This window comes from Natator depressus, chromosome 19, assembly GCF_965152275.1.
Source record: "Natator depressus isolate rNatDep1 chromosome 19, rNatDep2.hap1, whole genome shotgun sequence".
Classification (NCBI taxonomy): domain Eukaryota; kingdom Metazoa; phylum Chordata; order Testudines; family Cheloniidae; genus Natator; species Natator depressus.
The window spans coordinates 6,399,604-6,542,258 of NC_134252.1; the positions used below are offsets into that span (position 1 = coordinate 6,399,604).

Sequence of the window (142,655 nt, forward strand, 5' to 3'; positions counted from 1 at the left end):
ATAGAGCCAAGGATGAGACAATGAAGCCTAAATTCTGCCAGTGGAGATGCCGCTCTACAGTGGCAGCGATACTGATACTAGTGTACTCAGGTGTACAGAGAGAAATATTAGATATGAAGACCATGATTCAGGCAATATTTAGTGTGTACTATTCAGCATAAATATTTTATGTGCAGCTGGCACCTCATTGCTGTTGACTATAATATGCAAATCAGTCCTATTTCTAGGGTCATATACATTTTGACAGGTTTGACAAAATCTTACATTCAACATTTTACTTCAAATTTTGTAAGTAACAGATTAGCCGAGCTCTATATCTATGTATAAAGTTCTTACTGAGCTCAGTCTTGGGGTTGCAGGTATTAATGGTAAGTCTAATATAAAATCCTTTGACTAAAAGCATTAGAAAGTGAACTTTCATAAAATTGGTGGATTTCAAATACTTCCCCCTTAATTAAGAATATTTACATATGCAAACTGACCTTAAACTGCATACCATCTCCATTCCAAGTGCATTACCTTGAATGGTATAAATACTCAATCAATTAAATGTTAATCTCCAGCTAAAGAAAATATCAGTGTTTGCATTTTCAGAAATGGATGTGTAAATATCCAGAAACAGAGGAAACAGGTAATTTATACTGCCACAAAGAGGAAATATATAAAGTTCATATAACTAATTTGCAATGAAATCTATCTTTTTCTGCTGATTAAGCTTTGGTTAATGATGTGCTCCTCTTTCATGCATGGTAACCAAAGGTAGAGTCCTTCAGAAACAAGTGACAGGATTTTGCATTAAAACCCATTATATAAAAGACATTTATCCACACAGGAAGAGGAGATGAACCTTCACAGACACAGCTTCCAGTATGGCTAGAGTCGTTTATTATCTGATCTCCACTGGGGACTGAAAGCTTGCATTAATGCACTGGTGAGAAAATCTGATAAAAATTAGAACTCTAATACTGATTTGTGGGTAATGCATCTGCTTTGATGGCAACAAAGGAAAGCTGACTCGAATTTCTATCTGTGGAGCTTTGAAAATAGCACTCTTGTTACATAAGTCAATTGTACATCTCTTCTATGGAGCTCCACTACAAATGAAATGAAACCAATTAGGACCCAAGGCTCGAGAAATTCCCCCGTGTCGCCCCAGACAGTGTTTTAATTCACACACTGCCAAGTGGCACATTGTCTAGTCTTGTTCAGGAGACAAGAAGAGATTTGCAACAAATCTTCTTACAGCACTTGGAAAGGCTGCACAGAGATTTCATGGTTTTTGTTTTTTTTAAACCAGGTGATTTGGGGGAAAGAAACAGCTGATGTCTGCAGCAGTTCATCCTCTTTTTCAGGATGGAACTGTGCCTCCAAATTCTCACTGAGTCACAAGCAAGCTCACGCTGTTCGCTGCTGAACTGTGGTCATCAGACCATCTATGAAGGAGTGTCTGTAGACGGATTGGTCTGAATCAATTTAGGAACCAGGGTAAAGAACAAAATTTAACATCTATGCAATGAGTAAATTAATTGGGAACCAGAGGTAAGAGCCATTTACAGTAAGAACTTTATTGCACTATGTCCAAGTGCTGAACCAGCTATTGTGCCTGTTGGACCCCAGCCACAATCGAGCTCCCCCTCATGTCTACGAGTCTGTGCACCCATGTGACTTTATCATGTTTTCTCAATTCAGTTAAGGTTGCAGGGTCATAGTACAAGCTAATATAGTATATTATAAATCAAAGTAAAACTAGGAGGAATGCAGTTATACACAGAGCATGTAAATAGGGTTTTTTATTGTTCTTTAAAGGATCTGGGCTTTGGTTTTCAATCTGACTACAACGCTTTTCCCCTCCAGTCTGACATCTCTCATTTGTCAAACCGATATCAGCTATCAATACTTTATTCAGTTCAAAATCAAAAATTTTAATTTTGCAGAAACAAAAATCCAACTGAGAATAATTAAAATGTTGGTTTGTCATTCGGGGGGGGGGGGGCAATATTAGATGCTTCCAGCCTTACGTACCCCTGCGCAGAATCAAACATTACCAATTATTTTCCTAACAAGTAGGAATTAGCATCACGCACTCTTGTGCGCCCCCTTTATCTACAACACACACACAAAAATTGAGCACGTTACACATTTTAAGGCAGGAAGGAGTTTGTTACTACATTAATACAGCTCAAGTCACGGTACAGTATCTGAGCTTTGGGGGGGTGCAGTGTTTTATAGCCGTGAACCTACAGTGGGATCTTTTGGCATGTCCTTAAGTGGGAAGGTTTGAGTAGTACCATCATTTTGTGTTTTAACTTAAACACACTTCTAGAAATAGAATTTTAAAATCCATTATGTGTTTTCTGAAAGTGTTTATGCAGTTTTGTTAGGTTACAAATTAAAAAAAACTTTGGACTAGGACAATATTGTACAGAGGCAGTTCACATAACCAGCATCTGAGGTATTAGTAAAGAGGGGGTACCAGTCTGCACTTGCTGGCACTGCTGCTGGGACAGACAAATGAAAGCCTTTGGTGCTGCACAGCAAGAGACCACAAGACAAGACGATCCTAAACCTGTGTTCAAAGTCCTCAGTGGCTGACCACTATTACAAACACAATGTTGAGTTGAAAGCACACAAGATTGCTAATGTGGCAGAACACTAAGCTGGCATTACAATTCATTTGGTAAAACGAGTTTTACTGAAACGACCTCTCAGAGGCAGTGCAAATGACTAGTCTTGATTAGTGCACTGAACCCAGCAATGACTCTGCAAAGAAAATACTGCACTGGTCCTCAAACAATACATTCCAGCCCCTGCCCCCCAAAATCAGCATTTTCCCCCACCCTGTAAGTTACGGCCTGCTGACAGTGTATGCACATTAGGCATTGTTGGTGTGTAACCAGTGATTCTCTCTCAGAAAGAGCCTGGTAAAGAAAAAAAGAACAAGGCAATCAGTAATTAAACTGAACTGTACATGAGGACCAGTCTGGGAAAATACCCATAACCAGGCATTTATTCAGAGACCAAACTGCATATATATTATCTGAGCCTCACATGCAGTACCAACGAGACACTTCAAGTCCTGGTTTATTATGTTCAAAGAGGCAGAGATAATCTGGACAATGACCATAACAGCCTTTCTGTTTCTTAGGACAGAGGAGTTAAAAACTCCCTGCCTGGAATCTTTTAGTTAACCAGGACACTTCTGGATTATGGATGTCTGAATCTTCCTCCATCAAGAAACAATTTTTCTACCCAAATAGCAGAAAGTTAACTTCCCAGACAAGTTTTTTGGAGAAGTACGATTTAGTCAAGCGCGCGCACACATGCCCACACACGCACACAGAGCATTATTTGTAAAAATACTACCTCCACCAATTAGAAAAAGAGAGTCTTCAGTTAAAGAAAACTACCAAAAACATCCTGTCATTTGCAAAGTCTAAATGCCACATAGACACAGAACACAACCACCACTATATTTCTCGAAAAGTGCCCAGTGGGACTTAAGGCTGTCAGACTGCTCACCTACAGCAACAAAGGCTCCTCCTTATTTCTGTCTGCCAGCTCTCAGCAAGGAAAGGGGAAAAAACCACAATTTAAAAAAAAATAATAATAAGGGGGGAGGGGGAGAAAAAAAAAAAGGACGTCCCAAAGGAAATTCCACATGCCAGGACCTAACTATGAAGCACTGTCCCCAAACCAAGAAAATGGCTTCTGCACAACCCAATGCTCTGCTGGTTTTCCTTAGACATAAACTTCACTTTATTTTATTTTTTTAAAAAAAGTTAAAAATACAGAAGGTTCAGAAACTGATTTTCTCCTGGCAGATATTCAAACTGCAGCTTGAGGAGAAAACAATCCTTCACTGAAATGTTTCTTTTTTTAATTTTATTATTTTTTTAAATCATCACCACCATTAGGACAGAGGCTGAGAAGCACTGACTCCACCACTAATTTGATGACGTAATTTGATTCCAGATTCACATTTCCAGGTGACAAGAGTCCAGAAAACAGCCATGATAACTTCAGCCTTCGTTTAAGGTTTCTTTTACTGAACACAGCAGTGACCATTGGTATCTTTGAAGCGTAATCGCATCTTAGGTCGGTATTTCTCAAGGTAAAGCAGCTGTTTGGAATTGAAAGCTCCCCTCCTTTTCCTAAAATAAACAGAATGAAGGCGTCATATCAATTGCAAAAGTACGGCTTCAGTTATTGTGTATATTTCAAAGAAGATAGCTGCTCGCTGCAAGGTTTTTCCAGCCCCACAGAACTGTCACCTGGCTCACTTCATTATCCACTGTCTCCTCTAGGAAAGGAGATCTTAACTGGGACATGAAACTCGGGATCTGTAGAGCTGAATTAGTTAAATCTATAGATTATAAAATGCTTCCCTCCCTCATCTTACTGAGCAGACTACAGCATGCCTTTGGGTTGGGAGATTTAGTTTCCCTGGAGTCCACTGCCTCTCCTACAAGCAGAAGTGGTGCTGAATGACATAAGGGACACTCCACCCGCCCCTTGAAGATTAATGTGATGTCTGCATGTGTAGTATTAGATAAGTGAAGACATGACAACTAAATACAAATATTTGAAGGGAGTTAACAAAGAGGGTAATTTAGCTTAATAAGAAAGAGGTAAAGCTAGAAGTAGTGAGAGGAAATCAAGAAAGAAATTTAGGAGGACCAAGAAAGTCCTCTTGACAGTGAGATGGATTAGGGAGGCAGTTGAAGACCTTGGAGCTCCGATAGCAACACAAAGCAGGGTTTTGGCACATGGTTGTATAGTATCTTCCTGCCTGGTGGGCTTCATTTCAAGATCTGGTGCTACAACAAAAAACACCAGAACTTTGTGCTCTCTCTCATTCAAGCACCACTTTTGCCTTTTTTCCATGTTGGATGGCTGCCAACATTTCCTAAGCAGACTGTGCCCCTTCCACACATGAGACCATCAGGGTTCCTGCTGTAGATTGATCATGCTGCTTGGCCCAAGAGCTATAGAACGTCATGCTGCTACGGTACTTGGCCAGGCTACATTTGGTTTTGATTCTTTAGTAATTTGTCAGTGTCCACCTCAAGCAGGAATTTTACTAAAGTTCTTTTGTTAGCATTTTACTTTCACTCCAAATGCATTGGGTCACAAACCAGTGCCTTAATTCACAAGCAAATGTAAAAGGTTGGCTCTTCCCTGCCCCCCAGTCTCCACACCCAGGAGGGTGTAAGTCTTGGCATTAAAGTTATGCCCAGAACTGGCAGGACACAGCTACTGGGAAACTATCAGCAGTTTAAGAAGTCTTGCTACAAGTGCACATTGCTCTTAAAAACACAAAGATAAAATTGCACAGACAGACACAGGAGAGGGGAAACGTGCTGGAGAGCTGGTTACTTACTGCCTTATGAACTGAACTGCATCCTCATACTTCATTCCACATTCAATGAGAGCCAGTGCAACTAGGACAGGGGCCCTACAAAGAGAAATCAGTATTTATGTTAACAGTCTAGAGAACCAATGTATTGAACCCCTCAAAATAGATCATATTAGTCTATAAACGAACAGCTTAAGTATCCTGTCTTTAAATATTTTACCTACAGCAAGCCATTTGCCTGCAGCATCTAATGTAAAATTCTCTTCAGCACACAGCTTTGCTTCCAGCACCAAAATCAATAGCTCCTTCAGTGTCTGCCATGAAATAGTAATAATGGATTTTTATTCTTTACTTTTTTACTATAAAATAATTTTGTACTCTGCTGGCCATAAATAAATTTGAGGTTCATCTTTGGTGCATTTAACTTCTTGTTACAACACAGCTTTAATCCCATACAGACTAAAGAGATGCACTGCTTTTGAAATGACAACATTGACACTTATTCCTTTTGCTAGGTTATTTGTGGGACTTAAGGGGCAATGGAATAAGATTTTCACCTGCAGGTCACTGTTCTGAAACCAACCCAGCTGAGTGGGAAGGATGTGTGGATGGCTGATTCAGGAGTGCTATGTGAAGGGAGATGATGCTCTGAGTCCACGCCCTAGTGCTCAGTTGTTCATATTAGCAACAGCACACAATTACACTTGCACCTTGGTGGCAGAGGAGAGGTCAAGGATTGAACAGAGGTTGTAAACTGAACTACTTGCCCTTACAGTTAATCAGGAACAAAACTGAACAACTCTGGCAGGGCAGCTTGCTCCGTCACTGCTGTGCAGCACCTGGATAAACGCAACTTCAGTTTTCGCTGCTGTCAATCTGAAACCCCACAAACACTAAATGCACTTTAAAAACGTAAGTAGTAGAACAGACAACATTTGAGGTTCAGTTCCCAAGCAGCATAAATGCAGTGCTTCCCAGGGCCTAAGCAAAACTTACGAGAAGTTCTTCCTTTTCTTTCTACAAAAACAGGAACCCAAGAGAAAAACCAGAAAGGTCATTCCTAATGAATAAACCTACCAACTCATGTCTGTAATAACAGTAGATGTCAAACTGTCAGCACACTTTGACTTAATGCTGGGCAAGAAACAGGAGGGCTTTAAATCATTTAATTGAGCTACAATCTGTGGTCATCTTCCACCCTTCTCCCCCTCCCAAAAAAATCCTCACACGGAAACAAGACAAAGAACGGAGTAGCAAATCATGTTAATTGCCATGTTTTTGCATTACTCAGGTTTTTCCCTGCTTCAGCATTTCACCTCTCCCCTAGGGGAAGAAATGGATTTAACAACCAAGTTAAGACCAGCCAACCCAACTTACATGACTCTTCTTGATTTTTCTTTATCCCACCTTTCTGTGTTTTCATTATACCTATTTAAGAATTTATAAGTCTCCCACCCCAATCACAGAAGCATCTCAAGTATTTATCTCTTCGTTCCCAGCATGTAGGACAAGTAGTGATTTGTTTACAGAACTTATTTGTTTACATTTGTGAGACTGGATGTTCTATTTAGCTTTCCCAATTATCTGAAGAAATGAATTTTCTTTTTAGTCGCAAACATAGTGACTCCTTCCTGGAGAAGAAGGAAATTGCATTTCGGACCCACAAAGAAATCAGCACATATACGAGAGAGATCTCTCTTTACCCACCACTAAAATCCAGCCACGTTGGGGGAAACAGATCAACTTTTAAATAGCACATAGCACTAATGTATAACAGTTTAGAGGAGGTGGTGAATAGCATATTAGGTTGAAAACAGAGGAGGAAATTTAGGAGACAGTATAGGATTACTAAAATTGGATTATGACCAGGAAGATACCTGGATTTAATACTCGACCAGGAAGTACCAGGGGGACCTCAGGCACAATGGACCTTGGTTTTGGGTCTTTATCAAAAAATGGAAACTCCTACAGAACAGTTCCCCTAGCATTATGCTGGGATGGTAGCCAGTACTAATACAGAAGTGACACCCACTGAATCAGTTATATTCTGCTGCATCTCAGAGTTTCCTCATGCAAGTACTGAACTAGCCTGACCCCTGATTACCTTATGAAATCTGATTAAATGATTCAAAAGACTAATTTTAAATGATAGTCCAATCTGTCCAAAACCACCTTCCACAAGTTTATTTTAGATATTAAACTGGAGCTTACACATTTTGGAAGAGGTCATTAATAATCTTGTCAGCTGTCCTAGTAATTAGAAGCTATAGAAATCCACAAATCAGGCACAATCTTGGTGCACTCCCTTCCCACGCTGGGAGGGAAGGTGATGCTGTCTGTGTGGGGAGTAGAGTAATGGGAGATAGGAAAATAGAGAGGGAAGTGGCACACACGACAATTTGCTTAGCTTCCAGTAACAAAACAACACTGCAATCTCAAACAATACCTGTCCTAGCCTTAGGATGAATATGAAATCTGTAGCTCCTGTGGAAATAGATGTATGAATTGTATATTGGGGGTAGGTGATACAGCCAAGAATTAAGGGATTGCAAAGAGCCATAGAACCAATATCCTGATTTACCAATTTGAGGAACGGCAGTTTAGGGCTGATGGGGCAAATTACCATTCACTGGGTCCCCTAACCACCAAACAGGCTGTTTAACCTGCTGTGTATCAATGTATTATTATTCCAGCATTCACACTGCTGCAGGAAATGCCCTCAGTACTTCCATGTGAACCTTTCTTTTCAGGTGTTTATAAGTGACAAAAATTGCTCTGGCCTGCTTTTAAATGTCTCAACCTCAAAACTATAAGAGCTTAAAAACTAGTTTGGGACTTCCAAGCATTAATATATTAAAAAAAAAGTTACCTTTTCAGTGAAATGTTGCATGCCAATATTTTGTAACATTATTCAATGGCTTTGACTAGTTGGAAGGCAACAAAAAAGAATCCAACCATATAAAGTGCTTATAGACTCTCAAACTCCCACTGAAGTCAATGGAATAGAAGGCATTCAGAACCTTGTAGCTTAGGCCCAGAGCAAACAATGTATCTGGCTTATAATGCATATATACATTAGGTTTGTCAAAAAGCACAAGAGATTTTTAGCAGAGAGATGCACTGCATTTTCCACTGAGTAGATTCTCTAATTCTTCTGACACATTATGATCTGTCAGATCAGCTACTGTGAATAAACAATCCAAAATGAAACAAGAGCTTTGAGATACAGTTGCCGTGTCACCTACCATTTTAAAATTGTAGTAAGCTTCCTTGATTATGATGGTATGAAGTTGCTGATGTTACTTAAACATAGTTTGCTTGGTTTTTTGTAACTGAATGAATGCAGCTATCTTCCAGAATGAAATCTTCAACTAGTTTATGTATATGCTAAAGTGAATCCCTTACAAAACCAAAACACTTACCTTCCCAATCCTGCAACACAATGCACAGCAACACAGCATCCAGGCTCTTCACGAAATTTGGTTTTCAACAGGTTTAGCCAGTCATCAACTATTTGATTTGGGGGTGGCGCTCCATCATCAAATGGCCAGTCCTTCAGGGGAAGAAAAGATTAGCTATAATTTTTGTGCAGGGATTACACATTGACAGAGAATGCAATCCACAATGAACAGCAGGGCTAGCGGGAGAGGAGCAGGGGGTGGCACAGGCTTTTATTCAGTCAACATCCAAATGCTACACGGTTGTTATTAAACATGTAATTTCCTAGTATTCCAGATACAGATTCAATTATACCATAATACAATACTCAACAAAATTTAAATATCCTTAAACATTTTAAATTAAAAGCTAATTCACTAAAAATCAGCTAATTTGGTCTAGTGGAAATTGCTGACTGACGACTCAGTTGTAGAATGGACTTTGTGGAAAAACTAAACAACTGTCTTTGAAATATCACTGAAATTTTGTAATTAAACAAATTTAAATAAACTGTAATTCAATTTAATACTTAAAGGAGGATGAAGAGAACTGTGTAGACTTTTGCCTAACAGTACACCACTTCAAAATACTATTTGTACCGTATACTCTGCATGGAAGAGTCTGAAAAGTTGCTGCACAACTATTCCACTGGATCAGCTTGTCCAACTGCAATACATGGCATCTGATTAGGAAGAGGCATTCATACCTACCCTAGGTATTAGCCACAATTACAAACACATGCCTCTTACTCATATGCAAAATATAGTGCTTAAAAATAAATGGAAAAGTGAATAACTGATTAGCATCTATGATTTTTTTTTCCTCCTTATGAAAGATTGTCAAGAACGTAAAGAACTGTCTGAATCATACTGCATAATATGAGCATGGCTATAAGTCAGAATTTTATGTGAGATTATTTCCAAATCTTTTTCACTAGATAATTCACTTTTGGCATCTATGCTTTCTGTTTATAGAGTTGTGTGTGTCTGTCTGTCTGTCTTGAAATTACATTTCAAGACAAAGGTGGGCCCAGGTTTTATTCTCTTCTCAGAAACTAGAGTGAAAGGAGCCTTCTTCTAGCCCTTGGCTAGGAGAACTATGGCTATCATGCAGTACCTTGAGGATCCTGACTTCATACTCTCCTCCCTCAGAAGCCTGGAAAAGACATGCAGAAACTCTGGAGAAGCACAACGCTACTGGGCTCTTAATTTTGAAATGTAATTATAACTAGCACCGTGACACTTCCTGGGTAGCCCATTAGACAGGATGGCACACCATCAGAGTAGGAGCTGTCATCTGCTTATCAGTTCCAGGAATAGCCATCCAACACCACTATAATTAAAAAAGGAGTACTTGTGGCACCTTAGAGACTAACCAATTTATTTGAGCATAAGCTTTCGTGAGCTACAGCTCCGATGAAGTGAGCTGTAGCTCACGAAAGCTTATGCTCAAATAAATTGGCTCGTCTCTAAGGTGCCACAAGTACTCCTTTTCTTTTTGCAAGTACAGACTAACACGGCTATAATTAAGATTGTCAGTATTTCATGCATCCAATGAAGTGGGTTTTAGCCCACGAAAGCTTATGCTCAAATAAATTGGTTCGTCTCTAAGGTGCCACAAGTACTCCTGTTCTTTTTGCAGATACAGACTATCGCGGCTGCTACTCTGAAACCTGTCAGTATTTCTATTGTCCACATTTTTCAAGGCTTAACATCTTTAGTTGAGAAGACCTCAACACAAGAACAACCTTTAAATATTAGTAGTTGAGAAATTGCAAGGGTACAAATCTGCCATTGTTAGAGCTACTGAAACTGAAAGCCTCATTTCTCCCAAATAATTCTGCAGGTGATTAATCCAGAATATGGATGCAGGGCCTGACCATATGAGGTATTTAGTGCACTCAGCTCCTTTTCAAATTAACTTTTGTAGGAGTTTATACTCCACATTCAATATTTAATCCAAACACACAAATTGGTATCCATAATCATTTAGGACCAATGTTGTTCTCACAGTAGTTAGTCAATGACAAATTTCACAGAGTTCCATAGAAAAGAATGACCCATTACTTGATTCTCCCTGGTGAACTGGAATGTTTCAAAGAACGGAATTCAGCCTTAACTCTTGATGTCCTTGCTTTGGATTTCTCTCATGTTACTTACACATAACCATTTAAAACCACATTAACTTATAGTTTAAAGAACTGACATAAGAACTTAAGAATGGCCATACTGGGACAGACCAATGGTCCATTCATCCCAGTAACCTGTCTTCTGACTGTGGCCAATGTCAGGTGCCCCAGAGGGAATGAACAGAACAGGGAATCATCCAGTGATCCATCCCGTTGCCCATTCCCAGCTTCTGGCAAACTGAGGCTAGGTACACTTCAGAGCATGATTTTGCATCCCTGCCCATCCTGGCTAATAGCCATTGATGGACCAATCCTCCATGAACTTATCTAGTTCTTAATTTAACCCTGTTCTAGTCTTGGCCTTCACAACACCCTCCGGCAAAGAGTTCCACAAGTTGACTGTGCATTATGTGAAGAAATACTTCCTTTTGATTATTTTAAACCTGTTAGCTATTAATTTCATTTGGTGACACCTAGTTCTTGTGTTATGAGGAGTAAATAACATTTCTTTATTTGCTTTCTCTACACCAGTCATGATTTTATAGACCTCTATCATATCCCCCTTAGTCTCTTTTCCAAGCCGAAAAGTCCCAGTATTCTTAATCTCTCCTCATATGAAAGCCGTTCCAGACCCCTTATCATTTTTGTTGCCCTTTTCTGTACCTTTTCTAATTCCAATATATCTTTTTCGAGATGGCGCAATCTGATCGGCAAGCAGTATTCAAGATGTGAGCGTATCATGGATTTACACAGAGGTAATATGATAATTTCTAACTTATCTATCCCTTTCCTAAGGATTCCCAACATGTTAGCTTTTTTGACCTCCGCTGCACATTGACTGGATGGTTTCAGAGAACTATCCACCATGACTCCAAGATCTCTTTCTTGAGCGGTAACAGCTAATTTAGACCTCATCACTTTACATGTATAGTTGGGATTATGTTTTCTAATGTGCATTACTTTGCATTTATCAACATTGAATTTCATCTGCCATTTTCTTGCCCAGGCACCCAGGTTTGTGAGATTCCTTTGTAACTCTTCGCAGTCTGCTTTGGACTCAACTACCTTGAGTAGTTTTGTAAATTTTGCCACCTCACTGTTTACCTCTTTTTCCAGATCATTTATGAATATGTTGAACAGTACTGGTCCCAGTACAACCCTTGGGGGACACCACTATTTACCTCTCTCCATTCTGAAAACTGACCATTCATTCCTACCCTTTGTTTCCTATCTTTTAACCAGCTCCTGATGCAGGAGAGGACCTGTCCTCTTATCCCATGACAACTTACTTTGCTTAGGTGCCTTTGGTGAGGGACCTTGTCAAAGGCTTTCTGAAAATCTAAGTACACTATATCCACTGGATCATCCTTGTCCACATACTTGTTGACCCCTTCAAAGAATTCTAGTAGATTGGTCAGGTGTGATTTCCCTTTACAAAAACCATGCTGACTTCTTCCCCAACAATCACGTTCATCTATGTGTCTGATACTTCTGTTCTTTACTATAGTTTCAACAATTTGCCTGGTATTGAAGTTAGGCTTACCGGTCTGCAATTGCCGGGATTGCCTCTGGAGCCCTTTTTAAAAATTGGCATCACATTAGCTTTCCTCTGGTCATCTGGTACATTAATCCCAAAGATACTATTATCCATTCCAGCCTCCTATTTCCCTAGTTTCATCTCTTTATTGCATACACTTGTTTACCAACACTAATAGTTCAAACAGGCTACATCTAATTCTCCAACTCCCTGCTTTCTCACTATGCCATCTGTCAAAGCAGGCTCACTAGCTGCCACATTCCACCGTCTTTGTCTGTCTTACTAGTATATTACCTTATATCATGGAAAGAACTCAAGCTTTACTAAAATACTCTGTTTCAGGAGTTTCATAAGGCTTTTGACCTCAACAGTTTTAAATAAACACATGCTGTAGTTTTAATCTTTGTTATTTTTGTAAACAAACGTTAGCTTTAAATAGTGGTATGTGTCATTTTCTCAGCCAGCTGGTAATATAACACCATTTCTGAATGGTGACAGCAGACTGTTTTGACAGAGCTGGTTTCAAGAGGGACAAGTGGTTGTGGGTCGTGCTGCTGAATATTCAGAGCCACTCTTAAATGCCAAAATACCACTGTGATGTATTAAGTAATGAAGACACTATCATGGCTGGAATCATCTGGCTCAAGTATGACATTAGCAGCAAATCTTCTCTGTCACCTCCTATTTTCTGTTATCCTTGTCTGATGTCTACAGGACTTGTTACCTCTGCTGTTTTGCTCTCCTGCAACAAGAGCATACTAGGAGCAGTTACATACTGAATGCAGAGGAAGGCTAGTTATCAAGGACAAATGTGGCAAACATACAGGATCCTGTGTATATAATTTAGAATTTGTAAGGCACTCAAATATCATGGTGTTGAGGACAATATGAGTTCCTAAATAGATATTCGGTCATCATCGCGGAAGTAAACTGGCCCTTCTGCACCATAATTGACATTGGCCCATTTTCCAGTCAGCATCGTGCATGCACCTCACCTGTAAACAAGTCATTTTGACCAAAACACCATCACACTCCTATGGAATTTTATGACAGCTACACATATGCATTTCAAACAGAAATGTGGAGGTAGAACGAAAGAAACTGCACCTCTGGTAGAAGTAGGATTGCTCATGAGCCTGTGCTGGTTTTTTTTTGTTTTTTTTTAAATACACTGTAACTTTCCTGTGCTGTTCCTGGCCAGTTTGCTTTCCCAGCAGAGCAAACTGACTGCTATAATTCATTTGCTTTGATGATACTCTGGAAACACTATGGTTAACGGCTGTGCTGGAGTGGGGAGGATCATCCAGCAGAGAAACTTCAATGCCGCAGTGAGGCGAGAGGCTCCCTACAACCTAGTGCTGAAATCAGAGCATGGCAGTACCCATTTTAAATAACTCTGAGGCTTTTCTTTTGAAGTCATATATAAGTTTAAGAGTAGGATCACGCAGAACAGAATGTATCCCACAAATACAAGTTCCACAGAGTTGTGTGGATTTTCCTCCAAATTGTCCATGGTCTCTAGCCACAAAAATGAGAGGCAATAGAAGACTGACTACCTACAACTAACTGTTAGGCGGGGTGCCGCTTCTGAGATCCCAGCGGAGAGACTGAGGAGTCACTTCAGCCTTTTTATTATATTGAAAAGTCACATCTGACATACGATAGCTGTTAACTTTTGAGGTAATGCATTTTCATATCTGCCTTCATCCCTAATGCCTTCACACCGCTAACAAAAAAATCAACCTAGAGACACCAAGCAATACCATATTTCACTGTGCAAATCTAACCGTAAACAGCACAGTTACAGAATTATACCTCCTGAAGAAGGGAAGAAGCCAATAGCTACACTGCACTTATAGCTGAGCCCACTGACTTCTATAGCCAGTTGGACCTCTCACATTACTGGCGTTTTATGCTAGAGCTGGTCTACAACATATACAATACAGCCATGTGTCAAATATAACTGCTATGTAAAATTATGGCCGTTTTCAGCCTGTGTGTTAAAAATTTCAAAAGTAATAAATTAAGTGAATGCCAGTTAAGCAACAACGATATTTTTAAAGTCAAGTTAGTACCTGTGAAATGTCAGATTATCACTAGAAATGGAAGTTCAGTTTAAGCAGAACAAATACCCCATCAATGCATCTTACCCATGTTTTAAAGATACCACCTTTAGTAGAGAAGTCATTCTTCATTCCGTAGCTGCCAACAGCAAAGCCAGTTATGAAATTGTCACTGGTTCTAGGTCCAGGATTGAGACTACCAAATCAAATCACGTAGGCTGAACAGATAATACACCATTAACTCTGTCCATACTAACCTAATCCACATTCAAATCAGTGACCAAGAGATGAACAGCAAAATATCTCCTGAGGCACCCAGACCTCCATGAATAAGAGTTTCTATTCTAACTAGAACTCCTGATTGTAGTAATAATCAAAAATATCTCAGATGTATTTCACAAAGTTACAAGCACTTTACTGAACAAGCATATCAAAGTGAGCTCTCAAATGTTATAGTAGTCACACAGTCCTGGGTCATTATCAGGCAGAAGCATGAATGCCAAACAGTGCTGGAACATCTGATTCATATTTAATGATTTTTCAGTTCAGAAAGAATTTTAAAAGAGACTCACTAGAACTTGGATTCCTTCTTTTTCAACAGGAGCTTTATCATACGTGGCATCACAAACTCGCACCAAGGTTGTCACTCCATACTTCTTAAGCTCCTTTAAGAACAAGAAGGAAAGCAAACACATGAAGCATACTCCCAGAATGGGGAATTAGAGCATTTTCTCAACTTTAACAAAGCCAAATAAACATGCTATGCTGAATCAATGACAGTGTACATTGCTCTACAGTTCCATGGAGGAGACTAGATAACTGAGGAGCAAGGATAGCTCCAAGAGTCTCATCCAGTTCTAAGCTGAAAGGATGTGGTCTTGACCGACATTACGATGAGGGTTAAAAGGCCAGGAGGAGAAGAGGAATAGGAAATACCTCTATGTCAGTCTCACCTAGGGCGGGAGGCCAGAGTAGGAAAACTGCCTTATAGGTATGCATATGTAACAGCAAAATTAAAATAGCTACTTATACCCTGCATGCAGATTCTTTCTCTCTTTAAATAGAAGCATGGATCTGTCTGCCTCAGGCAATGCTGAGACATTTTGAAACAGAGAGGAACAGAACACACAGAACCGTATTCTAGCTTCCTTGTAATGCACTATAAGTAGCACATCGTGCTAGATAAATAATCAGATCAAACTAAAGCTGCCCCAGTTCATTTTGAAAGATCAGACAGCATTTCCTCCTGGGCCTATACTGGGAATGGCTCTTCAAAATTTATTTTTACACTTTAATACCCCACATGCACTGTCCATCCCAGGCTCTAGGCCCCTGGATAAGGTATTAGAAATATAATCCATAACAATAAAATGAAAACATCACATCAATGGGAAAAAAAAAAAAAAAACAGGGTTTCAGTCCAAACTAACTATTAGTGTTTGAGCGGATTGCTGACAAAAAGAACATCTTCCTGAAAGGTGGAATCGTGGCGATATGAAAACTCAGTGTCAGATCACAAGATCTTACCAGAATGGAAGAGATCTATTAGATCAAATCTTCCCCCTGCAAGGGCATGATCTAGTCTTCCTAAAGGACTTATGAGAAGATGCGCCACGGTTTGCAACAAGATGGGATCTAGTGGTATGCTGTACCAGTACTTCTCTGGTGATGCCATCTATTTCTGCAAAATTTAAGCTTCAGTTTTAAAAAGTGTTTAAGCCTTTATAGTTTCAATTACAGTAATTTGGATATGACCCAATGTACAGAGGAGGCGACTCCATTCATCTCAGTTGAGGCTAAAGACGTAGTTTAAAAACGTCATCACTACTAATTCCATTACCAGAAATAGTTAACTATTCTGAGATTAGAAGCGGAGTTTGAGGATCTCTTTTTTTTTTTTTTTTTAAATTAAAGTCTGACTTCTATAAAAATGTTATTAAAAGTTAATGTTTAAAGTCAAATTTACACAAATTACGAAGGAAGGTACTGTACATCTGGGGTCAGGCTTGGGATATGAGGGATTACAAGTATCAGTTACAAGGTTCATGAGATGCATACAGAGTACATAGACCCAGATTGGGGTGCGGGAGTTTTTTAAAAAGGTCAGTGGATAAATGGGCTCGGGTACGCCACCCATGGAGCATATTTAGAGTCCAAGTCAGTACTGGTGTAGTGCTTAAGTACATGGGTGGGGTGCGTCCCTTGGTTTGTCAGGGAAGGAAGTGGGTTTATCACACTCGATCTTAGTCAAAAGGCCAAAGACAGATTAATCAACCACTAGAGATCCTTATTCAAAAGCCAGAAGATGAGCCATGGCTCTCTGGGGTTAGTATGTTTTATTACATCAAACAACAAAGGGTAGTCTCACTCAATAGTAAAGACAACATGCTAAATCACCCAGCAAGTTATTCGGATGGCAGAGTATTACGGCTTGTCTACTGCTGCTGCGCCGTTATAGTATTTCTGCATAGACACTATCTATGCCAACGGAAGGAGTTTTCCCATAAGCATAGATAATCGACCTTCCCGAGAGGCAGTGGTTCGGTCAACAGAAGAATTCTTCTGTCAACCTCGTGCTGTCTACTTGAGAAGTTAGGTTGGTTTAACTGTGTTAGTCAGGCCATAGATTTTTCACACCGTCTGATCCTTGTAGCTGGGTCAACCTAACTTTTGATTGTAGGCTGAGCCTAAGAGGAGTCACCTTTATGGGCTCCAAAAGGAGTCCCATCCAGCCTCTCAGTCAAAAGATGTAGGACTTTCAAGAAAGGAAATCACCAAAGGCTTCCTTCTTACAGAGTCAGGAGAACTTTAAACAGTTTAATGAAACAAAGTATCTGATCATTAAAGCTTTTTTTTTTAAATTATATAAAGTATAAAGGGTATTTCTGATGGCATCACCCATGGTGGATCTGGAAGATGTGGATCTAGTGCTGCTTTAGAAATTTCAAAACACAAGGAATGGGGGAAAAAACATACTACTGTATCTGGCTACCTTACCTCTGTGAACTTGTTGAGGGTTGCATTGGTTGGGTTGTGAGTGATCAGAAAACGCATACTCTCATAAGTAATCTCCACCGGGGCTGGACGGTTCATAATGGCAAACAAAAAAAATATATGTGGGGGCAAAAAAAAATATCAATAACCCTTGAAATGTTTCACAGCAGAAAACATTAAAAAGACCACTAAAATGCCTGGGCTTGATCAGAACTATCTTTATTGACCTGTTTGTTCTTTAAGATTTTTTACTTCAAGAAAACCAGGTTTGCTTTAGAATCCACTTGAATTCAATTTAGGCCTCAATAACTGCAGGTGGTATCCTTCAGACTCCAAAAATTCTGACTACATGCAAGACTAGGCAGCCTGTACTACATTTAGGCACTGGTGAGGCAAAAAAAATAAGGGCAGATCTTCTCTCCACTTTGTTTTCTTGATGCTTAGTTTTGCTTGAGTCAGTAAAAGGAATATGCTTCCAATATGCAGAAGATATCCCATATATTTGAAGGTGACTGCTGTGTCTGGAGTCTTCAAGGCAAAGTAATTATGGTACGTAGGACACGCTCACTTGTCAGCCAGGGTGCTGTGCTGGGCCTGGCAGAAATCTGCCCTGATGCTCAGAATCGCCATAAATGTGTGACGTATATTCCAACAGAAAACCTAAGAAGAAGAAAAATGTCATATTTAAAAGGGATTGTTCCTTCTGATTGTACAGTGCTATTGAATACAGTGCACCCAGAAGCCTCAACATAATTAAAGTATGAAGCGTTAAACAAACAAGCCTGCTTTTGAAAGTACTTTGATGTACACTGAACCACATCTTTTATTGTAGTACCAAGAAGCATTCCTGTATTATGTTCTATCTTTTGGCATGTGGATGACAAATATTCTACAAAATCTCAGTTAATCAAAAAGCCAAGTAATACTGAATACCAGAACTAAAGGTGAAATACCATCATCATACACTCAGATAGCTCATAATTAAACATTTACATAGAAAGCAGCAGACATTCTCCACAGCCAAACAATCTGTATGGAACTAGACTAAGTTCATGGAAGACAGGTCCATCAATGGCTACTAGCCAAGAGGGTCCAGGATGCAACCCCATGCTCTGGGTGTCTCTAAACCTCTGACTGCATGAAGCTGGGACTAGATGACAGAAGATGAATCACTAAATAATTGCCTTGTTCTGTTCATTCCCACTGAAGCATCTGGCACTGGCCTCTGTTGGAAGACAGAATACTAGGCTAGATGGACCATTGGTCTGACCTAGTATGGTCATTCTTATGTTCTTAATCTGTAAATTAGCCTACCTTTCATAAGCTATTTATGGAAGTTCAGTTTCCACACAAAATGGCCAGATAACAGAGTTTCACTAATCAGATCATCACTTCCCTCAAGTAAATATGAATAGGACAAGGAGGAAGCAGAACAACTGCACTGCTAACATTTTGTAAAGCAGTATTCAGAACACACAACATAATGGAATACAGCAAAATTCTAATTCTACTTTGGATAAATGCTGATTTTACCAAAGTTAGGACGTTCATCAGCTGAGGCTATGTCTACACTTAAACTGCTACAGCAGCACAGCTGCAGCACTGCAACTGCGCCATTGTAGTGCTTCCAGGGTGGATAAAAATCAATGATTTTTTTTTTTAAAAAAAAAGGCTTTTATTTAAATCAGATTTTTTTGATAAAATGCTTTGAGGAAAAAACCTAAAGATAGTTTTAATTAAGATACACTATAGCTCAAAGATATCTCATCATGGAATAGGGATTATAAATTCTAATTCTATAGTATGAGACAATACATTCATGTAATGTTTAAGAAAAGTTTTGTAAATGAGTTCCAATAGTTCATGGATTAGGGACCCAATCTTATGGGGTTCCACAGGCTTCTGTATAGATTATTTAGGTGAATCTTTCTATCTACCCAATGGGACTCAGTGCACAGTCTAGAAGATACCATCAGAGATGCTTAATTTTGCGGTTCTCAAACTGTGGATTTGTCTCTCCAGAGGTAACATGCTTGTTAACAGCAAAAATATTTTAAATAAATAATTAAATAGAGGTGAGAAATAACAGACCTCAACCCTACTGTCCCTCTGCAAATTTGTGTACACAGAGTCAATCCCTTACCTCTCTAAAAGTGAAAAGTTTCAAAAAGTTCAATGAATAGAAGATTGTTGGGGGTGGAATAGTTCTGGACAAGGAGAAGAAGTCTGGAGATAAATGTGAGAAGCGAGGGACATATGCTTGTCGTGTTAAAATATTAGATGTTTGCTGTTGAAGAAAAAAATCCAGAAAACTTAACGTTGTTGTTTTAGTTAAATAAAATAATTTAAATGTCTGTCTGGTGATGTTCTCCTCCTAATACAGCATGGCAAGAAAATCCTCCAAATACTAATGATTAACCTGTTGAATTGGAGATAGTTCACCTCCCAGTGACTTCATAAATATCTGCTTCAATTACCTTTGGTAAATGAAATAACCAAACAATCATTCATTTTCTGATATAGCTGTAAAACTAATCTGAAAAGTTTTCAAAATAAATCACTGTTTTAAAATGTATAGTGTGTACCTTCTAAAAATGAAACCTACATCTATCTCTGAGTTGTGAAGAATATTTATTAAGGTTATAACAACCAACAAGAATGCATTTTTATGTAGAAAACCATGATTAAATTGAGTCTTCCTGACTAGTGATTTAAATCATGATATAAATCATGATTTAAGTCAAATCCTGAGTGCTTCTGTATAGACAGTCACTACAGTGACAGAAGGGGTTCTCCCATCACTGAAGTTAATCCACCTCATTGAGAGGCAGTATCTAGGTAGATGAAGATTTCTTCCTTTGACCTTGCACTGTCTACACCGGGTGTTAGCCGGCTTAACTACATCTCTCAGGGGTGTGGATTTTTCCTGAGAGACGTAGCTATGGCAATGTAAGTTTTCAGAGTGGACCAGCCCAGTATGGAATTATTATAGGCTGTGCTGGTAGTGCCACCATTAAGATTGCTCAGTACTTCTAAGACCCTGCTTTCAGTTGCTTATAACTTTGCCACACTTCAACTATTCGGGCTGAAATTTTCCATGCTGGCTGCCTGCCTGCCTCAGGCTGTTTTTTTTTTTGGGGGGGGGGGGGGGGTGGAGAGCGGTGGGCACAAGGGAAGTTTCAGATAAAATGATTCAGTCATTACTGAGAAAGAGATTAGGGGAAAATATGTTTTGTTCATGTTAGAAAAACTGTACAGCCATTTTGATGAGAAGCTCTTGCACCTCATACTTTGGAGCAGGGTCTTGACATTTGGCAAGGAGGTTGCCTTCATGTAACGAAGATGCTTTTTGCCATCCCGGTGAAAATTTGCCAAAATTACGCCAAGTTATACAACTATGAAAATTCTCAGTTCATACACTCAGCAGAGACTTTAGAGTTTGGTACCTAAATTCACTGAAGACTGCACTGAGCATGCATGCTCCAGTCCATGGCTGCAAGGGCTGAGCAGATTTCCCTGCAATTGCTGCTCCTCCCAGCCAGAACTACTGTGGTGCCAGGCATCAGAAAGAGTGGTTTTGCTGGCAGAGCTTGTTAGTTTCCATGGCAAAATAAAATACCAGCAAAAGCACTTTTGTGCCAGTATAATCTCCATCCGCATTAGGGATTTTGTCAGTACAGAAATGTTGTTAAAAACTCACACCTGTAACCAACATGGATAAAACCAGCAAAAGTTTCTAGCATAGATCTGACTGAAATGCAGAGGGGTGAGGAGCCAGGCCGGGGATGGGACATAATCCAGTAGGAACTAGTCTGAAACCACAAGCTCATTTCAAAGGCAACCAAACATTTAATGGTAAGAACTTAAGTCACTGTCAACCTTATCCAAGTTTGCAGTAATGAGGGATGTACCATCCACTCCTGCCACATAAAAGTCACATGAAAGATGTTTTATACTACACCAATAAGACGTAACAAGTTTAATTCTGCCATGAAGTATATAGTCACAGATCCACCCCACTGCTGGAAGCAAACTAGATGGGCACACTCAAGGGTGAAATGCTAAGCAAAAGCAGGAAGTATGCCTTTCACTGCTCCATTGAGCACTACAGTGTCTTTTTTCCTGCTTGTTTTTAAGCAGAGAAAAGTCAGGTTGATGCTTCCTTTCCTGGAGGATTTTAACAAGATCTTTGGAGGAGTGTGATGACTGTCCCAGCTCAGATTTCTGCCTACAGTTACTCCTCAGGTTTTGGGCTTCCTCTGATATCACCATGACAGTCCAAGATTTTGCCAAGTTGTCCAGCACACAAAAAGGAAGTCAGTAACACATTCCTCATGTAAAAATGACAGAAAAGAAGTTCTGAATAATAAACTTCATTAACGAATCTTTGTACAAAGGAGAAAAGAGCACCAAGTTTTCACCCTAGACAAGGAACTCAGCTTTATCTAGTGGGAGCAAGGCAAACCTCACCAGCATGGTCTTATCCACTATGAATAATTTCAGATAAAAGAAACCTTTAAGCTAAAGGGGAAAAAAGATACATAAAAATAAGAGCCCTTAAAGCTACAGAAATATGTGACAGCAACTACTTTTTTAAAGTAGCAGCCTTAACCCATGGCGGAATATAAAAGAAATGCAAAACTGCAATTTAAAGTCACTAGCCTGACACTTGAACTAAAACATCAAAATGGCCCATACAATCAATTACCCTTTCTCTGACACCAAGTCAAAAATCAACTGCAGAACAGCAATTATTTCCTTAAAGAGTTGCTTTCAAAGCCAAAAAAAATACATTTTTAATTAGGATGCCACAGGCAAGAACAAGGATGCTTTTAGTCACCTTACCCAACCCTAACACAGTTTTTATTCTAAGTGAATGAAATTCAGATTTCTAGAATGAACGTTGGAATATTTATCAGTTTAATAATTACAGGATTACATTATAAATTCTCTCCCCAGAAGGAAGAGTTCCATCTAATACATCACAGTTAAGTCCTTGCACCTGTCAATTCATGAGAACTGGTCACAACTTTATCTTGTACACATTTCAAGAATTCAAAGCAAACAGATTAGTTGTGATGTCTCCCAGTCTGCTACAGCTCTGATGTACTTAGTAAAAAAAAATTACCAAAATCATGGCATATGCATGTGTTCAGCACCTGTAAACTCTTGAGCAAGAGCAATGTGGTCCTCTTTCAGGCAGAAACAGTGTATTCCATTTAAGCATATACTGAGAGCCAATTGACACTTTTTAGACAGTGGCCTAAAGAAAGAATAGTTATATCAAAAAGGAAAATTATAAAAAGTTAACTTCCTTACTCTTGAGGACTTGATAAAGCTGTTTAAACAGATGGGACAGTTCAGCAGTTTAGTGATCATGCAATACATGAGAGGAGAGTCCCTAGCATCCTGACAGCACTATGGAAACACAACAGTCTCTGGTGGAGAGAACATTTTCTTTTATTGTTCTAAAACTACCCATTCTGACATTCTTCAAGCACACGATTCTCTGAAAGGAAGGAGCCTCCTCCAACTCTATTCAACTATACTTGTAGTTGCAGCAACACATGGTCACTGAGGTTACAATTCTCCCATTCAACAGCAAATCAAAGAGTTACACTCTACCCAAGTTTCTTTTCCCAGGATAAGAGAAACATCCACAAAGTTGGATGTCTTTATTACAGTATACAAAGGAGACAGTATGTTCTCGTGAATCAAGTGTGGGACTGAGAGTCAGAAACTCAGAGTCCTAGTAACGGCTCTACAACAGCTCACTGGGTGGCCTCCGGCAAGTCATTTAGACCATGTCTACACTACAGGTGCTTCAGCAGCACAGGTCCAGTACTGTAGCAGTGCTGTTACAGCACCATAGCATAGATGCTTCCCACAGCGACGGAAGGGGTTTGCTCATTGCTATAGATAATCCACCTCTCCAAGCAGCAGCAGCTAGGCTAACAGAAGAATTCTTCCATCAACCTAGATCTGTCTACACAGATGGATTTTTCACACCTGAGCACTGTAACTATATCGACCTAATTTTTAAGCATAGACCAGGCCTTATTTTTGGCATCTCAATTCGTCATCTGTAAAATGGGGCTAATAATCCTATAATACTCCCATGGGGGCAGTAACTGTTTATTTAGTTAATATCTGAAGAATGATTTGAAGATGGAAAGCAGGGGTAAATCAATTTTGAGTGTGTCAAGGTTCAGATTTCTTGTTCAAGGTATAGTCAAGGTCCAGACTGCAGAGAAAAATCATAAAAACTCAACAATAATGATAATAAGTTAGTAAAAAGATTTCAGGGGCCATTCAAAAGCATCTGACGGTCAGAATTTGGCCTGCAGTCTGCCTATTGACTATTCCTGCTCTAGGTCATGCCTTTAGATGAAAACTTGCAGGTAGGAGTGGTGCAAAGCGGCAGAGCTAGAGACGTTTGCCCTGCAAAGGGAGACAAAGTGGTTATGGATAGATCTAGGAAGAGGTGGGTGTATGATGTACACATCTATCAAGTTAGGGTCTCTGGGGAACCATGGAGGGGCAGGTCTCTTTGCTCCCCTCTCCTGGGTCAGTGTCTCTGCAGAGACACAGCAAGGGAAAATCTCTCTGCTTCTACCCCCCTTGTCCCAGATCGGGATCTCTGGGGAACCATGTGGGGAAAGGACTCTTCCTTTCCTCCTTCCCCCCAGGGGAACCAAGTGGGGGTCAGGTTTCTTCCCCCCTTCCTCTCCCCCCCCCCGCCTCAGGTCAGGATATCTGGGGAGCGGTGTGGGGGACAGGTCTCTCCAGAAGCACACCACCACCACCACACCACCCCCCGGTGCTAAAGCCCCAAATTCCGTCACATCCCACAATCCACTGAAAAGCCTCTGGCGGTCCAGATTTGGACCATGGGCCGTCTGTTGATTACCCCGATGTGAAGATTTGTATTTAATGTCTGAAGAATTATTTACAGATGTGAAATGCTACGTGTTAAATATATGAATATTTTGAGAAACTATACCGTATGCCAAGTTAAATAAGTATCTAAAGACTATTTGGTTGTCTATATGCACATTTGCCCCCAAACTGTTAAATACCATAAGGTAAGGGAACAATTTATATCAGTGAAGTAACTTTTTTTTAAGGAGTTAAGGAAAACTCTATTATCCATCAGGCCAGATTAAAAAGCCCCTAAATTCAGACAGTAAATGTAAACGTCTTTCACTTTGCCAGTCAAGACATCAACAGGCACTTAATCCTGGGAGCACTGACTGGCCGTTATGATTGATCAGAATGAAAATATAACCTAGCTTCAACCTCAATGAATGCCACAAAATGAACAATTCTGAGGTAACTTGGATTCTCAGTTTCTGTTCTTCAGAAAGAGGGAAAAGGAAAGTGAATGGCTACCAAAACACTGCAACTAGGTTGTCTTCTTATGGATAATTTCATTAAGTATTATGTGACTGGGGCAAGAAGGCATCCAACACCTCAGTACTACAGTGAGCTGTGACTGGTCTGTTACAAACTCAAGTAGGCCTTGCACTGACATGATTACTTTTGCTATTTAGACACCCTTATAATAGCCTCATATCACTTGATATGACTTAAAAAGCCATCTTTATTAGCTAAATTACATGCAAAAATACTGTACAATTTGCAAGAGTTATGGTGAAAAACAAACAGATGGAAAAAGATCCCTATATTAGCTTCTAAAGCAGAGGTGGGCAAACTACGGCCTGCGGGCGACATCCAGCCTGTGGGACCCTCCTGCCCGGCCTGAGCTCCTGGCCTGGGAGGCTAGCCCCCAGCCCCTCCCCTGCTGTTCCCCCTTCCACCCAGCCTCAGCTCACTCTGCCACCGGTGCAATGCTCTGGGTGGCGCGGCTGCGAGCTCCTGAGGCAGCGCAGCTGCAGAGCCCGGCCTCACCCAGTGCTCTGTGCTGCGCGGTGGGTGGCTGGCTCCAGCCGGGCGGCACGGCTATAGCTCCGCCAGTCACCGGTGCTCCAGGAAGCGCAGTAAGGGGCCGGGGGGTTGGATAGAGGGCAGGGGAGTTCAGGTTGGTGGTCAGGAGTATGGTAGGGATCGGGGTGGTCAGAGGGTGGGGAACAGGGGGGTTGAATGGGGGCAGGGGTCCCGGGGGGCAGTCAGGAAGGAGAGGGGGGGGTTGGATGGGGCAGCAGGAGACAGTCAGGGAACAGGGAGTGGGGGAGGGTGTGGTGTGTGGATAGGGCAGGAGTCCTGGGGGGAGCATCAGGGGGTGAGAAGCAGGGGGGAGGGGCAGTTAGGGGGCAGGGGCTGGGCCACGCCTGGCTGTTTGGGGAGGCACAACACTCCCCTAACCGGCCCTCCATACAATTTCCGAAACCCAATGCGGCCCTCAGGCCAAAAAGTTTGCCCGCCCCTGCTCTAAAGTTTTATTTTAAAAAATGCTACAATAGTCACTTATTTTTTTAGATTAACCAAAAACAGTCAAATATGATTCCTGACTTGACAAACAGAAGGCAATGTTAAATGTGTGAATTTTAGTAATGGCATTTAAGTTTGATTTTATACTTAGAGATTACCTACTTTACTATGGATTGATACCTAAATTAAGTCATTCGACTGTGCAAAATCCTTGTACTTCTGTATTTATCCTGCACAAGATCAGCAAAACAGTCCTTCTGACAAGCAAGTAACAACAATCATAATGTGCTCCCTGGCTTCACCACCCCATCCAAAACCTACATTTACACGTGTTTCCCTTGCTACATCAAGGCAGTTAAACAGATTGCAACAGCTGCAGCTTCCCAGGATTGCAAGATACAGATACTTTGGGAAAGGTTACTTGGATCACCTTTCAAAATAAGCTAGTGCACAGGATGCAAAGCAAAACCTGCTAATTTGCAGTTTATATTAAAAGGATACCTTCAGTATTTGTGAGAACGGCACCTTGCAATCCAGTTTATGTTAACTCATTTTGTTCTTAGTTGAATTCTGTATTTGATATTCTTTTAATGAGATTACTTAAGTCATGAATTGCTGAACTTGCTTTCTTTCCCTCTCATAAAAATCTTAATTCTTGTGTTTTACACCTACATACTTACAATATGTGACATGGAGTTTTGTTTTATTGGGGGGTAGGGGGGTAAAGTGCTACAAGACTTGTATCCTAGAAAAATTGAAATTCTCATATATATGGTGGCCTAACTAGACTTCCCTTGTAATTTAACTTAACTACATTACACTTCACTTCCTGTTCCTGTGTAGGACTGCTACATTCTACCTCATGTGTGGTGGAAGTGAGAAATGTTAATACTGCACAGTTTGCATGCAGTGTCGTTGTAGCCATGTCGGTCCCAGTAAGAAGAGCTCTGTCTGGCTTGAAAGCTTGTCTCTCTCACAAACAGAACTTGGTCCAATAAAAAAATATTACCTCACCTACCTTATCCGATGCATCCGATGAAGTGAGCTGTAGCTCACAAAAGCTTATGCTCAAATAAATTGGTTAGTCTCTAAGGTGCCACAAGTACTCCTTTTCTTTTTGCGAATACAGACTAACACGGCTGTTACTCTGAAACTCACCTACCTTGTCTCCCTAATACCACACAGGCACATTCAGAAGTGCCTTGAGGGTTCTGATGGATTCAAAAGGTGCTTTGTAAGCAAAAGATTTTATCAGGATTCTAAGAGTTCTCCAATCTAGTCAAGTTTAACACAATGGACAACATGCAACACTGAAGCTTCAAGAACTCAATTCAATGACAATTATTTTCTAAAATATGCTGTGTGACTGTATAGAGAACAGAATGCCAGTTCTATAGTTTCTTGGAAACAATTCTTAAATGTAATCTCTAAAGGAAGCTTGTTCGTAATGACATGTGCCTGGAGAGGGGAAAAGTCAAGAAATTCTACAGTTCCTCACTACCCACCCCTGTGAGTTCCCTACCAATTTGCTGACAAGCTCTGGTGATGACTCATTCGTTTCCTTTTGCTTGAGCCAAGTCACTCTGTTCTCTGCCCTAAAACAAGGCAGGCTTACCTCAATTTTCTGTTTGATAAGAAAGACTGAATATTTGATTTGTCTAAGGAGTCAATTTAGCAAGAGAGAATAAAAGCAGTGAGCTATAGCTCACAAAAGCTTATGCTCAAATAAATTTGTTAGTCTCTAAGGTGCCACAAGTACTCCTTGTCTAAAAGCAGTCAGGTGTTTTTCACAAGACAACTCTCTTTCCAATCTGGCACTAATCTTTCATCAAAACTTCAGTGAAGATGGGAGAAAACACTTGCCTTTCCCTAATTTGAGTGAGCTCAAACAACTAATATAACCAACAGCACAGGCACTATAACACAAAAAAGAGAAAACATCTCTGTGCCTAGTTCAACAGTGGGAAATGAGCTGATACTCCATTTGGATTTCCAAAGATAATCTACTGAGTATGTGCTTTATGCCAAAGAAGTTTCTGTTTGCTGAGACGCCGAAGAAGCTCTGAAACTGGAAATATTGTTTTAATTTTGTGTATGTTTTTAACAATCCTCATGTCTAAAACCAGCTCAGAGAGGAGCCATATTTGAATATTGTTTAAGTACAGTTTCCAAGCAACTCCATCTGGGCTTCTAAAAGTGAAAACTTCAAAATAATCAAACAAACAAACAAACAATGGGCCCACCTAATGAAGCGTGATGAGCTTAAAAGCTCCTACGTTCAAAATATAGAATTGTGTTTAAATTGTAAAGAAAAAAATGTAAATGACCTTATGACATTTTACATAGTCTTCTTATATCAAAGTGAGATTTGTGTTCCATTTTAACAGCCCATTCCAAAATAAATTGTGTGAAATTTTTTTGCATCAAGTGCCATATTGTGGAAAACCAGGAAATTAACTTCCCTGGCAACACAAGCCAATTTTTTTTTTTTTTTTAAAGATTCAAAATGACAAATAACTCAAATCAGAAATACTAACCCATCAAACCGGAAGCAAACATAGTGGTGTTTTCACAGCATTAAAGCAAAAAAGGGTAAAGATATTATTTAGTAAATAAAGTTAGAGTAGAAAAACTCAATTTCTTGTACCACATTCATCTCACTTTAGTTTGTCTACACTTGAAACACCGTTGTAGCACTTCAGCATAGACACTATCTACACTGATAGGAGGGGATCTCCTGTTGGCGTAGGTAATCCATCTCCCCTGTCTACACCCATGGGTTAGGTCAGCTTAACCACATCGCTCAGGGGTGTGGATTTTCCACATCCCTGAGCGACGTAGCTGGGTTGACCTAACTTTTTAGCGTAGACCAGGCCTATGAGTTTACCATGTCTCTACTGGAAAATTGACAACGTATAGTGGAAAGTTAAAGGCCCAGGGTGCACATACTACTGAGCCATGTTCAATCTCCACTGAAATTTATAAGTAAATAAAAAATGAGTTTTTAATAGGCAATTGTTAAAATTCAAAGAGATGAGCAAGACAGTGCCAGATTTTCTGTATGTGAGACCTAAAAGAATGGGTGTTTAGAGTAGAAATGATGGAAACAAGAGAACATAACAGAGGTATACAAAACAATGATCAGAGCAAAAAAGCCAGTACTCCTACTGATATACGCTCTCATAAATCACAGAGACACACCAATGAAACTGAGGGGGTAACAAATTTAATACTGATAAAAGGAAACTTTTTTTAAACACCCAGCACAATTATCCTATGGAGCTCATTGTCAAAAGATATGATACTGACACCAGAGCTTAGTATGCTTAAAAATAGGCTTAGATGTTGAATATTAAAAAAGATTAAAGTTGGGATATTTATAAAAAGTCATGCTTCAGACCTTAAATCATCCACTAACTGATGGGGATAAGAAAAAAATTCCTCTATGGTTACAATATTTTAAATTGTCTATTATGAGGTCCCTTAGACTGCTGTCTGATATATTTGCCTAGACAGATCTCTGGTCTTACCTAGCATGGCAACTCCTATGTTCCTACGTGTAAAAAAGGAACCTTAACCCTGAATCTCCAAGCCCTAAGGTGCTGCATTTTCAGTGTTCAAACAGTAATATTTACATGGAGACATTCTGCACTTTCTTCAACTCTTTAACAAGTGAATAAAGTACCAGACTAATCTGATCATAGGCAATACATTTATACATAACAAAGAAAGATGATTCACTAGTTTAGCATGGCTTACAACTGACAACGTGCTTCCCCGTCAAAAGCAATCAAAAAGTGCCACCCCTAAAGTTTGCAGAAATCATCTGATGTTAAATAGTACTATAGTACCTAATGAATCATTCTGCTCATCTACAGACTCTCTCGTTTTAACCCAATAAAAAAAAAATGCCTTTATATGAACAGTCTACAATACTGGTTCTCTCTAGAAGAGAGTCTCCAGAATTGTACTTTAGTAAGTCCTCTCCCAGAGGCCTCACAATAGTTAACCAATGCAACATTCCACAACAGGGCAAAGTACAGAGGCAAGAACTGAGAGACAGATTACGTTCACAGTTCTGATACAGAAAACATAAATTCCACTTTCTGAATTGAAAACTGACACTTACAATTAGAGGTAATTAAGAATTATGACGTTGACCCTCTATTTCTGTTAGGCACACACAGAAGATTTGCAACTAGAGCCATGTCTCATTAAAAGACATGCACATTCATAGACATTCATTTCAGCATAGCATTCTCACAGGTATTTATATTCCTACCTCTTGTCAAGCTCTCAATCTATCAAATGGATAATTTCTTTCCATCAGTTGGGCTTACAGAAGTCAAACATTTCTATACTTTGAGTCACGGCGTGGTTGGGGTTTCTTTGTTTTGTTTTTTTAAACACTACTACTGCAGTTGTGAGTCAGAACCTGTGCTGTTCATTCAGGGGGTTCACAATTCACTTTCCATGTACACAGGAGCTTTGGAAGAAGGCAACCTTCTTCCCACCCCCAACTGAAAAAGCCCGGAGAGAAAATGCAGCTTGTGACTAATCATGCTAACGAGCCACGGGAGGAGTCACCAACACAACTCAGCAACTCCCACCCCCTACCTCAGACACAAACCACTTCTCGCAGCACCTCAATCCCCACATCTGCCCCCCACCCCACCCCACCCCACCCCCCACCATGCCTCCACTCTGCCAGGGCCAGCCTCCCCTTCCCTCCAGGGCCCATGGGGGGTGTGCAACCCTCAGCCTCCCCGAACACACACTGGCCCAGCGCACCCCCACTGACACACCTGTGCCATCTGCCCCCCACATCATCCTACTCCCGCCGACCCATCCCCCCAACGCGCCCTCCCCAGGCACCTCACCCCCCCCCCCGCCCAGCAACTGCTCAGAGCTCTTCCTTTACCCCCCCCCTTCCCTCCCCTGCCTGGGCCCGGCTCCTTCCACCCCACAGCGGGAGGTTAAGCACGGCCCCAAGGACCTCCCCAATCCTCAGCCCAAGACAGCCCCCCATCACCTCATCACACCAGCCCCCCAATACCCCCGGCTCCGCCTCACCTGGGGGCGCCCCCCAGCTCCTCCTCCCCCAAGGCAGCCCCCGCCTCCCCCAGAGCAGCCCCCCCCGGCTCCTCCTCCCCCAGGGCAGCCCCCCCCCGGCTCCGCCTCACCTGGGGGCGCCCCCCAGCTCCTCCTCCCCCAAGGCAGCCCCCGCCTCCCCCAGAGCAGCCCCCCCCCGGCTCCGCCTCACCTGGGGGCGCCCCCCAGCTCCTCCTCCCCCAGGGCAGCCCCCCGGGCTCCGCCTCACCTGGAGGCGCCCCCCGGCTCCCCCTCCCCGCGGCCCGACCCCGGCTCCTCACCCTGGGCATTGAGCGCGGCTGTGTCCGTCCGAGCGGGCCCGGCACCTCCCACACACCGGGCAGGGAGGGGGCGCGGCGACGGCGGCAGCCGCTCTGCCGGCGGAGGGGGGGGATGACGAACGAGCCCGGCCGGCTGGAGCCGCGGAGACCGTGAGCGAGCCCGCCTCGTCCGCCGGCTCCCCCGCAGGAAACGGCTCCTCCTCGGCCAGACACCCCCCCGCGCGCCGCGCCGCGCCGCGCGATGGCCTGGTCCGCGCGCACTCCCCCGTCAGCATTGGTATGGTCCACCCCCCCAGAGCCGCCATTGGTACGGCCCGCCCTCCCCCCAGTCCCGGCATTGGGATGACCTACTCAGTCACTTCCCATCAGCGTTGGTACGGGCCTTCCCCCCCAAAAAACGGCAGGATGTGGCCGGTCTTACCCCCCGATCAGCATTGGTACGGCTCATGTCCCCCAAACTGGCAATGGTATGGTTACCCTCCCCTTAAACCAGCATTGGTATAGTCCCTCCCAAAGGTAGCCTGGGCATAACCCATCCCACATTGGAATAACCCGTTCCCGGCCAATTACCGTCTCTCATCTTCCTCCCCCCCCACGCCAAGTCAGCACTGGTTTGGTCCAGACCCCCCCCCCACCAGAAATAAAATCAGTATTGGAATGGCCCAGTTCCCCCACAATCTCATTGGCCTGGCCTAGGTGCCCTTCCCCCCTATCGATAGTGTCAGGATGGCCCCTTCCACTTCACAATCATTCCACCCCAACACGAGTGGTGGTATGGCCCACACTGGTATAGGACCCCCCCCATCTTGGTTTGCCCTACTCTGCTCCTCACATTGCCCCTCCCCCCACCACTTCCTTTCCCTTTGCTTGTCAGGGCCAGGTCACCATGAAGACTGTGGTATGCCAGGTGGACCTGCACCTGCCCAGCTAGGTATCAAAAGCCCTATACTGCTAATGGTGATTCCCCTCCAGACTCCAGGGCTAGGCTGCTGTGCTTTGGAAACAGGAGGGACCAAATTCAATACCTGCTTGCTGTGAAATTTGTAGTGACAGCCAGGAAGTTCCTAGCTGGCCATGGATTTGTTGCAGTAATGATAAACAGACATTGAGAGCGGGGGGCAGTGAACAAAAAGTCCTGGGTGTTGCATAGATGTTATTTCCCATAGAAAGCAAGAGGTAGATGCTGGTTGCATCACAAATTTCCAGGAAGCATCTTTTAATCTTGATTCTGCAGCCCTCAGCCACACACAATGAGATTTCTCTTGTGCAAGTGATAATACTTTGCACTTGCATAGCATTTTGTACCCATAGACCTCAAAGCTTTTCACAAAGGCGGGTAAATATCAACCCCATTGTACAGAAGATGGAAGTGACTTCTCCGAGACCACGTATCAAGTCATTGGCACTGTAGAATAGGATCCAGATGTCCTGCCTCCCCAGCTGCTGATCCCTTAGATTGTAGTCCCTTGGGACAGATACTTTGTCTTTCTATTCCCCTGTAAAGTGCCATGCATACTTGTGGCACTATGTAAAATAATAAAAGATGCAGGATGGGTGGGAATTTACCCCCAAAATGTAGCCAAGGTTGAAGGTTGCCACTGATCCAGGATGCAGTTGTGAGACATTCCCTGCAGGTGGGGTTATCAGTATAAAAGGTGGGTCACTTGGGAAGAATTGCTCCATCTCAGATGCCACAAACCTTGAAATCTTTACCATCAAGTGCAGGTAACTCGCCAGATGAGAACGGCTGCATTCCTGCCCATGAGAACAAACTAACAGGCAGAAAATGGGGCCTTCCCAGGTGAAGTGTAAAAGCTGAGGATGACATGATAAGCCTGGCCCATGCCAAGGCAGATACCGAGCAGGGCGAAGAGAATGTCATGACTCAGCAACCACTGTTGAAACTCTGCCATCGGCACTGGCCACGGATGAGAGGGGAATGATTTCAGGTTCAGGTGCCAGAAGCAGGTCACTCTAACCCTCCGTCTATGATACCGTGGGCAGTGGTGACAGAGAGCTGGAACATCAGCCCATGGATTCTGTTCTGTTGGGAGAGGACAAGAAGCAGGACAAGAACTGGGGGTACAGGGAGCGAGTGTTTGACTTGAGCAATATGCAAGGAAGAAAGCCCTTTTGGAGACGGTATTTTCAGGAAAGATCAAGCTCTTGTAACAAGTTGTATGGTTATTTAGAGAGGAGAAAGGGCCTTTGTAGGAGGAGAGGGACTATCCTCCCCTGGGAAAAGCACTGAGTGAGGCCACCCACCCACCCTCTGCAACCTGAGTACAGCAGAGAGATTTCTGGTTCTCTAGCTCCCTTCTCCTCTATAATGAAATCACGTTCATCACACACTAACTCATCCGACTGAGTGCCACCCCGTTTGTCCCTCATAGCTCAGAGACAGTTATGCCTCTCCAGCAAGGTGGCATTTCATGGGCAGCTCTAGGGACATATTTGGGCTCTTATGAACAACAGGCAAAGGGCAAGCATTTTAGTATGTCGGTTTAGTGGTGCTGGAGTAAGGCATCAGGATGACAGTCCCTGGGAACAAAGTCCTTGTTTATTATCTACCCCACACGAATAGCATAGGCAGGAGCAAGGCAATTTAAATGATTCCGCAGTTATCGACTAACCCACTTACTTTCACTGCGCAGGACTGCAGGTTGACTGCAAGAGAGTTCAGGACCTCTGGCTCGGAAAACACAGGGTCCAAGTTCCTGACCAAATTCCAATTTAGGTAATTACATTCTGCCTCTCTCAATCCTCCTTGCAGTTCCAATTGGAGATGCTGCTCTTCCTTACTTCCTGTCCTAAACTGTTGGGTGATGCTACTGTGCAATGTTACCTGGCAGCCACGTTCCACCCAGGAAGTGGCCACACTTAAGAGTCATGCTTTGGCATATCATAAAAAGCAGCAGAGATCACACACTTTCTTACAATACAAGGAGTTGTGTATTTAATTCCATTCTGTTCAGTGATTAGGGATCTTGGCAGATCTTACTAGATAACAGGAAGTTATGTTCTTGATGGACAGTTTACATACTAAGTCAATTCTTAAAGGCCTAGTGCCAGTACTTTAGACTGTTTAGAACACTACATCCTTCAGTATTGATTCAAGTTATCTCATTCCTGGTCCATCTTACAGCAGGTGTCCTACATAATGTTCTCTGAGATCCCATTTCAGAGGAGATTCCATAGGGCAGGCGGGCTAGGCAGTGCCTGCCCTGTTTTGAATCAGATTCATATTGATCTTTACCTGCTGCTCTAAATTAGCTCTAAGAGGCATCTGTACCTGTCAGAGTTGCATCTGACATGTAGGGCAGGTCAGGAGGAGACTGTCAGTTCCATATCTTGTGATAAAAACATGAAACCACATGTTGGCCAACACAGAACAACTGCAAGACAGAAACCAAAGATAACATCGTGCTCAGTGCTCTGAGGAACTTGTGCCAGGAAGAAGGAAAAACAAATGACCATAAACCCTGGAGAAAAGCATGGTTGTGTTGTTCACCGAACAGAGACGTTTGATTGTGCTAGAAGTCACCAGCCAGTAATTAGGGGAGGTGGCGAGCATTGGAAAAGAGGGCAAACAGACTTGTCACGCTGCTTCTCTCAGTTCATGAACAGATCTGTAGAGATACATTAGAGGGGATAAATGATTTTGGGTGGCACAAAGGGTCATAACACTGGCCCTCATGTATCCCACAGCTGTGGAGTTTGCCATGGATATCCACCTCTTATGCACAATTGTGCTCCTGAATCCTAGTCTTCATTTTTAAAAAAAGTGTCTGGCCCTTACGGTTGCAAAGGGAACCCTGAAGACACAACCCAAATGTAACCAAGCTCGAGTCTATAGGCAGCCTGAAACAATAGCTCTAGGAGAGCAAAACAGTCTCACGTCTTCCCTTGGCATTTACCAAAGCGCTGATTCAAAGAGAAAGCTTAGATGGCTGGAGTAATGGGGTAAGATCGGGGGACTGAGGCCTGATCCAAAGTCCACTGACATCAATGACTCCAACTGACTCCACTGGGCTTTGGATCAGGCCCCAGATCCTGATCTCCGTTATTCTAGTGTAACTCATTGGACTTCCACAGGAGGCTACTCTAGTGAGATGAGTGGAGCCAGACCTGGGGCATTTACGTACCTTACTGCCATTGGTGATTTATTATGAAGTCAGTTCCCAATGTCAGACAAATACCCAACAAAAACAATGCATTCTGTATTCTGGGAATGGAAATAGTTCTCAAGCTTCATCCTGACAAGCTGAGAGCAGGGAGGGAGAAGGGTACTGGGAGAAGGCCCCAGAGCATGCGTAGAGGTGAGCAACAGGCACACAAAAGGGAGAACAGGTTGAGTAGCCTGATTCATCTGGCTGGGCTCCAGGTGGCTCCAGGGAAGGTGAAGTGAAAGGTATGAATGACACACTGATCTGCTTCCTTGTAGAAGGGGTGGAACACCGGATACAGATGACTCAGAGCTTGGGCTCAGCAGAACCCTGCCCCTTCTTACAGCTCTGACTCCACTTCTGGCTGGACTCCATCTAGAACAAGGAAGAGAAACCTGGATGAGAGTTTCAATCCTGGCCGCATGGCTGTAACTAACCAAAATGGTCATTCTCCCCCCCTCGCCCCCTTCCCCCCACCCAGTACTCACGCTCCTGTAAAACAGTGCCACATGCTTTCCTTTCCTGGTGTCATGTGGGATTATTGCCCTGGGCACAACATCAAGCAGGCATACTGTCTGGGTGTGACATTTATATAATGGGAGGGTGTTGCAGGGCCGCATCACTTAAAACCCATGTATGTCCTAATTTGGGAGATTCAGTGGTGTATAGACCTTGTGCCGAGCCCCTGCACAGGGCTATATTTCACACTATGAAGGCCTTGGACGGAAGGCACTGTAGACACGGAAAGTTCTGAAGAGGGCTTATGCTCTGTATGAGCTGGTGTTTTGATGTGCTTGGTTCTATTCTGAAAATTGGATTATTTTTCCTCTCCAAAGTTCCTGTTGTCTCATCTTTGCCTATTTGGGTATGTTTACACTGCAATTAGGCACCACAGCTGGCCCGGGCCAGCTGACTCGGGCTCATGGGGCTTGGGTTAAGGGGATGTTTAATCGCGTGTCCATGTTCAGGCTTGGGCTGCACCTCCCATCTTACAGGGTCCTAGAGCCCGGGCTCCAGCCCAAGCCCGAACATCTACACTGCAATTAAACAGTCCCTTAGCCCGAGGATCCCAGGTCAGCTGGAACAGGCCAGGCACCAGTTTTTAATTGCAGTGTAGACATACCCATTGTGTGCAGAGTGCACACCACGTGCTGGTCTATTTCAAATACCCCACACTCACCACTAGAGGGCAGCAGAGCACAGCATTCAATACACAGGATGGGGAGTCTGAGTCCAAAGGGGTTACAGACATAGAAGCTGATATTAACCTGTAATAATAATGAACGATGATGATCTTTTTGATCTGAGCCCGTGAACCAAAACTTCCTTTTTTTAGCAGAAGAGATTAAGAGAGGGATGCAGAGGAGAGAAAGACTCAGGACTCCCCTTCCAGGCCCCCTCTCAAGAGGAGCCCCCTAGAACCCCCACTGCTTTTTAGCTAGGCGGGTAGCTGCAGCAGGAATGACACTGACAAAAGCTGGAACAAGAGTTCCTCTATTCTCCAATCCAGCACGAAAACCCTCCACATGGGCCCCTTCCCAGGCTGCAGATGGGCGTCTCTGTGGCACGCATCCATTTGTGAAGTATGCAATAGCTAGTGCCTAAAGCCCTCGAGGCTTCCTTCTCTCTGAAGTCAAACATAGGCAGCCTTGTAGAGAACAGTCATCCCAATTTCAGAGGATAATTGTGATAGCACAGAAGCCAGAACATCCACCAGGCAGTCCTCTGCTTCCTTATTACACCCATGTAGAATGGGGCAGAGGGCAGGAAGTGCAGGGAGGACCACACACTCGGCACTGGAATTGATCGACTTCCCAATTCCATCCAGAGGAAAAGAATATCCACCCTGTAGCTTTGCCTCGGGGATGGAGGGATGCTGCAGCCAGTTAAACAACCAACAATTAACTATTATTCATGTGTATTTCAGTAAACACAGAGGCCCCAACTAAGATTGGGGCCCTATTGTGCGCCACGCTGTACATAATAAGAGAGCATCTCATCCACAAAGAACAAACTCAAAAGACAAAAGGGTGGGAGAAGGGAAGCGCTATCCACATTTTACAGATGGGGAACTGAGGCGATCAAGTGACTTGCCCAGTCTGTTGCAGAGCTAGGAACTGAAGCCAGATCTCCTGAGTCCCAGCACTACCTTAACCAGCCAACCTTCCCACCTGTAAAAATGACGACAAACTTTAAACTAGCTACGTGCATCTTTTCTCTGAAGTCCTTGAATTAATGGGTCAAATGCAAATGGCTAATGGGAACTACTGTGTGCTACCCACACGGCAGCTCTCAGCACTGTCCTAGCACAACGGCATCAGCTGTGATTTTCTTGCCAAGCCACGTGTGAAACTATATTGATCCTCCCCATTCACATTTACACTAGCCCCAACAGCACCACCCTTCTGCAACATGTGTAGCAGGGATTGGGGTTACCCACGGAGCGACATTCTTTTCTTGTCTCTGGCTACTCAAGAAGCATGTAGTGTTGGATCATATTAAAGAAGTTCTGTATTAAAATCACAAATGAGTTTGATTCCCCATAGTTTAAACTCCAGGGTATTGCTAATTAAGAGGTCTGGTTGGTTTTTGGTACTGTTTCTCTCCCTCTCTGTGTGAAACTTGCAAGCTGCTAATTGTGTTAGTACATACGACAGAGTCTGTTCTCAGAGCAACTCTTTGTAACAACAACTACTCACACAGAGAGCGACTCAAAGCAACACTCTGTAACAACAGAAACAGCACCCAGAGACTCCCCGCCCTTTTGTTGTATTCATCTCGCTTTGTTAACAATTGTGATTAAAATAGAGATAGAGGATGTATGTGGATGGATGCTTGGTGTGGATAATAACTGAATGATCAGGGAGGTGCCAGCCTAAGAATCCAGTGTCCATCGGCTGAAGAGGACCCCCGGAGGGCAGACTGGGATCCACCCAACAGCCTCAAGGATGGGAGAACCAAAGAACAAGATAACATCTGGCAGCATGGAGCCGTCAGGAATGTGCCATCTGCTGATTGATTCAGCAAAAGCATGATGAAGCAATTCTCATAGACTGGCATAGGAAGAAACTCCTATAAAAATGGACTCTAGAAAGTGAGAACTTTGGGGTCTGATTCAGCAAACCAACTTCCAGGAGCATTAGATGAGCATCTGACAAGGCCCTGCTCCCTCCTCATGTCCAGGCCACCTGGCCAGTGGCTTGGCATGAGCAACTCTAATGCTGGTAACTATAACAACCTTGCAGAACCTGTGTGTGTGTGAATGAATGTGTAAATAAATATGAAATGGAATGGAATGTTATAGCTATAACTAACTGCTTACTATGATTCTTTCTGTATTCACAATAAATGTGGCATTTTGCCTTTTCCCCTTTAATAAGATCCTGCTGGTTTTTATTTTATTGGTATAACAGTAGAATGCTGATTTAACAGAAGAGACTGAGTGTTCAGATCAAGTCGAGTTAGGCAGCCATCAGTGGGCAGTTGGACAGAAAAAAAGAAAAATAAAAAAAATGTTGTGGGAGCAACAGGATCCCAATGAAGAGGAGAGAGAGGCAGGGATGGAAAGCTAATTGGAAACTAGGTAACGTGTGAGATGTATGGGGTCAGGGATGTGATACAGACACGATCATGGAGCTCCAGGCAGACACGCTGGGCCAAAGGCATCTCTGGTGTCAGTGGACGCACACCAGCATGAGCTGTTCCCAAGTGCACTAAATTGTACAGGAATTTTCTGGGAAATATTCTGCTAGAAGCGTGCTGAGACCTTTATATTTCATTTCTGACGTTGCACTCGGCGCTGCGGTAATGGGCAGCAAGATCAGACCTGGAGATATGTGCACTTATGAGTAAGAGTTTTGGCAAAACTGATCTCTCATTTGTGGTGCTTTGTAAGGAAAAGATCTAAGGAAGGGGGGGAGGGAGAGGCAGATTCTCAGCTGTGTTCAAGCTTACGAGTAGTTGGGAGGAGGGAACCGCCCAGAAGTTGGTTGTGGCTCCCTAATCTTAAACAGCCCAGCCCTGATGCAAGGCCTTTTGCCAGTAGAGGATTTAGGCCAGGGATCAGCAACCTTTGGCACGTGGCCCATCAGAGAAATCCGCTGGCAGGCCGCGACAGCGTCCGCAAGTTCAGGTTCAGCCGATCGCAGCTCCCACTGGCCGCTGTTCGCCGTTTCAGGCCAATGGGGGCTGCGGGAAGCAGCGGCCAGCACATCCCTCGGCCCACGCCGCTTCCTGCAGCCCCCATTGGCCTAGAACGGTGAATCGCGGCCAGTGGGAGCTGCGATCGGCCGAACCTGCAGACGCTGCAGGTAAACAAACTGCCCCGGCCTGCCAGCGGCTTTCCCTTATGGGCCGCGTGCCCAAGGTCGCCGATCCCTGATTTAGGCATATGTGGAGCTCTGCTGTGCTATCTCCCTCCCTGACCTAGCGCTAGAAAACCCCTGATGCACTTATGCCAGAACAGAAGAATTCTCCACCGGCCATCTCTAGACTTTGTAGTGGACAGGAGACTCTAGCCTGGAAAGAGAATCGTAGAGAGGCAGAAATGAACCAGGGCCCTTATTTTGAAAACGGCCATACACAGGCAGACAGGCTCAGGCTGTCTGAGGGTATTTCTACGCTACGGCAGCACCACTATGGCACTGCAGCTATGCCGCTGTAGCACCGTAGTGTAGATAATTCCTATATTGACGGAAGGGGTTTTCCCATCAGGGAAGGTAACCCAGCCCTCCGAGAGGCGGTAGCTAGGTCAGCGGAAGAATCTTTGGAGCAGAGGGGCTGATTCTGGACAGCAGAGCCAGCGTGCATGGGCAGAGCGTCTAATCTTGTGTCTTGCTATTGAAAGAGCCAGCAAAGTGACTGGGGCAGTGGCGGCCCGTTCGCAGGAGCGGGGATGGAATGTTTGGACCAGAAGGATCTGGGAAGGTGCCGTGGCAGTTGGGACGGTACAGGAACCATGTGGTCCAGGAAGGAAGAGAAGGTTAATAGGTTGCAGGGTGAAGCATGTGAAAACTGTGTCAGGGGTGTGATGCTGAGCTGGACCAATGGAAAGGGGGAGCGTGACTGAATCAGGAAGGAAAGTGAGAGCAGAGAAAGCCCAGATGGTGAGACACTCTGAAAAGATAGCAGGCTCTCACTGCACTGAGACTGGTAAGGTCCTTTCACTAGGACCAGGGTCTCGGCACTCATAGTTCCCCCTTGGAGTTCCTTTCCTAGGGAGCATGCTCATCAGCTCCTCTGAGAAGCCTCTCTCCTCAGAAGTTTCTTCCCTTCTAGGGCCTCCTGAGTGAACCCTCAGGTGACAGACACTCACTATCAAGCACGGCAGGATTTTCGAGAGTAGCCACAGCTTTTATGAACTGTTGGTCTATTCCACTCTTGCACTGTGTTGCTGGACTATGAACCAGCCAACCCATTAATCATAGGACAATCACTGCTCACAATGGCTTGAAGGTCTGTAGCTTCCAGGAACAGGATCCTGTCAACCAGTAAAGGAACGCTGCCTTCATCAGCAGCACTGGCAGAGATCCCTACAACCAGTGACCCTCAAAGTTTTCTTTCTGAAAAATCGCTCGGTGCAACTGTGACGCTGGCAGACCAGGTGCCAGCTCATGCCAAGGCCCTGAGGTCTCAACTGAACACTGACAAATGCATCGCTGGAAACCAGTCTGGTTCACCTGCATGTTAGTATTGTTAAAATAGCTATCAGATTTATAGAAGTGTGTTTGGTCTTTATGAAATGCTTGTGAGTTGCTGGGTGCATTAATCTCACTCTATAGCCTGTGTTATAAGTTAGTATTTACGTGTTTGCTCTGAAACTGTAAACTCCCAGTCAGGAGAGAAGCATTACCAAATGTGAAATAATAGTTTTCCACAAGAGGTGTCATCTCCTGCCCAAGAGAAGACCCATGTGCACCAGACAAGCCACTGTGGAACACCAGAGGACAAAAAACTTTGCTGATTGCTCTTCCCACACCCAGGAAGAGGAGATGTGCAGGTGGACTCATCCCATCAGCTTGAACTCAGTTGGGGGAAGAAGGAACTGTATCTAGCTATGCTGCTTGGACTCTGAGGGGCAAAGATTTCTAAGCACCAGCAATATGGGGTGCGTGCCCTGCTTCGTCCCCTGAGGTTGGTACTGATGTTCCTGAGTCACTCCAGACTCAAGCTGTCAAAGTCAGCAACGTTACTGGATTTCATGAGAATCTGCAGGGAGAGAGTTCCTTCCGCATTAGCTCAGCCCCAGGCCTCCGGTCACCACCACCTTATGTGTGGGATTTATAAACTCCCAACAGATTCAGCTGCTTCCTGTAGTATCTCTTCTTACTCCCTTGCATTCAAAATCAGCTCATCTCCAACAGCTCACTGTGGTGCTCTGCAAAGCCTTTGTAGCTGGACCCTATTGGAACTGGATCAACCTCTAATGTCCTCCCTTCCAGGGATCTTAGATCTGCTTCCAAAACTACATTACTCCACCACCTGGAATCTGTGAGAACACAAGGCACTGCAGTTCCTTCCAGCAAGAGTGCCAAGGGGTCATGTTTGTACCTACCATAGTGCCCCTAGAAGGCAACATCTGGCTCAACACACGTTGCTAGTGCTTAGGCAGGATAGCACGAGTTCAGGACTAGATCACCAGCCCTCCGGCTGCGGTTTTCTTTTCTTTGGTTGGTTTGCTGTAAATGTCATAGCCTGTGTGTGTGTGGTCTAACCTTCACACTCCTGTCCCATCCTACACTCTGCTCCCTGTGTCCCCATAACACCTCCCACAACCCCAAACTCCACAGAACACCCCCCCATATCTGCAACCCATCTGCCCATAACACCCCCATACCGGCAATCCCTGTGCCCCAACACCCCCAACTCCAGTATCCCCACAACCCCCCCATACCTGCAACCCCAGTATCCCCATACCGGCAATCCCTGTGCCCCAACACCCCCAACCCCAATATCCCCATAACACCCGCATACCCGCAACCCCAATATCCCCATAACACCCGCATACCCGCAACCCCAGTATCCCCATACCAGCAATCCCTGTGCCCCAAATCCCCCAACCCCAGTATCCCCACAACCCCCCCATACCTGCAACCCCAGTATCCCCATACCGGCAATCCCTGTGCCCCAAAACCCCCAACCTCAGTATCCCCACAACCCCCCCATACCTGCAACCCCAGTATCCCCACAACCCTCCCATACCCGCAATCCCAGTATCCCCACAACTCCCACAACCCCAGTATCCCCATAGCGGCAATCCCTGTGCCCCAACACTCCCAACCCCAGTATCCCCCCCATACCCGCAACCCCAGTATCCCCACCACACCCCCATACCCGCAACCCCTGTGCCCCGGGTCTAGGCCACTCCCCCTCCCCGTCCCAGGCCCCGGCGCTCCAGCAGTGTCTCCGGCACGGCGTCCCCAGCCCCGCCCCGCCCGGGCTCCCCCGCTCCCGACCACGTGCAGCCACCAGCCCCACGACGCGGGACATGCGCACTGCAGCACGTTCGGAGGCCCCGCAGCGACTCGCGAGCACACGCCACAGGGCCGGGGGAAGGCAAAGGCAAGCGCACATGCGCATTGAGGCCACTACGCTACACCCTGAGTTGTCGACCGGGGAGACGGAGAGAGACGACAATACGCATGCGCCCCGTAAGTGCAGCCGACGCTTTGTTCTCGACTCAAGGCGTTGGTGGCGCATGCGCAATGTACCTCGCCTGAACGTCAGCGTGCTGCGCAGGCGCACTGAGTTCCCGAGGCACTTTGTTTTCGGCGGCGCTTGTGACTTAATAAGGCGCCGCTCAGCGCGACGCGTGCGCAACGAGAGTCTCGCGCGCAGGTCTTCGCGGGCTGAAGGTTGCGCGTGCGCACGGCCAGCCGCGGGCGACGGTTGGGCATGCGCATCGGTGCCCGTCGGCGCTTTGTTCTCGACGGAGGCGGCAGCGCATGCTTGGGGCTTGAGCCGTCTGTGACGGGGGCGGTGTGCGAACGTCCACGCCGCACGGGAGCGGGCGGCGGGAGCGCAGGCGCAGTGGGCCCGGGGCTGTTGGCGGCGGCGGCGGGGGAGGCGGTGTTTCCGGCTCTTCACTTCCTGTCTTGGGAGTCCCGGCGGTCGGTGCGCGGCAACCCTGTTCGCCCTCTCGGTCCCCCCGCTCGTTCGGCCGCCCCCCCGCCCCCTCTTTCCGCGGATGCAGCGCCGCGAGGACCCCGCCGCCCGGCTGGGCAGAGCCCCGGGCCCCGCCGCCCGGCCAGGGGCGCCGGGGCCCCGCCGGCCGCCCCGCGGGGGAGCCCGAGGGGCCGGGGCCCAGCCGCCGCCGCTCCTCCCGCCCGCCGCGACCGCCGCCGCCTCCCAGACCCCCGCCGCCGCGCCCACCCCGCTCCTGCCCGGGGCCACCGTCAAGATGGAGCCCGAGAACAAGTACCTGCCTGAGCTCATGGCCGAGAAGGACAGCCTGGACCCGTCCTTCACCCACGCCATGCAGCTGCTGACGGCAGGTAGCGCCGGGGAGGGGGAAGCAGGCCCGGGGGGGGGGCGGGCAGGAGAGATCGGGAGTCGGCTAGGACGAGATCGGGGGGGGGGGCGGCCCAGATGCGGCGGCCGGCTGGGACTGGGGGGGCCGGCCGGGGGGGAGCACCCGTCGGTCACCCAGGCGGCGCTGCTCCTGGGCGCCAGGCACCGGCTGGGGCCCCCGGTCCTTCCCCCCCGCGCTGGCACGGGGCAACGGGGCTGGGAGCGGGCGAGGAGACCCGCCCTTCCCCGCGGCCGCGATCGGCGGCGGGGCGGCGGCAGGACAAGGGCCGGGGCGTCTTTGTTCGACGCTCAGAGCGGCTCTCTCGGCTGCGCCCCGAGCGGGGGAGGTGCCCGAGTGCCCCGCTCCTCGGAAGGGGGCCCCTCGGATCCCCGGGGAGCAGGGGAGCCCGGGGACTGGCTGCCATGAGGCTGTCCTGCCACACGCTTCCCTCCCTTCGGGCCCTTCTCCTCCTCGCAACCGATTGGTCTCCGTGCCGGGAGGTGGGGCAGAGGCCAGGGTCTGGGGAGGTTTTTGGGAGAGGCTGAGCTGGGGAGGGGGACGGTCGCCTTTTTGCCCTGGGCGTGTTACAGTTTGCTGCGTAAACTGTCTCGTCTGCAGGGTTTAAGCAGTGAATGGGGAAGTTAAATCGCGGGGGGGGGGGGCAGTTTAATCGTTCAGCTTGCTCCTGCCATGATGTACTTTGGACGGATTAGTAGTTTTAAGATACACACGTCTATAATTGTTTAAATGGCATCCAGCCCGAATGGTTAATTCGGGGATTAAACACAAACCTAGAACTTTCTTCTTTAAGAAAGTGTGATTATCTTGGCCCTTTTCATCCTTGGGGGAGAGGAGACTAAAGAGAATGGTAGTAAACTGGTTTTTTTATGTAGCCTCTATTCCGATTCCTTTGAAACGTGGGATTGTGGGTTTTTTATTCACTGCTATGAAAATCTGTGTTAGAGCTTGTTTTATGCCTATGATGAAACTAAATGGAAATGGCATGGCAGTCTTTGTTCTGTGACTAGGCTAGCACTCTCTTTCTTTCCCTTGATCATCACTGTCCAATCGCCTTGTGGCTCGGATTTCTCCATATCACTACAGCGCAGCTGTGCTGTAGTCACATTCAGTACTGTATCAAGTAGACAGGGCTGTGTTGAAACACAGTTGTTGTTTTAAAAATTAGAACAAGTTAAAACGCTAACGTCTTCCTCTGCGTAACAAGGTGGAGAGGCCGTGTAAACTAACGCACAAAGGATGTTATATTTATTTTAGACAAGAAGAGTAGAATTTAGCCTCTTGTTACGTCTGTTTAATTTAAAAGTATGTTTGATACTAATGCAATTCTTTATGAACTGCATTATTAGACAGCAGTTCTAATATGGCATTGCCAGTATTAATATAGTAGATACATCACTCCTTTCAGCTCCTCATGTAAAACTAGGAAACTGTGATTTAAAGCTGTCATCTTCGTTGTACAAGTGATTTGATGTGGCTCAGTTCTGAATTTGTGTCTTGGTGCCACTGGTATACCTCTTGGTTTTGATAAATTAGATGTGTAGTATTCCCAAGGTAATTAAGTGGTTTTTTTAAAACAGTCACGTTTTCCTGAAAACAATGTTTAAAAATAAGTCTTATAATATCTTAGCCTATAACAATACTTCCAGTAACGTGCCCCTCAACCAACTGGTGTTCTCAAACAGCAGAGGAAATATCTCTGAGTTGTATTAATGAAGTGAAACCTTCTGGGTGCAGTACAGATTTGCTAATTCTTGCACAGAGAATGGTGTTCTCACCACAGGTAACTCTTTAATTGCTGAGTGGTGTACTGAGGATTTATACTAAATATTTCATTACATTTACAAGTATCTTTCCGTGTATTACAGCAAAGTGCCAGCTCTGCTATGGATTGAACTTTTCTTTCTGTTTAAAGCTTAACTACTCTAAGTGCTCTAAAATCCTCATGTTTCACTCAGATTATCTTCAAAAAGAAAAGGAGTACTTGTGGCACCTTAGAGACTAACAAATTTATTTGAGCATAAGCTTTATGCTTTATTTATGCTCAAATTTTTTAGTCTCTAAGGTGTACTCCCTTTTCTTTTTTGCTGCTACAGACTAACACGGCTGCTACTCTGAAACCTCAGATTATCTTGACATTTGCTGGGCCTCATGGCTGCAGGGTAGTATGAGTGGTCCAAATTTGGGGTCAATTGAGCCAAGGGGCTCTGCTGAGTTAAGGTTGCCGTGTGTGACTTGTACCCTTCCAGAATGTGGAGAGTGGCTAAATTTCTGAAAGCCAGGAAGTGAAGAGTTAAGGTACACACTACGCCTGTGACACACCCTTAACGCTGCCCTCTTTGAGCGGTGCCCCAGTTTGGCTTTGTTTGAGTGACTTTCTCAGCAATATTTACTGTACAGAATTTGCAGTTTGTACTCTAAAATTCTGTTCAATTAGTCTAAGGATATCTACACAGTCATAACTGAAATTTAGGTATCCTATCATCATTCATAGTTTGGTTTGGATTACATGAGCAGATTACTAGATAGGATAATGTATAAAGGGTCTGACATTCTAGTCAGTCAAAGCTCTGAGCATAGAAACTAAATTAAATCTCATCCTGAAGTGTCTCTCTTCTAATATAGTCTGAAGTCACTGGCAAAATTTAAATACTGCAGCTGCGTTCTTGAAACCTAGTTAGTGAATAAACAAAGGTCTTCAATTTCAGTGCTATCTTGCAACTTTCACAAGATCACCCCAGTCCTGAATATATACAGTTGTCATGCTGTTGCCAAGAGACTTGAAAAAAAGAGAGCTTGTGTTCAGAGCAGTTTTTTACGTTGTGAAAGGATATTTATAGTCTGAGTTGTGCTTGTACAATTTCTTCAGCCACTGTAACATCTAAGGACTCATTCTCTTATAAAGTCCTCCAGTAACGTACTCTTGATGATTTGTGATGGCGAAGGATCTGAATTCTTCATATGGATCAGGGAAAGCATATTTTACACTTCCAGAGGCTGTGTAAGATGGCTTTGACCGAGATCCTGCTTGGACTCCAGTGTCTTTTATCTTCCTTGGGTCCTAGGAGTCCTACAAAGGATAAAACATCTTAGATTTGGGCCATTTAGATCAGTCATCTCCACTGAGGTAGATATTACCCCTTCTGGCAAAGTGACTACGTAGTATTGGACATTTGATCGGTCAAATATTGTCAAAAATGATCAAATTTTAAAGCACTAATTTTTTAGAATAGTAACAAAAGAAGAGTAAGACTTTATGGTCTCCAGTTAGCTTACCCTTAAATGCTTATGCCTTGCTACAAAAAAAAGTTACTTAACTGAGTTATTTTAACTCAGAAAAATGTGGAACAATGAACTGAAGTTCTCTGGCACCATGATGCAATCAAAAAGTTAATCTGCCACCTACATCAGGGCATTCTTGCTAAAATATTTAACAATATTTGACTGTGGTCAAATAATATGCAGTCAGCTGACAGGTCAATTGAAGAGTTCAGAACATGGAATATCAGGTGCAGATCCCAGATAACCACCAAATAATCGGTTGGATTAGTTCCTCCATTTCTCCTGGTTCTTCAGCACTGTGGGTGAGCGACTTGGTCCCATAGGGCCCACAGTTCCTCAGAATCTATGTCCAGTGCCATGTTCTTCTCAGTTTCAAGATAAGTGGGTACTATTGCACTGTAACTTCACATCGAGGAGCCTGGTTCAGACACTGTGTTTGGAGTCTTTAATATGCCCAGCTCCACAGCTCTTATGTCTTATGCAGCATTTACTCGATATGGGTCCTGTGAACTTTGACAAGAGACCATGACTGCTGCTTCCTTTCCATCCTACACGTCTTCAAAGAAAAGCAGATTTCTCTGGAGATACCTGTCGCTTCTATCCAAGTAGCCGAGAGCAGTAGTACTACCTGATGTGGAGTCAGTCTCTCTCTCAGGAGCTGGTAGCACAGTGCTTTTATGTCTCATCCCCAGCTGAAGCTGTGTTGATGTTGTGTCCTCCCTCCAAGTGATGTAAGGGCCTTTCACGATTTGATGGGCAGAATGGCTGTCGCTGTTGTCAGATGAAAACAGGTTTAAAAAGGTGTGTTCATGGTAGAAGCCTTGGCCGTTTTTCTTGTCGCTGTCATCAAAGCTATACTTAGCAGCTAAGGGCTTGTCTACATGGTGCGGTAGTGCATGTCAGCATGAATTCTAATGCACACCATATTGCATGCTGACTGGGCTGTGCAGACCCTGCTGGCACACAAAGTGGCGTGCCCCTAAGGAAACCTTTTGAGTTGCTATTTCTGCTGACGGTGTCCATTTTGAAAAGAATTATGGTGTTTCACAATCACCTGATGAAATGTTTCTTGAAAGGGTACAAATTTGTATCCTCCCATTTGAAAATCTGCTGATCCTCTGGACTTTAATTTGGTGTTTCCAAAGCTTATGGAAAGACCCATTGAACCTTTGAGTTCTGTTTTGTTAAATTCTTGTACTGGGCCCATCCCAGTGGTATGAGGGCCTTCCAGAATGAGATGTTAATCTTTTGTTTAGTGTCCTGTTGCATGTGATTCCCCCTTCATTGAGCTGGCGCTCTCTCTCTCGCTCAGTGTCATCTCTGTCCACAGCTAGGACGATGTCAGGGTTGTAGACCAGGGGTCTCAAACACATGGGCCGCATGTGGCCCACAGAGTTATTTCCTGTGGCCCGCCATAGCTCCCCACACCCTTGAGCCTACCTCCCAGCGCTTGCTGCTGCCAAACATTCCAGGAGGGGAAGAGGCCGGGCAGGGATTTGGGGAAAGGGTTGGAATAGGGGCAGGGAGGGGGCGGAGTTGGGACAGGGACTTTGGGATGGGGCGGGAAGGGGCAGGGCCAGGGCCTCATGGAAAGGGTGGAGTGGGGGCGGGGAAGGGAAGGGCTTTTGTATCTTTGTATGAAAAGTTGTCAGTGATGCTGCCCTCAGGCCAGTGTACTAGTCCTCATGTGGCCCTCATGGTGATTTGAGTTTGAGATCCCTGTTTTAGACCCTGATGATTGACTTACCGTATATAGTATTTCACAAAGGTGCTTCAGCTTCTAGCCACATTTCTGACCAAGACTGTACCATGATTTCATCTCTGTCCGTTGCACTACCTTTCTTTCCCCACCACACTATAATTGGCTAGCTATAAAATCTACAAATTAAGACTAAAAGCTAGGGTCATGTGTTTAAAGCCAAAAAAGTTTTTCCAGCTGTGATGACTTGACAGGATTGAAAAGCCCTGTTGACTCTTGAGGTGCAGGTTAACATGTTTGAAGATTGTTAGATAGCCATGTTATAGCTCAGGCTTCCCCCAGGGTACAACACGGTCAATTAATGTGCTCCAAATTTGATGGTCTTCATTTTAACAAGTGTTAAATTGGCTTTTCAGTCCTTTTAGGACAACTTGTTTGAGCTAATACAAAATTGAAAGCTACATATTTAGGGCTTCTGAAAGTTGCACCAGTTTAATTAAAGATGTAATTGGAAACCAATTTAATTAAACCGGTACAAACTCCTTTGTGAACACATTAATTTTGGTTTATTTTAAATTTATTAGGGATTAGTTTAGGATAGACTGAAATAAGCAACTATTAAACCAAAATAAGTTTAGCTAAATTCAGTTAGTCTTACCCTTATGTAAAATGGTGCAGCTTTGGTGTACAGACAAGACTTGACCTAATTCCCAGTGGTTGCCTCCTTGAAATGGAAGTGTTTTAAAGAACTAATACGTTTTGGGACTGGTTCCTCTGGGGCAGTAGGAGCTTGCAGGTGGGTGCTTTGTTTGACTCAGAGATGAAGTTTGTATTCTGGCAAAGCAACAGTCCTGCCATGGTTAAGGTTAAGATGAGGTTTCTGTTTAAATCTCTGCTCGTCTAAGACCGTGTCTAAACTTAAAACACTGCAACAGCCCAGATACAGTTGCATCTCTGTAGCCCTTGAGTGTAGACACTCATTACAGCAACAGGGGTTTTTTCCCATTGCCGTGGTTAATCGACCTCCCCGAAAGGCAGTAGCTAGATCAGAGGTGGACAAACTACGGCCTGCAGGCTACATCCGGCCCGTGGGACCATCCTGCCTGGCCCCTGAGCTCCTGGCCAAGTCCCTGGCCCCTCCACCTGTGTCCCCCCTCCCCACAGCTACGCCTGCCCACTTTGCAGGCTTTCCAATAAGCCTGTCCTGCCTCTCTGAGCAGCCTGGTAAGGGAGAGGGGGGTGTTGGATAAGGGGCAGGAGGTCCTGGAGGGGCAGTCAGGGGACGGGGGATGTGGTTGGATGGGGCAGAGGTTTGGGGAGGGGGGGCCCAGTCAGGAGACAGGGAGCGGGGGGGGGGGGGTTGGATAGGGAGCAGGGGGGTTGGATGGGGGTGGGGGTTTGGGAGGTGCGGGGGGGGTTAGGAGACAAGGAGTGGGGGTTGGATGGGTCAGGGGGCCTGTCGGGGCAGGAGTGTGGATAGGGGGCAGGGCAGATAGGGGACAGGGAGCAGGGGGGTTGTATGGGGGGGTAGTTAGGGGCAGTTGGGGATAAGGAGCAGGATGGGTTGGAGGTTCTGAGGGGGGAGGGAAGTGGGAGGGGGTGGATGGGGGCAGGGACCAGGCTGTTTGCAGAGGCATAGCCTCCATACCGTTTCGCAACCCCGATGTGGCCCTTGGGCCAAAAAGTTTGCCCACCCCTGAGCTAGATAGATGGAAGAATTCTTCCATTGACCTGGTGCTTTCTACACTGGGGTTGGCTTAACTGTATTGCTCAGGGGTGTTGATTTTTCACACTCCTGCCTGATGTAACTTGGTCAACCTAACTTTTCATTGTAGAACAGCCTTTAGTCTTCTAAAGTTTACGATTGCTCAGATTGCCTTGATGTGGTGTGCTTCATGAGGGTGTAGGAGTTCTGTTAGGGGTCCAAACTTAGGGCTGTTTGACCAAAGTGTTCATGAGATAACTTTATTTGGAAAAGATTTTGCTTCGCTAGTTTAGCATGGCACAAGCCTCTTGCGCTAAATGACAAGCTAAAAGGCATTACGCTGAGCATGCATGTTACAGAGGAGTTACAGGATTGTTAACCTTTGAAGTTTCACACCAGCTTGTTAGCTCATGGGTATAAGCAGTTGTCCTTTGAATTTGACTCACGCAGCCAGTGTCAGTTCAAGTCCCACCAGAAAATTGGAAGAGGTGGGAAGGCATATTGGTCATATGTCAGGTTGTTTTTTGTTTTTACTTTGAGAGGAGATAATCAAAGAAAAATTTTTAAAGGATGCAAATATTTACTGGCAGGGGAGGGGTATTTTAGGGGATGGGGTCGTCTGAGCTCCTCTGCCTACCCCACCTGATGTGAGCTGGGTTCAGGGGTTCCAGCCCCCCACCCCACTTCTTGCCTTCAAGTGTATATGTTTGTATGTACCAGGTTGGGTGGGGGCTTGCCCATCTATGAGGGTCTGACCCCTTCCACTTACCTGCACTTGCCCTCTGCTCAAACCACTAAGCCTGCTCCCCAGACAGAACACCACACTTGTAAAATTTAACAACCACTTCATTCCCGTTTACAGCCCCTTCATACTTGCACAAAGGGTACCCTTTAAACCTATATTTTCCCCTACCCTTCATTAAATCCATGAACTGCTTTCATATCCGACCTCACTACTGACAGTACCCATGGCAAGAAGACTCCAGTGCTCTGCTACTGACATAACTTACGCAATTCAGTATTGAAATGATGCAGACTGGAACCTCAAGGCACATATGCACCTGGGAACTCGGACCCTAATTTCTTCATGACAGTCAGAGCTCTTTTAAACTACTCCAGTTTAGTCCTGCACCATTTAATACAGCTACACATAACACAGTGAAAGCTGCTGGAATCCATGCAAATAATTCCCAGTGGCTATTGCTAGCTCCATGGGGGGTAGAGTTAAGGTTGTGTGGGCGTTTACCTTTACTCTGTATTTCCTGGTTTTCAGAGGTTTCTTTTGTGAAACTCAGCATTCTGGAAGGGTACAAACTATGACCAGGCAACCTTAACACTTCACTGAAAAAGTTCTTTGCCATATTAATTCATGAGGTTTGAAAGAAAGGAAGGGGCACATCACACATGGCATACTGTATTTTAAGGGTTCATGCTCACTGTCAATTGAGGTGATTTGTGTCATAATCCACCATTCCGTTTGCTTATTACGAACCAACAACGTCCTTCATCCTTCTAAAGCCCTAGATTTTGGGTAGACACACAAACAGGCAAGACTAGATGGGCTGCCCTTTTCTTTTTTTAATACATCCAAATTTTGTTGCCACATAGTTATAAATGTACATATATTTATAGAGAATTTAGGGCACTATAGCCTGTCATGATGCAACTGAATGTAAAGTGTCATTTCAGTTTGAGGAACGAAAATTATACTATTTTTATCTTGTCTAGAAATTGAAAAAATTCAGAAGGGTGAGACAAAGAAGGATGAGGAAGAGAACTACTTGGATTTGTTTTCCCACAAGAACATGAAACTGAAGGAACGTGTTCTGATACCTGTCAAACAGTATCCCAAGGTGAGGGCCAGAAAATAACTGACCAAGTCTCTCTGATCTACCTGTAAACATAATAAGATCTTGTATGCTATGCTTAGTGAGCGGTGTCTTTCTCAGAATGTCATGAGTTATGCTAGAGTGGTGCTCTAATTTCTGTGGAATTTCTCCTATGCAAATTTGCAGTATCTAAGTTTTGGATTTCTAGAATGTCAGGATAAAAATGTAAGTGTCAATGAGTAATTCTGCTTTTTCATTACCAGGGTTGAGTTTCTTCTTTAGCTCTCTTTTCATGCTTAAAAATTAAGATTCCCTCTAACTCTTAGGAATTGCTGTCCATAAAATGGTTGGAGTCTAGTATTAGAATTAAATAGACTAAGTGAATTAATTTAGAATGAATTGCTGGCAAAATAAAACATCTAAAAAGAGCACGCCTACCAGTTGCTAATTTTTTCTACAAATATTATTTAAACTTTCTCCATGAGACTTTCTGTGAGGTGGGGCTTTTGATGACTTTGGTTAAACTTCCAGTGTTACCTTGTCTGCCAGTGCAGTTTTAACAGTAGTCGTTATTAACTTCATTCAGCTTTGGGACTAAATCTGTTTATCTCCTTTATCAGTTTAATTTTGTTGGGAAGATTTTGGGACCCCAAGGCAACACCATCAAAAGACTGCAGGAAGAAACTGGGGCCAAGATCTCTGTGCTTGGAAAAGGTTCAATGAGAGACAAAGCAAAGGTAAGAGCTTGAAAATCCATATATGCAGATTGCCTTTTACTTGAGGATCTCAAAGCATTTTACAAAGGTGAAAATCACTAGAACTCAGGGGTGCTAACTTCTCTTTTGCTCTGACAATATCAACCTCCATGTATGTTACCTTGTGTAAAAATTATTATGGTTGAGCTAAACTCTTTGCAGAAAATATGGCCTACGGTAACTAGTCCTCTTTTAAACATTCTGTGCCTTTGGATGTAAAGCCTAACTATTTTTTTCTTTTGAAAGCTTAACTGCAAAATTAAAGAATTGAGTACAATTCCAGCTTTTTTTACTCAGGCCTAGTCTACGTTACATGGTTAGGTTGACATAAGCTGCTTTGCATTGACCGAGCTGTGGAAGTGTCTTCACTTCCATTTGGCTCCTGCGACATAAGTGCTTTTCGACACTGATTTAGTAACACCACCTCTCTGAGCAGTGCAGATGTAATTTGGACAACACAGTGTCATTGTCGATGCTGCATAGCTTACTTCAACTGTTACTGGCTTTCTGGAGCCATCCCACAGTGCCCCACACTGACCATACAATCCAAACAAGCACTCCTGATGAGGATGTGCACATGGACACAAGGAGCGAAGTGTGTGCACAGAAACGATTCAAATAACTCTGGTGGCCGCATGCTGACATTAGTTAGGTCGGCATAATTTTGTAGTGTAGACGTGGCCTTAGTGCCCTCCTTAACCAGGCTATGGGAGGGCATTCAGCAAAGGAATAAATTCTTTCCCCTATGTGAAATCCTCTAGACACCTACTGGTTCGCTGACCTTGTCAACCTAGAATGTATCAGTCTTTATCTTCAGAGAATAGCAAAGTGCCAGGAGGATTTCTGAATGGAAAAACTACAGTAATTGATTTCTGTGCTGAATGCTCCCCTCCTCCTTGCCCCTAAAGCTTGGTTAAATGGGGTAGTCAGTGCAGAGCTAGGATTTCACTCTGGTTTTACTTTAACTTTGCAAGTCACCTTTACGTTTTTAGTTTTTTTTTCCCCATTTAGTAAGAATCTGTTGAATTAATTTAAACACTTAACATTAAAGCTTAACTGGCACCGTCTAAGGTATTACCACAATTTTTCATTGCAAAGCAGTGCCTGGAGGGAAGGAGTGTGGTGTTGAAAGGGAATCATGTCACTTGTATCTGCCAAAAATCTTCTGGAAGAAGGAGTTACAACAGTGCATTAATACAAGTACCAACACCTCTTTCACACTGATCTAAAAAGGTGGAAGCTGTAGGGGAATAGACTAACTGCTCTTGGTAAATCATTGGATAAGAATGTTGCTGCTGACATGTGACTTGAGTCCAGCTGTGCATCTGAGAGCAGGAAGCAGTTACAAGGGAAGTTATAAAAAGCACATAGGCAGAAGAAATATGACTAGCTGTTAATGCAAACCAGTTTAGTACCACTGACTTGTATACCAAGCACCACAAAGTATATACTACCGAAAGCTGCAGTAAAGTTCACCCAGGCCAAATCACAGTGAAATCATTAATAGCCTCTTAAAACTTTATGGTCTGACTTTTCAGAGGTGTTAAACACTCACAATTTCCACTGAAGTTAATGGGAGCTGCAGGTGTTCAGCAATCAGTCCATTACTGTCTTTGGAAACCACTTCTTTTGTGTCCATCTCTGACATTCCTCAAGGTACAATCTGGACTGCTGTGTTCCTTGAATGCTCCTTTTACACTGCTTGGATGTGAGCAATCATTCCTGATCTGCTCTCATGTAGCTTCCAGCATGCAAATTACTCCTAGTTGTATTATGAATGCTCTAGCCCAGTGGTCTCCAACCTTTTTACACAGAAGATCACTTTTTGAATTTTAGTGCAACTGAGGATCTACCCCACCCCTTCCCTGAGGCCCCGCCCCACTCACTCCACCCCCCCCCCTTCTCTGTCACTTGCTCTCCCCCGCCTTCACTCACATTCACCAGGCTGGGGTAGGGGGTTGGGGTTTGGGCAGGGGTACGGGCTCTGGGCTGGGGCCGAGGGGTTTGGAGTGTGGGAGGGGGCTCCGGGCGGAGCCTGGGGCAGGGGGTTGGGGTGCAGGAGGGGTGGAGGGTGCAAGCTCTGGGAGGGAGTTTGGGTGTAGGAGGGGGCTCCAGGCTGGGGCAAAGTGTTGGGGTGCAGACAGTGGTTCAGGGTGCAGGAGAGAGGTATGAGGTGCTGGCTCCGGGAGGGGGCTGGGGGTTGGGGCGCAGGCTCCGACCAGGCGGCACTTACCTTGGGCGGCTCCCATTCAGTGGCATAGTGGGGCTAAGGCAGGCTCCTTCCCTGCCCCGGCCCCATGCTGCTCCCAGAAGGGGCCAATGCGCTGGTGGGGGCACATGGCTCTCCTTGCTGCCCTTCTTTGCAGGCACTGGCCCCGCAGCTACCTTTTGCCACAATTCCCTGTTCCTGGCCAATGGGAGCTGCAGGGGCAGTGCTTGCAGGCAGGAGCAGTGTACGGAGACCCCTTCTCACCGTGGGGGCGTGCTGGCCACTTCCGGGAGTGATGTTGGGCCAGGGCGGGCAGGGAGCCTGCCTTAGCAGTAGCCTCGCTGCACCACTGGACTTATAGCGGCTGGAGGTTGCGATCAGCTGGGAGAGTCTCCAGAATCAACAAGTCGATCATGATCGACCAGTTGGTGACCACTGTTCTAGCCAGTGACTCCTGAGTTATGTTGCAGAGGGACACCAGCAAATTCCCAGTCCCAGACTTGTCCCCAGAAATGTCCATCTTGTACTGCCCATCACTTTCCTGGACAATACAAGCTCATATAAATAAAGTACATAATTTATTAATAGAAAACTATATATGCACAATCTTGTTGTCCCAAATACTTCAATCCAAACACACTGGTTTAGATAAAATAGTAAAACAAATTTATTAACTACAGAAAGATGGATTTTACATTATTACAACTAATGAGGCACAAAAATCAGAATCAGTTGCAAAGAAACAAAAGGTAAAACACAACTAATACCTAACTTAATAAGCTAAGAGAATTCAAAGCAAAGGACTCTCACCATAAGTTCCATCATTTTTACTGCCTGAATCTTTCAGTAAGGATCTCCCCCAGGGCTTGTCTACACTCACTGGAGGATTGATGCTGTGGCAATCAATGCATCGGCAGTCAATTTAGCAATTCAACTGCTGATCGCTCTCCCGTCGACTGCCCCACTGTAAGTAGATCTAAGCTGCATCGATTTGAGTTACGCTATTCACGTAACTCAAACTGTGTAGCTTAGATTGACTTTTCCCTTTAGTGTAGACAAGGCCTCAGTCCAGTGCAGATTCCTTTCTTCATCCGTGTTGTTGATGCCATTGGTAGAGAGAAGAGAGAGATGATTTGTACTGATTGCTTTCTCTTCTTAAAGCCCTCTCTTGTGCAAGAGTCCTCTCAGCTGGTAAGAATCACCTCCAGCTGGGATTTAGGAGACAAAATGTCTGGGGAGGGGAGGAAGGAACTCTCAGCTGTTTTTGTCAAGCTGTAGATTTTTGCCCACACTTTCTTTCCTGCCAAAGAATGGCCATTTAACTACATAGTGGCCCATTTGACTTGGTTGACACCTAGCTTTTGTCTGTGGGGAACTGGTTTGTCCTTGGAGCCCCGCCCCCCCCAGGCTCCCCCCGACTTGGAACCTGTCTTAGTAATATCATACAATAGAACTGTACATCTTTACATACAATGTTGCCACATATATTTCACCAGGATAATAATGATCAGCAAATTATGAGTTTACAAATTTTACTTCACAAGGCATACTCTGTACAAAACTTAACATAATTCTGAAAGCAGTGAACATAGGGGTAGAGACTGTCACACTATCTTTACTAAATTATGGATATTTTCTGGTGGAAAATTGGCCTGCTTTTGTTTAAAGAAGTCTGCCTCATATTCTTACCTTACAGTACTGTCACCTATTTCCTTTTTTCTTTCCATTTACTCTTTTCTGGTACTGCAGAGTGTGCTTCCTTCCTGTGGCACAACTTAATTTTTCTATAGCCCCATTCACAAGACAAGCATATACTTATGCCAGAAACCTGTTTTGAAGTCTCGAGGGGGTTACTGTTTGACATCCATGGTTAAACATGGCTGAAAATTTTAGGGTAGACAGCCTTGTCCCGCTAATCAATGCTTAGAAACATGAGTAAGGAAGAAAATGATTTATTTGCACCTTGTTTGGCTTTATGCAGTTGAATCATCCTTTATTTCAGGAGGAAGAACTGCGCAAAGGAGGAGATCCCAAATATGCTCATTTAAATATGGATCTGCATGTCTTCATTGAAGTCTTTGGACCACCTTGCGAGGCCTATGCTCTCATGGCTCATGCCATGGAAGAAGTCAAGAAGTTCCTTGTTCCGGTATGCAAACTTGTTTCTTGATGCTTTTTAGAATAGAGCCTTGGTTTTGGTGCCCTTCCCTGGGGAACATACAGTAGTTAACTTGTGTCCTGAAGGAAGAGATTTTAAACCACTAACTGACCAAGTTTAGGAAGTGGCGGTGTAGCCATGTTGGTCACAGAATATTAGAGGAACAAGGTGGGTGACGTAATACCTTTTATTGGATCAACATGCTTTCGAGCTTTCACAGAACTCTTTTTCAGGTCTGGGTACTTGATGTCAGAGCTAAATACAAGATGGAACAAATGGATTAGCATACATAGTTAACATATTAGTTAACTGGCCGCTTCACCTTGAAAGGCCTCTGATAATGTGTTAGAAACTTACACTAAACAATCTGTTGCATCTTGTAATTTAGCTCTGATGCTGGAGCTCTGTATAAGCTTGAAAGGTTGTCTCTTTCACCAGCAGAAGCTGGTCCAGTAGAAGATGTTACCTCACACACCTTGTCAAGCTTAGGAAGAAGTTTCTTCTAGAGGCACGTTACTTCATAATTGTCACTTTGGGGTTTCCTGTACCAACTTGGAAACATCTGTTACTGGCTGATATGACAGGATATTGGACTCGGTGGATGAAACTGGTCTGAGTTTGTATGGCAGCTCTTCTGTCTAGAGCAATCTTAACTGTGCCCTGTAGGGTAATAGATTTCTTGAATGGGTTCCATTCATCACTTGAAATTGCCTTGTAGAGACCTAGCAGGAAAAAGTCCTGGTAGCTCTTAAATCAGTGTTCTCACCGCTTTTAATGGATTTCACATAGAGCAGCCTATTTCTGCCGATACCTGGGCATGTTATATGAACACTTAATGCCATTTTTTTAATTTGGAGATGATTTTCATTGAGCTTTCAAGGCCCTTACATTCAACTTTATGGCATTGCTTTGTTTGGATGTAAAACAGTATAAATTTTGAATGCCATGTCTAATCAACTCCAGAATTTCAGGGAATGTTCTGGGTGTCAATAAGCAGAACCCTGTGGATTTTGGTGAAAATCAGAAAAAAAACAAAAGGGAGAAATGGGAGACACATGGAGCCCATGGCTTTTGGTTAGCAGAACCACAGCTTCAGCCACCTCTGTAATTCTCTGTAGATAAAAGAATTGATTGAGGGCAGAAAGTAACACATTCCAGCATAACAATACCCCTGATTTGAGTTCTTTTGTCCCAGTTGAGTTTAAAATGTTACCACCCCAAAGGAGAGAGAAGAAAAGAGAATAAGAGTGGTATGGCTGGGGTGGGGCAGAGTGGTGGGCACACAGGGCTCCTGGCATTGTAGGGGCTGGGGTTTGCAACATGTCTGTGAAATAGAGGATGGAAGGGAGTGGCACATGAGGAGCTTGGAGAGGAGAATGGAGGTATGCCAGGAGCCCCTGATGTGTGCAGTAAGCTTAGTTTACAGAAGCAGTGTTGCTGTGGCAGCTCTGGAATCCCGACAGGCAGGCTAGTATTGGTAACTTGATCTGTGTGCATGTCTGGGGAGGAAGTGGGTTGGAGTGGCTGCTTCTGAGTTACCAGGATCTTCTGCTGATTCCCTAAGCTATATCCCTAGGGGAGATAAAAAGGCATGGAGCAGAGATGTGCTGTGTTCATGGGAATGTGAAAAGACAGCTCGGATTTGCAAATGGGCATTTACTCTTCATCAGGTTGCATCCAGCTCCTGTTTTTGTGTGGATGCAGTGATCAGTTTCCAGTGTGCCTTTTGGGGGAGAGCATGGCATTTTCTGTCAAAAGCATTTGGCTGGCAGTGAACCCACATGTTTCAAAAGGGGACTGTAGATGCTTTGTGGCAGCTGCTGTTGCTTGAGGTTTGACTCCTACAGTTTTCAGCAACTGATGTTCTAACATGTTAATTTTTGACACCTCAGAGCACAGGGTGGCTAGCTACTAGTGTCCCTTTTTTTCCTCAGGATATGATGGATGACATCTGCCAGGAGCAGTTTTTGGAGCTGTCCTATCTGAATGGGGTGCCAGAACCAGCACGTGGTCGAGGGGTCCCTGTGCGAGGAAGAGGAGCAGCTCCCCCTCCTCCACCTGTTCCTAGGTAACTTTCAAAAGTAGTGATGCTGGAAGTGGGAACTCTTGTTGTTTTCGTAGGCTAGCAAACTGGTTAATCTTTTTTTCTTTTTGTGCCTGAACTCAGAATATTGGAACTCCCAGTGTTGCAGGGCTGCTTTTATTAAATTGGGAGTTATGGTCTTGTATGTGCTAGAAAAGAGGTAATAAGACTTTTAATGGGGGTTGGTGAATGTTTTGTAATCTGAATTATATTAGCTTTAGAAAACCACCTTGCTGAAATTGCATCTGATTTCTAGAACTACTTAAAGGGTAAAGTTGAAACCTATAGCTCATTGGTTCATCATCCCCGGTCAGCGGGTCCTCCAGTGCACTGAGAATCTGCAGCTTGTGCGTAACTCCCATGAAAGCTTGATGTTGCTACTATCCTGACACTGATGCTTTGCTCAAAGCATTGGACTAAATCAGTGATGAAGCTATCCTACACAGTGCCAGTATAGGTAGCATTTATCCCTGATGAAGGATTAAAAGAGAAGCCACTTGAGTACTAAACACATTTAGACACCAGCAAAGGTGGTTAGTCATCTTCTCATTGGACTTTGTGAGGCACCACGGTTCCCTTTCTGCCATAGCAAACCTTCTCGCCTGATCAACCTCTGCAGATCCACACCTTTTTAAGATGTTTAGAAGTGGTGACTACTTGAGTATTCAGCTGTATTTTCCTTTGGTAATGTTTCATATTTGTAGTTTTTATGCAGCATTAAACTCTTACCAGAGTTGCATTATAATCCTGTTTATGCATCCAATTATCAATTTTATAGCATCCGTAGTGAATAACTGTTGATCTGTCAGTAAATTGTCTTAGATATTTAGAACATCATTGTGGCTTTTGCAGAGTGCAAAAATGGCTATTTCTAATCCTTTTTCTTCTTAGGGGGCGTGGTGTGGTGGGTCCTCCTCGTGGGGCCCTGGTGCGAGGAGCACCAGTGAGAGGTGCCATAGCTAGAGGAGCTACTGTGGCCCGTGGTGTACCCCCTCCTCCAGCAGTAAGGGGCGCTCCTGTACCAAGAGCTCGTGCAGCAGGCATTCAGAGAATACCGCTTCCTCCTCCACCCGCACCAGAAACTTACGAAGATTATGTAAGAAACGTTAATACATGCTCTTTCCAAGTAGCCAGCAGGCAGTTACTTACAGATCCTAGGGGCACATCTACACTGAAATTAAACTGTGATTGGCCTGTGCCAGCTTGCTCAGGCTAAGGGACTGTTTAATTAGGTACTCTGGCTGGAGCCCAAGCCCAAACATCTACACTGCAGTTAAACATTCCTGCAAGCCCGGATTGGCTGGCACGGGCCTGCCATGGGTGTCACACTGCAGTGTAGGCATACCCTAAATGTTGGGTATTAACAAAGCAATTGCTGTAATGGCCCTTGTTTAGTAGCAAACCCTAGTACTAGGCTGAATGGCTGAACTGAGAGGTGAGATCATTGTTTTCTGTTAATAAGTTTCCATGTGCGCCATAATGAAACACTTTTTTGGAGGGGAATAATTACAATGCAACTGAAGTGTGGCCAAGATTATATTTTAACAAAAGTACTGGTGCCCAGCAAAAAAACAATCAAAACACTTCTGTGGAAAGCTGCTTGTAGAAGCAGGGAGTGCTGGAGTCTTCAGACCATGTAACTGAGATAGGAACTTACTTTAATATGTGAATAAACTTGGTTAAAATGTTGTCACTACAGACACATACCCTTGAGTGTTTTCTTTGCTCAGCTAAGAATATTTGCTCTTGCAGTTTTAAAGAGAGAAACAGCACAATGACTTGCTTTAGATGAGCACCGGAGTAAATATTTGAGGAACCATCAGAGTGAGATTTGTCTTATTCCACCCCACAAAAAATGCTTCCATCTCCTGGCAAAACTTCCTTCAGTTTTCCATTGGCTCTGGTTAAAACTAGTGGGTTCTGTCTACCTATAAATCCTATGTTGGGGAACCCAGTTATGAGACTTCTGACATAACCTGGACATAATGCAGCCTTTACAGGACTCTGGCATGCCTTGTGAACATGATTAACGTTCTCACCTTCACTGCAAGACAAAGGTTCCCCTGGGACATGCTAGGATTTACAAGTTAATCTGAAAAGGACTGCCGAGTAAATTCAGTTTTGCTCTTCTTCTTAGAATGAATGACGCCCTCCACATGTATCCATCCTTATGTTATCTATTTCAGGGTTATGACGATACATATGCGGAGCAGAGTTATGAGGGATATGAAGGCTACTACAGCCAGGGCCAAGGGTAAGTTTGTCATTTTTCAGTCCCCTTTAATCCCATTTCTGAGAGAGAATTCTGCATGACTTTTTACAGAATTTTCAGGTAAAATTACACGTTTCCAATATTTTAATAAAATTGAGACTAGTTGTGCCTTGTTCTGTTGGCTTCTAATGTGTTTGAATCAAGCAGCCCGTGTGGGAAGGTACATTTCAGAAAGTTCCAACTAGCCTTTAGCTCTGTCTTTAAAAGGAGTGGTCATACTTACCCAAGGTAGTAGGGAGGTTTTGGGTGTCCTAATTCAAGCACTACAAAGTCTTGAATTATTCTTGAGGAGCTCATGAATTTGAATGCTCCAGCTCTTGGGGTTTGTGAATTGAAATGTTTTCACCTCTACACAACTAACTTAAACATATCCTGTCTTTTTCTTTCAGGGACACGGAATATTATGATTATGGACATGGGGAGGCACAAGAATCCTATGAAGCTTATGGTATGTCTGGACACACTGCTTATGTGACAGGGAGAGAAGGGGCTATAATTCAGTTGGGAATTGCTTGAAGTTTATCAGATCTTTTTTTTGCTTTAAATTTTCTGTCTTAAAGTAAGAAAATGCTGATGGTATAGTTCCAAAAAGTAACCGGGGGGCCTTCATGGGGAAAAATATTTACATTCCAGAGATAACACAGGTCTACATGACAATCAGACTAAGGTCATACATCATGGCTTTGTTAGGCTCATATCTAGTTTGACTCTTGCAGAGGTGACCTTACCTAAAGTCCTGCAGTAGAATGCCATGTCGGAGTTCTTGCCACCGTGCACCCCCCACTTTTTTCTTCTCAGAAGTGGGGTATTTTTCAGCATCGGTCAGTTTTGTGCATGGAATGCTCCACAACTGGAGGTCTGAATTCCCACCTACAACGTTGCTTTTACAGCAGTTTGGCTTGCAGGGATTATATTTTGTAGAGTTGGATGAATGCACAGCTCCGGCTGCTTCCTTGTAATCCTCAAAACCCTTCCAGATGAGACTGACTCTGCAATAAATACTTGCTTGAAAGATGGATTTTAATCTAGCATTAAGTCTTCTCTTTAACTCGATAGAGCTCTGTAGCAACTGTGTATATGGCCTATGTTTGGCTAATGAAAATACTCAATTTGTAATTTCCCAAAATCTGCACTGGTCATTTAGAACAAGATGTCTTATCTGACTAATGCTGTTGTTTAAACCATATATAGGAGACAATACTTAGAGAAGCCATAGTAAAAAATTTTTTTTTTATTATTGCATTGCATTATGAAGAATTTAGGTGGATTGAGTAAATGGAGGCAGTTCTGGCATGCTAATTGTGAATTGCGCTGCCATGTATCAAAGAGCGAGATTTCTTGTCTTCTGCTCAGATCAGCAGAAGTTGAAAGTGCTGCAAAAGCAGTGCAGTCAGCCACTTGATATATTGGAAGCAGTTGCAGCAGCCTCTACAGTCAGTGAAGGTACAGAATTAGTTCCAGTGAGAATCCCATTAAATACTCCTGCTGGGGCTTGGGACTCAAGTACATTTAAGGGGAGAAAGGTGACTAGCATGGGGTATGAGAGTTTTTCGGGGCTCAGAGAAGCAGAGGGAGGCCTCTAGCTGTCCCATGATGAAGCATATGAAATGTTAAGATGGCATTACACCTCCCGCTTCGGGAGCGAACAGAATGTGAGGCTTAACTTTGTGGTGGCATACTGGTCCATATTTACGTTGTATGGAGTTTAAATTCAACTGCCTAACCAAAGATTTTATCAGTCTGCGTTAAATGCGAATAGACACTTGCTGTCAGTAATGCTGGATATCTTTCATGCTTCCATTTAGAATGGCTGTTAAATGCCTTCTTTTGTTGCCTGTGTTCGTCATGCAACACACAGAGGCTTTTGTGTTTCTGCTTGGTAAGAGAGCAGTGCTGTTGTCTGAGATCTGAAGGCCAAACACTGCTTGTACACTCATTGTACACTTGGCATGAAGTTGCCACAGTTAATCTGTTTGTCCGCAGTAATTTCTTTTGGCCTCTGCTTTCATAAAAACAAAATTAGAAAAATAAATTGTGCAGCCAGTGTGGAGGCGACTTTGAGGAAAATCAAAATGCATTTCACGATGGTGAAATGGAGTGTTACGCTTGCCTCTCAGTGCATGTTTATTCTTCTGAAACCAGTGACGTGTGGAGAGAGTGGCAGATGTGCAAAATAAGAATATTGCAAGCACAAGCCATAATAAAAGCTGAGCTTGGATATTTGGGACTTGAGCTAGCTCTAGGAGAATGGGATTTGAACTTTGCTTGTTTCAATAGTTAGTTATATGGCAAAAGGATTTTGAGAGTATTCAGCTGTCCTACTGAAAGCTTTTTACCATAATCAGTTACACATGTTGGTGCAGGTACCATGTTTAGGGAGTAGTAAAATCCTGATCTCAGGAGGCAGGCATTGAAAGTGCTGAGGTATCTTCTAGAATGTAATCCCTAAGTAGTCACTGTCTCATCCCTCTGCTACTAACTGGCAGAAAACACTATTGTATCTCTGGGTTCAGTATGAGACTGCCATCGCAGAGCGGTGGTAGTGATTTAGTCATTTGGCAGGCTTGTGCAAGGAGACTTCCTTGCTTTTATTTTTAAAAAGGAGAAAAACACTTCTTGTGTAGCAGTATCCTGCACAACTGAGTCAGTTTATAGATTATAAAATGCTGCCTGCTTACAGACTGAAAGAGCTTTAATGCCTGTGACCTTAGCTGAGGCTGACTGCCAACGCTGCTTCAGGAATTGGAGTCCATTTCAGATCTACTGAAATTAATTGGTGGTTGTTCATAGATGAAAGGTTTCAGGTTTGTTCAAGTATGAGCCTAGTGGGGGGTATCATATCTGAAGACTTCCAAGGGGGTTCCCATACAAGTTACCTTTTATTAAATGCTTGCAAAGTTAGAAAAGGAGTACTTGTGGCACCTTAGAGACTAACAAATTTATTTGAGCATAAGCTTTCGTCGAAAACTTATGCTCAAAAAAATTTGTTAGTCCCTAAGGTGCCACAAGTACTCCTTTTTCTTTTTGTGAATACAGACTAACACGGCTACTACTCTGAAACCTGCATAGTTAGAGATGTTCTTGGTAGAGATTTAATATTTGTGGAACTTGAAGCTATGTGACACTGGGATCTTGTAGATAAACACTAGTCTTACAGAAGCTTAAAGGGGTGGCCTTTAAAGGCCTGTGAGCCAATAGAGTTGTAGGAATATTAATGTCACTGGTCTTCACAAAGTCCTGATATCAAAACTGGAGGCAGGTGTTCTGACTAGTACACAGTGCAGTCGTGCTGCTGCCCTTGTGTGCATGCATCTCATATGATTAGTGTGCTGTGCACTTTGACGTTTATTGCTCTCTCTCTTGCAGGCCAAGATGACTGGAATGGAACAAGGCCCTCCCTGAAGGCCCCACCAGCTAGGCCAGTGAAGGGGGCCTACAGAGAGCACCCTTACGGACGCTATTAAAAACATGAGGGAAAAATATCAGTTATGAGCAAACAGTTGTTACTGATTCTTGTATCTCCCAGGATTCCTGTTGCTTTACCCACATCAGACAAGTAATTGTCTAACTGTTTTTCTTCGTGGCCCCCTTTTCTCCCACTCCATCCTCACCTTGCATTCTGGCTTCTGTACGTAGTATTTTAAAATGAGTTAAATAGATTTAGAAGACCAACTTTAATTTTTTTAAGTGTGTAGATTGCTTTTCTTTGTTGTTTAGATATAAACACAACTGTACTTCTTTTTTTAATAAAAGTTGAGTTAAAAAAAGTTAGTTTCAAAAGTGACATGCTTGTTTAACAGTTATGAAATTAAGGTTTTGTTAACCTTTAAGTTTGGTTTTTAAGATACCCGTAAAAGTTGTAGTTGCAGAATCCCAAAAGTAGGCTACATTTCAAAATTCAGGACTGTTTTTAAGAATTAAAATCATAATGTAACGGTAGTGGCTGCCACCGTTTAAAAGTAAGCTCAGATGTCAAACTTTCCTTAAAAGCAGATTGCTGATGAATCTTAAGTTTAAATTTTAATACAAAGATCCTTATAACAAATAAAATAGCTTTTTTTTAAAGTTAATTGATTTAAAAAAAATTAGGTTTGTAAAATTGACTTTTATGTGGGTTTTGAAATCTAGCCCCGAACACGCGGTGTTGAGAGATGCTTGGGAAGCAGATTTTCCAGTGTAAAGGGGTTCTTAGCTTGGTTCTATGCGGAGAACTTTTAAGAGAAGAACAAATTTAAACTACTACACAGCTCTGTCTAATTGCCCAGGGTTTGAAATTAGAGAGTATTAAATGGATATTAGGTTTGCATTCTGTAAAACTACAGATTTCTCGTTTTAGGATATTTGGGGCAAATAATACAGTGCGAGTTTAAAATTGGCGAAGGTGTCAATATTTAGTAATCCCAGTGACTTGTTCAAGTGTGTCTCAACACTAGCTTTATATAAAAAGGGACACTGCAGCTGAAAAAATGAGAAATTTCACTTTGTACATAGGTTAAAGTCCTAATTGGATTTGTACGCTGTCCTCCCACTTTGTTCTTGAAGATTAAATGCTACGTGTGTAAAGTCTGCCTAAATAGGTAGCTAAAACTTGTCAAAATGTCTGCAGCAGTTTGTCAATAAAGTTTAGTCCTTTTTTAATCAAAGTAAATGTGATGAATTGTCATTTTTTTGGTTGAGCAATAAAATAGCTTTTCTCTTTCAAATAAACTTAAATTAATGCTAAAGTTAATGGTCTTTTTAAAATATGGAGACATTCTAAAAATGGTGTTTTTCTGTAACCTTTACAAAAAGCTATCAAGCTGGTGAGTGAGCTTAATATAAAAAGGAGGAAAAAAACTTTTTTTTTTTTTTTTCACCCCCTGGAAGTTGTTGAAAGCAGTTTGAACCAGTACTAAAGCAGAAATCTGACTTCTGCAAAACTGCAAGTGGAAGGAGTGTTTATGGGCTGGACGGAATTAGTTTATTGATTCAGATTTCAGATAGCCTCAGCGTTCTGCAGACTCCAGGTGGAGTCTGAAATGGCTGGTTTAAATGTAGAATGACAAAATGAAGATTGACAAATCCAAGACCTAGCTACCAACAGGAGGAAAAAAGAAGCTTTATTTTGTTTTTGAACACAACTAACCCTTGTCTAAAGGTGATGCCTACCTGCTTTAAGGTGGCCTGCATTTGGGAAGCCAGTTACAAACCCACAATTGTTTTGAGAAGGGGGCAGGTGATTGCTTTTAATATCCTTCGGGGAAAGCATAATAGGTTAAAGTAAAATGCTGCTTAAAGAAACTTGAGGTGGTTTGTTGTATTGCCCTTCTCTGCAAAATATAAATCTGACATCATAGGGGGGAGAAATAAACTGCTCGGGGGTGAAAAATGCACTAGAACATTAGGAACCAAACTGCCTATAGCAGTGCATGATTGAGCGGAATACTTTAAAACAAAAAGTTGTATTTGTAGATTGTTATTAAAATGTAAATAACAATTTTCAACAATGGTTTGGAGTCAGCTTTCAGGGCATAATGTCTTGCTTGATGAAAAGATCACCCTATACCCCCCTTTTAAAGGAAAATTATCGCAGGAGAATAAGGATGTGTAAAGCTAACATGCATCGCAAAAAACAAAAGGTAACCTAAATGTCTGCTTTTAATAGCACATTTCTCTTTTACATAAACTGTGACGGCAACTTGCATAAACTTTATTGAAACAATTCTTCAAATGTTAATGTAAAATTTGAAAGAAAAAAAATGTTTAAAAGTAGATGTTTTTAAAAAAAGACCACATGCTTTTGCATAAATTAGCAATAATTTCAATAATCGTGCACTTTGTAAATGCACTGTAATGTAACCTGGGCAAAAAAAGAATCTGAAAGCTTAAATTTCAAAAATGTAAAATGACACCGAATATAGATAGTCCTGCTACTGCCAAAAAAATTCTGCTCAGTTATTTAAAATGTAAAATGATGACCCTTATAGACCCCAACATTGATATTCACTATGAAATGTTCAGAGCTCAGCTTAAGTTGCATGTTTTCCTTCCTGTGTAATTTGCATGCAGGATCTTTTTTCTTTAAATCTGTTTTTCCATTAAGGAAACTCACAATCTTTTCTCAATTTGCAGGAGTCAAGAACGTCACCGCAAATCACCTGGGTGAAGATGTTTTTGTCAAACACACACTGGGTAGGTGGTTATTCAGTTTTGCATCACATGGCTAGTTGTTAACATCTTCTGTGTAGGAGGTGGAGGCGTTGCCATCTGAGGTGCTAAACAGAAGCAGCTCTTCATATGCACACAGATAAATTAGATTGTTCTAAAAGGCTAATTATGTGACTGGCTTTTGTAGTGGCCACTGGGGGAGGCGGGGGCTGTGTGGGTGAATGTGCACCGGCTAAGAGCTCTCCCACAGATCCTCCTGTGGAATGAAGCTGAGTGATGGATCTGGGGAGAGGTGGAAGTGTGGCAAAGCAAGAGCAAGGCGATCTTTTGAGCTGACTCTTGGCTGTGATGTGGAGAGAGGATTCACTTCAAAGCCAACATAAGGCAGTGTTGGAGGTGCTACCCCACCTTCCAGCAATGGAGCAGTTATATCTAGTAATGTTCTTCACGTGTCCTCTGCATATTCCCACTCTTAGGGAGCCCTGGCTGGTGCAGCTTGCATGGAGGCACCTTCTGGTAACAGTGCCTCTTAGTGCTCGAATGCCTCTCCATAGCTAGCATTTGAACACATTCTGAAGGTATGGCCCCAAAAGGAGGCATAGCACCAGCTGCAGCCTCAGTTCCTTCCAACCACAGCAGTGAAAGGATGAGGATCACAAGGATCCATAGCGATCAGTAAAATATCTATTTTGTTAGATTAGTTGATGTTAGTAGTTTTAGGATAAGTTAGTCTAGCTAAGAGCATGATAATTACCTGGTACCAAGTCATGGTGAAGCCAAATGTCAAGAAGCATGGATTTTAAAGGTGTGTGTCACACCCAGGAGTCTTCCTGGCTTCCAGCCGTCATGTTCGGTGCCTGAAATGCTTAGGAGAAAAGCATTCTCCTTCATGCTGTGCTATGCGCACCACACTTACTTCTTGGGCCTGTTAAGAGAGACAGACTAGCCTTTTGTTACATCAGCACTTGTCAGCCAAGCCTGTGAGATTAGATGCTGCTAGAGGATCCTAGTGAAAGGATAAAAGACCTGAATCAGCTCCGAGTACTTCTGGATCCAGGAAGGCTTCAATAGTGAAGGCTCTGGCTTTGGCAGAGAGCTTCACTTCCAAGTTGACTCAGCTTGTGGTTGGCAAATCCTCTGATCCAACACCACAGATATTCCCTCCATAAGACCTGGTTCCAGATAAGGAACACAAAGCTCAAGAGAGACCACTGGAAACAAGCACTTCGATTACGAGGGAAAGGAAGGCCAAATTGAAGCATATCTTGAACGGTTCTTAGGACCGTTTTGAGTTCAGTGTGGCTTCAAGATCTAAAGATAAAATGCCAGATAGGTCTGGGCAGCGGGAAGGGGTGGATCCAAAAGAGATCAGTGGAACCTAGTATGTCGACTAGTAAGGTTCCTACTTCTACACTACAGTGTAGATTCATATGGTTCCACAAGAGAGGACAGTTCGACTACGTCTCTTTTTTCCCAGAACAAGAAACCAGGTTGGGAGCTTGACTGGGATAGATCTCCAGAGACAGTTTCCCTACCACCTAAGACTCCAGCTGGCTCTCTGAGAGAGACACTCACCATTTTCCATTCTCCAGATCCCAACTTCGTTGTGAGGAGCTGGTTCCGATAACGGCATCCAAGGATCAACAGTTTTCCCTGAAATAGGTCTTTCTTCTGGAGTGGACACCCTGAGACAGTCTATGCAAGAAGCATATGATTTGATGCCAGAATGGGGTAATTAGCAAGACCGGCACGTGCCACCATGGAGGCTTTTGGCACTATTGGCCCATCCCTACTTATCCATACCATACAAGAAGGTCTGACGCTCTGGTTCCAGAGCAGCTTCCAACTAAGTCTATGAGTCGGAGATGTTCTGATCAGAGATGCTCGGAACCAACAGCTAGAGAAAGCTCTCCTACCTTGGGTACAAGATATGCTTCCTGAGGAGGGAGAAGAAATATCCCCTCCAGTAGATTTTCAACCACAGAACATTAAACCAGAAGGTGATTCATCTCCAGATGGAAATGTAGCGTCCTCTCCTTTGGAAGATGCAATTCAGTTCCACAGATGAGTGGGTATGGATAGTGTTGACTTTAAAATTGCCTTCAGTACCTTAGAAGCTATCCACTCAGTGTTCAACATTTTGAGTTTGGCTACGAAAATAATGTATCTTCACCAATAGTAAAGGAACTTGTCAACCAGTAAAAGCTAGAAGGACCAATCCCTCCTCTTCTCAACCAATTTCAAAAAAGGCTGACACTAGTGCCAGATCCCATATGAGGGGTTCTCTTGTTTTCACATTCACTCTCAGACTAACTCACTCGACATGGCAACATACAAAGATCCTTTTTGTTACTTTGGTATTTAAGAGTGTTGCTCCATTTTTCAGGTCCTATTCAAAACCCATTTTAGATTATTATACCTAAATGTTATGGGTTTGTCCATCTCCTCCGTTAAAGTTCATTTAGCAGCAGTAGCAGCTTTCCATGTGCAGATTGATGGCAAATCTGTTTTCAAACACATTAAATTGTTTTAAAGGGTTTATTGAACTTTATAGCCACCATTATAAGATCCAGTTTCTCCAGGAATGTAAACATAGTTATAACATAACTTATGTCTCCTCCATTTTAAACTCTTGTGGGCTTATGCTATTTTCTATAAGGACAAGGTAGTTCTTGGGCTTTACCCCAAAGTACTTCCTAAAGAAATTTCAGATTTTCATATAAATAATTGTATGTATTTACCAGTATTCTTTCCAAAATCTCATGTACATAAGGGAGAACCTAGATCCTATAGATACAAAAAGAACGCTTTCTTATTTGAATGGCGCTATGAGGTTTTAGGTCCTCAATCATTTCCTACTCTGGTCACTCTGAGGATCAATCTATTTCTGCTCAGTTTGTATCTAGGTGAGTGAGGCCTTGTCTACACTACTGGGGTAAGTCGACCTAAGCTACTCCAGCTAGGTAAGTAATGTAGCTGGAGTCAATGTAGCTTAGGTCAACCTTACTCTTCTGGTTCTGGTGGAATAGGAGAGTCGACTGGAGAGCGCTCTGTGGTTGATTTAGCAGGTCTTCACTAGACCCACTAAATCGACCCCTGCTACATCGATTACAGCAGCCTCCATTCCTGGAAAGTGAAGACATGACCTTAGACAGTGTATAGAAGGGAGTTATAGAAATTCTTCAGTCTCCCCTCCTTTTGTTCTTGTACCCAATTCCACTAGGATGGTTGCTGTTTCTATAGTGTATGTTAGTAATGTCTTCCCTTATTGAATTAGGTAGAAGGTAGACCTGTCACATGGAGTTCAGCTCACACATTCATGAAACACTGTGTATTAGATTTGGCAGCCAGATCTGACACAGTTTGGCAGGGCAGTTTTTCAGTTGTTTAATTAGGGCTCCATTTCCCTCCCTCCCATCTTTAGTGTTCTACTTGCCAAACTATCCGAAGAGTGGGAATGTGCAGAAGACTAAGGAGAAATGAAGGTTGTTTGCATGTAAACAGACCACCAAACTTTGGTGGGTTTCTGAGGTTTAAGCTAGCTACTGGCTGTTTTTTTTATTATTTCGTTTTGTTAAAGATACAGGCACAGGCTTCTCACTCAGGGTTTTCAAGCCTGACCACAGCTTGCTTAGCTAAGAGTTTTGAAGGGCTGCACACCCCCCACATCAGCTGATGGAACAATTTGAGCCTGTTGTATTAAGAGGTATAATCTCATGATTCCTTTGGCTGTCATTTACTTTCACCACTGACAGCTGACATGCTCCCTCTGGTGGATACTGTGATTATCATTCATTTGCTTATCCTGTGGAAGCATTTTATTGTCTCCACCCACCTGCCCTCCTTGCAAACCTAGTGATACATTGGACAACAGCCCAACCTTCACTCAAAAGGAATTGACAGTTGAAGGCATCAGTGGACTGGGCAGCCCTCTAAAGCTTGTAGTTTTCAAGCTTCTGGTCAGTTTCTCACTGGATCTTTTGAGACCCAGGAGTGAGAAACTTGTGACTTCCTAAAGAACAGAATTGCAAAATAATAGTCCCTTATTAATTATGTTGCCCGTAAAGCACTGCAGCTTTGCAAAACGAACAAAAACTCTGATATGTAGGGACTATATAAGTACATAGAAGCAGATCTATCTTACATGGAACTGTAAGGGGACGCAAACAAGTATCTCTAATCATATTCCTCTGCAACAGGAAAGGAAGGTTGGGAATGACCGTGGTGTTGAAATGTTAATTACCTGTCACGATCTTCAAAAGTGTGTCTGCTATCTAAAAGTATTAGTCCATTGGTGTAAATAGATTGATTAGGGAAACAATTTATGTATGGGTGATTCCCATAGTCCATTTATTCAATACATATTTTTCTGCAATGTAATTAGTTATAGTATCCATTTCCATCGTTGTACCAATTCTTTTCCCATTTCTTTCCTACTAGGCACAACCTTTATATCCTGTGGAAAAGATGTGATAAAGATCATCCATTACGGTGCAGATTTTTATCCAGTAGAAGTGAATCTTGTGGCACTGCCATTTGGAATGTATACAGCTTGCTTCTACATTACACTTCCTGCATATGTTGGGTGTTTATATAAAAGATGCTAGGGTTATGGAGGAATGTAAATCTCATTGTAAATAATTGTTCGCCACAACTGGTTTGAGAACATGCTGCTTGAAGCATTTTCCTCTATTCATCTTATAGTGTTGGTATAATCTGATCTTTTTTGGTCTAGTGTATGTACTGATTGTAGAATTATAACATGAAAACCAGATTATGATGATTTTCTGAAAGATGCTCTAGTTTAGCCAGAAATTATGGGCTTGACGTGGGACTGAGTCAAATTTTCTGGCCTGTGTTATGCCGGAGGTCAGACTAAATGATCATAATGGTTCCTTCTGGTCTTTACCTTTGAATCTATTAAAAGTAAATTTTCCTTTTATTCAGTCACATTTTTCCATTGGGGTGTGGTTCAGATCAAACACATGCCTCTGTGTTTTACCTATAAGTAATAGAATCCTTGAGGTCCAAAAGTCAACTGTACCAAGCGGATTACAGTTTTGATATTACAATACCACCTAGAGGTCCCAGTCAAGGTCAGGACCCCATTATGACATAGTAAAAGTCAGCCCCTGCTTCAGAGTTTGCAGTCATTGTCAATGTGTAATAGATGTGGGAAACTGAGGTGGGAGGAGGAAGTGGTAACAGTAGTAAGAACATGTTTTTACAAAGACTAGCAGTCTGCGTCTTTTTCATATCTGTTGGGATTACTAAAGTGAGTATCTATCTTATTTTACAACTTCACTGTGATAGCTTTTTATATTTGTGAATGCCCCTGCATGAGAGGGGATCTAATCTTCAGTAGTGTATGTTCAGTAGGACAAAAGAGTAAGTTACCTAGATAGCTAATTGTGCATCCCATGAAGTGAGCTGTAGCTCACGAAAGCTTATGCTCAAATAAATTTGTTAGTCTCTAAGGTGCCACAAGTCCTCCTTTTCTTTTTGTGGCTCAGTATTGCTTTCTGGATTCAGATAGAATTATGATCCCCTGTTATATATGCAAGGTTTTGAGGCCAGCTTGGTTTTTAAGAGTAAGGTTGGGCTCTTATTTGACCACGAAAGCAAATGAGGTTTCTATTTAATACAGAATGTGCGCCATCTGTTTTACAGCAGAGCCAAGGATAGTTGATAATTATAAGGGCAACTCTTCCCTTCCTTACCCTTTCCCTTCTTGAACAGTAATACGCTAACTCACGCCCCTGCCTTTCAAAAGAACAAATGGGCATGGGATGATCTGTAAGGTGTTGAGCAGGAATCTGGGAGTGGCATCAGGAGAGGTGAGACACACCAGCTGGGGCACCTTCCTCCCTGGGCCTCTGAACATTGAGTGCCTATTAAGGATTGAAATACCTTGGTTGGGGGATGCAGGCAAGAAGAGGAAGCACTAATAACGAAAGACTTCTGTTTGGAGAAGGGGGACAGTCGTTTAATACCTTACTCTGTCTTGAGGGAGAGCTGGTTTCAGGGCATAAATCTTGGTAAGACTTGAGCTTCTGACATTTCGCTGATATGTTGTTTAGACTGTAGGCTTACAAAGGCAGAGACCATCTCTTTAATGTGGCTGTAGGGTGGCCAAAATCAAAGGTCTCATAGTTCTGAATATAAATACTATCCTTTTTCTCCCTCCTGACACACACACCAGTAATGGAGTTTGCTGCTGACTTTGCTATTCTGACCAAGCCCTTGAAACCTTCCAGTGCTACAGCTTGTTAGTGTCTGCTCCTATCTCAAAATGCTCCATTTTGCAAAATGAGCCAGTTCTACTACTCAGATTTGGGAAACCACAGAGTAATATGAGTGAGCTGGTTTCTTTCATAATGTGGACAGGAACATTCAATCTCATTAACTAACCTAGCCTGTCTTTCAGAAGGGGTCTCTTTGTATGTATGTAAAGAGGACACTGAAGTCTGCTTCCTCAGTTGCTTCAGAATCTGGAAGGGAAGTGGTAACTGTCAGCACTGAAATGGAAAGTATGCCTCTTTCCCAGTTAAGCTGCTAGTTCCATTTCTAGCTTTAGAAGCAAACCCAGTAGGAGGTTTGCTCTAAAAATGCACAGGTTTCTACCTTAAATCTCAATGTTTGATGTGCAGTCAGTAATTGTGACCGGGAATCTTTGCAATTACATATAGAACGGAAATTTTTAATGAGTTAAGAATTGTGCTCTTGTGGATGTCTGAATATTCCTTTTCTGTGCATAGCCATCATAAAGGAACATTGGAGGCTGGAAAAGCAGATCCCTTTCACCATCTGGTATTGTCTTGTTTAATGAGTTCACTAATTGTATAAACTGTGTTGCCTCCAGCCAGGACATAGCCGATCCTCTGTCGGATTGTGCAGTATCCCATCGTCTGCACTGTAGCATCGGCAACACCCACAAGTTAGGAGCTGAAATTTAAAAAAAAAAAAAAAAAAAAATGTGAGGGGGGAATTATTGGTAAGACAAAAGTCAAAATGAATCAAGGCAAATCTTAGTTTCATTATTGCATAGGTAGGAGCTCGGTTACTTAGCAAGCCTAGTCAGGCTAATATTCAGCAATACGTTAACCATATGATTAACATAAGTTTATAGTTATTCCCTGTAGATAAAGGCCTTGACTGTGAATTTCCTTGCTTTCAAATGTGAGATTTTTAAGTTTATCCTCCTGCAATTACTACTCTTGCCTGAAGCCATAATTCATGGAGTCTCTATCCAGTCCAGTGCTAGGTGGGATGGGGATCCGGGATGTAGAGAACAGAAGCCATGGTACAGAGAACAAACTACTGCATTTCCTTCCAGGTGGTACACCTGAACATTTGACACATGTTTGAAATGCTTATAATTTAATTATTGGTGCAATGAAATCTATCACAAGTTGAATGTCAGAAATAGTCTCAGACTATAGAGGAATGCAATGTGACAGGGAGAGATTTTAAGAGATCAGAAAGCTGAGTGATGTGAGGCCAAAAGGGTGCTGTGGAGGTGAATGGGGTAAGAGTCCTCAAAAATATAGAGAGATTTTAAGTCATTGTATCTGGAAGAGCTTTGCAGAGATTCAGACTGAATGTGTTATGTAGGCAGTTTGTCTTGTTTTAATCTCATTCTAATAAATTTTTAATTAGACTGGTCGGATGTTAGACTGAGAATTTCACACAGATAGTCCTGGAGAGGCTCCTCATTCTTCAGAAATCCATGTACCTTTTAAGGCACAGTTTGGACAGGAGCTAGTCAAATCTGCATTGTCCTTTCCTGTTCCATACAAGTAGAAATGGTCAAAACTTTACTGCATTTCTGTCCATTAGATGGATTTAGTCAGCTGGCTAGCTTTTTGGTTTTTATGAGCATGCTGTTTTAATTAGCTACAGATTAGTGTTAGAGGGAAGTTGTATACTGGGGAGTTTCAAGTTATTAGAATAGTCTAATAACACAGGGCAGGAGAGCAGGCTCAGGGCTCCCCAACCATGTTTGTCGGAGCATCAGCATTTTCTGTTCTCCCTCTACAGTAAGTGAGAGTCCTAGATTAGACAGCTCACTGCTGGTGTCATGAGTTGTACTCAACTATGGGGATTAATCTATGCCCCATAGTCTTCGAGCACAGGGAAGGGTGCATGCTTAGGGGGATAGGAACTGGGGCAGATTTCGGCTTTGGATCACAGATGCTTGAAAGACCAAAATGCTATTTCTGGGAGGCAGCTGAACCTGCTGTGGTACTACTGGAAGGGTGATCTTTTGAGAGATTTCTAAGCATAAGAGTGTTGGGGATTAGTAATGAAGAGAAAGTAAGGTAACTGCCAGGGTTCTGTTGAGGATTTGTCCCAAAATTCTCTCCTTTCACATTTATTTACACTTAAAGTGCAGTTTTACCTGTTAAAAGTGGCACTAAATGTACCTATCTCCCCAATCATGTGGATGTTGTTTTAAGCTGGAGCTCCTTGGCCACCACTTGCAGATGAAAGGTTGCAGCCAGCATTCCATTAGAAGTCCTGTTTTCAGATTGCCTAGAAAAAAATATTAACCATTATTTCTCTAATCATTGGACGACTTTCTAGCCACAGTCGACTCTTCCCAGCCTGGATTGAAATTGCAGTAATGTTAGAGTTAAAGGGCCATTAAACTGCACCTTTTGTGTCATTTTGACATGGACTGTTGGGTTCCCCCTAGCTCTGAAATGGCCTGTTTTTATTTGTAACTTTACAACCAAGGCTACTACCTAGTGCGCCCCCCTCAAAAATAAAAAAAATCCTGTATGCAGCACTCAGTAACTTTTTACAACCCCTGTTCCATCAGTTTACAGCCACCTTACATATACAGCTTGTACACCCCTGGGAAGAGTGAAACAGCTTAATATAAATCCTGCAGCAACATCGTATGGAGTTCTTCAAGCCCAGTAGGGAGTTCTGCCTGACCACAACTGGTGAAGGCTCTGACTGAGTTCCCAGGTGTAATTTGTAATAAAATTTTAGGGGGTTCCAGGAACCAGAAGCCCAATGTTAGAGATCAGCTATATACATTAACATGTCTCTACTATATATGCTTTGTAGAAGATAAACAAGGGTCTGTATGGTAGGTATGCCCCTCTTCTGGGTTTCTCAGTGAAGTGTTTACAATCTAGTTTTTTTTTTAAATACCTATATATCTATCCCTGAAGGGGGAAAATGCAGCCTGTTTTATAAAAACTATATTTACAGTAAAATTATCCCTACATTCATCTTTCCTATCCTCTGCTGGTTTTTTTAGGTGCTATTTGAGCACCTTACAGCAGGGGTTCTCAAATGTGGTCCTGACCCCTCAGCCTTCATCCCAAACCCTGCTTTGTATCCAACATTAAAAATGCTGTTAAATATATAAAAAAGTTTTTAATGTATAAGGGGGGAGGGGGGGTTGCACTCAGAGGCTTGCTATGTGAAAGGGGTCACCGGTACAAAAGTTTGAGAACTACTGCCTTATACCATTCCTGGCTGTTTTCCACTCACGATTTTGGGCTGTACCCCTCCTCTTTCCTCTCAAATGAAAGATCCAACAAAAAAAAGGGACAGGGTGCTTTATAACACGTTTTCCTAGCCTCAGTCCTCATGTATGATGTGGTTATTTAGTATAAATTAGAGGGCCGTAGGAGGCCAGATCAAAAATTCCCTGCCTCAAGGGCAGCATGGAGGCAGGATCTAGGGTCAGAGCCAGAAATAAATACAAAGCAGATGCCACCACGATGTAGCTGCGGGAAGGAGATGCAGCCTCTGGCTGTCTGACACATCACCGACTCAGGTCCACATACAAATTGGGTCAAAATGTACACGCCATTGACTTGAGGCAGTGTGGCCTAGTGGGTACAGCTGAAACGCCTGGGTTCTGTGGGCAAGCAGGGGCAAAGGAGTGGCTGGACATTGTGGCGGAGGGGGGCCAGGGAACCCAGGACTCTGGGGCGGGGAGTAGGGTCTAGGGGCTACAGCAGGGGAAATAGGGGACAGAGAGCCAGGACCGCCTGGGTTCTCTCTAGCTCTGCCCCTGGCGCCGCCTCGGCGCTGAGGAAGCCGCTGCCGTACTCCGTGCCTCAGTTTCCCCCTCCGCGCGGTGGCCCGGCGGCGAGGCGATTCGAACACGTGGAGCGCCGCGCTCTGCGGAGCCCGCTCCTCCGCCCTCCCCGGCGGGGCTCTGCCGCTTTAAGGGGCGGGGCCCGCTCGCGCGCTGAGGAAGTTTGGCCGCTCCTCGCCGCCGTCTCTCCCCTGGCGGCCCCGCCCGCCATATTGTCCCCGCCGCCGCCGCAGGCCGACCTACTGCAGCCGGAGCGGCGATGGGTGAGGGGGTGGGAGCGGCTCGGGCCGGGCCGCCCCGCCGCGCGGGCTCGGAGCCCCGGGCTAGCGACACCCGCCCCTCGCTGTGAAGGGGGGGTGGTTCGCACAGGGGTCGGGCTGCAGATCCAGAGACCCGCTCCCCCCCCCCAGGAGTCCCCGGGCCCGTCCTGAACCTCCAGTGGCCCCCTGGGGGGGGGCGCCTGCTCTGCACCCCCCCCCCCGCGGCCCTTTCTGCGCATCACCGCTTGGCCGACCTCCCCCGCCCCCCCCGTGCACGCGCCGATCTCCCCGGTGCGCCCCCCCCCCCCCACCCGGCTGCGTGCCCCACACACCCTCCTCTCCGCTGCGCCCTGCCCCCGTACAACCCCCGGGGCCCGGCACCCCCCACCCCCCTCGGCGGCGCCCCACTTCAGCAGGGCCCTTCTGCTGCGGCAGCGTCGGGCCTGGGCTCGTTCGTGCTGCCGGGGGGCAGGAAGGCGGGGGGGGGAAGGCTCTTTTTAAGTTGTTGTTTTTTCTCACCTGCGAGGTGTTTCCTGTGTGTCTTGTCTGCTATCCAGCGTAGCCGTCCCTAGTTTGCTGGAGGGCTGCCTGGAGGGTAGTTAGTGGGAGCCCTCACACCTTAATTCATTAACAGGCAGCAGGCTTAAAACAAACAAAAGGGAAGTTTCAGAGCAGCGGCCGTGTTAGTCTCTATCTGCAAAAAGAACAGGAGGACTTGTGGCACCTTCGAGGCTAACCAATTTATTTGAGCCTAAGCTTTCGTGAGCTGCAGCTCACTTCATCGGAAGTGTTTCTTCACACACCCCACAGGCAGCCTGTGGATCTCAGAGGATGTTGCGAAGACCAAGACTATAACAGGGTTCAAAAAGAACTAGATATGTTCCTGGAGGCTAGCTCCACCAATGGCTATTAGCCAGGATGGGCAGGGATGCAAAACCGTGCTCTGAAGTGTCCCTAGCCTCAGTTTGCCAGAAGCTGGGAATGGGGGCCGGGGGATGGATCACTTGATGATTCCCTGTTCTGGTCATTCCCTCTGGGGCACTTGGCATTGGCCACTGTTGGAAGACAGGATGCTGGGCTGGATGGACCATTGGTCTGACCCGTCACGGCCGTGTTTATCTTCTGAGGGGCATGGGTGTTAAGCCTTAACAAAGTTCTAACTGGTAATTGGGATTGAGGTTAAGGGACAATTAAAGACCAATAACACAATAGAGTTTTAAGCAGTCAAGGCTCACAAAAAAACACCCTCCCCTTTTAATGGCTCAAGGTGGGTCCGGTAGTATCTTTTATTGGACCACCTACTTCTGTTGGTGAAAGAGACAAGCTTTCAAGCAACCCCGAGCTCTTCTTCAGGTCTTTGAGGATCTGGGCCCCTGTACCTACATTGCCTCATCTGTAAAATAGGGATAACACTATAGGGGTGCTGTGAAGTTAGTCTTTGATGCTTTGAGACGCTAGAGGAGTATGAAAGTTACCTACCTACTCTGCTCCAAAATCCATGTGTGTTATAAATCTTTCCTTTTCAGTTTTAAGGACTGAAGAAATAGTCAAACAGTGAGCAGCAGTCAACCTCTCAGGCAGTCTCCATACCCTTTGTTGTTATGGCAGGGGGAAGGCGGGGCCCTAACCGAACGTCCTACTGCCGAAATCCTCTTTGTGAAACTGGGGCTACTGGGGGTTCTGGACATTCCACAAGTTCATCGGTCACTGGTGTGCGCTCACGTACCAGGTAAACGTGCATCCCCTTTATTCCCTTATATGCTGTGACAGTTCTTCCTCTGTGAAACACGTAGTTTGACGATGAGGCTGGTTCATGTTTTTCCATCCCTTACCCTGGCCGTTTTGTCAGTGATTCGGTAACTTTTTTGTTGGTATGCTGATGTCGGGTTGCGATAGTCTCGCTGATCCATGACAACTTCCTTGGAGTATGTTTTTGTCATTAAAGCAAAGAATGGAAATTGGGAAATGTGGGTTCTGATACACCCCAGGACTGCCAAGTGCACGTGATGCTTAGTTACCTGAGAGGAGTGTTCTAAAGGACTTTGAGATTCTGCAGGGTGGGGTGCTATAGACAAAGTTTTGGCTCCAGGGTTCTGCTTGGTGGATCAACCACATCCAGCAGCGTATGGAAGCAGTTGGTTAGTGCAGACAGATGCAGTCTGCTTTTCTTTCCCAAATCCTAAACTGGTTGAATGGTAGCAGCTCAGCCTTGGATTATATGCTTTCACTTTCAATCTGACTTCTGTGGGGAAAGCACAGCGGTTTAGGGAAGGAGAGGGGAAGTGGTGCCAAGTGAGAAATTGAGGGAAATCAGCACTTGGATACCCATGTGATGAGCTCTTCATAAATACCTTGAATAGAACATCCTTGACGCTGCAGGTGAATATCCCTTAACATACTCCCTGATTGTGGTCATACTCCCTGATTGAGGTGTTTCTTTAGTATTACTCATTTACATAGCAGTTCGTCCCAAGGGGTCCAAGCACCTTATCATCCATATACATACAGCAGTCTTGACGTGCATGCGGCCTCCTTGGAGATAGAGGGCAAGCCCCTGTGATGAGCAGGGGAAAGGCTTGGCAGGGTGAGAATCTTACTCTATAAAGAATGCCATTAGATCTTTAGTGTTTGCATAGAGCCTGTGAGGTCTCTGTCTTCTGGACATCTATATTACAGAAGCTCTGTTTCCAGCAGGAGATCCAAAGGCTGAAGGGCTTAATCAATCCTGTGAGTTTTGGGGCTTCGGAGCTTTCAGAGCTCATGCTGCGAATGCTAAGTTATCCCTTCAGTGACACATCTGAGCCTCTGCGTACGTCTGCACTGCAATCAGAGGTGTGACTGCTGCATGTGTCGACACACCTGAGCTAGCTTTGATCTAACTAGCTCCAGTAACAATCGCAGTAAGGCCACAGCAGAACCAGTTAGCCCTGAGTACGTACCCCAGGTCTGGTGTGGCAGAGTACAGCCTGGGCTGCCCCCCAAGTTGCCGCAATTTCATTGCAATTGTTTGAGCTGGCAGGATCAAAGTTAGTACGGCACGGTCACGGGGTCTCAGACTCGGCGCTCTGGCATGCTCTGAGTGAAGTCAGACAGGACTCTAGTGCAGCGTCTCCCCCTCAGGACACACTCTCACCAGGGCAAACCTCCTTGGCTTCAGCGCCTCCTGGGTCTAACCTTGGAGCGTTCAGCACCCCTGTTCACAACATGAGCTCCCCACAGTGAGCCCAGCTGGATGGGACAGCTGGGGAAACCTTACATGCCGTCCCAAAGAGGCCATGCACCCCACCTCCGCAGTCAGCAGTGACTCTCAGCCAGCGAGGTGAAACAGAAGGGTTTATTAGTCATCGGAAACACAGTGTAGAACATATCTTGTTAGCACAGTAAGGAGGAACATTCGGCAAAGTCCCTTGTAGGGGGGATCCAGAGCACAGGGCCCCCGGCTCCCCCCAGTCCCAAACCAGGGGATTGACCAGCATGCAGCAGCCCAGCCTCAGTCACCCCCAGCTGTCCCACCTCCATGCTTTGTCTCTTCTCTGAGCAAAGAGGTCACCTGGTGTCCACCTCTCTTTGTTCTCCAGCACCTTTGACTGGCTCCTTGCAGAGGACAGGCTCTGGCCATCAGTTGCAGGTGTCAGCCATTCTGTGTGCCCAGGCAGCCAGTTGGCAGTCACACCTGCACTCTAGGGGTCTCTGCAAGAACAACACAGCCTTATCCCATCACCTAGAAACTTGAGTAATACATAGGGGAAACTGAAGCGCGCACACAATATTCAGAGAAAACATGAAGGACATTCCCATTTCATCACAGTCACACCTCTGATTGCACTGTAGACATACCTTTTGTTTAAGGCTTTCAGCCTTCACAGTCTTATATTTTTTAACAGCTTGGATTGAGCCCTCTTGTTTCCATTCACTTGATTGGAAACTTTTCTGCTGTCACTATAGTTGTGACTTTTATGGTTCTGTGTTGGGATTTTTAATGGGAGTTTGGCATCTAATGCTCTGAAGCCCCTTTGGAAATCCAAGACCTAATTACTGAGTGTTGTTGCTTAGGAATCATTCACTGGATGCACCTTGCTTGACTTGCATTTATACCCTTCTCTTTGAGTAAATGGTTGGCAGCTGGAGTTGCTCATGTACACAGCAATACAAACCTGTGACTAAACCTCATGGTTCCTCTGTGGCTTTAAATAGGCTTTGGGAGAATAAGAAATCTCATAATTTATTTTATTTACTTGGATTTTATGGCACCAAATCTTTTGTGCATACACTTTACACCACGTAAATAGCAGCAGGAGGCAGAAACACTTGTAACTAGCTTAAAAGGCCACTCGGTGTCCCTGCTGGGCTGCGTGCGTAGGAGCTCTGCTCTCAGACCTTGCTCAACGTGGGGGATCCCAAATATAGTTCTTGCTGTACAAACCAAGTGCCATGCCTATATCAGGCAAAACGGTATTGGCACATCCCGAGCATACAGTGCTACTTCTGTACATTGTCTCGTACCCACATGCAACAGGTGTCTTTTAAGCATTGGCTCTACCAGTTCATTGCAGCCTCTGGGTGTGGCGTTCAGCTTGGGCTCCTCACTTAGCATAAACCCATCCATTCTCTGCAGCCTGAGTGTGTGGGCTGCAGGTGGGCATTAGGCTGAGGAAAAAAAACCCATCTCAGGGGAGTAACTGGTGGGTTTTGGTTTATCTTGGTAGGAGCGGTTCAGGTACAGGCCTCTCCAGCCCTCCTCTGGCAACCCAGACAGTGGTTCCCCTCCGGCACTGTAAGATCCCAGAGTTGCCTGTGGAGAGGAGTGTCTTGTTTGAACTTCAGCTCTTCTTCTGCCATCTCATTGCTCTATTTGTCCACTACATCAATATCTACAAAACCGTGTGGTGGTACCCACCCTCCCACCCTCCGTCACACACATCACTGGTAGGTATCTGGGTATGTGCTGCTGTACTCCTTTAGATCCCTGCCCCCAGTGTACCTCCACTCTCACTCCCATGTGCATGGCTGCTCTCTCCAGATTGCTGAGCACCCAAAACCCATTCCCTCCCCAACAGATATCCCCGTTCCTCCTGCTCTTTGACAGCATCTGGGTAGATGCTCTGTTAGGACAGCACTTCCGTCTAAGAGCCAGCACCCAATGTAGCCCAGCTCTTGCGACGGTGGGATTTTTATAGTGCTGGGCAAAATAGCCCACCTTCCCAGCATCCTGCCACTGTAGGGAGTAGAGGGGTATGTGTTGATTCACTGAGCAGTGATATAACAAGCATTGAAGGGGAAAAAATTGTATTTAAATTGAACATACAAACCCCCTGGCTCCCACCAGCTCTTACATTGAATTTATCTGTAATGTTAAGAATCATGAGATCTGGGATTCCATCCCAATGCAGACTTCCCTTCTTGGAATAGAGTTGATCCTCTTAAATTTAATCCTTGGTGGAGTGGGGAGAAAGCGAGTAGCATACAGGAGAGGCAGTGAGCAGTGGTGGGGATCCAACGTTTTAAGAGAAGCCTCTTTCATGACTGGAACAAGCCATGGCTCCATCTGGCTGATGTTGTTCTGGGCTGAGGTGTAGAGCTCTCCCGTGGCTTCAGATGCATCACGCAGGGAATTCTGCACTGTGGCCAGTGCCTGCCTTCGCCCATAATACAAAAGCACGGCTTATTGCAGCTCTAGGTCCCAGCAGGCCCGGCTCCGTCTTTATTTGAGTAGCCTGGCTACACTGCATCCTAGGACTTGGTCTCTATAGGGTTTTTGTTAAAGACTAAATGGCTATAATCAGCTCCACTTCATGCAAACTAGATGTGGCTCTGAGGCCCCAGGTAAATTGTCAAGTGACTTTAATTTGGGCAAAGTTTGGACATCCTGGCACTGTGCACACTTGGCATTCTCCTGGTAGTCCAGGAGAAGAGAGGTAGGAGTGGCTCTGCTGCCTGGAGCAAAATGGAAGAGTTTCCTTTTTGTCATTGCAGAACTTTCATCTCATTGACTTCAATGTGCTGACAGTGACGACAATCGTCTTAGCGCGCAGGCTGATCGGTGCCATCGTGAAGGAGGTAAAGCTGCAGGCCAAACTCAGAACTATTCTCTCCTTCCCAACCTTCTCTGACTAGCATCTGTGTTTGCCTTTCTGTATCGTGGGTGCATTAGGTAAAAGAATGCAGAGAAGTGAGTTTCAACTCAATAGAGAGCCTTATCAAGCCAAAACACCAGCCTCATTAGTTGTGTGCACTAGCTGTTATTGCTGAAGTGACATCAGTAAAGCAACAGTTTCTGTAGGACCTGCATAATAGTGGCTACAGAGAGATCTGCAGGTACTCTAAGTGCTTAGAGTGCTGTATGTTTTCAAAGGGCTATGCTGACATGAACTGAGTATAGAAGATTCTTAGAATGGAATGATAAATTTAAAAGAAAAAACTAGATGATAGCTAGTACCTGGCAGCTTAAACATAGGGTGAAGTTTGGACATTCTGGAAGCTGAATGTAAAATTGAGTGTCCCTTTTAAACTTCAGCCTTTTCCCTGCCCTGTTCTGAAGGGTTTTGAACTGACTGCAACATAAAACCTAGACGTGGTTTCCTACTGGCAAACTGATTTACAGAGATGTCGCCATCCATTACTCATATGAGTTTCACTGTATTTATGTACATTTGATGGTTACTGAATTCCTAGCATTTCAGTCTGTAGTGGGTTTGCTTTATCCTTTCCTAAAGAATGACGTATGGCTCCTTTCACCTTCCCTTCCCCTTTAGTTACTCCAGCTTCCTGCAGAGAGGAAGCTGAATAACCTAACCGTTTATATTTGCGGATGGATTTGGCTCACTTCAGAGGCTTGCTGCGGTACATTGGATTCTGGAGTTTTTTCTTCCCATTTTGTTCAGGAAAGTAATCTGCTCCTTGCTTGAGCAGCCTTCGAGGCTGCAGGAGGGTGACCGTCCAGGACTAGACAAGACACCACAGGAGCTCGCCGCTCCCCCAGCGGAACAGGAAGTGTATATTAAATCTGTGCCCAAGGTTCAGCTTCTTGATCTTGGAGAGTCCAGATGCAGATTCTGATCTAAGTCAGGCCTCTCTCCTCCGGCTGCAGTCACATGGCACCTGGAGGTCACTCCGCCTCCACTACTGTGTGGTGCTGGCTTAGTGGGACCGAGTAGAACTCGTTCACTAGTTACGCTGCTAGTTTCTCCTGTTGGCTTTCCAGAAGGAGATAAGTTGTCTGACTCCTGCCCTGCTCTTTCTCCTCTGCAGGCTTCACAAAGCAGCAAAGTCTCCCTACCACGCTCCATTTTCCTTGTGATTACTCGGTTTGCAGTCCTCACTGGGACAGGCTGGAGCCTGTGCCGGTCAATAATTCACCTCTTCAGAACCTACTCGTTCCTCAATCTCTTGTTCCTGTGTTACCCGTAAGTACCTCTCTTTTCCCGTCTGGGTTTAGATGATGAATTTCTAAAGCTGCCTGTCCAATCAAAGTCTGTTGTTACAATGCCATATGGGGCAAGATGTGGCTTGAAAGTAAATGAGCACTTGACTTCCTTGCCACAGAACTTAACCTTTCACTCTCTTGGTAGATCATAAAGACTATATTAGGTTAGATCTCTTGGGGGCTGGGTATATGTCTTTCCCATTCTACTTGAATGACCTGCCCGGTGAAGGAGTTAACCACAGTTTGCAAATTGCCCAGGGTTTCATAAAAAGACTGTCCGCTTTGAGACGTCTCATGCCTTAATTATGAGCAAACAGTATTAATATTGGCCGGCCTCCTTTGGCCATGCACATCCAAAACCTACAATGCGTATTAGGTGGACCTGATTACGTTGTGTCTCTAGCTTCCATTAGCTATGTGGACAATGTCATGTGGCTGTATCCCTCTAGCTCTCCCATTCTAGAATCTGTGTGTGAAGTGGCTCTCGTGATCAAACACCCTTCACAAGGGGAAGTTGGGTGCTAACGCATCTTCAGTATCATGGGAATGGCAGTCAGACTCGGGGGGGGGGGGGGGGGGGAACTGGGGGTGATGATGTTACAGCCTTCCTGCCCATGTGCTTTTCCAGGTTCGGCATGTACATTCCTTTTCTCCAGCTGAACTGTGACTTTCGGAAGACGGCCCTCTTCTCCCAAGTGGCTAACATTGGCCCCCGAGAGACAGGGGACGTGAACTCCAGGGGTAAAGACTATCTAACAGTTTTAAAGGAGACCTGGAAGCAGCATACCAGACAAATGTATGGCATGGAGGCCATGCCCACCCATGCGTGCTGCCTCTCTCCAGACCTGATCCGCAATGAGGTGGAGTATTTGAAGATGGACTTTAACTGGAGGATGAAAGAGGTGCTGGTGAGCTCCATGCTCAGTGCCTATTATGTGGCCTTTGTGCCTGTCTGGTTTGTGAAGGTGAGTGCCAATGCACCCTTATGTGCTCACTGCTCTAGCGTGTGCTTCGTGTAATTCCTCCCACTCATGGGACAAGCGAGGCAGTTTTGTTTGAGTCACTAGCAAAATCGGACGCTTGGCCGGGTACGGCTGCGATATGGTTAGTTCTCACCCGATGTATGGAAAGTGGGTACAGTAAGTCTAAGGGCTGGTCTACACACACATTCCTCAGAGACTCCTGTGTGGACAAACTTAAATCAATTTACACCTGGCTTATATGGATTTGCTTAATTCCGAATTGTCCTGTGATGTCGTTAGTTTTGTGGAGTAAAAGGGGTCTGAATGTTGAGACGCTTGAAAGAAATAGAAAAGTGTAAATGTAACTCTGTAATACAATACAGAATCCTACTGTGTGTTTCAGCCACTGAACTCTCTGATTACCTTGAGTTACACAAACTTCTGTATTCCTGTCATCCATGGCAAAGCGTCATATGCTTGTTCCATCCGTTGGGGGGAAACTCTTTTCCCCCTTGGAGTTACAAAATTTCTTCTTTGGTTATGGCCAAGCCAACTTTTCATGAACTGTAATGTCTAGTTGGGACATATTCAAGACAAGAGTAAGACTGATTTTCTTTTCTTTCCTACGTCTCTTTAGGGAGGGGGTGAATTGTAATAGAGGGGACTCTCCCCCATCTATTTTATTGGATTTTCACAGTAAGTTGTACTGTACAGCAAATGTATTTGGATGAGTATAAAACGAGACTAGAGACTTCAGGGACCTATTGTAATCTGCCATGCCTCTGGCTTCGTGGCTGTCACTTTTGCAAGCCATGGGAATAGAACTCAAAGCCACCTGCTCTAAGAGTGCAGGCCCCCTACCGTTTGAGCTAAAGCAGAATCATTGTTTGCTTCTAGCAGTATGGGGTCTATGAGCAGTAGTGATTCTCCCAGTGGCATCGAGACAGAGTATTGCAGCATAAGTGTCAGTTGTGGAATTCACGCTCACTCACTCTCCCCCTCGTACGCAGAAGAGTGACTGTTGCTCGAATAGGACTCCTTCTCCCAGCTGGTCGTAGATTTTTGCATCTTGAAGTGTTCTCTTGGTTGGCCAATTACTGCTGAATGCAGGGCTGGTACAGCTGCTGCCCTGCTCTGCCTTTGATTTCTCAAGCAGGAATAATTGCTGCTGTCAAAAGGCACCGGTTCGCTTGAGTGCCTCGCGTTCGGACTCTGTTTTGTTGGGTCAGGGTGTCCTAATGCATTTTTTACACTGTATTCCTGCCCCCCACAGAACACTCAGTACTACGACAAACGGTGGTCGTGTGAGCTGTTCCTGCTGGTGTCCATCAGTACGTCTGTGATTCTGATGCAGCATCTCTTGCCTGCCCGCTACTGCGACCTCCTCCACAAAGCTGCAGCACACCTGGGCTGCTGGCAGAAGGTCGATCCTGCCCTATGCTCCAATGTGCTACAGCATCAGTAAGGACCTCTCCCACTGGCTAGCACTGGTTTGTTCTCTCTTGTATGCTGGCTCTTGTCATGCTGGGGTGGGGAACTAATCTGCCAGGCTGCTATTCACCCTTGGGGAGAGATCTCTCTCTTGGGTCAGCAACAGGAAAAATGAAACCAGAGTTGCTCCGTGTGGCTGCTAATCAGCCTAATGCTGTATGGGCATGATCTGTCCCATCCACTACCGAACGCAGCGAGCAAACCTCTGGTTTGTTGGTGAGCAGTGACAATGGCTATTAAACACTTAGTTGTAGAGCTCGACGAGCCAAATTCTGTCCTCGCAAATAACCGCAACTTTACGTCTTAGCAAATAGTTAGAAGAGAGCTTAGTGACACTCAGGGATTAGGACTGTCAGTGGCTGCATTGGTGCAGCCCTCCCAGCTAACGGGGGAATGCCATTAACCCCCCTGCAGAAGCTCTGTTCAGAGCCGCAGCCAGCTGCCATGTGACTGATTTCGTCATGCTGGAGGTGGGACTAAGGGAGTTGGTTTCTCTTGCAGGTGGACAGAAGAATGCATGTGGCCGCAGGGGGTGCTGGTGAAACACAGCAAGCACGTGTACAAAGCTGTGGGCCATTACAATGTGGCTGTGCCATCCGATGTGTCTCACTTCCGCTTTCATGTAAGCCGGCGTTGTTCCTCCTTTATTATTAAAATTATTTGTAGCACCATAGCGCCTAGACAGGATCAGGGCCCCATTGTCTGGGGCACTGCACAGACATATAGGCAGCCCCTGCCCCAAAGAACTTGCAGTCTAAATAAATGAGAGACACAAAGTTGGAAGGCCAGCAGGCACCGAGTGGTGAAGTGACTTCCTCACGATCACACAGCAGGGCAGTGATAGAGCCAGGAATAGCCCCTGGTATGAGTCTTACTCCTGTGCTTCCTCTCTCCCTGTCCCAAGCCTCTCCTGAGCACTAACAATGGGGGAGCTTTCTGAGAAGGACCTCTGTGCACTTGTTCTGGGGATCAGAGCACCGAAGTTCTTTTCATTTGTGAGCAAGAAGGGAACGTGCTGCTAGGTGTCCAGAAGTGAAATCTTAGTGCATTTGCTCATGGAGCATTCATTCCTGATGTGTCCCGTATTTCCTGTGGAGCATCTGACTCCCATGCAGCACCTTACCCTGGGCTCTTTATCCTCCAGTTCTTTTTCAGCAAACCGCTGAGGATCTTGAACATTTTAATTCTGCTGGAAGGAGCTGTCATCTTCTACCAGCTCTACTCACTGATCTCGTCAGAGAAGTGGCACCAGACCATCTCGCTGGCTCTCATCCTCTTCAGCAATTATTACGCCTTCTTTAAGCTGCTGCGTGACCGGCTGGTACTGGGAAAAGCTTACTCATACTCTGCCAGCAGAGACTCAGAGCAGAAGTTCAATTAAATTGCACTGCTGCTCAGCTTGTATTACAAAAAAAAACCTTAAAAAACAAACAAAAAAAAAACCACAAACAACCTCAGAGCTTTGTATTTTTGTTACCACTGCTTTTTTCTTTGATAACTGATGTAATTAAAAGGAAAAAACATATTTTTGTACTCCCAACAGCTGTTTGTGTGTTTATTTAGCCGCATCAAACAATAAGCCTTCCACATCCTATCTTTACTTAAAGGGCATCTCCACGTTAACAAATGACTCTGAACCTCCATTCTTAACAGGTGCAAATGTTGTTTGTTGTGGGGGAAGAGGATGTTGGGAGGGGTGTGCCTGTGGAGTTGGGGAGGAATGAATAGATCAGTGTGGTCATGTTTAAAAGCTGCTTGTTGGTTGGGAGCAGTCAAGCCAAAGGCCCTGTCTGCAGGAGGAGTTTGTACTGACTCAGTGAAAGTGGCATGGCCCTTTGTGTGGACACGTGGTTTGAGTGCCTTCCTGTGATTTAGCTTAAATCAAAATAAATGCTCACAAAAGGGGGTCGTGCCACTTTAACTTCATCTATTTGGAACCAGATGATTTGGATCAGTGAAATTTCTTCTCTCTTAGGCCTTGACTACACCATTTGGTTTAAAAATCATATTTAAAAACCAACAAAACCGGCTTTCTTTCACTCTAACTGGCGCTCCCTGAGATGATTAGAGCAAGGCTTTGTTTACCCTACAGACGTCTTCTGGCGTAGCTGTGATGGTCAGGAGCGTGAAGAGAAGTGATCCCTGACCGACAGAGCTGGGCTGGCAGAAGCCCCTAGTGTAGACACAGCTAGATTGGCAAAACTGCTGTTACATAGATGGCTTGTTTTGCTTGGGGGTATGTGCGGTTTTACTACTGTGGTACAAAGTGCAGCTTTGCTCGTGTTGCTGCGGCCACATGGAGTGCTTTGCTACTGTCGCAAACCAGTAAAACAGTCCTTGCGTAGACACAGCCTTACGGGGAATTAACCCTCTACTTTTCCTGTCTCCCTCTGGGGCTGGGTTTACACTGCATACAAATAGCCTGGCCAGATTTACTCTGTGGGTCTTATGCACATGGCAGCCCTGTGCTCGGGTTGTTTCTGGGGCCACAGCTTCTGCAGTGGGAGGGTTGCAAACACTGCATTCTAAGCCAAAAACTCTGGTATTTTACCAAATGGAAATATTTGGGGTTGTCCTTTTTTTATCCTGTTTTATATTAAATGACCTGACCTTGGCCCTCTGAAAGGAGAGTGGCTTGTGCGGTGGGGAGGTTCTATAAAGATCCAAAGGCTTTGAACACAAAGAACTGGTGGATCTAGCTCCAGTACCTGCTGGGCTATACCTGTATTTCTAACTGGCTCATTGCTGTGAGTTTATAGTGTGTGATTCACGCTTCTCAACTTCCTATGTTTGCGCTGGAGCAAGGACAGCTGGTGGGGATGTTGTTTTCAATTAATGCCTAATTATGTTTTTGCAGCAGGATAAGTTATTGATTAAAGACATTTTGTAAGTACCCATGATCTGGGGTAATCAGTCATTCAAGCAACTTTCCTACTGTTTGGCAATTTCTAAAAAATAAATCTCTTAAACAGCTGCCTTTAAAGTATTCTTTGCAAGGCAAGCCATGTGGAAGTGACAACTGGTGTAAACTAAGCTTTGAAACTGCTTCCCCCCCCAGCTCCAGTCATTTCCTAGTGACCTACAATGGAAAAATAAATTGCACTTGTCCTTTCTTTTTTTTTTTAAAACCAAGTGTCCCCCTCTCCCTCTAGCTTCCTTCATTTATTTTATTTCCCTGCACTAGAAGTTCAGGTCGTGCCTAGGCTGGAGTCTTTTTGTGGTGTTGGAGACCTAGTGCAACGAATGACATCACAAAAGTAAAATCGGAGTAACAAGGCAGGGGACAGATGGTTGCTGGTGGCAGCTGTTTGTTTAGCTGCAGTGGCCGGTACTTTAGTGAAGGGAAAACAACCCTGCCCTTTCCATGGAGAGATTCACAGGGCTCCTTGGGAGCTAGAAGTCTTCATGAGAAGACCAGCCTTGACCTTCCTGCTTTGAAAATGAAAAGCAAGCAGCGTTTTTTTTTTTAAATCTAGGCCTCCTGATCCAGCATCAAGAAGCAAAAAAAGGGCGCAGATCTCATCTTTACAATATTCTTGGCCTCTTACCTTTAAAAAGGAGGCCTGAGGCCTGTCCCACACCAGAACAAAAGGCTTTTCCCCAGCTGTGTGCGGCCACTGCAGGCAAAACTTATATAAGTGTCACAACCACCTCCACAGCAGGCCGGGGGAATCTGTAATCCACCCCTTAGTGATCATGAATCTTCAGCGGAACCACTACACCCGAGAGCCCATTTCCAGAGGACGTGATGCATGCTGCACATCCTGCAGCGTTCAGATTCGGGGTGGGGGAGAAGCTGGAATTCTGGCGGTTTAGTGTGAAAGGGCACTCTGCAACCCAAATCCCTGCTGGGGGGCGTGCCAGCTGCTGGCACTAGTGGGCAGCAGAGAGCTGCTCCTCCCCTAGTCTTTCATCTTTGAGGGGTGATGGCAGGCTGGCATCATTCTGTCAAACCCAGCCAGCTCTTCAGCTCAAGGCTGCAGCTGGCTACAGTCAGGAGCAGGGAAAAGTGATTGGGGCCATGCAAATGGTCTGGAACAAAGTGAGCCAGGGGAACTGGTGTGTAAGGGGGAAGGGGAGACCTCCAGAAAGTCAAACCCGCCGGCGCCGCAGCCTGGAGGAAGCATGGGACAGGGGCTGGCACAGCCCAAGACAAGGCAGGTCTCGTTCAGACATGTCCCTGGAATGGCCGCAGCAGGAGCGGTTACCCTGACGCGTAGGGAGGGAGCCACTGCTGACCCACATAATGATAGAGATTGCTGCAACTGAAGGCCATGACACCTACCCAGTAATGAGGGCAGGCCCCCATCCTGCATCCCACCCCTGCCAACTGCACCCAGCAACACTTAGGAATGGGCGCACCGAAACCAAAAGCAAAGAAGAAGGAAACACTGCCTGCTTCCCAGCGTGAAGGCGGATGCATTGCCTTGGCAGACGGGAGGGGAGGGAGTGGCACTACAAGGTGGCATGTCAAATGCACGATGACCCTGGGTTCCTCCCAGTGCTCCACCTGCCTGATCATCATTTGACGGACATGCGCCCCATAAGGCCAGGTGCATGGCAGCTGTCCCAGAGCTTTTCCAGGCTAATGCCCTGCCTTGTCCCTCATCTGGGGAGGAAACTCCACCTCAGCAGCCAGGCCAGGCAGTCTCAGTGCTGAGACAACACCAGCCCAGCCCAGGTGGGTGGGGATCGCAGGGGGGGAGCAGGGGCTGAAGTGTTGATAGGCGCTTGGTTGGAAAGAAGCTGTAATATACTGGCTGAAAGGGCCCCCCCCACCCCAATCGGAGGATGGCTGGATCACTTCAGCATGTGCAAAGCCGCCCCATTAGCGAAGAGACCCGCTCAAAATGGGCGAGCGAGCGACTAAGAGCCCCTTGGGGCCGGGGCCTGTCTTTGTGGTCTGTGTCTGCCGAGACCCTGACTGGGGCCCTCCCTCGGTGCTACAGGACTGCAAATCAATAATCCTGCGTCATGGCAGCTGCCCGCAAGACGCCCATTACCGGGCCAGGCCTCATACCCAGGAACAAGCAGGGGCGTGACAACCCTGAGCCTGGGCTCCTGAGTGAGAAATGCATGTCATGCTGCACTTTCTGGCCCCTGCAGCCCCCGCCAAGTGCCCAGCTCCTGGCGTGGCAGGGTGGCTTAGTCTAGTGGCACTTGTTTAGTCTAAGCCCCTTGCTTTTTTACCTGTCGGTGCTGCTCGCACACCCGACCACCAGGTGGCCCTCCGGCCATGCCCGAGTCTCAGGGTCTGCAACAGATGGCACTTCGTTTTGCCAGCCAATATGCAGGGGAGACAATAACCCTGAGCCTGCCTGGTCCCCGCCCCCCCATCTCCCGTATGCATTTGCTTTACTTCGTCTGCACTGCCAAGCTCGTTCTGCGGCACCAGGGCCCCTCTGGCCTAGGGCAGAGCGGTGTGTCTGACACACACAGCTCGGTGGGATGCCGAGAGCCAGGCACAGCTATAGCGCTGGGATCAAACGTACCTTGGGTCACAAGTGCAGCGAGCCAGGCGGGCTCAGCCCTTGTACCGAGCGCCGAGTTTTCTACGCTGGTCTGTGCAGAGCAGCCTGGGCGCACAGTGCTGGTTCGCCTCCCGCTTCTGGTGGCTAAAGTGCACTGAAAAGACACTGAATGCACCATCCGTTAAAACCAAGGCGTCCGGTGGCAGACTAACAGATTTAGTTGAGCATAAGCTTCCGTGGGTAAAAACCCCACTGGTGGGGTTTTTACACTAACACGGCTACCCCCTGAGACTTGACCCCCATCCCTTAACAACTTCCCTGCAGGCGCTTGGTCACATCAGCAATGGTTGGCGCTGCCACAGGGAGAGCTGTGTCCCTGTCGGCCCCCCCCCACATGCCAATGTCTGTGGCTCCCTGACCCAGTGCGGGTTTAGCCTCCGCGCACGAGGTGGGAAGACCATCTAGGAGCCCAGACCGCTCAACTGTCCGGCTGGAACCAGGCGGAAGGAAGGACAGTCTGGCTTGAGCACAGTCTGGGCCCACAGGGCGCCTTGAACCGCCACGTGCCTCCTGCTTCCTGTGCAGCATGCGAAGAATTGAGGCTTCCAGCAAAGCAAGCAGCCTCTGCCACCCGGTAGGGTCTGGTCCGCAGCAGCGTGCGCTCCAGCACGTCCCGTTCAAGGCCTCCGTGGGGGAGTCAGTGTGCCCCTTTGTACCCCCGGGACGTGTCTGTTCCTCCTTGTGCTCCTACAGGGGTTTGAGCAGTAAGAAAACTCCCAGGGCAGGTGAGGCCGGAGCCCAGCTGGGCTCTGCAGCTACTGGCCTAGTGTGATTCCTCCCTGGCTGCTGGAACTGGACAGGGAGGGGAGGTGATGCTTTGGGCAGCCAGTGACCCACGGGGGGGGTGTGTGTGTGTGTGTGTGTGTGTGCAGGCTGTCCAGCCACTGGCCCCAGCATGCTTTGCTCTTGCTGCAGCTCGGAGAGCTCCCGCTGGCAATCTAGGCCACCCGAGCACCATCTGTGCCAGCAAGATTATTGCAAATGAAATAAGAAAGGTCTTAGCCCAGAGATTAAATATTTAATAGCCGTGTTTATTCCACGGAGAAGAACATTCCTCCATGAAGGGAGCTGGCAGGGCAGGGCAGGAACTGGCTTTTCATAGCCCTCCCCCCGGTTCCACCTGCAAACCCAGGGAGACTGATGGGTGCATCTCCAGCCCTGACCCTTCGCCGTCACTGCACTCACACTCACGGGTGCAAGCAGGTCTTGACCTAGACGGCTACCCTGGGCCTCATTGCTCTGGCCAGGCCTGTGCATGGAGCACTGTGCGAAGCAGTCCCAGCATGGACACAGCTTGTGCTGGCAAAACTGCCCCGCCCCACCAGAGAAACAAGCTAGAACGTACCCATGTAACTGCGTCTGCCCGTGGGGCTCCTGCCAGCACAGCTCTATCCCTCAGGGTCCCCCCGCTTCACACCCCAGACCAACAGAGCTAGCCCCTGCCTCGCCCAGGGGTTATACAGTGGTTCCACCCAGATCTTTCCGCTTGTTCGGCCTGCCGAGCACTAGCCCTGGGCCAGGCCCAGCCAGCAATTCAGTCTCCATGTTCATCATGGAGCCTGCCCCCCCCACCCCACCCCATGGGGGAGTCTCCCCCCTGCCCCATGGCTGCGCTCACATGCCCGCCTCTCTCTCGAGAGCTGCCGGTGGCTTCTGGGAGGTGAATGAAATAGAGCGGCTGAGAGATGGTGCAAAGCCAAGCCACTGGCTGTTTCCACAGCAACAGCTGAGCGCTGATTTATTTCCAGGGTAATTAAAAATGCCTAGAGCAAAGCAGCAGTGCCGCGCCCCCCCCCCCCGCCACCCACCCAGCCACCCCCGCATTGGGCCACCTCCCCCACAGACCCTTCAGCCCTCAGACACACCACCCCAGAGCCCTCCCAGGCCATGCAGGCTCACAAGAGCAGGCACTGGCAGATGGGGGCCCAAAGGGCAGGGAAATGAAGGGAGCGTGTCCCCCACGTCCCACCCTGAGAGGAGGGGGGGGGCTGTCTCCAGTCCTTCCCCCCACCCAGCACCTTGTCGTCCCCTTGTCTCAAGAGCTGCCTGCAATTTGCATTGGGCTGCAGGTCAGGGAATGTCCAGCTGGTGGGGTGTGACCCGCAAACCCCCCCCCCCTTCCAACTCTCATCCCACCAGAATGGCCCCAGGGGCCCGGGAGCTGCACTAAGCCAAGGGCTGCTGCAAAGGGTTCTTGTCCTGGAGTCGCCCCCTCCTGCAGGCAGGCCTCGAATTCAACTCAGTGCGGCTTAGGAGCCAGCCCCCCTGCTGGCCCCCAACCTGTCTCTGTGACGGTGCCCTAGCCCGCTGGAGGGCAGCTGCCAATCAGGGCCCAGTAGGGACAGCATGGAATTAAGGCTGGTTTGAGGCTGCAACCGCTGAGGGAGAGCATGTCAGCACAGCCATGGGGCTGGGGGGAGACCCGGAGGGAGGACGAGAGACACGGGCAGGGGGCCAGCAGGGCTCCACAGGCAAAACAAACGGGCCAGTGGGCAGAAACATCCAGCAACTACCAGTACGTATGCTCCTCGCCAGCAGGGAGGTAGGTAAGATTGCATCATCAGCCCCCCTGGCATGGAACATGCAGAGGCTTACCAGTGTCTGCCCCCCCCCCCCCCCGGCTGCTGCAAAGGGCCCCGCAGCCATTGGGGAAAGCAGAGGAGAGTGCGGGAGGCAGAGGGTCTCAGGCTAGGGCAGACCCCATTCTGTGTGTGGGAAGCGCTATGGGATCTGTCATGGCCACAAGTAGCCGGGACCTCGGCTTCCCGTCACCTCACAAGCCAGGCCAGATGGCTGCTCTGAGAGACGGAAATAAATGGCCCGTCCCCAGCCGCGTGTTCCCATCACCAGGTACGGATGCAGCCGGATCGGCTCGACGACAGGAAGGGCTTTGGGATGCAGGCGCCACGGTAACATCCACAGCAGCTGCTCCTGGAACGGGGGCTTGTGTGACTCCCCCAGAGCAGCCACTGGGGATCCTGGGGATCCTTGCAATGCCGCGTGCCTGGAGCTTTCAGGATTAGCTCCCAGGATCCCCCCACCCCGAAGGAGTTAGCTCCTGGAGATCCTTTTGGGGTGTGTGAGGAAAGGCTGCCCTGCAGATATGCGTGAAAGGACGCGCTGCAACCCAAATCCCTGCCAGCTGGGAGTTCCAGCTGCTGGCACTAGTGGGCAGCAGAGAGCTGCTCCTCTCCCATCGCCAGCTCAAGGATGGGGCTCCCTGGAGTCAGGAGCAGGGGAAAGGGATTGGGGCCCTGAGAACCCAGGAAAGCTAGGGTGTAAGGGGGAGGGGAGAAAGGTGGGGGATGGGGCGGGGACAACGAACCTGCAGAAAGCGCTGCAGCCTGGAGGAAGGATGGGACAGGGGCTGGCACAACCCAAGACAAGGCAGGTCCAATTCAGACACTTCTCTGGACCCGCCTCGGGGGAGCGGTTACACTGGGAAAGGACCTGAGTGGACCCGAGTAATGACAGAGGTGGCGGCAGGACAGGACATCTACAACCCAGAGACACTTATTAAGGAGCACCCAGAAAACAAAAGCAAAGGAGAAGGAAATTCTCCATCTGTTTCCCAGAGTGAAGGCATGTGTAGGGCTGCCCCCAGCCGAGCTGCCCTCTGAAGTCCTGCAATGTGGATTTCAGGGCAAAGCTGAATCCGTGTCCCTGCCTGTCAGCAGGATGTAAATAGACATTGTGCAAACCAGCGTCTTCAAACAAGAGAGGGGAGAAGAGCTGGGCTGTAGCTTCTTCCTCATGCTTCTCATGCATCCAGCGGCGACAGGCCTGTGTTATCCCCTTCTGCGCCCCAAATCTGGGACTGTCTTCCCTATGCAGATGACCTCATTGTGTTACCCACTAAGCACGGCACCTCCTGCTGGAGATGAGCTGCAGCACATGGGCCCCAGGAAACAACCTGGAAAAGAACAGCAACCGGTCAAGCCCCCAAACAAACAAACAAAAATCAAATGACCCTTCACCAGGAGCAGAGCTAGGCTCCAGTGTGACTCTGCATCCCTCTGCTTCACAGCTTCAGAGTGGCTGTGAGAACAGTCCAAGAGAAAAGCACTGTGTGTTTTCTGCACCATGACAGCAACAACCTGGGATCATACTTTGGTGAAGGTTTATAACGTAATCCAATCCAAGATCAGACACCGCACATCTCAAGTCTCTTGAGCAGGCTATCCTGAACGGGACAAACCTGCAGTCTTGTAAACAAATGCTAGGTGGACGTCAGGATTCTGCAAACCACGGGAGAACTTGGTTGAGACCCCTGGATTAACAATGTACAGTGCAAAAAAATTGGTGATGCCAACTCCAACCCAGTAGCACCAAGCACTAGACGATCAAAAATTAACGCTAGACAAATGCACTCCCTGTTCATACAAAACAGTACTCCTAGGCTTTCCTAGTGCCAGCCTCCAGACCAGCAAAGCAAACAGCCCCACCCAACAAGCAAACAAAGACAGAAACCTACAGAGACAAAACAGTCACCTGGTGAAACAATTGGCCTGGAAAAAAAATCTAATCATGAGATCCAGGTTCTGTTTACAGACCTGCAAACTACCTTGCTACATGCACCCATGAAGTGAGCTGTAGCTCACGAAAGCTTATGCTCAAATGAATTAGTTAGTCTCTAAGGTGCCACAAGTCCTCCTTTTCTTTTTACCTTGCTACAGTGAGAGGTTTCAGAGCAGCAGCCGTGTTAGTGAAGTCTACAGAACAGAGACAGGCCCTTGACAAACATAGAATCCCTGATCGCCAATTGGAAATAGGAGATGCAAAGCACAGTTGGGGAACTCAGACTTTAAGGCCAGATGGGACCATCAAACTCTCAAGAGGAAAGACCATAGATAGAGCCAAATGTGACACAAAGCATCAGAACCAAGAGGCATTTTTTTACTCCATCGTCCAAGAGCCCAAGGAGAGGGAGATGGTAGCTCTGAGGATCTAAGAGACTTTCCATCACAAAGCACGGCGGAAAAAGACCCTGTGTGGCCCTAGGAGAATGGCAAGAAACAGCCGAAACAGCGCCTCTCAGCCCATCATCCTGCCATCTATCTGGAAGGCTACGAAAGGATGCAAAGACTGCAGCGTTGTTTAGTCCAATAGGAAGCCCTGGCCTGGCTTGACGTGAACTATGTCCCAGCAGATTGTCCTTGCTGGAGCCAAGAATACAGGGAGTTTTGATTTGATTTTTGGAAGAAGAAAAGGGGAGGAGAAAGGGACTGTAAGGGGTGGGGGAGGAGCAGAAAGCTGGACTGGAAGGAACAGGGATGCTGTGCAGGAGAGCAGATTCCATTCAAGCAGATTCAAAGCCCAATTCCCCTCCGCTCTTTACAATCCCCCACAAGCTCCCTCCAGTGCTCCCTAGTGCATGTTGGGCATTCTCACTTTGCTCTTGTGAATAACACCAGAAGGGACTGGCTTGGACCTTTGTGACACTGCCAAAATGGTAGCTGGTGGCTGGCCCCTGGCCGCGCACTGGTCCCCGGGTGCTGTTCCCTTCTGCAGCTAAGAGCCTGGGTAAGGAATGCCACAGCATGAATGAGGAGCGGACCCGCTGTTTAGGGCAGCCAACAATGGACCCAGGAGTGGCAGAAGGTCCCTAAAGTGGCAGGGGGGGCACCAGTGGCCAAACCATGGCCCCACCTCCCCACACCATCCCTTCCCCCAAGGCCCTGCTCCCGCACTGCCTCCTCCCCCCAAGACCCCACCCCCCACTTGCTCCTCTCCCCCAGCAATCGCCCACCCTTACGGATGGTGAAAAGTGGGAGGGCCATGGTCCCCTGCCCCCGCCCCATTCCCGTGCCCCTGAATGGGCTCCATGGACCTCTGGACTCTGGAAGTCCCTCAGCTCTGGTTGCTAGCAGTAGTCCGATTGGAGTCGGGAGGAGAGTTCCTCTCAGGCCCAGGGGCATGGTTAATACCCCCTGGTTTAAATGGGGCTGCTCTTTTTACCCGAACACCAACGCTGTGACATGGGGAGATGATGCCGCACCTTTGTGACCCGCTTGGCGTTGGACTCAGGACTCCAAACCACGCACAGGCCAGCGCACCCTGGCTTCTGCCCAGGAAGAGCTCAGGACGGGGGAGAAGCAGGTCGAGTGCTTTATTGCAACAGAGACACTAGGCGGGGGGGCCTCAGGGCAGGAAAAGCCAGGGAAGCTGCAGATCAGGATGGGGGTGCAAAGCAATTGTGGTTCGGAGCGTTCGAAGCCAGAGGAGCTCCTCCATCCGTGATGGTGGAACCCTCTCTCAATAACGCTTTCTGCAGTGGTGCTGACCAGATGTTCTTCTGACCTTCACCAGATGTTCTTCTGACCTTCACCAGATGTTCTTCTGACCTTCACCAGATGTTCAGCTGTTCCCGGTAGCAGGAAAATGGACGGCACTGGGTGAGTTTGATAGAGTTGCTGGGGCTCAGGGTGTCCCCAGAGAGCAGTCCAGCATTCCAGGCCATCTATGGCTTTCCCAGCTAATCCAGCAGGCAATGCAGGCCACAGAGGTGCTGACAGGCTGTGCTTTGCCACAGCCGGCTGGAATGGTCTTTTGATCATGGTGGTTGTGCAGTCTCACCCACCCTTGGCAGTGCACGAGCCCTTGCTCTGACACGCTCCTGACAAGGGGGAAAACCGCAGGTGATCAAAGACGCTGCCGAGTTCTTCCAGGGCTTTCACCTCTGGCGCTCGGCCGCCTTTCCCAGACACCCGTCTCTGGATTTATAATTAAAGTTTGACCAGAATTCCTGGCACCACACCAGCGAAAGAGGGCTGTCTCCTGTCAACTGAGAAAGCAGGCCTGTTCTTCTACTCCCCTCCAGCTCACCTTGTGTGTGTGATCTAGTACCCACACGCATAGGCACACACAGACAGAGAGGAGTGGAATTCCCCCATGAGTGGGCTGTAATGTCAACCATTAAGGACAGGGAGGGGGATACACACACACACACAGTGAGAGTGGAATTTCCCCATCACTGGGCTTCAAATTGCACATTGCAAATACATGCAAATACATTAGCCCAGCGACACAACCTCCAATAAGCGATTCCTTCCCCCACCCCCACCCCCGTTTCCTTGGCAGACACAACGCTGGCCCCTGAACTGCAGCCAAGGATGCTCTGGAGCCTGATCTCAGGAAGCAGGAGAAGTGTCGGAGTAACACAGACGCCCCCTCCCCCAGCCCTGTCTGGCTTGCCCCTGCACTGAGCCAGGCAGCTAGCTCTGCATCAAAAGACCTGCAATTAGCCGAGCATGGGGGTCCAATGTTAATTTTGCTCTTTAGCTGCCTGGCAAGTGAAAATCCGTGGCCACAAAGTCAACGGCAGGCTCTGGCCCAGAGGCAGAAAAGGGGTGGGAGGTGTGGGGAAGGGATCAGGCCCATTTTACGATTGTATGCCAGGCTGGCAGATGAGCCCTGAGGGCATCTCTCTGCAGTCTGTGTATTGGAGGGGGTGGTTCTCTGGGTCCAGCCCTATCAGCTCCCCTCAGGAGCCAGCGATGGTTAGAGGGAGCTGATCAGCCAGCTAGGTCCAATGTCTCTCCAGACTTTGCTTTCTCTTTTCCTTCCGTTTCCAAGTGATCGACCAGGCCAGGGTTTATGGTGCAGCAAGAGAGAGGCCCGTCCCTGTGTGCGCTGTCCAGAACTGGGTTTGCTGCACATCTGCAATGGGCTGCTCCTTTAGGTTTATTAGGTCTTTCTGGCTGCTTAGCAGGGGCAAGGCGGTGGGCCATGGTGCCAGGCTGCTGGAATTCAGACACTCAGAAGGTTGCTGCCCAAAAGGAGCGGGAGATGCAGGATCACATATCCAGGGAGGGGGGTACATAGAACCAAACCCTGTGGCTGTTGCCGTGAGCTTCCTCAAAAACAGTGCCAGCCATATCTTCCGTCCCCACAGCGGTGCCCGGGGACTCCCCGGGCTGCAGGCTTCCTCACAGCAGCACCCTGACACTGCGGGCAGGGACCCCCAGTCCTGTGAGCTTCCTCACAGCGGTGCCCTCTGTACGCTCTCTCCATACACTGCTGTTAAGGGCTCGCTTCGGAACAGAATGTGACACGTGAACAGGTTGTGTTTAAAGTCAATTTAGCAAACGTGCTTTAACGAGCACAGTTCTAAACAGGACGGGGCACCTAGCACTTAATAAGGCGTTAGCTGGGGTGGTCCACCCTAGGGTTAACTGCACCCAGCTCACAGGTCTTGACTGGCCTCCCTGCTCCTCATCCCGCTCCATCCACATGGAATTCCTCCGCCAGAATTTTGCTCCGCTTCTTCAGCCCAGTGGAGTGAGGAACAATGGCCCAGACGTGGCGTTGTCCCTGCTCAATCCCCATTTCCAGGCTATTGACACCCGATTGGGGGGGATGAGGAAACTTTCCAACCTCCTGAATGGCTACCATGGAAACCACAGGAGAGGCTGGAACGTACCCATGGGAACAGCTGTCTTCACCCCCCCCCATTTCACACAGATTGGAGGGGGCGATGCCTGGAGAATGAAATGATTCCCTCTTTAAAGGAGAAAAAAAAGATCTGGGGCTGTAATGGGAAGTTGGGGGCTTCACTGTTCAGCATTCAGCCCCTTAGGGATGGGCAGGGGGAGATGCGACCCACTAGGGCTCCTGGAAGATGGGAGGGAGAATCCCCAGGCTTGGCACCAGGAGAGCAGAGGGGAGGCTGCCAGGCTTGGAGAGGTCAGCACCAGCACTAGGAAATAACTTACGGGCCAGGCGTGCGGGGCAAAAACACCACCCTGTGTGCATGGTATGCCGGCCACAGGCCTCTGTGGGGAGGTGCCATGAACGTATTGGACCACACACACCTCCCATGACACAGACTCTAGGGACAGGCCTGGGGAGAAGGGCTGGGGTCTCTGACCAACGGTCCCTGATTCACGGTGGCCCTTCATCTCAGGGTGACCCTGGCTCACAACCAGTCTGTGCTTTGGCTTCCCCCAGGGATAATTGCTCCCCTGGAGTCCTGCTTCTCTGAAGACCCCATAGTGACTGGGTTCCTACTCTCCTGTAGGGACCCGCTAGCATGAGACAGGCAAGGACCCTGCCAACTCTCCAGGATTTCTGGCCCTGGGAAGGACAGGGACAGCCCAGCCCCCAGCGTCAATACCTCCACACCACCCTCATCACTGCCCTGGGCAGTGCTCCAAAGAGCCCCTCAAACTCAAAGGGTCATAGACACCCCCAAAATACTGACAGTCAGGACAAAGTCACCAAGAAAGCCACCGAGCTCGAAATGTTCCCCCGTCACCCCACTCTGAGGGGAGGTGGGTGGGTGAGGGGGATTCCAGCCCCATGAGCTGGTAGAGCAATTATCCCATCCTATTGGCTGGATTCCTGCTCCGTGTAGCTTGGGAAATGGCAGAGAAATCTCCACAAACCCACAGGGCCTCCAAGGAAAGGAACCGGAACCGTATGAGGCACAATGCAGGGGAATCGCAGGGACTTCCCAGATCCGCCATCCATAACAGGTGCCAACAGGTGTCCTCCAGGTGGGGACAAAAAGAGGTTTGTACCAGGAGGAAGGAGGCAGGAATGCAGCAAGAAACAGATTCCCTCCTGTTAGCACCAGTTAGAGCATCAGCTCAGACGCTTCCATCATAAGGCAATGGTTGCTAAAGGAGGATGCTGAAAACCTCCTTTCAGTAGGACACAGATCTCCCGCCAGCCTAGGTCAGGCCCCCCACGACTCCATCCACAGAACCTGGATTCAGTGCGCACTTCATGGAGGGAGCTGGTGACCCCGTGCCCCACGTCGCACCAATGTCACTGATCCACATGAACCGGGGCAGCCGGCACCCCCTCACTTGCAGAGGTGTCAACAAGCCAAAGGTGACATCGGCCCCATTGCTAGACGTATCAAGAGAAGCCGGTGCTGCAAGGAGCCGCTCCAGGGGAAGAGGGGAACTCCAAGGATGCAGAAACAGCGTCCGATCCGAAGTCCGCCTGGGGGTGGCTGTGACACCGTTCCACTGCGGGCCCCTGGCAGAAAGCGCCGGCAGTGGAGTGGTCTAGAGGGGGGCACTGAGGCACTGGTGGGGGGCTTGGAGAGCCAGGCTCCCGTCAGTCTCACACTAGGGAGCTGAGCCCCCAGAGGAGGAAATCCAGTCGGCGTGGGTTCCTCAGAGAATGGTATTGACGCACTGTGGTGAAGTGCTTTGAGATCCTCGGATGGAAGGCACTCGATCTTAGGGGTGTGGCATGGGTCATTCTGAAGCCGCCCTGGCTCTCGGAGGCCGGAAAGTGGCACCTAGCAAGGACTGGGGCAGCAAGGCTGTGGCCCCTCAGCACAGATTCCTGAATTCAAGGAGCCCGTCAGTTTCCTCAGTAGAGCCAGGCTGAGCAAGGGGCTAACTTGAACCTTGTTCCACGGTCCCCCTAAACGGCAGAGCGCGGACAATTCCCTCAGCCCTTCCAAGGTTCAAACCACTGGGGTGGGAACCAGGCCTCAGTCCCGCAGGGCAGACAAGTTTTAATGGCACAATCTCATGGCTCAGACCGATGAGTGGAATTGACTGACGAGCCCGCGGACTGCCCTGGGAGAAGAGGAACGCCAGGCCCCAGCGTCTCTCAGTAAAGGCTTGATGCTCTGTCCATCCACGTATCCATCCCGATGCAGAAGTGCTGGAAACCCGAAGAGCTGAATGCCTTCTCCCTTCCCCGTGACCCAGTCTAGAGAGGCCCTCCTGCCCGTAGCCCCAGCTCCTCAGTGTCCCTCCCTCCCCCTTCCCAGGGCTTCTACCTGCAACCAGAATGAGCAACTGTGCTAGGATGGCACCTTCCCTGGTATGGTGGCTGACCCTGCACCCTGGCCAGTCCTGCCCATCCCTGCACAATCCTCCCTGAGTCTATTTATCGCCAGGGAATGGAAACTGCCAGGGAGGTGGAAATCAGATAGACTCTAGTCACCCATCCCCCCGACCCCTAGACCATGTAAAGCAGCCCCTGAACCAGCTGCTGCGAGGTTCTTTGGCAGACAGAGCTTTGTGCCAGCTCAGCTGGAGAAGACAGATTGCCTGGCCAACAACAGCCCCCTGCCACTGGCCTTTCCGCAGGCCCTGCCCGGCGAGCGTGCTGGCTAATCTGAATGTTTTGACGTCCACGCTGGTGTGAAGCGCAGCCCAGGGGCTTCCGCTCCAGCTCAGCTCCGCATTATCTCTCAATAAACTGTCTCAGCTAAGCAAACGGGGGCTAAGCCACTAATTCCTGCTCTGTCTTTTCTCCCCAGCCGACCCACACGGTTCCCATCACCACGCGCCTCCCCCAAGACATTCACATCCACACACACACCTGCGCCCCCCTTCAACAGGCCCTGCTATTACCATCCCCTGACCCGGGAAAGCCCTTGATCCCAGCAGTCACTGTCGCTCCCGGTTAATTTTCTTTTGTTTCAATGAGTCGGGACATGGGCAGATGGAGGCGGCGGCCGGCTCGGGGCAGAGGAGGCCATTTGGCAGCAGGAGGCACCCAGGTCTCAGTGCTCACTCCAGGCCCATCCACCAGGACACAAGCTTCAAGCAAAAGGGGATCAAATACCCTCCCCAAACATATCAGCCCCTTTTGGGGCTGCCCCTGGTGGAGGAAGGGCTGCAGCTAGTCATTGGCCAGGGAGTCTAGGAATCTGCCAGACCTGCCAGTGGAATCTTAGAACTTAAGAACGGCCAGATGGGGTCAGACCAAAGGTCCATCTAGCCCAGTCTCCTGTCTTCCGACAGTGGCTAAGGCCAGGTGCTTCAGAGGGCATGAACAGAACAGGTGATCCCATGGGTTTCCATGGGACCTGTGTTCCTAATGACAGGGCTGAACTGAACCAGGAGCTGGCCCCACACCAGACTTGTTTTATCCTCAGTGGGGTTTATTGCTGGTCATTGTAGCAGAAACACCCAGCTAATGTGCTAAGCCCACTATCCCGAGTCGCCTCCCGCTCCTCCCCAGGGGACTCAACTGCCCTCTACCAAAACCTCCAGCCTCCCCCAGGACAGCGTCTGTGGTGCAATCAAGCCTCGTCCGCACTCCAATCTACAGCACGATGTGAACTAGTGGGGCAGGGGCAGCATAAAATACATGAAACTTAACACCCAGCCAAACAGCACAGGGGCTGCTGGACGTGGTGCCTTGGTCGGTCCTATCCTGAGTCAGTAAACAAACTCGGATTTCAAAATTCACCTGCAGCTGTGGCAGCTTCCCTGTGCGCTGCCAGCTCCTGGGACCTGGCCATAGAGTCTAGGGTCAAATTGCCACTGAAAATGCAAAGCCTTGCCTGTGGAAGTGTCTCCTCTGGATAGCCAGGTCCCCTCTCCGGGTCCCCTTTGGCTTGTTCTCAGGAGCTATCCACTCTGATGTGAACCACAAGACCAGTGTCAAAGCATCCAGGAGGAGGGAGAATGAAGCCAGCTCCACCTGACCTGACCCCCATTGGACCAGGTGATGCATCCACAGGCCAAAACCAAGCTCCCTCTAAGTCTACGTGCCAGCATCATTCCACAGGCGATAGTCCCATGGTCCCGCAGCCCTTAGGTAACTATGGATGTGAGTCACAAAGCGGAGAGATGAGCTCGTGATGCCCTAGCCCGTTCCTTTCCCAGCACAGCTCATGCCTTTGGAGAACAGCAGCTCTCTCTCTCTCTCTAATTAGGCAGCCATAGGCATCTCCCTCATGGGATAAATCAGACACCTGGCTCCAACCTGGTGTCGTTCACTTGATCCCCCCTCAGGCACGTTTCAGTGGATTCCCTGCCTCTAGCCTCCACCCCGAAGCACCCCTACCTCTGACAACCAGAAGGCCCCGGGAGGCAGGCCAGAGTAAGCGGACCCGAGGCTTGAGGTGAGCGGTGTTCGTGGACAGAGCTTGGTGGTCAGTAACAATGCTCGCACTTATGTCCAATCTGCGCTAGAAAGGGTTTGCCGGTAGAGGGGTATTGGAGACGCAGTTCATGCCAGCATACGCTGCTCTCGCTTAAACCAGTGCCCTGAACACAAAAGCCACAGGGTGAATATAAGGACTTTGGTGCCAATATCACTTCAGCTGTACAAGAGCTTTTCCCAGTATAAAGACGTAAAATCTCACCCCTGTGGCCAACACTGTGACACCAGCAAAAGTCTTAAGCGCAGGCCAGGCCTGATATGGCAGCCTCCACCTCCGCAGCTCAGAGCACTTGATAAACCAGTGGCGGAGCATTTCTTCCCTATGCAGTTAAATGACATGCCCAAGATCATCCAATGAGTCTGTGGCGGGACCAGGAAAAGAGAAGCCCAACATCGCAGCGCTCACTGCTAATCCATACTGCCTCCCATAACCCACTCACCATAATAGTCAAGGGAGGGCAAAACAAATGGGGCCCCGCTGTCAGATCCATGTGGCACTGGAGTGCACAGGAGCCGCACGCTGGGGCTCAAGGGCAGGACCTGGCCTGTTATCTTATCTCCTCCTCTGGGCCGTACTGTTTATATTAAGCACCTTCTGCAAAGGGAAGGGCAGGGAACCCTGAAAGGTTGTATCACAACCTCTGAATTGGCTAATCGTGCCTCAGTTCAGTCACCGAGCCTGTGGTGACACATTTCCTGCCAAGGGATCCCTGAACAGGCAACTCAGCCTTGAGGATAAAGCCCAGGCTCTTCCCCCCGCCCTGCACGTAACACACCCTGCATCGTGTCAGGAGCCTGGCTCCAGGGACTTTGCACTGTCCTCAGACTCCACCCTCTGCAGGGTGGAGGGAGAGTGTGTATGTGTGTTTAAAATCCTCTCCGTCCAGAATTGCATCATGCCATCAAATGCTCCCAAGACGGTGGCTTTTCCACTCTTGCTCTTTTCCTCTTTTTGTCTCACTTGCTTTGGAGGAGGAGGAGGTGAGGGATGGGCACCTACTTGCTGAAGGGTAAAAGGAAGGATCATGCTATATGCTGGTAGTATTGCCCCAGTAGGGCCCAGCTCCCAGCTGAACTCCCATGTTAACACAAGCAGGGATCCCAGCGTTGAGTTTCTTCACGCCAGCGCCCCATCCCCTGCCAGTACCAGCCAGGACTCACTGGCATGCGCTCTTCACACCCCTAGCTAGGATACCAGCAGCGTGAGCTTCCTCACAGCAGTGCCCTGCCAGAGTTTCCTTACTAGCTATACCTGATGACCCCAACTAGCATTGCACCCTGGTGACCCCTCTTACAGCTGGGTGTCTTGTCAATTTCAGCACTCACAACTCCAGGGCTGTGAGCTTCCCTACCACGGTGCCCCATCAGTGATAGCTCAGCTTCCTGCAAGGGCAGTGAATTCACAGGTAGATTATCAGCTGGGAGAGGTCAGACACTGGTTGTCCATGGCAGCTCCTTCCAGAATCCCTGACGAAACAGGAAAGTTCAGTTCCCCAGGCCAGTTTATTTGAACAAGGATTGGATGATCAGCCCTGTGACTGAGTGCAAATAGCTGCTAGCCTGTCACAAGAAGCTTCTTTCCACTGAAGTGATTGAAGCATCCTGGGGACACTCCTGTTGGCACATTCATCTTGTGACACCTGAAGATGAGGTAAATCTTGGCTTCTGTCGGTAATCCCTGGAGACAGTCCCTGCGCCTCAGACAGATAATGTGGCCTGCACTGTCAGTTTCTAAACCCACAGAGTCATTAGTCATTTGGGGCTGAGCCGGCCGGGGAAGCCTGGTTAGATTCCCACACGAGGAACTTCCTGCTGACCCCTGGGGTAAGGATCAGAACGCCATCCCTGGATTTCACACCCGGATAGACATCATTCCAACAGGAAGGGCAGAAATGTCTGTTACCCATCTCTATAGAAGATGGGGGTGAGAGTATATGCGGTGTTGCTGCAGCTGAGTTGGTCCCAGGATAGTACAGAGACAAAGGGGGTGCGGGAATATCTTCTGTTGGTGAGAGAGAGACAAGCTTTTGAGCTTACACAGAGCTCTTCCTCAGGTCTGGGAAACTAACTCAGTAGTCCCTGGTAATAAATACAAGAGTGTGTCAGTCTAACAGAAGAGGGGAAATGAACTCATGGTAAAAGGCACAGGCCTGGGAACCAGGATACGTGGGGCCTATTCCCAACTCTGCCAGATCCACTGTGTAACCTTGGAGGATGCATCATCAAAATCACTCTGAGCCTCAAGTGCCCTGTGAAAAGCGGGGTTGTACCATTACTGCATAGAGGGTGGTGGGGGTTAATTTAAAGCAAGTACAAATGCTTTGAGATCATTTGCTGGGAGCTGCTTTGCAAGAGTGCGACTACCCAGGAGGAAAGGGAATTGCCGAGTGTCCTCCAATAGGGTGTCACTAGAATTTGACCCCTGCCTGGTGTGTTTTCAGAATGACTGCAGATGACCCCAGAGGTTGTGATGGGGGCATATGCTGCAAGCTAGGTGGAAGGGAATGGAGAAAAGAAAATGTAAGGCAGATAAACATCCTGACAATGGGATCTTTTAGGGTGTGGAACAGTCTCTCCAAGGGACAAAACTGGGACTTTTATGGCTCCTCTAATGAACAAGCCAGGATCAGCTCTGACTCATGGGAAACAAGGCAGACTAGACAGGACCTAACAAATTGTCTTTTCCATGTCCTGGTTTGCAGTACAGAGCAAGATACCTGCTCAGTCCTCTTGGGGCTGTAAGGGAAGAGGAGGGAATCTCTAGCCTGTAGAAATAACAACAAGATTTACGGAGAGGGGCTTTTCTTTCTCAGTTCAGGGATACATGGGGGAGAATAAATCATATTGCCACAAATCAGTTCTGAATCCAATCTCTGGCTGTACTTTTAATCTTTTCCTGGGGCAGTGTGGTGTGTTATCTCTCTGATTACTGTCGCTTTGATTTGCTGGGGGATAAAGCCATGGATGCTGTGGGAGCTGGAGAGAGAGAGAGAGTGTGTGTGTGTGTGTGTGTGAGAGAGAGAGAGAGAGAGACAAAACCTTGTGGGCCTCTCTCCTTCTCAGCCCACTTCTGGAGGAAACCTGTAAATCTCCAGCTGCCTTTCCCCTGTGTTAGGATTTCCTTCCTTCCATTGAGAGAGGACCCTGAGGTTAGATCACAGATGCTGAGCTCTCAGACCCCAGGCGGTGAGAGCACGGGCACTGGGATGCCAGACCAAAGAGTCACTGAATCTTGCTACTTAGATCAGCTTGTGACTGGTCAATTGATTCTCCAGCGTCAGCTCTGCAGGGAACCTGCCTGCTGGGGTGAGCTCATCCCAGTAAGGGTGGGAGATACACACAGATCCTATCTCGGGCGGACACACGCTGGGCCTGCTTTTTGTTTAAGCCGCAACTCGTGTTGACCCTGACGTCTGAGGTGGAGATGCCACCGGAGTGGGAGGCAGGTCTGCTCGGGCTAGATCACCCGCAGTCTCACATCAGCTTTCACTCACCCCCGAGCCATCGCTAAGAGCTTCCTCCACTTCTCAGAGGGCCAAATTCAGCCCTGCTTAAGCCCATGAATGTCACGGGAGTTGCATCCACTTACGCCGGGTGTGAATTTGGCACTGGATGAGGAGACATTTCAGAGATTTTTCTGCTCCTCTTCGGATCTAATCCCTGCACTGCTGAACCTGTGCCCCCACTGCCCCGCCCCTTTCTACAAGGCAGCACGTGGTCTCGGTTGACTGGTAAGTGCTGTCATGACCCCTGGTGCTGTCCTGCTCCTTGACCCCTCGAGGTTCACCGCACTGCCTGCATCGTATTACCGCACTCATCACCCTTCTGTTCAGCTGCTCTGAAACAATGGGGCTCGGAGCGTCTGTCACTAGGGATGCGAAGGCAGCCAGCACGAGTGAAGGCCAGGGCAGAGGAGCCATGCTGCAGGGAATCTCACTAGTGTCCTGCGTCCCGGTGGAAGAGGCTTGGGGATGTCGCGACCATAGCCAGTGGGGGATCATGCTGTGTCTGTGTCTGAGCTGGGCCTGGCAAGGCTCTGAAATACTTGTTCTGGTGCATCTGTTGTGTTTCACGGGGTTAGGGTGACCAGGTGTCCTGATTTTATAGGGACAGTCCTGATTTTGGGATCTTTTTCTTATATAGGCTCCTATTACCCCCCACCCTCTGTCCCAATTTTTCACACTTGCTGTCTGATCACCCTACACGGGGTGGGTGAAGGGTGGCAGAGAATGAATTCCAAGAGAAGGGGCCTTGGTGGAGAATGCCCTGCCAGCAACCCCCTCTTTTATACTCGGGATGCTGAGCAGCATGACTGATCTCAGCTGCAGCACTATGGTCCGGAGGGAGGGTGTCCCCACATTTAGCTGGTTAAAGTCATAAGGAAAGGTCCAAGGCTGCTGAGCTGTCCTCTCAGTCCTGAGATGGATGAACATCATCCACGTGCGACCCCAGCACGTTCACCTGCGAATGGGGCACTTTGCAGGGACCCGGGAGTTAGATCCAGGGAACTAAATGGGAAGAGGGCAGGGACACAGAATTGCCAGCTAATCAAAGCCAAAACCCACAGTGGGAAGTGAAGAAAGGGACTTCTGTGATGCAGCAGCTCCGATGGGGAGCTCCATCACCGACCCGTGAGCGGCATGTTCCAGAGGGAGGCGCTGAGGCGCTGGTGTCCTAATGAGACAGGCCTGCCTGGGTCTCAAAGGGCCAATGGTTTTGGAGAGCCGGGGGGCTCTGGTGAGTCTCGCTGCAGAGAGTCAGGAGTGTGGAGGAATCCAGTCAGTGCGGGATCTTCAGAGAAAAATTTCAGTTTCAGCCCCTACATTTGTTTTGGAGATACAGAGCCTCTTGTTTCCCCTAATACGCAGGGCAGGCAGAGAGGCACAGGCATCTGCCATTACACAAACCCAAGACACAGCCACACTGGCACACCTACACAAGACCTCAGGAAGGTCTGTTCCTTTCCCAAGAACCCCAGGAAGAGATGCTGGTGCCAGCTAGTGCAAACATCACATCAGGGCTACTTTCTCAGTGCCTAAGCATTGTTTTTCTCAATTCAATCGGACCCAATAAAAAGGGCCATTAAAGTCTAGTAAATCTGTATCCACCACATGCCTTCCTAATGGTTAAACTGATTAACTGAGCAGAGAAATTACTGCCAGAGCCGAAATGACAGTCTGCAGCCAAAAAGGGGCAGGGCAGTTTCACCAGCTCCAAGCTGCTTTGCATCCAGCAAATCCTTAATCCACATTCCCAGATAGCCCAACACCTCCCGCCCAGATGGACGCCCCTTGAATTTCCAGGGGGATCCTGGAAGGTGAAAGGAGAACAGTGTAGCAGAGAATCTCACATCTGACCATTAAAATAAACCCGCGGCTCACATCCTGGTGAATGCAGGTGCACGTTAACAACAGCTGCCGTCCAGCTTTTCTAAAGCATGGAAATTAAATGAAAAAAATGTATGTAAATACGGCATTACAGCTGAAAATTGCAAATGCTTGTGTCAGGCCATTCGGCAGTAAAGCTCCTGCAGCAACAGTTACTGAGCCATATTATACACTCAGGAGTCAAGAGCCCACCACATACCCCAACACAGAACCGTACTCCCACACAAGAGAACTCAGTAACCCTTGCTATGGGGGACAGAACTTTTCAGCAGGCAAACCTCCTGGAGTGGGCTGGTGCAAACCTCTCAGAGCCTGAGGCCATGTGTATCCCACAAAAGTCACCCCCTGTAGTTTACACACAATTATTGCCCCCTCCAGACGCCAGATGCTGGGGCAGCCTTTGCTTTGCCCTCTCCCTTCACTTTTATCCTTGCAGAAATCCCATAAACAAAGGCACAAGAGCAACTTTCTTGCCCCCACTCCAGTTCCTCCTTGCCTGGGAAAATCCCTTCTTTCTTACTCACCACTTAACCACAGGATTTTGACTGTGACTCCTGAGCCCTGTCTTGGCAACGGCTTGGCTGGGCCACTCGGTTTACCGGTAATACATTGGCAAGCAGGTCCCATCCCCCAATCCCACCTTCCATAAGTCACCTCTGAAGGAAGCTGCAGTTGCAGGGAAAGGGAGTGACTCAGAGCCGGGAGGGCAAGGTCTGCCAGCACCCCTTGGCTTTAACTAGCCCTGCTGCGGGGCTGGGGAGCCAGGAGAGAGATCAGAAGAGAGTTGGCAGAGTATCCCCCAGGCCTGGTTGCCAGCAGGCCTCCCTTGGAGCAGGGTGCTGTGCCTGCCTCATGCAGAAGCATTTCTCCCTGAGACCTTTGCACTGCGAAGTGGAGTGTGCAAATCAGCAGGCGGGGGGTGCTCCACCCCCATGTCTGAAGCCCTGCTGGGACCTTAACCTGCCTTGTTCTCCAGCAATGGGCTTGCTGCAGGAATCACTGGGTGGGGGTCTCTGGCCATCATGCAAGAGGCCAGACTAGATGATCCTTATGACCTTCAACGTCTATGAGATGAGTTTGGCAGCTCTCAGCTGGGTTCCTGATGGGTCGGATGTCAACAACACATCACACCTGGCATTAGCAGCTCCCCTCCACAACAGTCTCCATAGAGAGGACTGAGCAGGGCCCACGGAGAATGAATCAGCCCTAGTGCGAGTGTGGGACAAGCCAGCCCTGCTGCTGTCTCTGCTGCAGCCAGAAGACAGCACCTTCCATAAACAAACAATGCTGGTGAAATGTTGAAGAGGACCGCTGGGAGAGAAATGGCTGGCGCTGGGACAGTGGGGAGCCCCAGCCGGCCAACCCCAGGGGGAAATGGACAAGGGAGCCACGGCCTGGCAGCTGCCAGCACAGATCACTGTGGCAACCCATGCTCCATCCAACGGAGGAATTGTTCTCCCGTTCTAAACAGACGTCCACACCATTGGGCAAATTTGGCCCTGGGGTAAGCGGGATAAACTCAACAGGAGCAGCACCCACTGACACCGGGGCTGAATTGGCTCCATTCGAACGAAGCATAAAGCGCAACGGCACCTCATGGGCTCACACGCGGGGAACTCTCCCAGCGTGCCCGATTACATTACACACCGCGCTTCCAAGTGCTTTACAACACGCGGGCTGAGCCCCAGATAGAGAGGGCAGAGCTGTCAGCCAGAGGTGAGGCTGTCATGCATTGCTTTTCCATGAGCTGGCACTCTGTGCATAGGTGGGTGTGTCCTGCTCCAGCCAGGAAATGGAGCAGCACCGGGAATGAGCAGAGCTCGCTCATCCTTTAGGAATGACAATAACAGGACTGAGCTGAAAAGAAAAGATTAGAATCAGTGAATCAGCCATTTGTCCCTTCCCAGGGCTCTGCTGTCGACTCCCATGGGCCCTGCCCTATCCACACTCAGATTAAGACAGAGCAAAAGACACTCAGAAAGGGTTCCCAGCATTATCACTGACCTGCTGTGTGACTGGGGCAAGTCACCTCCCTGCTCTGTGCCTCAGTTTCCCCTCCCACCTTTTGGCTGTCTTGTCTGTTTAGATAAGCTATTCAGGGCAGGCTCTTACTGTGTGTCCATGCTGGGTCTATCTCATTTGATATCCGAAGCTTGGTTAGAGACACTAGGAGCTACCGTAATACAAATAATAATAAGCATCAGTTTTTGTCATTAATTTTTAGATCATCTTAAAGGCAGTCATAAAGGAATTCTAGTGTATTCTAGTGGCCAGGGCACCGGATGGGTTCTGTCCCTGCCTCCAATACTAACCCTCTGCGTGACCTGAGGCAAGTCATGATGACGTTCAGTGCCTCAGTTTCCCCGTCTGTAAAATGGAGCTTATGATCCTTGGCCTTTCTTGTGAGGCACTTTGCGAACTGGGAATGAGTATACTGTCTAACAAGAGTTCTAGCAGGCTCTTTCAACCCCTCTGGTGAGCAAGGTTAGCTGGCACTGGCTTTGTTGTACTTCCTTATGTACCTAGGCAAAGAGGTCATGCTGGAGGCTCCTGTTGGGTCCAAGGAAGTCACGTATCTCTCTGGCAAGCCTGGAGCCCACTAAGCAATTCCCACTTGCTAAGCCACAGTTGTTGTTACTGATCATTCTGGGCTGTATTATTTATTGAGTGGTGACAGTGATCCGAAGAATGGCAGCCGTATAGCAAAAGCAGTGGATAAATGAACCCCCACTTGTTCGATCCACCTGGGACCCTTTGAGTAAAATCGCTATTGAGACAGCCCCTGCTCTCCTCATGTCTAGCAGGAACTGGAACCTCACGTGTGTCCCGCTTTGGTTTTACTGGGGTTTTCTCAAACACTGGTTTATAGCCCACTGCAGAGCAGCCTCTGCAGTCAGGCTCAGGTCTGGGACCTAGTCCGTGGTTCTCGAACCCCAAGGGGAAAGTTTGGCTCCAGATCCCATTTTACCCAAACCCTCAGTGCTCACAGGGGTTGACTAATGGGTTTTGCTTTGGACCTGGCTGGTGTCACTGCACTGCTTGGGCCACGAGATGTTGGGTCGCAGGGAGTAGGCAGAGGATTTCTGGGTTAATGGCTTCTGCTGTTTCCCTCTATTCCCCTCCCTCGTTTTTCAGGCCTGACCATGATCTATTTTTCATGGGCTGCAAAAAACACAAGACAGATGCTTCAGCCCCAGCTACGCAGATCCCGGTAGCGAGGAGAAGCCAGACAGTGACAAGGTATCAGCTTTGATGCTCCGGGGCTTTTGCATCTCCTGGGAAGGAAGGATTTATGGGCTGAACACTGTGACTGGCTCGGAGCTGCAGCTGCCCTATGGGAGGAGGCATGCTTCCTATTTTAGGCTCCTGTGCTGATTCTAGGTCCACGCCGGGGCGGTTTGATTGTTGCTGGTGCTGCCCCGCCGTGATGTGATTGGACCTGGCATGGCGGGCAGGAGCCGTACAGCCCCCACACACTGTAGGCTATATACGGGATGCTTGTCACCAGCCAGCTCATTGTCCCATTGGTTACCTGCTCCCAGGGGATTCTTGCATCTGTCTGCTTCCTGTTCCCGCTCTGGCTCGGCAGGAATGGACACTCCCTCCCCTGGACTCATTTGTCAGGCTGAGCACATCCTCCCGTGCAAGTTCAATGGAGCGGACAGAGGAATGTCTGAAGTGGAGGAGATACAGGGAGCAGGCAGTGCTGAGCTAGGGACGATGGAGATGCCCGCAGCACTCAGCCTGGCCTTGTTGATATTCTGGGCAGGCTCCACTCTAGCTGCAGAAACCATGGTTATGGGAGGCTGGGAAGCTGCATGCAGGCACGGGTCCCCTTTCGCACTTCCCTTCAGGGCACATGCTTGCTGGGTTGGGCTTGCCTGGTGAATGCTAAGACACTTTAGGTTTTAGGCTGGGTAGCTACCGACTGGGCTTATCCCTGGCTCCCCAGGTTCAATCCTCACCAATGAGTGCGGATCCTAACTCCCATCAGGCTAGAAAGAGCCTCAGACGCAAGCCAGGACTAGGACTGAATCATGGTTTGGGGAAGGAAGGGGTAGATTCAGAGCCCCTTTTCCAGAGCCACTCCCAGCTTGTGAACACACAGCAGGGTTCCCCTCACTCCTAAGGCCAAGGTACCCGTCACAGCTCAGGGGGCAGAGTGGGGGACACTCACCTAACTCCAATCCCGGGCCAGCCACAAGCACAAACTCAAAGGGGACGGTGCATTCTGCATGGAGCATTTGCTCTGCCCTGGGCTGGCATTAGCTGTGGCTGGAGCCTAGCAGTCTGGTGTGCATGAGGATCTGTACAAGGGTGTGCATGCAAACACCCACCCACGCACCTGTCTACGGCAACAGTCAGTCCTGCGGAGGGCTCCCTAATAGACGGCATCTCCACCGGGTGTAAAGACACACGGACACAGAGGGTCAAGTGGTTGATCTTTTCTGATTGCCAGGGTGCAGATCACAGCCCGGGATCGCGCTCATTAAGGTCAGCACCAGCGGCCGAATAACTCGACTTTTAGCCGGCATACACTCCGCGGCATGGTTTGCTTTGTTCAATGACGCTTCGTTCAGAATCGTGGCCTTTCCCTAACTGGCAGTTTGATGTAGGGCCAGTGACTGAAGCAGACCAAGGCTACCTATCACTGTGATGTACGCGCCTTCCTTCCCTTTCCTCACTTCTTGTCCCTTCACGGTTCTCCCTAGTTTTGAGCGCTTCAGGGCAGGGACTCTTTTGGTGAGACACGTAGCCCATGGTGGGGGGCTTGAAAAGCCACAACCCCTTCTTGAAGCGATGAGCCTGGAGCAAAATGCAAGAGGCCCAGGTTGGGGGCGGTGGTGTTTGTTGACTGTGACTATTTCGTTTCTGAGGTTTAATTAAATTAAACAGAGGATCAAGTCAACTAATGCCTGACTTAAAAAAGAGTCTACGTGACACTTATCTAATAGATACACACTGGGGTATCTGAGCATTAGAGAACACACTCTATGCATACTATAAAGAGCAGGTACACACAGAGGAATCCACAATTTCCATGTGGCACTCAAGCCCGGGCCATGTAAACCAGCAGGAAGCAGTGAATAAAGCATCAAGGACTGAGACAAGGATTTATTTCCTGCTAAAGTGACCTGATGCCCCATAGGCTGCTCGCTGCCTCTGGGTGAAACGGAGCGGCCAGCTGCTCCAGCACAGGTCCTGGAGTCTGATTGCACTGCTCGCTCCTCTGACATTCCCTCTCTCTGACGCCTTGGCCTTTTTCTGGGGTTCTGAGGGAGGCGCTGCAGTCCCTGGGGTGTGGAGGCTGCTGGAGTGGGGGGGAGAAGGGAAACGGTGTACTCTTATGGCTTTGAGTAACCCATCCTGCACCATCCACACCAAGCACTGGACCACTAACACAACTGGGAAGTGCCAATGGACATGAGAACGATCCCTGCTGGTCGCCATCGGCCTGTGCGGAGGAACCCCTGAGTTCGCATTTCCCCTCTGGCTCAGCTGCCTGTGTATACATGCACGGCTGACAGGAGCAGCCCACTGGGGGGCTGGGAAAGTAACCTCCTTCTCAGACCTCTCCTGGGCCCTGCCTAAGTGACATGGTGGGGAGAATGCCGGTGGCCAGCCTATAACAACATTACCACAGGAGGGGCTGGCCCAATGACAGCAGAACCATGGGAAGCTGAGGAGCTCCATGAAGTCAAGACTGGTTGCACACTCCTCCTGAGTGATGTCTGGATGAGCGCGAAGAGCAAACTCCCGCCCTCAGGGCACCGAAGTGCCACCATCCGCACATCAGAGCGGGGTTATCTGGAGAGGGGTTTTCACAGGATAACTCCCTACCCAGCTGCTCCTCCTCCATGTCCCTTGGTGCCTCTCGTAGCGAGAGGAGAGCCCAGCACTGCCTTCCGGGGCCAGGTTGTAACAGGTGACCGCCTACATTTCAAGATCATAAAAAGGACGAAGATGAAAGATGCCAGACGAAGCCTATGGGACAGCACGGTACAAAATAACAAACATTAAACCCCAGAGTCCCCGTTGGTATTGCCACATCCAATCCCCTGCACAGTTACTGCTAGAAACACCCAAGCAGACAATTTGTAGCAGCTCCTTATTGGATAGTGGGGTCCCAGGACGTTAGGCAGCACATAGGGGACTTCCTATCACAGCAGGGGGAAGGCTGCCTATCTTCGCCCGTGGGCACCAGATGTTACAACTAGACCGTCAAGGTTACTTTAGGCTTCTCCTCCTCACCCCCCAAAAATATCTGATTCCTGAGCCACTGCCGTGTGTGACTGATCCTCACCCAATGGCCCGAACCCCCTGCAGCGTGGAAATGGCTTCCTTGTGGACAGAGTTGGGGGCAGGGGTGGAAGCGCCGTCTTCCTGGAGCAGCACTTTAGGACTGTGCAGCGGGCTGGGGGAGGGAGCAGCTCGTGGGATTCCCAGAAGACGCAGTGACTCCTTCCCTTTCTCCTGTGTTGGGAAATGTTGCTTCCATTTCCCTTAATAGCTTCCTTTCTGCAGTCCAGGGGCTTTCCCCACATGCCCTGCTGCGCTGCTGGAAAGGATCTGGGTCCTCTCCAGGTTGGGAGATCCCAGGGGGAGGATTTCCCCTTCGCACTCATCTCGCCCCCTCTGGATAAGGCAAGTTTGGGTAGCACCAGGCATTGCATGGACGGACCAGTCTAGGGGGGGATAGGCAGATGAAAAGAGTGTGGCACGGAGAGAAGGGGATATTTTGCTCCTATAATAACTCCCTCTGCTCTCATCTGCTCCTTGGTTCATGATTCCCAAATTCCCCTCTGTCTCACACACACACATCGCTAGCACTGGTAGGGCACTGCTGGGAGGAAGCTCACTGCCAGAAGGGTGCTAACAGCAACAGGTATCTATCGAGAGATTCTGCCTGGCTCAGCGACTAAGGGAGGAGAGAAAACCTGAGGACTCGGAGGTGGGCCAGGACTGTGCAGAAACACACAGAAACCAGAGCCATGGTTGGCAGGGAGAGATTTTGACCAGCGCACAAAGCTACCTCCCAGCTGCTGCAGAGGGGTGAAGCCCGGGAAGGTGGTGATTAAAGGGTGTGGACTGGCCAGAGGGTGCTGGTTCCTGGGTGTGAACTGAACGCGGCAGAATCCCTGGCTGTGCTCCATCTGTCGGGGCCCCAAATCTCTCTAATCCTGGAGATTAGAGACCAGATGCCAGGCACGCACAGGTTAGCTGCAGGTAACAGAATATCCTTCTGGGAGGAGGTTATGGACACCAAAGCGCAGGCAATTAAGGGTAATCCTGCACCTGTGCCTAATGAGGTTATGAGTCTCACATCCCAGCGCAGCACCAGGAAAGCTGGGGGTCTGGGACAAGGCAGCTGTTGGGACGAAGCTGACACAGGCCAAGCTGCCCCGATGGCAAGTATCACGCCAGAGACGGAGGGCGGGGAGGAGTAGATAAACCTGCCCTGCTTGTGAGCTATTCTGGCTGCCACTGTAGTCAGTGGGCGCTTTGCCTGAGTGAAGACAGCAGGATTTATCCCTGGGGCATTGCAGGGCGAGATGGGGTGACACCCCTGTTTCTGGCACAGCTTCCTCAGGGGCATCTGCGCCTGCAGCGTCTGGGAAAGAAACTAGAAAACCCCTTGTGTCATCAATTTCCCCAGAGCAAAGATACGAAAGATGTTTCCCCTTTTCCGTCTCTTTCACTATGAAATGAAACTGCTGCCCCTGGCTCACTGATCAGTGCCCAGCCTCCTCTTTGCCAGAGTCAAAGACCAGAGACCACAGTGGAAATCTCCTCCCATGGCCTGAATGCTGCCCAGATGGGGGTAGCTGGGACCCTTCCCCTTAATGCTGGCAGCACAGCAGTGGATGTGATGGGAAGGCATAGTGAGATGGGCCTGGCCCAAGCCCGGGATCTCAGCAGTCCCCAGCCTCGGGGGAGCTGGGATCCAAACTTTATGACTCTGGCCCAATTCTAATACCCAGCAAACTAGCCAATCGACCCTGCTGGGAGGGAGCTTGGGAGAATCATCGCCCTAATACAGTGGGGGAAGCTGAATCACAGAGAGGTTTAGAGCAACCTCTAAAGCAGCCACTGATTTTGGGTGCCCAATGGGAGGCCCTTTGGACCGCATTAAATTTCCAGAGGTGCTGAGCACTTGCACCTCCCGTCCATTTCACAGGAAGCTGTGGGTGCTCTCTACTTCAGCAACCAGGCCCTGGGTGGTGTCTTAAGCTGGGCACCCAAAATCAGCAGCCACTTTGGAAAGTGTTGGCCTAAAAAGACTTGCCCAAAGCCACAGCATCAGGCTCGTATTAGAACCTGGGAGCGTCTGGCTCGGAGGTGCTCTGGCCTCCCTCAGAGTTGCCTTCTGGATATATATGAGCAGGGAGTGCTGGTGCCAATGCCTGGATTTAGCCAGGCTATCAATCCATTCTAATGGGCCCATCACCTTGGTATCTAGCGGGGCTATAGCACTCCCAGCTTTTGCAAGGGCACTAAAGTGTCTGCATGGGCCTGGCAAAGGCAGGACTGCCAGCTGCTGCCGAGGTTCTGACTGGGCCAGTGTCCAGCATCAGAATATAAAGAACGGCCACACTGGGTCTGACCAATGGTCCCTCCAGCTCAATATCCTGTCTCTGACAGAGGCTTCAGAGAGAATTAACAGAACAGGGCAATTTTGAGTGACCCATCCCATCATCCAGTGGGTTTAGGGACACCTCAACCATCTTGGCTAATAGCCATTGACAGACCTACCCTCCATGAGCTTATCTAGTTCTGTTTTGAACCTGCTTATACTTTTGGCCTTCACACCATCCCATGGCGATGAGTTCCACAGGTTGACCGTGCGTTGCGTGATAAAGTACTTCCTTAGGTGTGTTTGAAACCTGCTGTCTATTAACCTACACAACCTCCCAAGGTACCCTGGCCAGTAGGGGGAGTGGTCTGCGCACACTCCCCACCCCAGCATGCGTTACTGACCCGGCTGGAGGGTTATTCTTATTTGGCTTTATTTAGGCCTCTCTGAATGCGTCTCCTGGCCCTGGGGCAGGCCTGAGGGAGTATAACTTTTCAGAGACCAGGAGCCCTGGCAGGAGGCTGCAGTCACTCCTCACTCATTCAGTATATATAAAGATCGGTCAGTGGCGTGGGTCAGTCAGAGGCGCAGACAGGCTGCTCGTTCCCAGAGAGCTGCTGGCTGGACACAAGAGAGGACGGGAGGATGTTTCCTGAGACGGCTCTGTTTGTGGCGAATTATCTCCTCTCTCGGTACGTGCGTTCGCCTTGCTTTCACAGCCACACGGGACCGCGGTACTTAGACAGAGGCTAGAATTTCAGGCGTGGTCCAAATGGACCCTCCTTCCTCCCCCGCAGCAACAGCTGCCCCAAACGTATGGCAGGTGTCGAGCATTGCCGTGAAATTCTGCACACGTCTGAGACCTGCTCTGCAAAATGGCATCCTACGCACAGCAGGACCGCAGGCGCACCGCACGGACGCCATTTTGCAAAGCATGGCTTTGGGCATATAGCCCATGGAGGTGCCCCCAAACTAGCATCTGGCCCACGCACTGTAAAGATTGGGCAATCCTCATTGAGCCAGACGGCCCCCCAAGAGAGGACTGCTTTTGCCTGACATGGGCGCATGCAAGGGGCTTGCGACTCCTGTAACTCAGCCTCTCCCCACCCTGGAATTTGCTTTCGGTGATGCAGTTTGACTCATCAGTGAGCACTCTTCGCCTCCCTCCCTCAGAGAACTTGGATCAGAGACCCTGCCAAGGTTTTGTTCTCCTGTCAGATTTGGTTTCTCTCACAGCATCCGCAGACTCGAAGCGCAATCCATCTCTCTCAGTAGGAGGGTTTGTCAGGACATTTGTGATCACTACCCCCCCCCCCCCCGGTGCCCTTGATAGCTTAGAAATGATTTACAGCAGGAAAGGAATAATTCTTGCTGAATCAATTGGAGACAGCTGAGTTCCCTGAAGATGATGTCCCAACCAGATTCTGTCTTGGGTGGTTATGTTCTGCCTCCCCAAACTCCCCCCGCACAACGAGGCACAGATATCATTTCCAGCCCTGGACTGCTGTGCACATTAGACGACTGTTCCAGCCCAGAAGTGGCTACATTTCACTGCTTGATGAAGTGACCCCTCTCTCTAGTTTGCAGAGTGCTTTGGGATCCTTTGGATGAAAGGCACTAAGGGAAATGCAAGATGCTAGGGGGCTCTGACCCGATCTGCGATCAAGGGCAAATATTGCTCAAATCCACCTTCTGCTCCCTGAAACTTCTGCCCCAGGGTGGGACTGCCGTTTGGCAGGGAAATTGACAGCACGACACCCAGGGGGAGTGAGAGCACAAGAGCAGCATGTCCGCAAACCAACATGCGACTCCACTGCAGAGACTTCCCTATATAAACCTCATGGGCTTCTCTCTCTTGATGCAGCAAGCCGAGGGCCCTGCTGCCCGGCAGAAATGAAGTGGAGATGCCAGTTTATGGGGGGAGGAAGAATATTGCTCTGCGCCCTGCTTACTCCAGTCACCGGGGCCTGCGAGATTACTGGGTCAGCCCGCAGAGGCGCTATACATCTGGCAGCACATGGGCCACCCCCAGGCGGTGGCTGCTTATCCTCCCTGGGAACACAGGCCTTTCCGAAGTAGAGTCTGTCCACTGGCCAAGCTGCTGCGGATTGAAACACAACCTGGTGTAAGTACAGACCCCAGCAGAACCTGGGGCTGGGGACCTTTGCAAGGTGAAGAGGGGGCGCAGGGGTGTGGGAGCTCGCAGGGACAGAGTGAGGTGGAACACAATCCCAGCACTTAACCCACGGCTACTCTGAGCCTGGGGGCTGCAGTTGGCAGCTGATCTGAGTGTCGGCCCACTAGGAGGCTGTCACTCTCTTGGGACAGAGGGGATGGAACCAGACTTGGAGGCAATGGGGCTAGTGGTTAAAACAGGGGATCAAGAGTCAGGACTCTTGGGATCTGTTTGGCTCTGCCCTGGATCGTGTCCTGCTCTGGGCCTCGGTTTCCCCAGCTGAGGAGTGGGAACAAGTCTCACCTTCCTCCCAGGAGCGGGGATGAAGGATGAACTCATCTATGTTTGAAAAGCACTTTGGATTCTGCAGATGGCCGCTGCTGTGGACAAGCTAAGTGCTATCACGGGGGCAATGCTCTCCGATTCGGGACCTGGCTCACTCACCTTGCCCTGGTAGCTAGCCTTGGGGGTGGTCTGCTGGGGTCCTGTCCCCCCTAGCCACAAGAGTCAGCATAGCAGAGTCTGGTGCCAAGTGCAGGAGGTTATGAGACATGAGAGGTGGCAGCTGGAATGAAATCGCTCTGGCCTCTGAACAGGATCCTGGGCCACTGACTCATGTAAAGGCAGGGCATGGGAGAGGGTCAGCAAATGGGTGAACCCAAAGGGCCTTCCCAAACCAGACCAGGCCCCATAATGAGCCAGGATTATCCCTGCTGGAGCTAGTCACTGGCCTTTAGCTGGACGCTGGCAGCTTTGACTCTCCCTTGTTCATACTCTTAATAAAGCAAAATCCCTGATGTGGCAAATGCAGGGTTTATTTACCCTCCCTAGGTCTCACGCCGAGGTAGGTTCTGCATGGTGTCAAGGGGGATCGGATGGGAGCCGGAAGGTGGGATTGGGGTTTCCTTGGTTGGCTGGGCCTGTCACCCCATCATCTTCTCACCCTCACCGTCTCCCTCCTTCTCTTTCTTAAAGACCCCCTAGGAAGGTGCAATGGCTCTGATTGGCCAAAAAAAAAACAGGAGAGGAAGGGAGATTTGCCATTCACAACACAGTGTCTGAGATGCCAAGGAAAGGGTTAATTAGCTCTCTGAAGCGGCTGAGTAACAGTGTCCTGGCCTCCAAGTATGCTCGGCCAATGGATGTTTGCTCCGATGAGGTCATGCTTGTTGCTTGCATTTCATTGGCTGGGCCGGCTTGTCTCTTGATACCCTGCAGAGGAAAGTTATGGGGGTGAAGTTGGCTGAGAACTGGTGCAAACTGGCTGCCTGGAGTCAGGAGCAGGTTCTTCCTTGGTGCTCCTGTAGTTCAATTCAGATCCCTTCCCAACTTCTGATTCCACTGGTGCCGTGAGCACCAGCAGGCCGAGTGCCAGGGATAAGTCCGGGCAGGTCCAAAAATAAAAAACAGGGCCACATCTGACAGCTGATCCAAGCCTGGGAATTCAGGGAGCTCCTGGGAAGGATCAGATTTAAAGAGAGTGTGTGTTCGTGCGCGCAGCGGGTAGATCTCTGCACGCCGAGCTACACACCCGAATCAGCCAGAAATAGCAATAGCATCATCAAAGAAGCCAAAAGGTACCTAATGCAACATGGAGGGAAAGGATCTGGTTTCAGCAGGTAACGCTGGTGAACGTGGACCAAAAACACAGGTTCTCAGAGTCATAGATTCATAGAATCATAGAATATCAGGGTTGGAAGGGACCCCAGAAGGTCATCCAGTCCAACCCCCTGCTCGAAGCAGGACCAATTCCCAGTTAAATCATCCCATCGGGAAGCTGGGGAAAACTGGACAATTTTGATCTTGTTTCGTTATGTGGTCTCTGATTGGACCTGTGCAGTTGCTCCTTTTTGGACTGTGGAGCAGGTTATAGGAACATTTCTCTGGATCCTTCTTTTTCTCACTCTCCAAAAATCATTTTGTTATTATTTGTGCTGAGGTAGCACATAGGAACCCCCGTCGTGGAGCAGGGCCTCCCTGTGCTAGGTGCTGTACAGACACAGAACAGAGAGACAGTCCCTGCACTGAAGTACTCACAGTCTAAATATAAATCATCTCTCAGTCTGTCCCTCACACTTTTGTTTTTCCTTTCCCCTGTGGACTCTCTCCACTTTCCCTCTTGTGTCCTACGGTTTCTAGACAGGGAAAATAAGAAATGCACCTTGGTTCTTTGCCTTTTGTGCTTTGCTTTTAAAAAATGTGTTATCAAAAACAAAGCAGCAGCATGTTCCAGTGATGGGACTGGTTGCCCAGAGAACTGGATTCTAATCATAACACTTCTGCAGGCTCACTGTGTGGCTGTAAGTAACTTCTCCCCTTGGTGCCTCAGTTTCCCCATATCTAAAACGAGGATGATTGTACTTCTTTGTAAAGCACGATAAGAGCTTCAGATGAAAGGTGCAGAGCATTATTGTTATTCTAGCGATAATATATTACCTTTGTCCAAGAGTGACTCATTTAGCCAGAGTTTGCAAGGCCTTCCCCAGTCCCCTGGCTCAGGGAACCAGGCAGGGAATGCAGCAGAATTTACTACTGTAGGGCTGTTCAGCTCCCCCTCTCCCTCTGAGCCTTCATCTCTTGCTGACTAATGCGTCTTACTTCTAAGCTTTCTGCCCCAGTTCCAGCTTTGCCCGTTGAGATTAATGTGGGAAGCTAGAGCAGCAAAGGTCTTGTTTTCAGGACAACAGTGACTCTTTCTTTGATCTTTTGACGCTGAAAGTTCACAGTACCGCAGTTTAATTGACAGCTTCATATCCTGGGCAGAAAAGGGCCTCAGTCAAACCTCCATATGCAACACCCTCCCCAGCTCTGGGGACACCAGATCCAGAGCAGGATCCAAGCTTTGCGTCTCTAGTCCTGGGTGAGGAGAGAGAAAGGGTACAGTCGAAGTGCAGGCTTTGGCCGTGGAGGTTGCATACTGACATTTTCCAAGGGAAGATCAGTCGTTTGCATCATACGGAAAGGATCAGCCCATGGACATATATCAGGTTTCAGAGTAACAGCCGTGTTATTCGCAAAAAGAAAAGGAGTACTTGTGGCACCTTAGAGACTAACCAATTTATTTGAGCATAAGCTTTCGTGAGCTACAGCTCACTGGACATATAGTAACAACTCCATGGAACATCATATTGCCATATTCCAAAAGCACCAGGCTCTCCCTGGAGAGCTACCGAAGTATTTCCATGAGCTGTTAGCAATATAGGACTTATGACACAGAGCTGAGCTGTCCTGATTCCATCTAGATGATGGCAGTGGCCTGCAAACCCACAGACACATATGGCAGATGGTTGCAAAGTGGAGGGCCAAATTCCATCCTCAGTTAAACCCAGACAATCTAAGGAAGGGCGGGGTGTAACGTGGGGCAGGATTTGGCCTGTAAAGTCCGGTCTTGAGTCGCCGTCATAATCCTCAAGCAGCAGCAGCCCCATGCGTAGCTGCCAAAACAGAGCCAGTGTACGTAGATCCTTATTACTAATTACACACACACGCTCATTTTGTCACCCAAACAAATTCATTTTGTGGGGGCAGGCGGGGCAGGGGAGGGGGGCAAAACTAATTAGAATAAATTCAGAATAATTTGTTTCAAGTGCCTTTGCTCCTGGAGATAACAACTCTTGGGACAGACCCAACCACCCCTTGGCTCTGGGAGAAACAGGGCTAAACAGTAGAATTTAATAGCAGATTCAGAGAGGCAGGTCTTTTGTTTCAAAACCACACACCAAATTAGACAATCAGCGAGAAGAAAAGCTAATAATAAAGCAATCAGACAGGTGTGGGGCTGAGGGACACATGGGCGGGAGGGAGAGAGGGAGCAGAAGAGACCGAAAGGAAGGGAAAAACTAAACGCTTTGCATTTCAGTCTCGATCCATTCCGTGGCTTTCTTCTTCCCTCTTCTCTCCCCTGCTTAATTCTTTTCTGGCTCCTCTTCATCTTTTTTTCTCCCTTCTGCCACCTCCCCTTTTCTCCCTGTCCCCTTTCATTCTCACCCTCATAGGGGATTCCCACCCATCCTGCTGGCCCTTTATGTTTCTCTCTGTAGCAGGAGCCCTGGCCCTTTCTCTGCCATTTTCATGCGTTCTGGTCCCAGCTGAGGCCTGTGCTGCTCTCTCACCATCTGTCTCTGCGTTCGTCAAGGCGTGAGGAACCGCCAGGGCTGGCAGGGGCGAGATCACCAAAAAGCACGTGGCACGGGGGGGAGAAAGGCGCTTGCTGGCTCACCCTGGCATGGTACAGGGGCGGTGGTGCCAGGTATCTCTTTAGGCTCCCAGGGGTAAGAAGGCCATGCCCAAGTATGGAGGCTGTCACAAACCCCATGGACATGACTGCAGAGCAAGGAATCAATGCCAAGCTGTGTAAGGGTACAGTACCCTCCCGTGGCCAAATCTTTGAATAATCCCCTGCCCCTCGAGTGCTAACTGGTGGCATCCGGGCTGGGCTTTAGGGGTGTGGTTATTTTATTGGAGAGAGAAGTAATTCTAAAGTTCTCTCTCCAGCCTGACCTGCGGTAACCCCCACCCGTGCCCCTCCAGCTCCTCTGACTTTTCCTAGCTCCTAACCCTAGGGCCCCTGCTATGTCAGCCTGTGCCTCTTCCCAGGAGAGATTGCCAATCCACCCACTTCTGCTGGATGTGTTTTCCTAATCAGCCGAGACCACTGAACTCATTGCACTTGTAAGATGAACATAAGATCAGGCCTCCAGGAGTGAAAATTTAGTGTATTAACTCCTCCTGCACTGCTCAGTGCCCCAGGGCTTCTGTTTCAAAGTGCAGATGTTTTCTCATCCGTTCTCTCATCTGCCTCAACTTAACCTGAAGGGAACACCAGCATTTTACTTCCGTATCCACAAGTCGGCTTCCCACAGCCCCGGACTTGGGTCTCTCCTGTGACCCAGCCGGGGCTACTGCAGCAATGTGGACTCTTCTGGGGGCAGTTCCGAGCCAAGACTACACACTAGTTACAGTGCAGGTCCAAAGCCTGGTTTGGAAATCCCCAGAGATGAGATTCCCGGCTGGGAATGGGGCATGCAGTCATTTCAGAGGCCACAGACACAAGCAAGTGAAAAAGAAAACACTCCCCCTATAAGAGCAGATGGTGATTTATAGAATTACAGCGCAAGGCATGGCCCAAGGAGACCAGATGGGACTTGAGGGAAAGAAAGGGAATAAAAATGGAAGAGTAAATAGAGAAGGAACTTTACCAAGCTGGCACCTTACAGCTCCTATAAATATTTAACAGCCTGCATCCCTGTTCCTGTTATAAAATCTAAGGCGTTAGCTGCTTGCAATGCCAAAACTCACCCTCCTCCCTGAGAGAATTTCAGCCTTCAGCTGTTGCCAAGGGAATTCCCAAACCAAGAGGACAGCAGGTCAGTGGGGCAACAAACGAGGGGGCTGGAGCATCCAGGTTTGGGCTGCCAAGGAAGCGGGAGCTGACGCCAACCGAAAAGGCATCAGGAAGGTTGTGGGTTCCTGCAAGAGGCAAGTGTATACATTTCAAACTTTCCTAGGCTTGTGTAACCCACTCACCCACAGGCCTCAAATCCCCGGCCTCAAGCAGATGTCATCTTCACACAGTTGTTACTTAATCTTCAATTAAATAGTTAAATTACTTGAAAATTAACTTCTGTGTAAATAACCCCTAGTGATCTGTAGAAAATAAACCACACAATGCTCCAGCTTTGGTGCTGCCCTAGGACGCTAAGGAAATAACACCTGTATAATCACCGTGTCTTTGTTTCCAAGCGGGCCAGTTTAATGCTTTTTTCCCCCACTGCCTGTCCCCAGCCCCGCACTGCTGCCATCTCACTGGTCCTTTCAGATTTGCAGCCTCCAAAATGCGTTTTTACCTCATCACGCAGCCAGCTGCTCGGTATAGAGCCCAGATTTGAGCCCCAGTTGCTGCTGGGCATTCAAAACGGGCTTCACCAACCCAGGAGCACACTACTCGCTGCTGCGGAGGAGCTGAGAACGGCAGCTCAGCGCATGAATGATGAGGTCTCAAGGCCAATGCTCCTTTGAATCCTGGGACGGTTGCAATGGGAACTGGGTATAAGGACAAACCCCTTGTAAACTGGTGGAGTGGATCAGCTGATTTGGCAAGTCTTTGAGTCAGCACTTCTCTCTTCCAAGCTTTGTGCACACAAATTGAAACAAAATGGGCCCTGCATGTCCAGAAACCACCAAGACTGCATCTGATGAAGTGCGTTTTAGCCCACGAAGGCTTACGCCCAAATAAATTTGTTAGTCTCTAAAGTGCTACAAGGACTCCTCATTGTTTTTGCTGATACAAACTAACACGGCTACCACTCTGAAACCTGTTCAGATGAGTGCGTACCAGGCGTATTTATACTACAGTGTAGACTCATCACTGTCCCTGTGTAAACAACGATGACACCCCGGGTATGTTTATTATTGCCTATCACCCTGAGCCAAACAAGCCAGGCCGGTTTTGCCGTTATAATTGCGTCTACTCTAGGGGCTTCTGCCAGCACAGCTATGTCAGGCCGGAGTCACAACTCCTCGCACCGCAGCAGGGCTATGCCAGCAGAAATCTGCAGTGTAGACGTAGCCTGAGGGACAACACATTCCGCCAGTGGAACAGGAGAAGCGGGGCTTGATGGTGGGACACTGTTACCTAGCAACAACGGATTAACCCTTTAATGGGTGTCACTGACAAGACAACTCTCCTCCCATTCTCCTGTGTGAAAGAAGTCTGCACGTGTGGGTTCCTGTGGGGCTGATCAAGGATATGCTCAAAACTCCAGCTTGTCCTGCCCAATCTCTTTGGCCTGTGACCCGCCTCTCAGTCTAAGACCTATCTCCCATCGCATCCCCCTACCCCATCTTTCTTTCCCTTCTGCAGATGGAAATATCGCTGGCAAAATCTCAACCATTACTACCTGGGCAAGAGAGTTCGCCGACTCACGAGCCTGTGACCTGTCACCCCTGAGGGGGTCACCAACCCAGGTAAGTGGATCAGTTCCCGTGTGCTATCTGCTGCTCCTCGGGGGACAGCTGGAGTCAGGGAAACCCTGGGGCTAAACACTCTGCGAGGTCAGAGGTAAATAACGGTCTTGTCACCAGACCCAGATCCCACCCTCTGAATCCACCACAGGTACTGGGAGACCGCACGACTCGTTCATCATCAAGGTATTTGGGCACCTATTGGAGGTGGGGAACCACCTTCTTCCTATTATTATTGAACAGTTATGTTACAGGAGCGCCTAGAGGTCTCAACCCAGTCGGGGCTCCATTGTGCTAGCTGCTGTACAAACATATAATGAATGACCATCGCTGCTCCAAAGAGCTTACCATCTAAAGCCTTCTTCACTGTCCCCTTTCCCTACTGGGGACCTGGATGTCCTAATCAGTCCATGCCTAGCTAGAGGAGCCTGGGTGCTTTGGAAGATGTTTTGCCTGAGTAAGGATTTCAGGCCTGACCCAGGGACAGAGTTCCTCCCCCGGTGCCCTGGTTTCAGTCTCTCAAGCAGAGTCCCTGTCCAGATCAGCACAGTCCCTCACCCTCGTTGCCCAAGTGGCATGTCAGGCCTTTCCAACGTGACTGAGGTGAGGGACGCAACCGAAACCTCCACAACAGGAAACTCCGCCTCCCGCGATTTCTTCATGCCCGGGGAGGTTCTTCCAGCTGGTTTTATAACCTGACATTTCAGAGGCCAATGGACCTCTGAGCCTTGCACCCAGAGGAGGAAGTGAGCCAATGAAGGGAAAGCACATGATGATGAACACGCGTGCTGCTCTTCCATGCTCGCTGGCGTGCATGTGCCAGATCGGCCTATGGCACGTGGCAGCAACAGCTAGGGATCCCAGCAGACCCCGGCTCTTCTGGAAAAGACCTGCTAGATTTAATTTACAAAGAGCCAAGGCAAGGGCTGCCCCAAAGCAGAGCAGATTGCAGCTGCCCTTCTGCTGCGGCCTGTCAAGACTACAATTTCCAGCGTGCGGTACAGTTCTTTCAAATTGGAGCATTGCATGCTGGGACTTGTAATCTCATTGGGCTGGGCTTCTGAATGCACCACAAAAGTGGCTGCCAGAGCTCTGTGGGCTGCACTTATCCTTCAGCAGACAGAGCTGCACATGTGGTCTTGGAAGCAGCTCTCACAATGTCCAGAACAATTACTGGTGCCCAGTTGGTCTTTGTTAATGGGCCATCTGAAACCGGGAGCAACAGAGCCAGCTCTACAAGATCTAGGTACGACCCAGGCAAAGAACCCCTTAAGCTGGTGAACAGCAAGCGGTAAACGACATGGAACGGTGACAGCGCATCACATCTTGAGTAAGAACACCTTTAGCACACAGAGCTGTCATTCTCACGTGCACCTTCCTTCACAGGAACATGGGCATTGCCAGACTGGATCAGACCCAAAGTCCATCTAGTCCAATGTCCTGTCTCCAACAGTGGCTCATGCCAAATTCTTCAGAGGAAGGTGCAAGAATCTCACAGTAGCAGATATGGAATAATCTGTAACCATGAAAGCCTCATGATGACCCCTAACAGTTACAGATCAGTTTAAGCACTGAAGAATTAAATTTTTTTATCCCTTCTAAAACTCTTTGTTTGCCTTAACTGTTATAACTCTGGGTGTTCTTATTATCCTGTTGAACATCCATTCCCTCACTCTTTGAATCTTGCCAAATTCTTGGCCTCAGTGACATCCTGTGGCAGTGAGTTCCACAGTCTAATTCCATAATGAGTGGAGGGGGGGAGTATTTCCTTTTATGAGTTTTGATTTTGCTACCTTTCAATTCCATTCAGTGTCTCTTTGTTCTTGTGTTGTGAGACAGGGAGAAGAAGCTTCCTTCTCTAGAGGATTCATTATTTTATATACATTTACTCTGACCCCTTTCCTTCATCTCCTTTCTAAGGTAAACAATCTTAGTCTTTTCAATCTCTCTTCATAGGAGAGATTTTCCAGGACTTTGATCATTCTCATCACCCTTCTCTGAACCCCCTCAAATAATACCCTATCTGAGATGAGTGACCAGAACTGTACACAAACGCACACAGAGATTTGTCTAGATAGAAGAGAGCATTGATGTACATAATAGCATTATAATACTTTCCATATTATCCTCCATCCCGATCCCTCTTCATCCTAACATCTTGGTTGCTTCTCTGTCAGTTCCCAGCCATAGAGGGGAGGGAGGAAAAAGACAATAGCTCCCTGGCCTACCCAGCCCACTTCCCAGGAAGCATTTCTATTTGCACCGGCAAGCGGCTGAGTAGGCTTCTCAAGCCTTGCCACCATGTGTTACACGCAGAACCTATGACATCCCTCCAAGTCCGACCGTCATGATGCACATGAGATCCTCGCTGCAGTGAAAGAGGAGGCTCATCCAGCCGGGTTCCCAGCTGATTCTCACGTTGGCCAGTTATACCCTGAGGGGCAACAGCAGCTAAACTGGGACCCCAAAATTCCCCTCTCCATCTCAGAGGCTAATGGAGATTGGAGCCGAGCAGTGTCCCAGTGCTGGAATCCACGCGCACGTGCAAACTTGCACAAATGCACATGTACACATACAAGCTCACGCATGCACTCACCAGTATATGTGCCCGCGCACAGGGTACATACACACGCATGCCTGCACGACATACGCACACGCAGACTCAGGCGCATGAGCTCTTCACAAGCTTGTGAATGATCCTGGAGCCACCCAGTGTATTGGCATCCACAGGAGGAACCGGTCCCCCAGACATACCTGGGGCACCACCGAGCGTTTGCAGAGTGAAACTCGCAGTCCCTTGCAGCTGACGTGCAGTCACCTCTGCCTTCCCCTTGCCCTCTCCCACAGGAAGCTGAAGCAGCCTGGGAAATCCCTTTGGTATCTTGCAGGGGCAGTCCCTGGCTCCATGTGTCAGTAGCCATCAGGGGCTGCATTCTCGCAGTCACAGCTATGAATATCCCCATTATGTTCGGCCTCTGCCCCCCGCCCCTCCCCAACGTTTCCGTGTTGTTATTTTACACTTGTGCCATTGCTACCGCATGTGATCATTTCGGCACAGCAATGGCACCTGCTGCAAGCCACGACTGGCTGGGGGGTGGGGGGGGGAGACAACAGGTGCTGTGCTCTGGGCTCACCCCTCCACCCAGATTCCCGGCTATCACAACAGCATCCATCCACTCACTCCTGTTTGAGGGTAGGGTCGTGGATCCAGACACCCTTCAGCTCTGGCGATGTTTGATTCCAGGGCCAAAGACTGCGGCTAATGGCCCAAACCCAAGTCCCAGATCCAAACAATCGGAACTCCCGGCCCCTATCTGCTGCTTTATCACCCCCAGCTCTAACCTTACAGACTAAGGAAAACATTGTGTGAACATAAATGAATCCCACACCACCCGCTCATCACCACTTCCCCCTCTACAGCAGCTTCACTGTGGGCCTGTGCCACCAACTTAGACCCTGACAGGTTGAGAGCCTTGGCAGAGATGCACATGTCTGTATATGGCTATGCGCAGGAATCTCTTCACCTGCCCACTGATATGCAGCTACTTCTCGGGTGGAATGTGGCAGCTCTTTAACGGCCCCGTAGCAACAATATACAACAGTTTCGGGATGGGAAGAGAAGCACGGGGAATGTGCATTTAAACATGTATGTTTCAAAAGAGACTCCATTCCATTTTCTCTACAAGGAAGGACTGCAGCTCCCAGTGGGATTCAGACCAAGAATGAACTAGGGTTGGATGCAGGGGAACTAACAGGGTCCTGTTATGCCAGGGAGGGAGGGTTGCTGTGTTGGGGAGGAAGCTTTGCCTAGTGGTTACAGCACAAGCCTGGGAGATCTGGGTTGTGTCCCTAGCTCTGCCGCTGACCGAATGGATCGCCCTGGGGAATTCGGCTCACTTCTCTCTGCAGCCACCTTTGAGGGGCAAGGAGCGATAGCAAGGCTGTGATCGTGCTCAGGAAGGGAGAGAGCCATCAGTGTGGAGAAGAGCGTGACTAGGTCACAGAGGGGCCACCCTCAGGACCATCAGGGTCACAGGCCCCCATGATCTTCCTAAGAAAGGACAGGGCCAGGGGGTGGGACACATGGGGTGAAGCTGCCTGGCCCGTGTCTGAGGAAGCTGCAGATAATCCCCTGCTTGAGTGCCAGAGCTTTGGGCCCTGTCTGTCCTGGGGGGCAGGTGTGGCTCAGAGAGAGAACAGCTGCCTCCCCCACCCCTTGCTCCTTTCATGGCTTCCTCACCCCTTGCTCCTTTCATGGCTTCCTCTCCCGCCACTGCCAGGGGCTCGTCCTGCTCTGTCCAGACCTTTCATCTGACGCTCTTCCTGCCAGCCCTGGAAATGGCAGGCCACTTTCCTGTCCCAGATTCCTCTCTTCTCCCTGCTCCCCCCACCCCAGCGCTTCCTGCCTGTGAGCGGCCAGTGCCAGCACAGGGCTGTGATTCACTCACCACGACCCCCTCCCTGTCCCCATCCTGCAGCTCTTGGCTACATCACGGTTAATCAGCCAACTTCACCAGCCAGCGTCACCCCAGGCCCCTTCCTCTCCACATGCTCTCTCCCTCTCCTGGCTTCCAAAGCCTTGGCTGGAGCACACCATCTGGTTAATACCCTGTCTACACTAGGAAAGTTTGTACCCAGCTCGGTGCTAATTGGAGTACACACAGGCCCCCAGGGAGGCCATAGGGTTTGTCTAATGGACTGAGCACTGGCCCACAAGCTAGGAACTCCTGTGCTCAAACCCGAGCTCTGTTGTGCGGCTTTGGACAAGTCACTTAACATCTCTGCCTCTCACTTACTGTTTCTCCTGGGGTGGGCAGATTGCGGGGCCTGAATGATTCAAAGTGTGGAAGAGCCAAAGCGCTCTGTGACAGGGCTTATTCCTCAACTAAGCACGTAGGACCTGGGCTTTGCCCCTGTGAAGGGGGCATCCAGACGACCTACCCTGATCTGACCGGCTCTGTCGGAGGGGCCCACACAGTCAGAAAATAGATAAACCTGAGAGAGGGATCGTCCTCTCCCCCACTGATTTCCTTCTCTTTCTAGTCCCCTGAGCCACATGTGCTCCTAGGACAGGAGCTCGCTCCCACCTGTACGGGGAGAGATGAGCCATTTGCAGCCTTGACAAGGGCATTGTGCGTGGCCCCTTGTCACAGCTGCAGGCTGGAGCTGAGTCAGCCCACCTGAGACAGGAGGAACGGAAGGGGGGCATGTCACACAGAGCTTACACAAAACACCTGGCAGAGAGAGCTCTGCAAAGAGCCTGGCGGGGAGGAACAGCTACCAGCACTACCTGGGGAATGGTCGATTTTGAATAGAACTGTTGTAATTAACAAGATTGGGGTTTAAAATCAGCACCCAGATGCTCTCTCCCCAATGTGGAGAGGCCAGGTTTGTCATTTTCGCTTCTGTTTTCCCTGTTCTCAAGGGTCCCCTCTGCATTAGTTCTCCCTTTACCCCACTCTGGGTTCTCACGTCCCCCATGTTGCACCCCCCAATGTTCCATTTCCTCTGTTTGTGCCCTCCAGCCTCACTTTCTCAACCCCCCTCCCCCAATGCATTCCCCATCTCCCATTGCCCCCCAGTAGCTCCTCCCTGCCTCCATCTGCCTCACCCTGGAGATGAGGACCTGGCGGGAGGGAAGTGTCCCAATGGGACAGTCTTGTCCCCTGAGATTTCCAGCCTAATTCTGCAAGCCCGGGACATTTGCCTATGTTTTGATGAAGCACATGAACTGCTGCAGCCTTGTACGAGCTGAACCTGACCTCCAGAACTTGAGGCTCCAGGTCCTTGGTCTCGTCCCGCTCACCCCCTCAATAGATGGCCAGTGAGGGGTAGCTCTCTCTAAAGACAGGGGTGAAGCAGCAGACGAGGAGTGAGGGCACCTTGGTTCTAGTCAGAGATTGTAAGACCAGAAGGCATCAAGACCGATTTCCTGCATAACACAGACCCTCACCAGTCATTCTGCATCAAGCCCATAACTTCTCCTTTGAGCCAGTGCATGTCTTTTTGAAAAATATCCAGTCTGGATTTAAAGACTTACAGTGATGGAGAATTCACAACACCCCTAGGTAGATTCCAATGGTTAATGTGTGCCTTATTTCTAGCCTGAATTTCTCTAGCTTCGGCTTCCAACCTCTGGATCTGATTATGTCTTTTTCTGCTTGATTAAAGAGAAATCATAAATCTCTTCTTCATGTACGTACATGTAAACTGTGATCGAGTCCCCTCTTAACTTTCTCTTGGATAAACAAAATAGATGGAGCTTCTTGCGTGTCTCACTGTAAGGCAGGGGTCCCAGGTCTTGAATCATTCTTGTAGCTCTTTCCTGAATGCTGTCCAATTTTGTAATGTCCTTTTTAAAGCGTAAACAGCAGAACCATACACAGTAAAGATCTCACTCATGCTGTATCCAGAGGTAACACCATGTCCCTACTCTGACTTCATAGAATATCAGGGTCGGAAGGGACCTCAGGAGGTCATCTAGTCCAACCCCCTGCTTAAAGCAGGGCCAATCCCCAATTTTTTCCCCAGACCCCTAAATAGCCCCCTCAAGGATTGAACTCACAACCCTGGGTTTAGCAGGCCAATGCTCAAACCACTGAGCTATCCCTCCCCGCAGTGACTTGATATTCCCCTGCTCATACATCCAAGAATCACGTTCATCCCCATAGCTACAGCATTGTACTGGGAGCTCATGCTCAGCTAATTATCCACTATGACCCCTAAATCCTTTTCAGAGTCACTGCTTTCCAGGATACGGGCCCCATCTTAGGACTGTGCCCTGCATCCTTTGTTCCTCGATGTATGACCTTGCATATGGCTGTGTTAAAACACATGTGGTTCAAATGAGCCCAGCTACCAAGCGATCCAGGCTGGCTGGTATAACTGACGTGTCCTCATCATTATTACCACTCCAGAGTTTGTGTGTCACCTGCAAACTTTACCCGCAATGATTTTAAGATCTTTGCTAAAGATATGGAATAGCATTTGGCCAAGAACAGATCCCACTCAAAACACTCCCGATGGATAAGGAGTCCCCATTTACAATGACTTTTTGCAATCTATCAGTTAACCAGTTTTTAATCCATTTAATATGGGCTGCACTGATTTTGTATAGTGCTATTTTTTAATCAGACTGCCATGTGGGACTAAGTCAAATGCCTTACAGAAGTCTAAGCATATGATGTTCTAGTCTATATTAATATTTCTGTCTGTGTTATCCACTGGTTAAAGGAGGAGACTGGGAGTCAGCAACTCCTGGCTTTGCCACTGACCCACTGTGTGACCGTGGCATGTCGCCGCTCTGTGCCTCAGTTTCCCCACCCCTACAGTGGAGAGAATGATACTGACCTTTTAAACTTGTATTTGCTGTGGAGCACTCTGAGCCAAACTTTTTCACCTGGGCTCACCACAAGGACAATACCTTTCACTTAGAATGGCTTTAACCAGACAGTTTCAAAACTCTTTACAAAGGAAGGTAACTGTCATTCTATTCAGTTTACAGATGGGGGTGGGGCGCAGGCCTACCTAATGAAGTCATGTCTGTAAAATGCTTTGAGACGCTGGGTGAATGGAGCCGGACCAAAGACATGCCAAGAGTCTAGCATCACCGTAGGGGCTCTGCAAGCCCTTCTGTTCTTCACTGGGTCCCTCCCCATTCTGGTTCTGGATCTGCAGCTCTGGTTTGCCCAGCTTTTGCTGAGGTCAGTAGCTTCCTGGAGAGAGCCAGAGGGCCTGGGATGAACCAGCAGAAGCTGTGAGGGGCCCATTACTCAGCCAGTGAGTCATGACACAAGCTTGCGAGAGGCAGAACACAGCCTGTGCGGACGTGCCCCCCAGGAGAGGTGCCCCATCACGGATGGAGTCTGATCAGGAAAGTGAATCAAAGGGACGGGATCTGCAAAGGGGCCTGGAGGGGAAGACGCTTCCGGGTCAGCGAAGCTGGAGCGCGCAGTGAAGAGGAAAGCACAAAATTTCAGTTTCCTTCCTCCAGTCCTGTCAGAGGTGACGCCTCCTTCCCATCCCTCTGCAGTGACGGAGAGCCTCCCCCGCAATGTGAAATCATCACTTCCGCCTCCCTCATGTCCCCACTGGGGCCCCAGTCCTGGGTGTGAAAGGGAATGCACCTCCCTGAGGAAAGGGGGGGATGGCAGGGATGGGTCTTTACAAGGGTTTTGCACTATGTTACCTGGAGTGGTTTGAAACTGGTTTCAAGCCTTTATACTGCATCCGCACTAGGAGTTGTACCCCTTTAACTATACTGGTAAAAAAACAGACCCCAACCGGAATTGGTACAAACACAGTGTATAGACTCCTGGGTATGCTTGGCACTCTCACGCTTCTCCTCGTCGGCTCATGTTAGCTAATTAATCTTCACCCCATGCCCTGGGCGATGCGTATTTTTGTCCTAGTTTACAGATGGGGAAACTGAGGCACAACGCGGGGCAAGTGACTTGCCCAAGGCGTCAGTGTCAGAGTCAGAACTGGAACTTCCTGGTTTGGGTACTGCCAGAAAACTCCCATGGCAGTGAGCCTCAGACCTGGGCTCATGCTATGGCGCTAACGATGGTGGGGTCAATGTTCCTGCCCAGGCTCTGAAGCCCACCCTCCTCCCCAGGCGTCAGAGCCCAGGCGGGAACGTCTGCACTGCTATTTTTATTGCTGTAGCGAGAGTCCCACGAGACCGAGCCTGCAGATGTGAGCTCTGAGACTCACTGCTCTGGGTTGGCAATTTTGCAGTCTAGACATATCCTTTGTGGCTCACAGGCCTGGACTCAAACCACGAGGCCATGCTTCTCTGTATACTCCTGGCCCCGCTCTGTGGCTCTTGGTGGATGTTCAGAGCCACTGTAGACTGTCATCAGCAGGGGGAAAGGGTTGCTTGAGTGGGGCGGGCTCAGCTAAGGCTCAGTCTGAGATCACAAACCATGATGTCAGCGTATGGAAACCCCGCTATGACCCAGGTGAAAGAGGAACCAACACATGCCCAGCAGTGAGGTGTGACACACACGGAGTGTTAGCAACCCACCACGGGCGAGACCGGAATGCCGCTGGCACCTGTAACTCCACCCTGCATGTTCCCTGATCGTGGAACAGGCGTGTTACATGCATGACCATATCAGCACCTGACCTGGTCCCCCAACAACTACCGCCCCAATGTGTGTTGCCTTCTTCCAAGCTCCTCATCACGTGACAAGGGTTCTACCTGTCGGCTCCGAGCGGCAGTGAAAACTGAGGCTCACCCAGCCTGCTCCTCAGCGGTTCTCCTGCTGGCCTGAGACACCTATTATATCCTGAGGGGGCTGCGGCGAACGTGCATGCTCCCTGGGCCCCGTGGAGCTTCGCACCATCAGGGTAAAGCTTGTCTGTGCTGGAGGGAGAGCTTTCTCAGGGGCCAGTCCAGACTGTGGAACGAACTCCCACAGGAACTAGAGACCTTCACAAACCTCACCACTTTCTGCTCCAAGGGCCAGGAGAGCTTTTTCCATCATCCTTCTCTAACCAACAGACAGAGCAGTGTGTACGTATTTACAAATTTTTTTAAATCCCTACCGAACACAGTTTCTCCACTTGGGAGAGGACAAGAGAGAAAATGAACCACATGTGACCGCTAGTCAAGCTGATTGATGCACTGACTGCTGGAAGGTGCTCCGATGGGGATGCAGGAGGCACAAGAAGCCATCGAGAAGAGAAGAGAAAGTGGCCCTCTGAAATTCCCACCTCCACCTCTGAGACTAGCAGAGGTTGGAGCTGGGCATTGTCCCAGGGCTGGGGGATCCATTCACATGCACGCACCCACACGGCTGCCGTCTCACTGTTCACTCTGCTTGTACGTCTTCCACCAACTTGTGTCTCTCTTGTCTATTTAGATTGTAAGCTTTTCGGGGCAGGGACTGTCTGCTACTCTGGGTTCGTACAGCCCCTAGCACAAGGAGGCCACATCCTTAGTTGGCCCTTAGGCACTACCGTGCTCAACACGATTAAACATATACAAATGCACGTGGGCGCACACACAATATACATGGAGAGAAACACAAACCCCCATGTGCACACGCACAGATACATGCAGAGGTACATAACCATCCATGCACAGCCATGCACGTGCAACACACACACACGCCTAGAGAACCACAGATACAGAAAGACACACAATCCTAGCCGAGGGTTTCTCCATGCCCCCTCGCAGGCTGCCAGGGCTTGGGACCGTTGTGGTCAGCACGGCTCCGGGGAGCATGTCCCTGCAGCACAAAGAGGGAGTTTCAGATGGGTCCTCCAAGCAGAGCAGCTGCCACCAGCTCCAGTCAATTCCCCATTCATCTCAGCACCACCAGAATGCAGACGGGGCCTTAAAGGGACACTGTGCCCTTGTCTCTCCTCTGCCCCTCCCCACCTGAAAGACTCACCCTTATCCCGTCTCTGCCCTGCTCAGAATTTGTTGCCCATAAGTGAGACAAATGATACTCTGCCCAAGACTAAGGATGCCCCTAGGAAAGCTCCATCTGCTCGTGTCAGAGATCAAGAGCAAAGGATTTAGCCCCGATCCCTTCCCTGGTCCTGCAATGGGATTTGCCACCCTGGCCATCGCATAGTCATCCCTCCATGCAGGCCCTGTCCACAGCCCTGCTAGGTCTCCATCACAGTCATACAGAACACAGTGGCACCGCTCCATTTGGAGGGGTGGGGTGGGGGAGCCTGGGGGAAATCCAGGCCAGGACTCCAGAGCAAGTTGCTAAGTCTCTCTCCCTGGGCTAATGGGGTATTCCCTGCTCCTCCCTTCTCCTCCCGCTGAGACTCTGTTTAAAACAGGATTCACTGGGTTTGTCTCTGGAGAGCTGGGTGGTGGCCTGGTCCCTCCCAGGATAGGAGGTAGGTGGTTCTCAGCTGACTTCCCCATGGGTGCAGAACAGGGTGGGAGAAGTGAATGGGACCCAGAAGCTCCCTGGGAGGTATACTGCAAAAGTGCCTCATGGGAATTGTATACGTGCCTTTCCCCTTCAGGAAAAGTTCCCAACGGCGCCTGCTTGATCCCTGAGACGGAGATGTGACCCCAAGTGGAGCAGCCCCTCCTCTGCTCCCCGGACTCCTCCCCAACACCTCCTGGCTGGGATTGAGGCTTCTGAACAGAGTGGCTCCCTGGGCCTTGGCTGGCTGATGGATGTAATGACGCTTGCAATAAAAGGGTTGGAAAGCACGAGTGTCGTGCCCCTGACTGCTGTGCCCAGGAGGTGGGCAAATGCAGGAATCATTTGCTGATCAGATGGCGGCACCTGGGACGGGGGGCGTGTGTCAAAGCAGGAGAAGCCATTGATGGAGGCACAGAACTGCACGGTTTGATCAAGGGCTCTCTCCATCCTCTGCCACGTGGTAGCCCCTTCTGCCACTTCCCGTGCAGGTACAGCAGGGCAAGGTCCCTCCCGAGTGCATGAGGAAAGGCTTCAGGCGAACAGCCTGGCTGTCACCCTGGCCTGGGTGCCGCAGCCCAAAGTAAGTGTAGTCTATCGGTGCGGCTACCTCTCCGGACAGTCAGCCTGTATGTATGCTACAGCATGCAACCTGGGCTTGCTGGACAGCTGCAAATTGCTCCCCACTGTGGACCCCTCCAGCACTCCTGGATCCCTGCCCAACTGGCAGGGTGGGATATTGGAGAAGCATCTGCCAGCATCCCGTTTCTCCTGGGCAGGATTTGGTGTTTAACTTCAAGTCCCATGTAGGACAAACTGATGGGAAATAAGGATCTGCCTGATCAAACCCTGGTCAGAAGAACCCAAATCCTTGTGAGGGTCAAACAATTTCCATTAACTTCCCCGGTCTCCACTCCCCCTTGGCCCAGGCTCATTTGCACACCCAGCTTTCAGAAAGGGGAAGACGTGACATGATACCAGAAGAGGTTCAGCTTGCGGGAATCCTGACTCAGCCAGTATCAGAAATAGTGTGCAGGGGTCTAAGTACAGGACTGGGAGCCAGGAACTCGTGGGTTCTAATCCCAGCTCTGCCACTGACTCAGTGGCCTTGGGTAAGTCACCTCCCAGCTCTGTGCCTCAGTTTCCCATTGGGAAATTGACCCTCACCTCCCTTCTCCTCACATGGCTGTGAGGGTTAATTAGGTGAATATCAATGAAGTGCTGGGATTTCTTGCCCTGTTTCTAGACCTGAAAGCTTAGCTGTTCTGGACCTGGGATTGGGTTATAGGTTGGCCCATTACAAAAGGGACAGGTCCACAGTGAAATCTTAGTCCCATTAATTCAACAGCAAAATTCCCCATTGACTTCAATAGGGTCAGGGTTTCAGGTCAGAACCAGGCCTCCTGGGAATGGACACTGCCTAGAGGAATGTCCTATTTTCCTGCGCGGTTCAACACAAGGGATCATTTAGCCTACAGGCTTGCTCCAGACCTCTGAGAGTCAGAGTCCGGTGGCTTTAGAACTCAGGGGCTCCTGGTTCCTAGACCTGTACTTAGACAATAGTGCCGTGGCTCCTGATGCAGGGGATGTGACATTGGCCAATGTCAAAGCCCTACCCTGGGTCCACCCAGCACAGGGGAGTTTTTCAGGTCGCCTTCCCTGTCAGCTGTGACCATAATTGGGTGTCTCACAGCAAAGTGTTAACTGCTGTGTCACTTCCTCACTCAAACTGTGCAGAAAATAGCCATGAACAGGCAGTTCTTGGAGCTGCCCAGAGTGACTGCATCTTGGAAAAGCCACTTGGGAAATCCCTATTTCTCCTTTCCTGTGTCACGGGGACTCCCCCTTATTGCTGTGGTCAGCACCCACACACACTGCAAGCTGAGCACAAAAGTAGCCTTTAGCTACTGCACTGTTGACAGCAGTTGTGATCTAAAAT

General features: G+C 47.8%; 3 protein-coding genes and 1 long non-coding RNA gene across 7 annotated transcripts; 2 read left to right on the top strand and 2 right to left on the bottom strand.

The window, feature by feature from the left end:
• Window positions 1-337: 337 nt before the first annotated feature.
• Window positions 338-31,443, bottom strand: PTP4A2 (protein tyrosine phosphatase 4A2). 2 transcript variants are annotated; one of them, XM_074934679.1, is made up of 6 exons: window positions 31,280-31,425; window positions 17,520-18,176; window positions 15,095-15,187; window positions 8,779-8,909; window positions 5,381-5,455; window positions 881-4,151 (listed from the first exon to the last, which is right to left on the bottom strand). In XM_074934679.1, exons 2-6 carry the CDS (start codon window positions 17,613-17,615, stop codon window positions 4,043-4,045), a joined length of 504 nt encoding a protein of 167 aa, XP_074790780.1. In that variant the 5' UTR covers window positions 17,616-18,176; window positions 31,280-31,425; the 3' UTR covers window positions 881-4,042. The 2 variants fall into 2 exon arrangements, with proteins under 2 accessions (XP_074790782.1, XP_074790780.1); XM_074934681.1 differs by lacking the exon at window positions 15,095-15,187 and having other exon boundaries at window positions 338-4,151; window positions 31,280-31,443.
• A 12,187-nt stretch (window positions 31,444-43,630) lies between these two features.
• Window positions 43,631-68,135, top strand: KHDRBS1 (KH RNA binding domain containing, signal transduction associated 1). Of its 2 annotated transcripts, XR_012635795.1 has the most exons (10): window positions 43,631-43,937; window positions 52,387-52,511; window positions 53,108-53,224; window positions 57,454-57,600; window positions 59,544-59,677; window positions 60,584-60,788; window positions 61,879-61,946; window positions 62,354-62,412; window positions 65,331-65,520; window positions 68,076-68,135. XR_012635795.1 is itself a non-coding variant. In XM_074934614.1 (9 exons), exons 1-9 carry the CDS (start codon window positions 43,631-43,633, stop codon window positions 65,426-65,428), a joined length of 1,260 nt encoding a protein of 419 aa, XP_074790715.1. In that variant the 3' UTR covers window positions 65,429-66,591. The 2 variants fall into 2 exon arrangements, 1 of the variants encoding a protein (XP_074790715.1); XM_074934614.1 differs by lacking the exon at window positions 68,076-68,135 and having other exon boundaries at window positions 65,331-66,591.
• A 6,655-nt stretch (window positions 68,136-74,790) lies between these two features.
• LOC141974686 (uncharacterized) lies at window positions 74,791-79,269 on the bottom strand. Its single transcript, XR_012635796.1, has 3 exons — window positions 78,957-79,269; window positions 76,513-76,646; window positions 74,791-75,056 (listed from the first exon to the last, which is right to left on the bottom strand). It is a non-coding gene; the product is annotated as an uncharacterized LOC141974686 (long non-coding RNA).
• Window positions 78,407-89,898, top strand: TMEM39B (transmembrane protein 39B). Of its 2 annotated transcripts, XM_074934613.1 has the most exons (9): window positions 78,407-78,440; window positions 80,046-80,166; window positions 83,144-83,363; window positions 84,411-84,494; window positions 85,686-85,840; window positions 86,489-86,825; window positions 88,096-88,283; window positions 88,815-88,935; window positions 89,458-89,898. In XM_074934613.1, exons 1-9 carry the CDS (start codon window positions 78,437-78,439, stop codon window positions 89,692-89,694), a joined length of 1,467 nt encoding a protein of 488 aa, XP_074790714.1. In that variant the 5' UTR covers window positions 78,407-78,436; the 3' UTR covers window positions 89,695-89,898. The 2 variants fall into 2 exon arrangements, with proteins under 2 accessions (XP_074790714.1, XP_074790713.1); XM_074934612.1 differs by lacking the exon at window positions 78,407-78,440 and having other exon boundaries at window positions 78,850-80,166.
• The last annotated feature ends 52,757 nt before the right edge of the window (window positions 89,899-142,655 follow it).

Coding starts and splice junctions, on each gene's coding strand:
- PTP4A2 (XM_074934679.1), bottom strand. CDS start 17,615: ATGAACCGTCCAGCCCCGGTGGAGATTACTTATGAGAGTATGCGTTTT. Junction 15,188..17,519: donor CCCTCAACAAGTTCACAGAG/GTAAGGTAGCCA, acceptor TTGTTCTTAAAG/GAGCTTAAGAAGTATGGAGT. Junction 4,152..5,380: donor GCAGTTCAGTTCATAAGGCA/GTAAGTAACCAG, acceptor TGTTTATTTTAG/GAAAAGGAGGGGAGCTTTCA.
- KHDRBS1 (XM_074934614.1), top strand. CDS start 43,631: ATGCAGCGCCGCGAGGACCCCGCCGCCCGGCTGGGCAGAGCCCCGGGC. Junction 53,225..57,453: donor CAATGAGAGACAAAGCAAAG/GTAAGAGCTTGA, acceptor CCTTTATTTCAG/GAGGAAGAACTGCGCAAAGG. Junction 57,601..59,543: donor TCAAGAAGTTCCTTGTTCCG/GTATGCAAACTT, acceptor TTTTTTCCTCAG/GATATGATGGATGACATCTG.
- TMEM39B (XM_074934612.1), top strand. CDS start 80,039: ATGGCAGGGGGAAGGCGGGGCCCTAACCGAACGTCCTACTGCCGAAAT. Junction 83,364..84,410: donor CTCCGTCACACACATCACTG/GTAGGTATCTGG, acceptor TTGTCATTGCAG/AACTTTCATCTCATTGACTT. Junction 85,841..86,488: donor CTCTTGTTCCTGTGTTACCC/GTAAGTACCTCT, acceptor GTGCTTTTCCAG/GTTCGGCATGTACATTCCTT.